The sequence below is a fragment of the Myotis nattereri genome (assembly GCF_964212035.1).
Source record: "Myotis nattereri genome assembly, chromosome: 3".
Lineage (NCBI taxonomy): Eukaryota > Metazoa > Chordata > Mammalia > Chiroptera > Vespertilionidae > Myotis > Myotis nattereri.
The window spans coordinates 49,194,735-49,338,913 of record NC_138077.1 but is presented as its reverse complement, the minus strand read 5'-3'; the positions used below and the strand labels follow the sequence as shown (position 1 = coordinate 49,338,913).

Here is a 144,179-nt window from a genome sequence, read left to right as displayed (position 1 = left end):
TTCTCACAAGAAAGATCAATTACCTCATTATTCCTAATACAAAACACATTTTTGCCTTAATCTTACTTTATTTCTCTGAAATATGTAGAAGTCTGGACCAAATTTTTATTGAAATGGCATCCTGGAAGTCTTCTAAGATACAATTCTTGTCTATTCTCCCATCTACATCATTGTCCTTTTGTCAACCTCTGACATGGATTCCATTTCTTTTAGCTACCCCTTAAGAGATGGTATTTTTCAGAATTCACAGTTGGTCTTTTATTCTTGCCGTATTTGATCTCTCTGGGTGGCATCATTCACACTTTCCATATCAATGAACACTGTGTTGATAAAGCACAGAGCTATTCATCCAACCTAGATGTCTTCCAAGGTACCTGACCCCACCAAATGCCCTTTGCACTTGTCTGTCTGCGTATTCAAGGACCACCTTAGGCTCTACAGGATCACTCAATACTTTTCATTATCTTCCCAAACCTCCTCCTTGTTCAGTCAGTGGAAGCATCACCTTGCCTAATTCAGAACACAAGAATTATGCCTGATACTTTCCTCTGCCTATGCCTCACAAACAATTGGTAACCAAGTCCTGTTGAGTGAAACTGCAGAAGGTGCCTGGTTTCTGTTAGATGCTATTCCCCTGCACAGCTCCTGATACTTCAGACCCTTGTTTTTACTGTTACGTGCTTAGCTCTTCTCCCTGCCAGCAATTTATTCACCTTCGATATTTTCCCATGATAATACAGAATGATCTTTCCAAATGCAGAGCTATTTCTCATTGGATTCCTACAGCTGCCTACATAAAATATCAGCTCTTTAGCATGGCCCTCCACAGTCTGGCACTGACAATCTCTGTGGCCTTGTCTCTTACCACATTTGCCTTGCAGCCTACATTTTAGTCATTCTGAAGTGTATATACCAAATACTGACATTTCAGTCACATTGAAAGCAATGCTCTGAATGAGTCCGTGAAAAGCATGCTCTTTCAAACACTTGTTCCTCTGCTCATCCTCCTCTTTTGACTGTTTGAGCATCACCCAGGAAGCTTTGTTTGTTCTCTCCTAAGAGACTGGGGAAATTCTTCTGCTGTGCATTCTCATAGCTTATTAACAAATCTCAGCTAGAAGATTGTCTTATTGATTCATGATACTCAATGTATTCACCTGTATGGTCTCTAGGCAGGTCAATTTAGTGCAGTGGTTCTCAACCTTCTGGCCCTTTAAATACAGTTCCTCATGTTGTGACCCCAACCATAAAATTATTTTCATTGCTACTTCATAACTGTAATTTTGCTACTGCTATGAATCATAATGTAAATATCTGATATGCAGGATGTATTTTCATTGTTACAAATTGTACATAATTAAAGCATAGTGATTAATCACAAAAACAATATGTAATTATATATGTGTTTTCCGATGGTCTTAGGCGACCCCTGTGAAAGGGTCATTCGATCCCCAAAGGGGTCGTGACGCACAGTTTGAAAACCGCTGATTTAGTGTCATTTAAGGGCATGGATCCAACCTTCCTCTTCATATCCCCATTGTCTTTCTCAATAGTTGACACATAGCATTCACTCCATCATTGTTAAGTAAATGTACTACTTACTAATACTCCTTTGTGGTTAGTCATCTGCTAAAAGCATAGGGTCTAATTTAAACTTAAAAAATGTTTACCTTTGTCTAAATGTATAAATAGATGAATAACCCAAAAATAAAACAGGAATTAATTGACTGGTCTTTCCTATTGTAGACATTAATATCTTTGCTATAATTATACATGCATGCCCCTACATAAACATTTGTGCACAAAAGTTTCTCACTTTGTATAGGCGGGATAAATGGTGATGGAAAGAGACTTGATTTGGGATGGTGAACATGTGATACAACGTACAGATGATGTATTATAAATTGTATACCAGAAACCTATATAATTTTATTAACCAATGTCACCCCAAAAAATTCATTACAAGGGGAAAAAGAAGTTTCTCATTCTGTAGAAATACAAAATATTTTAAGGAACATTGGTAAATGAAATTATTAAAAATCCTTCTGTAAATGGGAAGGACTGTTATTGTAATGAGGTGCATGTAACTGGAACATGCAGAGGAAAAAGTCTTATGTAAATAAAAGGTATTTCATTTACAATTTTTAGATTCTAATTCTAATTTTAAATAGTATTCTTTTAAAGAGAAATATTATATATGGGTCTCTTTAAGACATTATTTTTAAAATCAAATACATCTATGAGGATGCAAAGAATATTAGAAATAACATTGAGACTCAATGAAACATACCTTGTATAAAATTGAACAGCATATAAAAAGAAAAGTTACAAGATGATGAGTCTTTATATAATTTTATAATCAATGTCATCCCAATAAATTCAATGAAATTTTTAAAGAATTAAGTACAGCAGATCCTTGAATAATATATTTTCCTTCAATGTCATTTCATTATTACAATGATGAGATGCTGTAGGAACTTCACTCTTGTTATATCAATTTGCTTAAGGTAGAATTCATTTTGCTATATGTCATTTTGCTTCAAATCACAGAACCTATTGACAACATTAAGTGAGGACTTAGTGTATATCTTTATTGGAAATGAAAGGTTTAATTTAAAATAGTGTAGCCTCTAGGGCTTTTTATGTAATTATAAAGCCTTATTTAGACTCTTCAGACAAAAATGAAAATAATAGTGATTCTGTGTGGTACCCATTAGAATAAGACTATTTTATAAGAGTGTAATCAGTACCACAGGGTAGTTAACACTTTATCTGCTTCCAGGATTAAACTCCTGTCAAACAGAACCCCAGGGAATACAACTCATGTGTCATTAAACCATCAATTTCCCTTAATAAAGTAGAAATCTATAGTTAGATAATGTCAGCCATAGCTCAACAATTCTGAGGATACTAAACCACCAGGTAACAAGAAAAAGTACCCAGAAAATGAAAGGCTCCCTTTCATATCCAACCCCGCCACTATCAGGGCTTTTGACCCCCAGTAACTTGGTGAGACCATATCAGGCATATAGAAGCAGGCCACGTGATGATAAGAAGATGACACAGATGTATCTATAATAAGACTATTGTCACTCTAACCACATTATGGTCCTTTAACTGCTATCAATTCAACACAAATTAAATTTTATCTCACTTTTGATTTTTTTTAAATGATATAGTATACAATAAGCAATACATGAAGCATTCTAGATAAATTTCCCTGGCTCAGGTCACTAAGTATTTTTTATTTCCCTGAAATGTTTCATATTCCAAGAGAAATGTGATGCTCATTTTTAAATATGATTACATATTCTAAGGATTCTTATTCATTCATAATAATAAAAGTGACTTCTATAAGTTAAATAATGCAATATGCGCTTCACAAAATGCCCTTATATATATTTCATTGATCTTCCTAGTCATAAACGTTTTATTTTACTGAGCTGTATTAGGCTAAAGGGTGTTACATTAATTTAGAGTTCAATACATACAAGCTGGTAGATCTTAATATTGATCCCATGTCTTTGAACACCAAGTCCAATGTTCTCTCCACTACTTAATTCTGCAGTGTTGTTGAAGACATAATATTATAAAGAGAGTGCTGCATTTTTTCTTCAACAAAATTATTCATAGTAAGTAAATCAATTTCAGGTTTCAATTGTATTTGCTTTGTCAAGATATGCTTCCACAAGAAAATAATACCTAAGCTTTTGATTCTCCAAGTAAAAAGTAGAAACTACTATTAAAGGATAAAAAACTGAAATGATGGAAGGAAGGAAGGAAGGAAGGAAGGAAGGAAGGAAGGAAGGAAGGAAGGGAAGGAGGGAGGAAGGGAGGAAGAAAGGAAGAGGAGAGAGAGAGAGAGAGAGAGAGAGAGAGAGAGAGAGAGAGAGAGAGAGAGGAAAGGGAAAGGGAAAGGGAAGGAAAGGAAGCAAAAGATAGGTATTTTATTTTCAAGAAAAATGTTGCATTAAATATCTAAAACACTTCACCTTTACAACTCTATAGCTCTTCTTAGCAAATTCTATGTAAAATTATTGTATGTAGATATGTGTTCTGGGGAAAAGAGTGCAGGCTTCCCTCCACAGGTGTCCATTGCAGTGTCACCAGATGAGCACATCATCTTCAGTAAGTACTGTTTTTGTAGAAGGCAGAAAGTAACAGGCAAAGTGCTCGAGGAGTAATGAAGAAGCAACTGAATAAAGCAAAGGGAATCTTAGAGAGCATTTATGAAACAGGGGGAATTCGAATTGGGTCTTAAAAGAGGTTGAATTTCAACAGGAAGGGGAAAACAAAAGAAGAAATGGTATTTCCTGCTAAAATAAAAGCAGGAGCCAAGACACAGAAGAAAAGTTTATGGGAAAATACAGATGCTGCAACATAACTGGAACCTAGATTGTGTGTAAGGGTTTGGGGGTGGATGAAGGAATATTGATCAGAAGGCAGCTCTGTGCTTTCTCTTAGTTCTTATGCATAAACTAGAGGCCCAGTGCATGAATTCGTACACAGGTGGGGTCCCTCGGCCTGGCAGGTGATAGGGGCCAAATCGGGGCCATCTCGCCCAGTCCAGATTGGGACTGATCCAGTCCGGCTGGCTGTGGGGAGGGACCATGGGAGGTTGGCTGCTGGAGCGCACTGACCACCAGGAGGCAGCTCCTGCATTGAGCAACTTCCCCTTCATGGTCAGTGCATGTCATAGCTACCAGCCGGTTGTCTGATCATCCAGTCGTCTGATTGTAACAGTTGCTTAGGTATATATATATATATATATATATATATATATATATATATATATCCCAGAAAGCTTCAATACCTGCTTGCAACGCTATGTATATTTCTTGCTTCACTATCTATACAATAGGGTCATTTCTTCCACTGAAAAAAAATCAAATATTTTCCTCTAAGTATATAGACAGAACATACCTCAAAGCATATTTGCCTTTTGTTTAGTATGGATTGTAATTGTAACTCTTTTGAACAAGCTGAATTAATATCCCAGTCTAGTTCATTCTCATTCCCTTTGAGTGCCTTTTACACTCCTTCATCTACCTGAAACATTTCCAATTCATATAGTTCAAGAAAACTGGGTTAAAAAGTCATGTGTGTCCAGAATAAATGTATTTGATCTTTTTCATTACTGTCTCAGTCCAGCACTTAAGTCTTGAAGGAAATAATTGACTATCATGTGGAAATAACTTTAGAAAAGTAAGGTTCATTGATTAAATGAGCTGCAAAGTTCCTCTCTAAAAATTCAATTTTATGCTCTCAAATTCTTTACAGGGAAATATTTTTTTAGATATTTGCTTCTTTTTTTAAAAAAAATATATTTTATTGATTTTTTACAGAGAGGAAGGGAGAGAGATAGAGAGTCAGAAACATCGATGAGAGAGAAACATCGATCAGCCGCCTCCTGCACATCCCCCACTGGGGATGCGCCCGCAACCCAGGTACATGCCCTTGACCGGAATCGAACCTGGGACCTTTCAGTCCGCAGGCTGACGCTCTATCCACTGAGCCAAACCGGTTTCGGCTATTTGCTTCTTTTTAACTTGCTTTATGGTGCTTGAAACCATATCCTAGATTATCACTACTGTGCAGTTGCATCTAATATAGAAATTATGTTCTAAGATTAGCACAGGTGAAAAATCCATCTTTCTAAACTGCCTCTATGTGTGTATATGTATATATAAATATTCATATGCAAAATATACTATTGCAATTTAAAATAGTGCCTACCAAAGTTACTAACAAACAGAAACTCATGAATTACAGAATAAAAACTGTATGGAGTTGAAAATTAGGAAATTATAATGCCATTGGATGAAACTCTGTTATATATTTAATTACAGGCCACTACAGTGATGATAGCATAATAATAGGATCAAAAGCACACTGAGAAAGTATTCTTTTTGTATTAAAAATTATTGTGATTATGCTGATTAGTTCTCCATTTGCTCATACCTCCAAATTCACTCCACACTCTACTGTGAGATGCTGGGGCTCAAAAATATACAGTCTCCCATGCCAGCTGGCTGCCTGTGAAGTTCTGTCAAAAGGCAGCATCCTTGCTGATACTGGGAGGTGGGAAACCAGGAGAAGGAACTTCTTCCTGCCCCCGTCTCCTAACCCTTTACCTGCTGGGGTAGTGACATCTGGTCAAGCCTGGGGCTTCTTTGTTCATTTTCCAAACCAGGTTCATTGTTTCCCTTATCTTCACTGTTTCAGCTTCATCCCAGGCTCTTCCTGGAGCAATTATTCTAGGTTACCAGTGTTCCCTTTTTGCTCTTTAACGACTTTGTAAAGATATCCCAAGTCAAATCTACTCTATTTTAAGCAACTTAACATGGTTTCCATTTTCCCATTGGGATTCTGACTGATGCTATAAAGGATTGCCAGTTGAGTGCCAGTCTGTTTGTGCTTAACCATCTCCCAGATGACTGAGGAATGGGTATGATAAGAAGATTTAAAGAAATTAAAAAGCCAATTATGGCATTCTGCCATTTGGAGCCAGAAAACAGTACAGACATAAATATGTGCTGAATCCAGTGAGCAAATGATGTAGTTTCTGAAGTTGCCCAAATGAAAATAAAATTCCCTACACATCAATCACTCAGAAGAGAGGACATGAGAGGAGAGCCATTTTAAGAGAGCTTTCCACTAGAAAATGGGACAAAAAGGGGGGTGGTGGTGGTGAGGAATAATTTTATCTTCACTTTGAGACCTTCAACATTATTTTATGCTTCAAAAATTGCCTTGTTCATAAAAATTGGAGTAATTTAGGTATTTTCTGAAAAAAGGTACAGAATACACAATGAGTTTCTTAGTTCAGGGGTTTCTTTATTAGCAAACAATTTCTGGTTCATCTCAAAAGGAACGCTAGAAACCTTGGTCTTGTTCAGTGATCACACCCTCATTTGGTGAAGAATTATAGAAAACCTAACAGCATCATTTTAATGTAACCTTGGGGATAAAAGCAATGCTATTTTCTTTTTGTTTTTTTACCATCTTATTCTGCTTTATTATCCAGACAACAGGCCTGAATTTTTAAAAACAGAAAATAAAATTCTGATCATGTTACATGTCACAGTGTTGCTTGAAAACAGTCTATGATTCCACATAGCAATTCTGGTATATTTAAATTCCTCAATAGATTATATAAATATTTTAATGCTATGAAACCTATTCACCTTTCATTTCTTAAAATTCTTTACTATCACACTCCCATGTGTCAGTTCCTGCTATTTTAAATGTTAAATATTTTTATTCCAGAAAACAGCATGGCACTTAAAGGTCTTTTAGAATAAAGGAAGTAAATAGCACTGATAGGCCATCCATAAGTCACACTTGAGATATAATTTTATAGCTACACCCAACTTAATCCTTTGATATGTGAATCATAACAGAATTGCTCTGAGAATTACAATAAGCACAGTTATACTGAACTACTGTGCTACCAGCAGAAAATATACACAGGGTGAGCAAAAGCTGATTTACAGTTATGAGTACACAAACACAGAGTTCGTTCTTATATTAGTATTTATTAATTACTAGAGGCCCAGTGCACAAAAATTTGTGCATTCGGGTGTGTGTGTGGGGGGTCCCTCAGCCCAGGCTGTGCCCTCTTGCAGTCTGGGACCCCTTGGGGGATGACCACCTGCTGGCTTAGGCCTGCCCCCTGGGGGATTGGGCCTAAGCTGGCAGTCAGACATCCCTCTGGCAGCCCGGGAGCCCTCGGGGGATGTCCACTTGCCAGCGGGGAGCAGGCCTAAGCTGCAGTTGGACATCCTTAGTGCTGCTGAGGAGGCGGGAGAGGCTCCCACCACCACCGCTGTACTGGGAGCTGTCAGCCTGGCTTGTGGCTGAGCAGAGCTCCCCCTGTGGGAGCGCACTGACCACTAGGGGGCAGCAACTGCATTGCGCATCTGCCCCCTGGTGGTCAGTGTGTGTGTCATAGTGATCAGTCATTCCCAGTCATTCTGCTGTTAGGGTCAGTTTGTATATTACCCGTTTATTATATAGGAGTTCCTGGCCTGCCTGGGTGAGGGGCTTATGGCTGTTGCAGGCTGGCCACACCCCCTTCAGGGTGCGGGGAGGGTCCTGCTGGGTTGCCTGGCCAGTCTGGGTGAGTGGCTGATGGCAGTTTGCAGGCTGGCCAAGCCCACCAGCGGGGACCCTCACCCCATGAGGGTGTGGCCATCCTGGGTGAGGGGCTGATGGTTGTTTTCAGGCTGGCCATGGCCCCCAGCCACCCAAGCTCCCAGTGGAGGCTGGCTGGAAGCAGGTATCTGGGATTTATTTGTCTTCTATAATTAAAACTTTGTTGCCATGAGCGGAGGCCACAGCTGGCTCAGGGCAGGCGGGAAGCTTGGCTTCCTCCATTGCCCGGGCAACCAAGCCTCCTGCTTGCTCCAGCTCCGGGGCTTCAGCCGCCATCTTGGTTGGGTTAATTTGCATATAGTCGCTCTGATTGGCTGGTGGGCGTGGCTTGGGGTGTAGTGAAGTTACAGTCAAATAACATCTTTGTCTTTTATTAGTGTAGATTATATTATTTACATACAAACAATTGTAAACCTACTGTCCCATCCTGTATAATCAATTGAAAGTAACCAATAATCTTCAAGACCTCTGAAACAGAAAGACATGGATAGCCCTCAGGTGTTGTGAACAACTTGAGCTTTCCTACCCATCTATGAGTGTTGCAGCAGAACTGTTAGTTCATCATATCACTGTTTCCAGAGGCACTATCTTAGCACAAGTGCCCTTGCTCATCTTAGACTTCAAAACACAATGGTGCAATTTCATATTTTTAGAAGAATGGTCAAATCCTTTTCACATCTCTATATAACATGATCCACACAGAAGCATAGCTGACTTGACAGATGAAAATTGTGAATGCTCATGGAGGTGCTTTGGCCTGAACACACAGCTATGAACAGAAAGCTGGGTGAAGCCACAACCAGCACAGCTAGGGTTCAAGGTCTGGAGAAAGGGCTGATGCACAAACAGATATACTAGACAAGAAATATAAATTTAGAAGGCATGGGGGGAGCTAGGCAGAGATCTTACTCTCTAGTGGAGAGGTTCCCCGAATGCCCAGACCCATTAGCTTTTTATTTACTAGAATACACATTTGCCCTTTAGCAAAGCAAACAGACATATCAATGGTAAGGTTTGGTAAACAATAAAGGATTATCAGGTTAGGGATTGCCTTCAGCCATTCAGCTAGCAGCAAGGAATACAATGCTGATTTTCAGCCCTGCTGAATATTAGAGTCCATTAGCCTTCTAAGGGACTTCTCCCATTTATATGTTAACTACTGCTGGTCTTTGCCTCCAGCAGCTGGAACCAGGTACTCAGAATCACCAGAAAGCTGGGCAGCGTGGTCTTCAATATTCCCAAACAGAGAGGATATATTAGGGGTTTAAATTTTATATTTTCAAAAGAAAATAAAAATGTTGTTTTATTTCAGACAAGTTTCAGAGATGTCAGAGTGTTAGGGTCAGAAAGAGAATATTGGGGACTAGTTAGTAGTTATAAAAAATAATTGTAAGAAATATAAATCATGCTCTGTTAACCATGATTGTTTTGTTCTGACTTAAGAAAGCCACATTCTGGCCGAAACCAGTTTGGCTCAGTGGATAGAGCGTCGGCCTGAGGACTGAAAGGTCCCAGGTTCGATTCTGGTCAAGGGCATGTACCTGGGTTGCGGGCATATCCCCAGTAGGAGATGTGCAGGAGGCAGCTGATCGATGTTTCTCTCTCATCGATGTTTCTAACTCTCTATCTCTCTCCCTTCCTCTCTGTAAAAAATCAATAAAATATATTTAAAAAAAAAAGAAAAGAAAAGAAAGCCACATTCTGACCTGGCTAGGAGTTGTATGCAGGACCTGGGGGCTCACCTGGAAATACTGCCCATCCTCCCCATCCAGGAGCTTCCTATCATCATGGGTTCCTTGTTGAAGAAAGGAAACAATGGAGTCCTGGATGCTCCCTTACCTTTGCAAACCTCCAACCCACACTGCCCCCATTTCCTGTAATCAGTAACCATAATACCCATTCTTATTCCTTTTGCTCACTTCCCCATGTAATCTTTGTCCTTTCATCCCATATAAGCAGCTGATTTATGGAAGGGAAGGGGGGATTTTCATCTGCAGTGAAGAGCAGATTTTCATGGATGACCTGCTGCTCTCCCATACTGCCAGCATAATTGGAATAAACTCTCATATATGATTCAGCCCTGTCTCTGCTGAATTGGCTCAAGTAGTGACAGGCAGCCTGTACCCATTGGTGTCAATTTCAAGAGGATAAGTTATTTCATCCAGACACAGCAAGATTTTGTCCTATATTTATAGGGATATGAAAACAAATTATTGAGCTGCATACATTTCTTTGGAGGTAAAGTATTTATTTTGAAAGAGAAAATCCAAAGAATGAAAACTTCAGTCTAACGAGCTAGAACTATCTTTGGAATACTCTCATGTGTATTAAAATACAAAAGATGCTGATGGCTCTGTAAAGAGCAATGTAAACTTCTAAAACACAACTATAGTAGATGTGAGTTTCCAAAATATCAGCATAGTCTAGACAGGTAGTTCTCAAAATACTGTCCTTGGACCAACAGCATCGACATCACCAGGAGACTTATTAGAAAAGCCAATTCTTGGGCACCACTGAATCATAAACTCTAGGGATGGCCTCCATACAAATCTGCCTCTTACAAATGACTCCGGGTACTAATAATTCTGATGCATGCTAAAGTTTCAGAACCTCAGGGCTAATGAGAATTAAATTGAAGGTCAAATTTGAATTTGTAAACAGACTCAACTGTCTGCTAGGTAATCTAGAGTAAGTGATTTAATTTGTCATAGCTTAAATTTCTTCTCCAGAGAAATGAAAGTAACACCTCCTGGTCTATTTTTTTAGAATTTGAAATGTTCACAGCAGTCAGTGCCCTCATGCTGAAAACTCAACCCAGATATATGCTAATAAGAGAAGAGAATCAAACAATTGTTGCTCTAGCAAGTTAGGACTAAAATAAAATTCCAGGGACACCTGCTCCACTTTGAGCAATCCTTGGGCCATAACAGTTTAAAAACCACAGTTTGCCAAAAGACTCCACACAGAGAACATTCTGTAAGAATGCTGAGCATCGTTTATGCATTGGGACAGAACTCATGCCTCATCCATATTGCATTACTCCTTTAAAGAGTAAATGTACAAGATTTCAGCAATAAATAATTTACCTAAATACCCATGGATCTTCTAAGTATTAAATTGGTCCTTTTAAATAGGCCCAAACCTGTGAAAATTTACCAAGAAATAGGCAGTCATAATGACTAGCAAACACTTTTCATTAATGAGAGCCAGGGCCAGGAATGGAATGGCAGTCATTCCTGGGTTAATGTCATCCTTGGAAACTGGGGACTTTTTTCACCGTCTTCCCTTCTTGATTCTGAAGTGTCTCAGAAGCTCACCATGGGTCTTCCCAGTTGCTTCCAGAATAAGCCTAGTCTAGCTAGTGTCCAGCTTCAGAAAGCTAACTATCCAGAATCTCTTGCCCTGGCTATTTTGGCCAAGTGGATAGAGCGTCGGCCTGCAAACTGAAGGGTCCCAGGTTCAATTCCAGGCAAGGGCAAGTGCCTTGGTTGTGGGCACATCCCCAGTGGGGGGTGTGCAGGAGGCAGCTGATCGATGTTTCTCTCTCATTGATGTTTCTAACTCTCTATCCCTCTCCCTTCTTCTCTGTAAACAATCAATAAAATATATTTAAAAAACAAAACAAAACAAAACAAAAAGCAGAATCTCACACAATTCCAGCTGATCTCCCTCATCCTTCAGGGTTGGGTTTCAGTGTTTCTTCTTACCACAGTGGGAGGTACAAATACAGTTACTCTTCCTGGACTGGGAACCTCTGTGTTGGCTTAATGGCTACCAGGATGTCCAGTTGCTGGGAAATGGAGCCTCCTCCTCTTCTAAAAAGATTCCATTGGTTTCTCAATTGTAAACACTCTCCTTTATTTGGAGCCCTCAAACCACAGACTATCCTTCCAGGCCATAAAAGGACTTAGGGCTACAGAACCTAGTCATAGTGTTCCCTGGAATCTAGAAATTTGCTTGGAAGTCCCTCAAACTAGCTCAGAAAAGCTCCAAAAGTACTGAAATTCTAGATAATGTGTGAACCTGAAAGAAGCCCAGAGCTGTTTCTGTAGCTGACAGTAGGTGTGCGAACACTCAAGATTTACCCTAGACACTTCTGTGGAAGCCAGGTTGGCCAGGAACACTATGAATTCCTTCCCCAAACTCACAATGGCATATGTTTCCCTGGAAGCAGAATCCTAGCACCTAAATTACTTCTATGTCCAGTGAAGATGCTCAGGTTGCCCCTTGAGCTGACTGCCCTATAATCCCCAGGAAGCTCTTTCCTGGCCCTCTCATGAGGCAAACCCCCAGGGAAAACATGGTCCTAGAAGCCACTGGGAGAATTGGAATCCACGATAAAGATCCCAAAGGCTCTTCTAGATCTTCTGTGGCAGGCAGAAGCTGTTGTTTGGCCTCTCAATTAAAGCAAAAGCAGAAGTCATTAATCAGTGTTGTTATCAAAATGAAGCCTGTTAAAATCCACCAGAACTACCTAAGAAGGTCACAAGGTCAGCAGAAGGAGCCACAACGCTAGTGAGGATGATGCCATCAAGAACTGGAATTATGCTGATGAGGAAAGCAAGACATTTTTGGAGGGGAGACCAGCAGCCTGACTCTGTACCTAATTAGTCAGTATCCCTAATACACATTCTTATTAGCCTATAATCAAGTCACTGTCCCTTCCTTAATTATCTGGTCTTGCAAGACCTATTTACCTAAATACTCACATTTTACAGAGGCCATAAACTATGAACAATACACAACCCCCAGAGGGGGTTATCAGTGCTGGTGCCAGGCCAAGCCTTTAGGTGTGGTCTCATGGCCCCCATCCCAACACATGGGGCTTTTTGCAAAGCTCGCAAAAGGTCCAGAAGCCTGATCCATATATGGGGGACAAAAAAACCAAAGGGTATAAAGAGAAAGTTTCCTCCATATTGGCTTGCTCAGGATTTGGAAACCGGCTCCCCTGTTCACGGTACTAGTACATCTGAAAATAAATGGTTTTTTCCTGTATCTCCAGGTACTCCTGTGTATTTTTCGGTTGCCTGGTAAATTCTGTAACAATACCTATAATTACAGATCATGTTCTGGCCACATAAAAAGGACCTCAATTCTGAGACCCCTGGAAACTTATCCTAGGCATGTACAGTTAATATTCTGGAGGAACTTTACTAGATTCATGTCAAATTCATGTGAAGACACAATATGACTGAATATCTCACTCAGCTTCTTGTTAGAGATTTTTTAATATAAACAAACAAACAAATAGGCTAATCCAAGTATTTAGGGGCCCAGCTGCCAGGGAAATCTGACAGTTTCTAGAAAACCTCATTCTCCCTGCAGTGCAGCCACCATAGAAGAAATAACTCAGCAAGGCACAGAAACTCCCTAATGGTACCTATGGCCTTCGTTTAGTAAGATCCCACTGTTCTCTAAGAAGCTGAGACTCTGCTGAGCCATCCTGCAGTCAGTTTTACAGGTCACATTTAGTATTTGCTGATGCTGTTATTTCCTTTACAAAGTCTCTGAAACCAACATGTTTGTTTGTTTTTTAAATAAAGCTCAAAATTAACACATTTGCTATAACAATTTAAAAAAAATTGTTTATAAAGTAAAATTAAGTTTCTTCTTTCCACTTTCTCTGGAACAATCCAGCATATAATACACACACACACACACACACACACACACATCTATATGTATTTGACTGTTCATTAAATCCTTATGAAACTAACAATCAGAATTGTACTTATCGCAGATCTAAGATAAATGATAAGCAGCTTGAAGGCTGTGTACTGGACCAACCACCTACACATTATCATCAAGATGATCTTTTAATTAATAATTAAATGATATTTGATGAGATGCTGCCATTTCAAGACAATGGTACAATTAGCAAGGTGGACCATCCAGGGCTCATGGCTTCCAAAAGCTCAGCTTTGCGCTTTGTCCCTGTGACTACATATGTCCTGAGTGTGCAGTGATTTGGGGATATTGCAAGCTGTGCCTAATAAACAAAAGACCCCACTCTCTTGGTATCATTAATGAATTGTTGTTGCCTTTCACTTATCCTTTCATAAAGTAAAATAACCTTGGTGCTAACTAAAGCCTGTCCTTTCTTTCATGAGTTTTTTGATCCAAGATCAATGCCACCAATGAAGCAGAGGAGGCACTGCAATCCTGCCTACCCTTAGGTTTCCCAACTTCATTTCTTCTCCAAAGCATCTCTTTATAGTTTTTAAACTTTTTAATGGGTTGTTTGTGTTTGTTGGGAGATTTTTTTATATTAGGTACAATAACCCTTTATCAATAAGGGTTATACTGTTTTCTCCTAAATTATTGTTTCTTTTGTGATTTAGTTTTGAGTACCTTTGGCAGTGCAGTTTTCATTTGTATACTAGAGGCCCGGTGCACAAAATTAGTGCACATTAAAAGGGGATTAATTGGAGGAAATATTTTAATATTGCTATTTGCCCTTTCTCTATAATAAAGGTGTCAGAGATGAAAGGAAATTAATAAAATGTATGTGAAAATCTTCCTCCTGTCAGAGTCTGGGGTGCACCATGGGACCCAGAGTCAAGTCCCTGCCCACCCACATGCACCTCAAAATCACACAAGACCTAGACCCTGCTGCCCCCCCCACCCCCCCCCGATTGGGCTAGATCCAGACCCGGCTGGTCAAGCCCCGCCGGGCGGGGGGCACAGCCTCAGGTTCCCTGGCCTGGTGCCGGGCCGTGGGGTCCCCTGGCCTGGCGCCGAGGTGGGGGGGCACACCTTGAGGTCCCCTGTCAAGCCCTGCCAGGTGGGGGATGCAGCCTGAGATCCCCTGTCAAGCCCAGCCAGGAGAGGGGTGTAGCCTAAGGTCCCCCATCAAGCCCCACTGGGTGAGGGGTGCAGCCTCAGGTCCCCTGGCCTAGTGCCGGGGGTGTGTGGCCTGAGGTCCCTTGTCAAGCCCCATGGGGGTGAGGGGAGGGGCGCAGCCTCAGGTCCCTGCTGATTGCTTGTTAAGGCTCAGTACAGGAACTCGGTCTCCACTCTGGGCACAACCATCTTGTGTTACAGAAACCCCCTCACTCCGCTATGTGTGCTGCCATCTTTGTGGCAGAGTGATGGTCAATTTGCATACTCCCTCTTTATTATATAGGATGGTTAAATTAGTACTCTTGTTATGGTGATTTGGGTCTTCTGGATTTTCCTAAGATTGACACACACAAAATTATTTTCTTCTGACAGTTATTTTATCACTATAATATATTCGAATTATTTTGTTTAGACAACAACGTACTGCTGTATATCGTATGCCCAACTGACTTTCAAAGGAAAGTCAGTTGTCCCTTTACCATTTCCTTTTCTTCCCAAATGAAATTCAGACTATTCAGATACTAGGACAAGATATACTTACATTTATGCTTAATTCTGTTTTCACTCTCTAGGCTTATGTACTGATACATTTTTCCATTCCTATTATTTTTTTAAAATCATAGTAACATTGTAGGAAGTTTTACTCTCTGGTATGCAGGTCTTCTGCCATTATTATTTGTCAAAATCTTCTTAAGGTTCAATTGGATAATGATGAAAGTGTTTACACTGGATTTACAAAATTATAAGTTTGAGCAAGTCACTTTCCCTCTCTGGATTCATTTAGAAAATTAAATGAGCCTCACTGTGTGCCATGGCAGTTCACATACCTACACTCTAGTTTCCAGTTCTTTCTTAGTGTTCTTGGCGATTTCCTACTTTCCTGCAAACCTAGTTGTGCCTCTAACAGGACATACATTACATTGCATCAAGTATCTCAGGTAGTTGTGTGTGTGCACGTGGGTGTGGGTGTGGGTGTTATAGGGGCAGGTTTCTGTTTGTATTGTGTTCCATACAGGTAGCTATAATAGAAGTCCTCAGGTCTTTAAGTCTCAAGTAATTTGTCTCTGAAATAAGGGACTTGAGCCAGATTATTCCCCTTAAGTGTTTCCCAGAGCCACAGCATGGGCATCTCTTGGGAGAGTGTTAGAAATGCAGAACCTAGCACTCTCCCCCAAAGACTGCATTTAACCAAGGCCTAGCATGATTAACTTGCATATTAGAGTTTGAGAAGCACTGAACTGGGTGTCCTCTTATAGCCCTGCAACTCAAGCATTACAGAAGTCAATGATTAAATTCTAATCTTGGATTTCCTAATTTTTCCTACATGTCAGACTGAATTAAATCTGCGAACATGCTCCAAGATTTAAGACTTCTCTGAGTTAGTAAGAGATAGGGAAAAAGCAGTATATTAGGCTTTCTTCTAAACTTCCTGGTCCATGGTAAATATAGATGTTGTCTCTGCTCACTTGGGTGATTACATGTCTTCTACCAGATTTTCTTGCCTCCAGTCATTTCTCCCTTCCATTCTTTCTGCAAATGTCTGCTCCCCTGCTCAAAAAAATTTTAGCTTATACTTGTTCTACTGTCAAAGCCCTGATTCTGCCTATACAGCTACCCTTTTTACATTTAGAATTTCCTAAGACTTTGTTTGAAAACTGGTTTTCTAGTTAAAATAAATAAATAAAAGGAAACAAGAGTTCATTCTTCTCTAGTATTCTTATATTTTGGAATTAATTAGAAAATGAAATATCACCTCACACCTGTCAGAATGCCTATGATCTATAAATCAACAAACAGCAAGTGTAGGCCAGGATGTGGAAAAAAAGAAAACCCTGGTGCACTGTTGGTGAGAATACAGATTGGTAAAGCCAGTGTGGAAAATATTATGGATGGTCCTCCAAAATTTAAAAATGGAACTGCCTTATACCCAGGGGTTCTAATTCTGGAAGAATATATGCACCCCTATGTTCACTGTAGCATTATTTATAACTAGTAGCCCAGTGCACAAAAATGTGTGCACTCGGGGGTGAGGGGTGGGGCCAAACCCCTCAGCCCGACCTGCACCTTCTGTCATGTTCCTGGACCCCGGCCACTCCTGGCCTAGGCACAGGCCTTCAGGCTTCGGTGGCCTGGCTCCCGAGGCCCCATTTTATCAAGAAAGCAAAGTCGGCGTTAGTTACAGCCCTCACCGAACCCAGTACAGTGCATCTGTGCATACAACTGCCTCGTTCATGTGCCTGCTTCGCCCTACTGAATTACTAACATCTTGAGGACATAGATCTGTCTTATCCTGCTTCACCTTCAGTGCCTGGCCTGGTGCCAGGGACCTGAGAGGGTTTGATGAGTGAGTGAATAATGAGTGAGTGAATGAGTGAATGAATGAGCGAGTAAGTGAATGAGCAAGCAGCTAAGGGGCGGGAACTTCTGCGGTGTTGCCATGGCAACACCGCAGAAGTTCCAGCCCCACTCCAGGCTGACTGAAGTCCACCCCGGGAAAGTTCCCGCCCTGCTCCCAGCGGCCAGGCGCCCCTCTCCTGGCTGCATAGTGAATTACTAACATCTTGAGGACATAGCTCTGTCTTATCCTGCTTCAACTTCAGTGCCAGGGACCTGAGAGGGTTTGCTGAGTGAGTGAATGAGTGAATGAATGAGCGAGTGAATGAGTGAATGAATGAGCAAGTAAGGTAATGAGCAAGCAGCTACCTGTCGGGATAGTTCGCACTCTGCTCTGGGCTGCCTGACGCAAACCCTGGGGAGTTCCCACCCTGCTCCCAGCGGCATAGTATGCACAGGGCAAAGGCGGCCCAGGTGTGCATGTTGGCAGATTGGTGCATTAGCACCTGCCAACCCAGGATCCCCGCGGGAGGGCCATTGGTGGCTGATCGGTGCATTAGGACCTGCCAGCCACGCATCCCTGTGAAAGGGCTGTTTGTGGGCATGTCCTGTGGCCATCCCTGGGTCGGGACCCATACAGGCTGCCTGCTACCCGGGTCGCAGATAGCAGGCCAGGATGGCAGGGGGACAGGCAGGATGGTGCTGTCCCGCCCTGCCTGTAGTATGCAAATTAGCCGCCATCTTTGTTGGCGGTTAACTGCCATCTTGGTTGGCAGTTAATTTGCATATCACCCTGATTAGACAATGGGAAGCGTGTCGGAGGAATGGTTAATTACCATATTTGTCTATTATTAGATAGGACTAGAGGCCCGGTGCACAAAAATTTGTGCACTCATGGGTGGGTGGGGGGGAGTCCGTCAGCCTGGCCTGTGCCCTCTCGCAGTCTGGGACCCCTTGGGAGATAACGACCTGCTGGCTTAGGCCCGCTCCCGGATGTCAGAGGGCAGGCCCAATTCCTAGGTGCAGCCCCTGGTCAGGCTCAGAGCAGGGCCGATTGGGGAGTTGGGCACCGCCCCCTGTCATGCACAGAGCAGGCCAGATCGGGAGGTTGTGATGCCACCCTCAGTCACACTCAGGGTAGGGCTGATTGGGGGGTTGGGGCACCGCCCTCTGTCATGCACAGAGCAGGGCCAATCAGGGGGTTGGGGTGCTGCCGCTTGACACGCACAGAGCAGGGCCCATCAGGGGGGTTGAGGCTCCGTACCCTGTCACGCACAGAGCAGGGCCGATCAGGAGGTTGAGGAGCTCCCCCCTGTCACTCAAAGAGTAGGGCCAATAAGGGAGTTGGGGCACAGCCACCAGTCACACACAGAGCAGGGCGGATCAGGGGGTTGGGGCGCTGCACCCTGTCACATTCAGGGCAGGGCCGATGGGGAGGTTATGGCTCTACCCCGTCACAAACAGAGCAGGGCCCATGGGGGGCAGTTGGGGCGCCGCCCTCTATCACCCACAGAGCAGGGCCGAGCAGGGGGTTGTGGCGCCATCACTCTCACACTCAGGGCAGAGCCGACGGGGAGGTTATGGCTCTACCCCGTCACACACAGAGCAGGGCCTGAGGCGGGGGTGGTTGGGGCGCTGCACTGTCACACACAGAGCAGGGCCGATCAGGGGGTTGGGGCGCCGCACCCTGTCATACACAGAGCCAGAGGGCGATCAGGGCGTTGGGAAGCTCCCCCCTATCAGGCACAGAGCAGGGCTGATCATGGGGTTGGGGTGCCTTCCCCTGTCACGAACAGAGCAGGGTGGATAGGGAGGTGTGGCCCGGCCCCCTGTCACACACAGAGCCGCAGGGCGATCAGGGGGTTTGGGTGCTGCCCCCTGTCACGCTGATCCTGGGGCCGGGAGGCCTCCAGCTCCGCTGATCCCGGTGCTGGGAGGCATATTACCCTTTTACTATATAGGATAGAGGCCTGGTGCAAGGGTGGGAGCCGGCTGGTTTGCCCTGAAGGGTGTCCTGGATCAGGGTGGGGGTCTCCACTGGGGTGCCTGGCCAGCCTGGATGAGGGGATGATGGCTGTTTGCAGCTGGTCACACCCCCTTCAGGGTGGGGGTCCTCACTGGGGTGCCTGGCCAGTCTGGGTGAGGGGCTGAGGGATGTTTTCAGGCTGGCGGGTGACTGAAGCTCCCAACCGCTCCTTTTTTTCTTTCTTTTTTTTTATTCTGGGCCAACTTTAGCTCTGAGGCTTGGCTCCAGCTCTTAGGCCTTGGCTGCTGAAAGCAGGTATCTGGTTTGTTTGGGTTCTATAATCAAAACACTGTTTCAACTCCAGCTCTGAGATCCCGGCTGGCTGAAAGCAGGTTTCTGGGTTTTGTTTAGCTTCTATATTTGTAACAATGTTTCAAACTGCAAGCTCAGAGGCCGGCAGCGGCAGGCGGGGAACGTTGGAGTCCTCCGTCACTGGAGCAAGCAAGCCTCATGTTCGCTTCAAGCTGCCTGGCTGCCGACCGCCATCTTGGCTGGCAATTAATTTGCATATTGCCCTGATTAGCCAATGGGAAGGGTAGCAGAGGTACAGCTAATTACCATATTTCTCTTTTATTAGATAGGATAGTCAAGATTTAGAAGCAGCCAAAGTGCCCATCAGTAGATGAGTAGATAAAAGCTATGGTATATTTACATAACGGAACTCTACTCAGCTGTTGTATGTGTATAAAGAAGGAAATCTTAATTTTTGCAATAGCATGAATGGACCTGGAGTATATTATGCTAAGTGAAATTTGTCTGAGAAAGACAAGTACCATGTGATTTTATTTATATGTGGATTCTAATAAAGAAAAGAAAATAAAAAACAAAAGAGAAACAGACTCATGGCTACAGAGAACAGACTGACTACTATCAGAGGAGAGGGATGTGGGGGACTAGGTGTAAAAGGTGAAAGGATTAAGAAAATAAAAAAGACTCATATACTCAGACAAGCAGGCTTCATGGGGCAACCAGGCCGGCAGGGGGGTTAGTGAGGGACGAACAAACAACTGAACAAGCAGGCTGCATGGGGTGACCAGGCTGGCAGGGGAATTAGTGAGGGATGACCAAATGACTAAACAAGCAGGCTGTGTGGGGCAACCAAGCCGGCAGAGAGAGGGGGAAGTTAGGGGCAACCAGGCCAGCAGAGGGGGACAGTTGGGGGTGACCAGGCCAGCAGGGGGGGGGCAGTAAGAGGCAACCAGGTTGGCAGGAGGGCAGTTAAGGATGAGCAGGCTGGTGGGGGGTGTGCAGTTGGGGGTGACCAGGCTGGTGGTGGTGGGGGGGGGAAATTGGGGGCGATTAGGCCTGCGGGGCGTGGGGGCAGTGAGGGGTGGCAAGGCTGGCAGGGGAGGTAGTTAGGGGCTACCAGGCTGGCAGGGGGGGCAGTTAGGAGCTACCAGGCTGGCAGGGAAGGGGCAGTTGGGGGCAACCTGGATGGCAAGGGGGGACAGTTAGGGGCAACCAGGCAGGCAGAAGTGGGCCCAGGATTTTGAGAGGGATGTCCCGGATTGGAGAGGGTGCAGGCTGGGCAGAGGGGTCCCCCTCCCCCATGCATGAATTTCATGCACTGGGCCTCTAGTCTTTAATATTCATGGCTTCTCACCAAAAAATATATATATATATATACTGAAAAAGTTTTGGTGACTTATAAAAAGTACAGAGTCCTGCCCTAACTTGTTTGGCTCAGTGGATAGAGCATTGGCCTGCAGACTGAAGGGTCCCAGGTTCGATTCCGGTCAAGGGCATGTACGTTGGTTGCAGGCACATCCCAGTAGGAGATGTGCAGGAGGCAGCTGATCGATGTTTCTTTCTCATTGATGTTTCTAACTCTCTATTCCTCTCCCTTCCTCTCTGTAAAAAAATCAATAAAATACATTTTTTAAAAAAGTACAGAGTCTTTCTTTCCAATCTGATGATAAAAGAAGGGAAGGGGGAACATAAGGAAAAATTCACCTTTCCTGTTTTAATTCTCTAATTTTCATTGTTTTTAGATGAAAACTCCATATTAGCAAATTGTCTTTTCACTCACAATGACTACTCTAATGTAGCCAAACTAAAATTAAATTATTTGGGGATTGACTATTCATTAAATAAATATGTAACTACTCTCTGGTCCTTAAAGAGAAACAGGAGATTTTCTCTGTGAATGACCTTGGTTCTTTCTGGCACCTTTTAGCAACTTTGCCAATGGGTTCAAGCAAACACACACACACACACACACACACACACACACACACACACACTTATCCAAACTACTCAGTTTGTCAATTTTCAGAAGCTACCATTAAAATTCAAGTACTTAAATTAGGTGAGAACTATTGATTAAAGTTTGAAAAAGAACAAGATTTTTTTTTTCCCATTTCAACAACTAAAAAAACCCAAATACAAGGGAAATCACTAAACTGATTTCAGTAAGGGCAAAACAGGCACTAATGTTTTGCAAACTAAGAAGCAAAATAAATCTGTGACTTATCATATTAATTTCTAAACAAGAAATAAAATCTAACTGAATTTTCAAGTATAATAATTTTATCATTTCTCATTTTAACAAATAATAGTCATTTAAGTAAATTAAGAAAAAAATAGACAACCAAAAGAATGTATTGAAATTACCCATAATCCCACTGCTAAGGACTGATTGTCATCACTGTATAAGCCTTCATTTTACTCAAAAATAAGTTGTGAGGCTACGCCATGAATTACTATTTTATAACAAATGGCATGGCAACATAATGACAATCTGACAAAAATTTATTTTATTTTTTATTTTCAATTTTAGACTCACAAAATAGGTATGGTCATAGCACAAAGAAATCCTAAAATCTTTTCACCCCAATTTACTAAATGTTAAAGTTCTCCTGCATGTGTTTATGTATGTGTATGTGTCTCTCACCTTCTCTCTCTCTCTCTCTCTCTCTCTCTCTCTCTCTCTCTCTTTCTGTCTCTCTCTCTCTTTCTGTCTCTCTCTCTCTCTCTCTGTATTATACTTTTTTTTCTGAGCCATTTAAGAAAACGATGTCTCATTACCTCTAAACATTTGTGTGCAACTTTCTAAAATAAAGGATACTGTTTTTCCTGAATCCCGTACTATTAATATTGATGGGATAATTCTGATATAAAGACTTTATTTAAAATTTTCCAATTGCCCCATTAATGTCAGTTATAGAATAAGGCTCGTCTTTCTCTCACCCAAGACCCAATCAAGGATCACACATCGCATTAGTGAATTGGGTAATAGTCAAATCACAGTGGACATTAAGATGTAGGTCTATTAAAAACTGGTTACTTAATCTTATGAAAAGCATAGATATCATGGTTTTAAGCAGGGGGTAAGATTCTCATATCTGGCTTAGATCTATTTTTTAAAAGGCATTTCTGTTGTCATTACAAAAAATAGTTTTGAAGAACAAGGTGCTTCCTGGAATAGTGAGAGGCCAGAGGATAGGTAGACATTGCTTGGATAGTGAGGGAAAATAAAGGAAGGACCAAAATGCAGTGTGCGCAGGTAACCCTGGATCCTTCAGGAATAAAACTGTTGGTGATGCTAGACCTTCTCATCACTGATATGAAAATTTACATATAAGATGTCCTGGCCGGTGTTGTTCAGTGGTTGAAGTGTCTGCCAGCATGCTGGAGAGTCAGTGGTTCAATTCCTGATTAAGGACATACACCTAGGTTGCAGGTTCATCTCTGGTGGGAGGCAACCAATTGATGTGTCTCTCTCACATGGATGTTTCTCCCCCCCCCCCCTCCCCATTTCACTCTCTCTAAAAATCAATGGGGAAAAATATCCTTGGGTGAGGATTATCAGGATTGGGAGGGAGGGAGGGAGGAGGGAGGGAGGAGAGAGACAAGAAATAGTTCTTGCTTTCAATTTATGTTTGCAAAGGATACTTTAAGATTGAGTCTGCAAGAGATTGCTTGTATCTCAGTGCAAGGAAATAGCCCAGTTTCACACCTTTACATTTCATTTCCAAAAGTGTTTTCTACTGCCACAAGCCCCTATCATTAGACACCAAATTAAGAGAGGTAAAAAGGCTGAGTTTCAGCCCCAAAAGTCTTTCCTTAATCCAATAACTAATTTAATGTTAGAGATCATTCCTAGCCTTGTACTCGATTGCAAATAATCATCTCTTTAGTCTTCGATACTAATAAACTTTTGTCATGCAACAAGCTAAAGTAAAGAATAAGCAATAGCCTTATGGGCTGAAATGAAAACATATGCACAATATATTGTTTTACAATCCTTATAAAACCTAAAGAGCCACCCGATCAAAACACACCCATCAAAGAAACTCAGTCACCCAGAGAAGTTAATGCAATGCTCCTTTCAATTAGCACATGAGTCTTCTGGGGACCGAGTTAAAATGCAGATTCTGATTCTACTGGCTTGGGAGGGGTCTAAGATTCTACATTTTAACATTCTTCCTGGAGTATACCAGATGAATAAGAAGCATGCACACATCATTGATTGCTTGTCACCAGGTAACAGATTTTTACTTGAAAATGGAAGCGGGACAGCGGGTTGGAGAGAGCACAAGTGGGGTTGGGATAGGGCACCAAGATCTGTGCGCCATCCACAGCTGGGGGACATGGGGCAGACCTCCTGATTGCTGGGGGCCTCGTTTCCACAGTGTGGGCATCAGCAACAGAAGAGTGAAATGTTTTTCTAGGAGATATGGTATGTTTTTAATACAATTTTAAACAAAATTCAAACCTTCAAAATGAACGAGCTATAGGTGGTTTAACTGCAGTGAACATATTTATTTAAAAATGGCAAATGTTTTCCTGCTGAGAGTGCAATTTCAAATAGTTACCATGTGATTATAAAGAAAATGAAGAACTGAATTCCCTCTGTGAGAAAGTGACCCTTTCTCTTTATGAAGTCACAGGCTGAATGAAACAGTCAAGAAGGAATGTAGCCAAAGAACCATGATTTGGGAGATTAAAATATTTCTTCCCATACAGAAACGGATACACAGCTTTCTGCCTCAGGGATGGCTTTTAGCAAAATATACATTTATTTTTTGAATTTGGAATGGAGCAGTTTTTCATTTCATTTCTACAGCTAACTCTGAACTGATGGGAGGAAAAGAAACCCCAAGTGTTATCTCCTGTTTGAAGAAGAGTTCAGATCAGTAGTGTCAGAATTCCCCAACCGATAATGGGGTCCAGTTGGAACACCCCAATCCAAAATTATAGACCATGTATAGAATATTATTTCTTAATCATTTTCATATGGTAAACTGGAAAGGATTAAGAGTGAAAAAGAGAGGGTAACACACACACACACAGAAAGAGAGAGAGAGAGAGAGAAAGGAGAGAGAGAGAGAGAGAGAGAAAGGAGAGAGAGAGAGAGAGAGAGAGAGAGAGAGAGAGAGAGAGAGAGAAAGAGAGAGAGGGAAAGAGAAAGAGAGAGGAGAGAGAGAGAGAGAGAGAGAGAGAGAGAGAGAGAGAGAAAGGAGAGAGAGAGAGAGAGAGAGAGAGAGAAAGGAGAGAGAGAGAGAGAGAGAGAGAGAGAGAGAGAGAGAAGAGAGAGAGGGAAAGAGAAAGAGAGAGGAGAGAGAGAGAGAGAGAGAGAGAGAGAGAGAGAGAGAGAGAGAGAAATCATTTGACTTGGGAGAATCCTATCATGAGCACTCATTTTCTCACAGTCTTAGGGATTAACTGTGTTTCTGAAGCTGCTCTGTAGCCAGGGGGTCACCTTTTGCCAGCTGCCTGAGTCCTGTTGCTTTTGATCACTTTCCCTGACAGATGTGATGTGATTCTTTGTGCCAGCCGGCTCTTCTAAATCTGTGAACTAGGAGCACCTGGATCTTAGCTCTCTTCTCTCATCTCACTAGCAGGGCTGCTTCTAGGTGAAAGCACTTACTCCTGCCAAAGGCCACTCCCCTCAGAAGGGCAGCCCCTGTCATCTCCTGACATACCAGATGCTCATGGCAGATGCAGCTCTCCCCCTGGCCATGGTGTCAGATTCAAAGGCCTGACCAGCTCCCATCAGCAGAAGCTGCCTCTTAATTGCTATAGATCAAGAAGCACTGAATATGTCAATGAAAATTGAGTGGAAGAGGGCAGAGCTGGAGAGCAAAGATCTGACCTACCCCAAGATAACCTGTTTCATGCTGAACTGATGTCTTGTCACTTCCCCACCAACACCAGGAACACAGCAACCGATTCTGATGTCTGTCTGTCTTACTCTCCCTGAATTTTCTCTGTCCTATGATTTGTTTTCTTCCTTAGCAAAAGGGTTTGTCTCTAAACTACCACATATTTTTATTAGAGAAAAACCCCCAAACCACACACACAAGCTCATTTATTTTTATTCACCTACTAGTGGCCTGGTGCATGAAATTCATGCATGGAGGGGTTGTTCCCTCAGCCCAGCCTGCACCCTCTCCAATCAGGGACCCCTTGGGGTATCAGGCCTAAACTGGCAGTTGGACATCCCTCTCATAATCTGGGACTGCTGGCTCCTAACTGCTCACCTGCCAGCCTTCCTGAATGTCCCTAACCCCTCTACATGCCTGCCTGACCACCCCTAATCTTTCTGCCTGCCTGCCTAATCTCCCCTTACTGCCCTCCCCTGCTGGCCTGATCTCACCCCAACTGCACTCCCCTGCCAGCCTGGTTGCCCCCAACTGCCCTCCCCTGCCGGCCTGATCTCACCCCCAATGTTCCTCCCCTGCCAGCCTGATCGCCCCTAACTGCCCTCTTCTGCTGGCCAATTTGGTTCTGATTGGTTGGTTTCTATGCCAGTCAGTGTTAAAAGCTCCGTTTCCTAGGCAACCATTGGATCCTCACAGTTCACCCAGATTTGGTTCTGATTAGTCAGTATCTATGCCAGTCAGCATCTCTGGGCCTATCAAAGGTGTGATCAAAAATGCGGGGCTGCTCAGCAGCCCCTGTGGAGGTCTGGAGAAAAATGGAGGCATGGCTGCTGGCCCAGCTGGAGAGAAAGAGAGAGGCAAGTGCTGATCGACAGTTGCCACACAGGCTATGGATCAGACCCTGCTTCTCTCTTTAGGCCTCTCTCTGGGCCTTATTCGCAGCCCCCTCTGTAGTCAGTGCTGGGTCATCGTGCCTGTAGCCACAGCAGTTAGAGCTGGGTCACCACAGCAACCCAGTGCTGACTGCAGGACTGACTTCCAGTTGGTCAAGCATCTGGTGGTGACGGACCCAGGGTTTTTATATATTGGGATTAAGTCCTTTGCTCTTTCCTATTACATTCTATGGACGTGGCTAAAAACTTGATTTTTGGAGCTGGAAGGGGGATTCATTAAATAGAGTCTAACAGATGAGTCAACTGAGGCCCAGGGAGCTAAACCGATCTGCACAGGGTGTCCCAGAAGCTCCACTCCCACCTTACGCTCTAGTTGGTGCATGCTTCTATTTCACAGTTGTGTTCCTATATCCATCATATTTCAACAACCTCACCTAAGACCTAGAAAGGCAATCACATGAGCTGGTTAAAAGGCAAGCCCACTGTGCCACATTGGCCCTGGGCTTACTAGCTTCCTCATCTGCAAAGTGGGAATTCATAGCTGTCCCTGCCACATGGAGCTGCTGTGAGCTTTAAGACTGTCAGTATTAGTACAGCTCTCTTGTCTTATCACACAGTGAGTTCTAGTTTATAGACTATTTCCTAAGTGGAGATAGTATTCACAAGAAGTTCATGGGTTCAAGGACACACTATCCCAAAATATGGGGCATGCTGGAATATTGGCAACATACTTTGAGCTAGTGTTGAAACAGCAAGGTCACTGTGACCTCCCCTTCTTTACCCTTCTCTGAAACAGGTCAAAAGTTCCCATGTGAAAGGTGCCCTCCCTGTACCAGGAGGAAGGAAGACATTCTTATCACCAGAGATGAGAATTTGGGGCAAAGAAATCTATATAAACAAACCTGATTGAACTAACCCTTATCTTACCACTTTTTCACCATTTAGTAGCCCTAGGCCAAATTCCTCTGTCTTGTCCATTTTCCACCAATGTATAGTTTCTTTGCCTAAAATGTATATAAAAGCTTCCTGCTTTGGTCATTTCTTCTGGTCTTTATTTTTTTATGAAGTCTCCCATGTACATGTAAAAATTTAACAACATTTGCATGCCTTTTTTTCCCCTGTTAAATCTGTCTTTGTCACATTCATTTTCAGACCCAGCCAGGGACCATAAGAGGACAGAGAAAAACATGTCCCTTCCTTACAAAATGAAGCATGTATTGTCCACTCAACTTATTTACTGTATCTAAGTAAGTTAGAGCCTAATAGTCTCTAACTTGATAGATCAGCAGATTAAGAAATGTTACTTTTCCAAGTAAGCAAATTAAAAAATCCACTTACTAGCACATCTATCTTGTAAACTGAAAAACAAACAAAACACTTACATTCAAAGTAGTGGAAAGAATATAATTTGGAAAGTAAAAACAGCTAGTCTAAAAAGGAGTAATACTTATGGCTTCTGATGAGAAATATGTTGTCATGGAACAAGGACAATACAGACTCTGGAGTGTGGAAGCCCTTTGCCTTCAACTCCTCATCTCAGGGAAAAGCCAGAGGCCTTGTGCAGCCCACTCCCCACCTCCTTCCCACCTGGTCCAGGGAGAGATAAGGCTCAGGGCCTTGGACTGGGAAGGTGTTTCTCGGGTCCTAAATGAAGCAGCTGCCAATCACCCAAGCCTTAGCCAGTGTTCTTCACATCTACACATAAATCCAATTTGCCAGAACCAGAATCCAGAAAAAAAAGTCATGAAAGGTAGAACATGAAAGGCAAATCTACAAAAAGAAGTGTAACCTAGAAAAAGAGCAAGTCCTGTCCCCACCCCACCCCCCCTTTATTTTTTGTAAAACACATCTGTACTTTTAGGGAAGTCCATGAGAGCAGTGCATGGAAAACAGACGGAAAGCTTCATAAAAGATCAATGTTGGCTTTAACTGCATGAAATGTCCCAAACATAGGATGGTGAAAGCCCTACTCAGTTTTGTGGAATTCAGGTCACGTCTGGAGGTAAGCTGCCAACAGGGACAGAGACAGACAAAAACAGGCAAAACGGCAATCTGAGTGCAAAGACCCTGACTGTGTCATTCAAGGACACTGACAACCCAGGGATGTCAATGCCAGAGAAGGGGAATGTCCGGGGAGACACAGTCACTGTCTTCAAATGTCTGAAGAGCTGTCGGTGGAAGAGAAAATAGGACTGCTGGAGGACATAAGAAGGTCAGGTGATTGGAAATAAAGAAAAAAAGATTTATGCTGCATAAAGAAAAAACTCACAGCTGTCAAAAGACAAGAAAAGAATAAAAAAAATTGAGCAGTTTTCATGAGTAGTAATGATTTCCCTTGTACTAGAAAATATTCAAAGAGAAGGTAGGTAAAGTTTCTTTAGTAAAGAATGCCCACACTAAGATGGCATTCGGTCACCTAGTCTAACAGAAAGAAAGAAGTTGATACTCTACATCAGAGGTCCTCAAACTTTTAAAACAGGGGGCCGGTTTACTGTCCCTCAGACATTCCACACATGCGCACTGCAGGCCTGGGACGAGTCGGCTGCTAAGCAGGACAGGCAGCGGCGGCAAAAACACCCAGCGGGCCGGATAAAGGTTTTTGGTGGGCGCATGTGGCCCGCGGGCCGTAGTTTGAGGACCCTTGCTACATTCTAGCTGGGAGTTAGGGATCTTGATAATCCTGCCATATGATCCTGAATATCTTTTGGCTTCTTTCTCTGTTTGCTTTGCCCACTATTAAAAGTGATGAAACTTGGAGCATCCTTCCAGTTGAAATATGTTCTGGCTATATTAATAAGCATGTCGGGTTTGATTGTTTTCCATAGATTATGGCAAATATCATTTGTTGAATAATAAATATTGAAAATTTTTCTGTAAGATTTTAAAGTAGATTATATTATTATCCCCATTTAATAGATAGGGAAACTAAATTTCAGAGGTGATATGTAATTTGCCCAAGCCACACAGCTAGCAAGAGAGAAAAAATTCCTTTTAACCCAAATCTCTCTGATGCTCTTAAACCCCATGGTGCATGGCCTAAAAGCAGTTCACATTTATTATCTTGAATATATTCTCATTTTGCTCTCACAGCCTTTGTTTTATTGCCAAGTCCTATGCCTAGAAATGGACATAACTTACTGGTTACCCGAGGATTACCTTGGAGATCAGCATCATGAAATTACTGTTCTTCCCAGAACTGTTTTCTTGCTATTAATGCAAGCCTTTGTGGCAATGCCTTCTTTTACATTCTGGGACTCAATGCCTATGCAAATGACAATTTAGACAACCTTGGGATCAATGACCTTGACCCCAAGCTACAGCCATCTCTCTTTACACTCCAATTATTCATTCCTTGGGCTTATGTTCTTTTCCATATATAAAATATCCTCTTTCTGATCAAAATGTTTCATCCTTTACCCTCACTCCCTCATTTCCTGACCCCTACACTCTGATCACTGTGATCTCTGGGAGAACTATTCCCTTTTCTCCAAGAAAGTCACTTCCTTGGCCTTCAGCCTCATCCCAAGATTTAATGGTGCCCCAACTCAACCTCTGTCTTTTTGGCCTTTGACTCTACTACCCATGTCCATCTAAACCTCAACAATGGATCACTTACAACCATTTATATCTTCCGATTCTACATATGGGTTGTGATGCAGCTGCCAAAACCCAAGCAGCCATGAAGATTGATGCTGCCATAAATGTATAGAATCCAATCACAGCTGCTCTCTCAATCTACAGTGCTCAGCAGTTCCTCGTCATCCCCTCCATCATTTCTCCAAGCCATTATTCCAAACTGTCACCATTCTTCACAAGTTTCTAAATCCCACTTTTCTGTTGTAGAATGTGACTTTGCTTCTTATTTCACAATCCTCAAACTTCCAACTTTACCCTCTCATCCTCAGCACAGGGAATTCCCTTCCACCACACATAAGAAAATATAAAGAAAGGAAAGGAAGAAAGACCAAAGAAAGAAACTCCATCCAGTTCCTACCACCAAATCAATGTCACCTGCACTCCCTTTACTCCTGCTGTTGTATTATACTTATTCTGTACTATAATGTGATCTACAAGGTCAAACCCTTATATAGAGGTCTATATTATACATAGATAATGTATATGACTACATGTAGCTGCTCCTCACTTTATCATAAGTTTTATTCTATCAGTGGTTTCATTTCTCTAACAGGAGTGCAAGTTCTTCACTCTAGTTGATTAATCCCATCAGCTTTTAAACTTGCTCAAATATTCCTGAACTCTAACTCCCCCTTAACATGACTATAATTACAAGGAATTAAATCTTATGCCCAGAAAAGAGCCTGGTACTAAATGTAGTAAAAAATTGTGTTTGTCTTTCAGTGGGAGAATTGGTGATACATTAGATTCTATTTATCAATATTTTAATATTTTTATAATTAACATACAATACTTTTATAAAGTATTGTTTTGCATTGATTTTTACACTCAGTCTAGTTGAAAGAGTACCAAGATGCTGAGAACTTCAAGGTTTATGCTGTTTTGCCAGCTTAGCGCTCCCTCTGCTGGCAAAATGTGGGTAAAGTAAAAAATACAGTTTGACAGTTTGGTGAAGGTTAAAAAACACCATTACATATTTATCAATTTGCAGTTTATAAAATTTTAAAATAATAATTACTAATTATTTCACTGATTACTTGTTGATAATATTTTGAATGCACTGGGCTAATAAAATATCTTATGAAAATTAATTTTACCTATTCATTTATCACTTTTATAATATGGTTACTAAAATATTTGAAATTAATATCTGACTTGCATTGTATTTCCACTTTACAACATGCCATAGACGCTAAATTCTAAAGTTAGAGTACTATGCATAAATGTCAAAGTAGATGCTAAAAATGGTTGGGTAACTCCTGAAATCCTCAATTATATTAAGGACATAACAAAACTGGCAAAGTAAAGATGCATTTTTAAATTGCATTGGAGACAGCTGTTGATGTGTTAAGTACCAAGAACAGCCCCCTCCCTCCCTCAGACAGGGGAGAGGGTAGGAAGTGCCCATGCCCTGCCCAGCCTATGAGGGACATCAGTAGTGCCCTAGGAGAGCTTGCCAAGAGGTGGCTGCCAGCCTGTGGAAACAGAATGAAGGGGCTGTGATAAGGAAAATAACTGCACTCCCAGACTTTGGGTAAAGAATGCCTCTTTCCACAGGTTTGATGTGGACCAAATGTGTAATAGTCACAGTGACTTCCTTTTTCATGAGCTCTCAGAGGGCCACCTAGGGGGGGTTGAGAAGATGACAGAAGAGGGAAATGGGAGGTGGACTCCTCAACACTGGGAAGTACAAAAGGCTCGGGGGATTCAATGTGAGTGACCCACAGTGATGGGGTTGTAGGAGAGAGGGGAGCAGACATGCCACGTGACTTCAGTGACCCTGTGGGTTGGCTAGCTCTCCCCGACTCCCTGCCTTAGCAAAACTGCAAAGAAAAGTCAGAGACTTTTTCACAAATCTCTGAACCTAAGATGTGTGGCATTCATTTAAAATGTTCATTTCTACAAATATAATCCATAAACAACTAGTGGGTTAAAAACAACATCCATTTCCAGGTGGCTTTCTCTGATCCTCCTGAATGTTCATTAATACATTAACCAGATCTTTACTAAAATTTCTGTTGAAATAACATTCTAGGCCCAAGATGTAGCTGCTCCTGCTCAGGGTGCCACATGGGCAAACAGAAACTAAGATAGCTTTTGTATGCCTGTAAATACTCCCCTTGGCCAGAAGTGCAGTCTATATCCGGTCAGCCAATCCCCAAACCCCAACATTGGGTTTACTTAGTTCCTTGTTCCTTCTCACTCCAAACAAGGTTGACTATGTGGCCCCAACCAATCATCTATTTTCTATTTTTCTCTTCCTTGTTCTTTATTCTTTATTCTATAAAAGCTTCCTGCCTTCTGCCCCATTTTGAAGTTCCTCAAAAAGAGACTGTCCATTTCATGAAGTGTTCTTGTTCATATCACTTAATTGTTTTGTTTTGTTTTGTTAATCATTTTTGAACCCTGCATAGTAAGTGGGGATCCAGGGAATGTCAGGGCTGGAGAGGGTTTTAGGAGTCTCCTTCTTTCCATCTATCCATTTATTCAACATAGGAACTTCCACACTGAACTCCAGTGTGCCAGGCACTATGCCGGGCAACAAGAATAAGATGTAATCCAGCCAACTGTGCTGTGGTGAGAAATCACTGTCCCCTGATTTTGTTCAGATCTGTGCATAGACTTAGAACAGAGCCTGCATGCTGGAGAAAGTGAGTGTAGAGTGTTTGGAGAACAGTAGGTGGGGGCGGCAGGGGGCGGATAACTTGCTACTTCCTAAAGCAGCTCCACCTGAATAGTTTTGACTGTGAGGAAGTTCATGTGCCACTTTGTCAAAATCGTCCTGGTGAGGTGAAGTTTTCACATTTACAAAATGTTTCTCTTTTTCTCTAGTAATATTTTTAGTTAAGATTGTCTTTTCCTGATATTTATCGCAGCTTTCTCTTGATTAGTGTTTCCACGGAACTTCTTTTTGCCTTATTTTGTTTTCAGCATTTCTGTATCATATATTTCACGTATTCTTTTATAAGCAGCATATCATTGAGTTTTATCATACTGACAATCATGTATCTTCTAATTGGAGCATTTAGCCCACAAACGTAATATAACTACTGAAATATGTGTTTGAATTTGCCATCTAACTGCTGGCCTTGTATTAACTCCACCTTTTCTACCTTGCAGATTCATTGTATTTTATTTTTCCATTTTCTTAGTATCTGGGTAGTTTTATTTATATTCTTTTTCAACCGTTTTGGTTGTTATAATGAAGATGACAGCAAGAATACTTGACATATCAAATTCTAATAAAAGTTAGTACTTTTACTTCTTCCAAGGTATTGCAGGGACTTTTCCTTGCTATTCAGTGTGTTCTGAGACCAGCAGCATAAAAATAACCAAGGAGCTTGTTCAAAATGCAAAATTTCCAGAGCCACCCCAAATCTTTTGATCAAAATCTACAATTTAAAAAGATTCCCAGATGATTCATATATTAAAAGTTTGAGAAATTCTGCTTTACAGCACTTTAAGTTTATTTATTCTTTCATAAACTTATGAGATGTAGCAACAGCAGTACTCAGAGGGAAATTTATAGCTATAAATGCCCATATTAAAAATAGAGATTTCATATCAATAACCTAAATTTACATCTTGTGAAGTTAAAAAATAAAACACAGATACTACATTGCAAACGATAAAAAGGAAGTAAAGATTAGTGTGAAGATAAATTATAGAGAGACTAGAAAGAAAATAGAATCAACAAAACAAAATTGGTACTTTGAGAAGATCAACAAACTGACAACATTTAGCTAGACTGACAAAAAAATAAAGAATAAGCAAATAACTAAAATTAGAAATAAGTGTGGGCAGTACTACCAATCTTACAGAAATAAAAAAAAATAGTAACATTAGAGAATGCTATGAACTACATCAAAAAAATAGATGAAAATGACAAATTCCTAGAAATACACAAATTACTAAAACCAATTCAAGAAGAAATAGATCATCTCAACAGATCTACAACAAGTAAAGGGATTGAACCAGTAAGCAATGGACTCTCAATTAAGATTAATCTTTCCCAACTCTTCCAAAAAGCAGAAGAAGAGGTATTAATTTCTAACATTCTATAAAGCCAGCATTACTCTGACACTAAAACTAGATAAAGATATCACAAGGAAATGAAATTATAAACCAATATCCTTATGAGTATAGATGTCAAAATCCTCAACAAAATACTAGCAAACAAAATCTAACAGCATGTTACAGGGATGACTAAATGGGACTTGTCCTAGGAATGCAAGGGTGGTTCAACTTAAGAAAATCAATCAATGTGTATACCATATTAATATAATAAAGGAAACTCACACATGATTGATTATCTCAATTGACAAAGATTTGTACTTAACAAAGTCTAACACCCTTTTATAATAAAAAACACTCAGAAATCTACAAATACAAGAAAACTCCCATGACAGGCTACAAGGCACATATGAAAAACCCACAACTAAAATTTACCCAATGGTGAAGGTCAGAAAGCTTTTCCCCTAAAATAGGAACAAGCCAAGGATGCTCACTTTTACTGCTGTTATTCAACACTGTGCTGGAAATTTTAGCTAGAGAGCATAAAAAATAAATAAAGGTATCCAAATTGGCAAGATACAGGCAGCCTATCAATGATTCTCTCTTATCATTGATATTTCTATCTCTCTCTTCCTCTCCCTGTCCCTACCTCTCTGAAATCAATAAAAATATATAACTGCCACTTTTTATTATAGACTCACTTCAAATGTAATGGAATATGCAGTTTGAAATTAATTAGAAAAAGATATATCATGCAAACTTTAATAAAAAAAAATAGGCATAAGTGCCCATATCAGCACCAGATAACGTATATTTCAAAGCAAAGAAAATTACCAGACAGAAACAGAGAAGGGCATTATTATATGATAAAATGGTCACTCCAAAAGAAGACACAGTAATCTTAAATATATATGTGAAACAACAGAGATACAAAACAAGAGAGCAATTTACAATTATAGTTGAAGACTTTTAATACCTATCTCTTGGGGATTTATAGGACTAGATAGGAAATCAGTCAGTATATAGAAAAACTCAACAATGCAATAAATCAACAAGACCTAATCAACATTTCTAGAACATTCCACCACCAACAAAAAATACACATTCTTGTCCGTGCTCATGGAACATATACTAAGGGAAATACGCAGGGAAATAAAAACCTCAACAAATTTAACAGAAGTAAAATCATTCAGAGTGTGTCCTCTAACCACAATAGAATCAAACTAGAAATTAATAATAGATATCAGGAAAATCTCCAAAAAATTGGAAACTTAACAGAACACTTCTAAATTATCCATGGGTCAGAGTGAATCTCAAGGGAGATTTTAAAAAAATACATCATACTGAACAAAAATGAAAATACCATGTATTAAAATTTGTGGGATAGCTAAAGCTGTGCAATTTAATTTAATAAAGCATAGAAAATCATATCACTAAATGCTTATAATAGAAAAAAGTATCTAATCTAATAAAAGAGAAACATGCAAATTAACCATAACTTCACTACAATCCCAAGCCACGCCCACCAGCCAATCAGAGTGACTATATGCAAATTAACCCAACCAAGATGGCAGCCGGAAGCCATGGAGCTGGAGCAAGCAGGAGGCTTGGTTGCCCCGGCGATGGAGGAAGCCAAGCTTCCCGCCTGCCCTGGCCGGCTGTGGCTTCTGCTCAAGGCAACAAAGTTTCAATTATAGAAGATAAATAAATCCCAGATACCTGCTTCCAGCCAGACTCCACTGGGAGCTTGGGTGGCTGGGGGCTGTGGCCAGCCTGCAAATGGCCATCAGCCCCTGACCCAGACTGGCCAGGCAACCCAGCAGGACCCCCCTCCCTGAAGGGGTTGTGGCCAGCCTACAAACAGCCCTCAGCCCCTCACCCAGGCTGGCCAGGCACCCCAGCAGGGACCCCCACCCTGAAGGGGCTGTGGCCAGCCTGCAAACAGCCATTAGCCACTCACTCAGGCTGGCCAGGCACCCCAGCAGGACCGCCCCCTTTCTGAAGGGGGTGTGACCAGTCTGAAAATGGCCCTCAGCCCCTCACCCAGGCTCGCCAGGCACCCCAGTGGGACCCCCACCCTGATCCGGGATACCCTTCAGGGCAAACCAGCCAGCCCCCACCCATGCACCAGGCTATATCAAAAGGGTAATACGCAAATTGACCCTAACAGCAGAATGAACAGGAATGACTGGTCACTATGACACACACTGACCACCAGAGGGCAGATGCTCAATGCAGGAGCTGCCCCCTTGTGGTCAGTGCGCTCCCACAGGAGGAGCTCTGCTCAGCCACAAGCCAGGCTGCTGACTGCCAGCACAGCAGTGATGGCAGGAGCCTCTCCCTCCTCCTTAGCAGCGCTAAGGATGTCCGACTGCAGCTTAGGCCTGGTCCCTGCTGGCAAGTGGACATCCCCCGAGGGCTCCTGGGCTATCAGAGGGATGTCTGACTGCCAGCTTAGGCCTGATCCCCCGGGGAGTGGGCCTAAGCCAGCAGGTGGACATCCCCCGAGTGGTCCCAGATTACAAAAGGGCACAGGCTGGGCTGAGCGACCCCCCCAAGTGCACAAATTTTTGTGCACTGGGCCTCTAGTTAAATTAATAATCTTACCTCAAGAATCTAGAAGGCCAAAATAAACCCAAAGCAAGCAGAAGGAAATAATAAAGAACAGAAATTAAAGTGAAAACAGAGAAATAGAAAAATTTCTTCTTAAGACTTGACACCTTTTGGATACCTTTTGCATGACCTATAAAGGGAAAAATTGATATATACCACTTCATACTCACCTCTCTAGGCCAGAAAAATCCATTGTCATTTATATACACATCTTTAAAGCCAACGTTAGATATACCTGCAGACTTACACACTTACACACACACTGTGATGTCCCCAGTTGTGTGTGTGAGAACCCCCCTAAGATCTGGTGGGGGGCTTGAGGGCAGGAGCCTGGCAGGTCAGCAGGAAGAGCTTCCTCAAAGCGAGGCAGGCACTGAGAACACCGCTCAGGAGGGCACAGATCAGGTAAGTCATGACATCAAACAAGCAAGTGTGGCAGGCTTAATTAAGGCATGTCATGATTAACATGACCCAACATGCATAGTTAGGCAGAGGAATTGGTAAGAAATGTGTTTTGAGAGTATGAAAGCAAGATATACTAGTTGGAGATACAAGAATTCACAAGAACATTCAAAGACCTTTTGATGAAGGAGGCTCACATTTGAAGCTTGGGAACAGACAAATATTGATTAATAGAACATGTATAAGTTATGGGCAATATGCTGGGTGTGGAGCTAGGAATAGCAGAATAGTGCAATCAGGAACAAAAGAGCAACAAAGGGTACCAAACTTTCAGTTATGAGTAAGTTTTTTTGAAACTAAAGTACAGCACAGTGACTAGTTATAATAATGCATTCATTATAAACTTTAAATTTGCTAAGAGAGTAGATCTCGTGTTCTCACATACACACACCAACAGGAAACTAAGCAGTTTGTGGTAACCATTTCACAATGTATACATACATCAAAGCATCACATTGTACAAATACATTTTTTTGTCAAAAATATACAAAAAAATGTTTTTATAGAATACAAGGTCAGAAATGATATCTTACAAATAAATGCCTAGGAAGTCTTTGGGACTTTCCAGGCCCCAGGAGTGTATGAGGCTATTCTCTTTGAAAAGCATCTTAAAAAACCTAGCAACCCTTGGGAACAGGAATCCTAGAACATTAGAGCTGGAGTTAGGGATCACCAGCTCTCCCTGCAGTGTGTGTTTAAGTAAAAGAACCCAGGTAAGAGGCTAAGTGGTGTCCTAAGGTCCTGAAGCAAGTTTATAGCAAAGCCCAGACATCTTTAATTCAAGTAAACTCCTTTAGGACACGGAATTAGGTGGCCTTTAGTTTATATCCTAGAAATAATTAAAACAAGTGGTCTTTCTGCCCTTGAAATGGAGTGGAATTGTCTTCAAACCCCTATACTATGACTTGCAGTGGTAGTCCAAAGTGTGCTTACCGCCTTCTCCACATTTCCAAAGTTTAGGTGGGTGTCTAATGCTCTCCTGGCTGCCTTTTTTAAGGAGAGGCTTTCTAGGGTGCTACCTTTCCACACTTACAACTCCGTAGTATCCACAATATCCATCCAGTCATATTAGGCGCCTCCTGCCACAGATTCAGGGGAGCTACCTTAATTACATATTTAATTTTTTAAATTGGTTTCTAGATGTGTCAACTTTTATCATTGGTAACTTTCATCTAGTAATTCTTTAGAAACTAAAGGCTAAAAATAACACATAAACTTTACATAAAATAACCCATGGGTGCCCCTTGGGCATCTGGCTGTGATGTATGGTATAACTATATCATAGAGATCAGTTAGATTCCCTGTAACATTGGCCAGAGAAGAGAAGCCTGGAGGATCTGGAACTAATGAGTGACCACTTTAAAAATCAGTTTAGCCCTAATCAGTTTGACTCAGTGGCTATAGCGTCGGCCTGCGGACTGAAGGTTCCCAGGTTTGATTCCAGTCAAGGTTATGTACCTGGGTTGCGGGCACATCCCTAGCAGGGAGTGTGCAGGAGGCAGCTGATCGATGTTTCTCTCTCATCGATGTTTCTAACTCTCTATCCCTCTCCCTTCCTCTCTGTAAAAAATCAATAAAATATATATTTTAAAAAATCAGTTTAATAGTCACTGAAAATAGTATCTTATTTTTAAGTAACCTGCTAAATTTCTGCAGTATCAGCTTCCACAGCATGGTTATTCTCTGAAGCCAAATAAGTAAACAATCCTTATAAAGATAATATTAAATGGTAGTTGTTATTAATATCTCTTTTTAAAATCCATGAATATCATGTGTGGTGCAGGCTAAGTTGTTGCACTTATGGTGTCCTTGTTTGTTTGGATTATTGTATGAACATCCACATATTTTGCCTGCCCCCCTCCACCCCAAATACATCAGCTAAGCCACTACCACACAAACAAAGCCACTTTTCTCACCAATTTTAGACTTGGGTGTATTTGTTGAGAATTACAATGTACTTCACATCAGTACCATGTTATAGGTGGTTACAGAAAGTGGATGGATCTGGAGTAAGATAACATTTTACTATAGTTAAACAAAGATATATTAGGAAGGAAACAAATTAATACTCGCAGAACTTTCCAAGTCCTTGAAGGCAATAAGAAAATATGAGTCAGAGACCATTGACTTAACAAATGGATGACTTTATTCAGAGAAAAGGACAATAATGGTATTTGCTTCAGACCATCCAGGAAAACAAGCACGCAGACTTACACAATACTTTGGCTTAAAAATTATTCATAATATTGATGTTAATCTGATGTATAAAGAATCAGATGGGACATAGGTGTCAAAAACAAACCATAAAAACACAAGCTTGCATAGATGAGTTAATGTAGACATGTAAGTGGCATTTAAGGGAGGCTTGAGCACTGGAGAGTCCAAAATGACATTCCCACCTCAACCTCCCTACACACATGGAAGTCACCAGCACCATGTTTCTCGTTTTCCTCGATGAGGTCATGAGCAGGAACGACTTGTGCTGTGTGAAGGTGAATTAAAATAGACTGTTTCCATCAGCCTAGTCCAGACGGGTGAATACAGACCCACCAGTTGCCAACATCAATCACCTTTAAGGCATTCACAGAAGAGTCCCTCACAGTTTCACTGAATCTCTAGATAGGCATGTGGCTGTTTGAGGTGGCCTCAGGCGACTGTCCTTCCTCAAGGTTCTGTTCAGTTCCATGGAACAACTATTTTAAAGCTGACGTTCTCTCTGGGGCTTGGATACAAACTGACCAGCACTTGGGATAACGTCTCACAAGTTTAAACATATTTACATTGCAAATGTCAAAAGGTTTCTTACCAATGAATCTGAAAATGCCTGGGTACCTTGCAGGACCTCTCTCAAAAGAGCACTCTTCCAAATTGTAAGACAAATGACAGCACCACCTCACATTTCCTGAGCAACTTGATTTATATGAGCTCTCCTGTACTTTATAATTCAGCACCTTTCAAAATATAATATTGTGCTGGGATGGAAAGGAAAACACCATTTCAGAGAATTCTCATTTTGGATCATCACTTTTATATACTATCTTCCCGCTATACCTCATCCTTATTTACAATACTTCATGAAAAAAATATTGGGTTGCCCTGAAGAGGCAGGTGAAAAACACAGCTATTTCTGAGGAATGGCAGTGGACTTTCGGTTTATAGCAAGAGTTGAAGTTACAACCTGCAGGGACTTCAAAGACTAATTCAACCAGAAATTCTAAAAATATCGTGACATCAAAAACCCTCTTACTAAATTTAACAGCTAGAAGCTATTTTAGCAATGATGGTCTGAAATTCAGTGCAACAAAAACATATCCCAAGCATATGACGAGTAACAGGATATTCTCAACTTCTTTGCTGTTTTTAATCCTTCCTCTTTTGTGAAGGAAATGTCACTCAAACTGTCTTTCAATTCTTCTATTCTTTACACGTGAATCTCGGCAATAAGTAATGGGGCACAGCGTTATACAATTAATTCTGTCCTTATCTGAAATGCTAAAACCAGCATAGTGCTGGCTCCCTATGCAGTGAAGAGGTACTCAAAAGGAAAAGAACATTTCTAGTTTGCTGCAAATACACAAATGCATATTAAATCTACTAGGAACATGTTTCTAGGCAGTTTTCACAAATTTATAAGGGAAAGAGTGGTTTTTAGGACTAGGTATTTCCACAAACCAACATGATTATTTAGATGATTATGTGTAATTTTGGCATCAGAAATAACCTTTAAAAAAATTCTGGTGTCTTCCCTATGATAGCAGAAGTCTTCCTGGTAAATTTTCTGTTAAAAGAAATAAACCAGAAGATTCTTCACACCAATAAATCTCCAATTTCAAGTAAAGGTCTCTATTTTGTTCAGTTTTCTCTTTTTGTTGTTAACAGTATGCATTTCAATACATAAGAGTGTTGATGAAATTCTTGTAAAACAATAATGAATTGACTTCAATGCATAATAGAACCTTTAGAAATACCTTCTACATCATCATCATGGGAAAAGACAGTCAACTCCCAATTATTCAGGAAGTGATAACCTGAAGGATCTGGCCTGGAACTTCTACCAGCCTTTTTGATCATGCCACTGCTCATCCACAGACAGAGAGGCAACTGGAAATGAGATGATGTATCTACCTGTCAGTGTATAGGTTACCCACAGCTCGGTGGAAGGAGGGTCAAAGCTCCTGATGGCAAAAATGTGTGGGGATCACCTGTGAATTTTATATCTCAGTGGAGAGTTGACAGTCATTTACATGTTAAGAAGTACAATACTCTGACCTCGATTGGAATCAAATTAATTTAAGGCAATACTGCTCCTCAGACATTGCTGACATAAAGTGCAGGTCTCATCAGAAAAGTGACTGCAGAAGTGAGATTGTCCCAGTTTACCTCTTCCTTCTTGACTTCTCCACAATTAAATTTCAACATTTCCAACAACAGTTAAATGGCAAGCGCAACACCAGCCTTGACCCTTCCCTGTAATGATCAGGGGGCAAAGGTTCTTCCACCAGGAATTTGGATCACTGTGTGCCTCATGCAGCTTTATCAGGACAGTCTCCAGTTTGCTTCTCCCTGCCCATATTACCTATTGTGGGCTAAGGGGAAAACGGGATTCTATCAATAGGAAGATAAGCAGTTATGGCTTTAAGACTCACAGGCACCACCAGATGTGAACAGAAATGGGACCATTTATCTAGTCACTTCTCTAAGAGCAGTAAGTAATGAACAAAGTACTTTAAAAACCTGTTTTTTTCCTTTTAGCTAAAAGAACAGGTTTTTATTTTTTTGACTGTTTCTAAAAAGCCAATGCTATCAGAATATGGCACACTATGTACAGGGGAGTCTAAATGACCAGTGTTCACTTCCCACGTGACCATTCCCTACACAACTGCTGTTTTCCCAAAAGGGAAAGAAGTCTTTGAATGCAAGTTCTATTCTGTTCTCAGTCCCCCCAAAAGCTGATTACTTGTTCCTTTACTTGGCTGAAGATCTTACAGCCAATCACCAAAGTTACCTTTTAAGGAAATTATCACTGAATAAATAAATAATCTTGATATTCCCCAAAGTGATTTTTATACAAAGGCAACATTCATTAAAAATCAAGGCTCTATGGTAAACTGAATGCACCATATTATAACAGGTGTTTCCAAAGAACAAGTTGGCACAAGACAAATTTAAAGAATATTTGACAGTATTAAATAAAAATAATTATCAGTTAAAAGTTCATTATTTTTACACCAGAAAGTCCTGATATTGAGGGAAAGGTATGGTCAAAGTCAGCAATCAATATTCATCATCCAAGTTCGGCTTCAGGCCACAGTAGAGAAGAAAAGGGAAAATGGGTCCAGCTCATGATGTTCTTTGTGAGTTCTATGGAATGCAAGGCCAAATATCACCCATTGTAGAATATGTTGATCTAGATCCAAGTGGTCACTGCCATTCTGAAAAGTTTTCCTCCTGGGAGCAGTAACTATCCATATCTTTCTCTTCTAATTCACATGTTTCTATGATCAAAAGACATATAGCCTTTCTTGCCACTCATTAGACTGTTCATTGCTGGTTAAAGACATTTGAGGAACAGAAATTTGATGGTATGCAAAATGCCTTTCTAAAAAATCTGTGTTCTCTTAAAGTGAGTGTAGCAACTGTCTAGTCTCCCAATAAAATAATATGGCTGACGGTGGTTTGACACTAGAATCAAAAAAAATTTTTTTTCAACTCAGAACATTTAAGCTGACCATATCTCACTTTGCTATTATGCAATGACTTACAACAAAAGTTAGGCTGGGGGGAGGGGCTGTTATCTGTCCAGTATAAGGCTCCTTAACACATTGTGCTCATTCAGCAATACTGGTGCTAATAGAGCCTGGCCTCCAGAGAACAGAGGTATAGAAACAGAAAGATTTCCCAAGGCCAGAAGCATTTGTTTACATCACAACATTAAAGCATAATACATTGTGGGCCTAAAAATTAAATTGCATGTGTTAAAGCAGTAGGAACAGGAAAAAAAAAATAAATGCTTCCACATTTATATAGAAATGACATAGTGTAAAGCAGAGAATACAGTGAAGAATGTTTGGCAGTTCCTTAAAATACCATTGTTAGTTGCTTTTAGAGTCTCAAAGTTAATTACATTATTTGAATGAGAATAAGAGGATTTAGCTGGTTGAGTTTGATTTCTGTCTCCTTATTCACAGGGAAAGAATTACTCTGATATGCTTTAAAGAGTGTTTGCTTTACCAAAAAATTAAGTTAAATTAAAATATTCTAAAATACCAATCATTTAAAAACCTTAAAAAATCAAATTTTCAATACAGATGTTGAATTGAGTGTCACAAAGGAAATACCACCTTTGGTCACTCACTAAGACAGTTGAAACACTAACATTCTGGTTAAGTGTTAAGTGGCCTGACAGTTTTGAAGGAAATATATCCAGTTAGCATTTCATAATAATAAATACAATTGAATAAAGCACATGAGAAGCAAGAGGAATGCAGAATTTAAAAAGTAAAACTGATCATTGCATGAGATATAAAAATAAACATTTATAAAATAAAAATATGGCAAATGATATTGCTCATTTGCTTAATTATCAAATAAAAAAACACTGTTATTGTTTATTTCTTTAAAGCTACCATAAAAACTTTTTAAAATATGAAGCAAAATCACAGGGCAGACAAAAAAACAATGTAAGTCAACAAGGCCTAAGCTTTGGATATTGAAACCACTCTCTCTGCAACTGGACTTAAGGCCAGGACCCCATTTTGTTTGCCATTGGCTAAATGAAGGCTTTTATTCATGCATTTCATCATGGCCATTCAAAGTCCTGTTATTTTGCCTTTCCCCATTTCTCTGAAGTAACTACCTCCCTTAGGGTTTTCTTTATCATTCTCCTCAAAGTTAACTCTTAGACACCTCTTGCCCAAATTCCTACAATCCAAACACTTTCTGAAACTAAAGACCCTTCTCAAAATGAAAGACCCACATCCACTCTCAAAACTACTCTTAATAGCTTCCTGAATATTGCCTGACTTTAAAGTCTATCCGGAAAGATAAGGCAAACTGAAGGCATTTCCCAATGAGAAAAGAATGGGTTACGAACTTTTTTCTAGTCACCTACACATTTCTTTCCTAAACAAAAACCGTACTAGAATGCCAAAAATGTCAGATTCATACTGTGAAAAATTATAGGTAGTCAAGTTGAAGGGATATTACACACACACATATAAATACATATGTGTGTGTGTGTGTGTATGTGTGTGTGTGAAAGAGAGATTGACATTTGTGTTAACTAACTAGTATAGGAAAATAAGCATTTCCATAAGGTTTGAAGTTAGACAAAGACTATTTCTTGAAGAGGAGTTTAAAGATCTTGTATAAAGGATCCAATGACCATATATCATTAACGATGTGTAGAACTAAATACATGCATAAAGAAGTACTTTATTAATTTCGACTTGATGTTGAATTATCTATTTATTGAGAAGTACATAAAATATTTCTGAGGTTGTCAAAAAATATTGTTATGTGTTTTAAGCAAGAGGCAAACTTCGATCTATGGCCAGAGAGGATGATGAAATCATCACTTATAAACACCTCTTTCCAATTCCACTTGCCTTGGCTATATAAAGGGAATGTAAAATAAGAGAAGGGATAAAAAGTTTTCATTTTTAGTTGACTTTACACAGACCTGAGTTAGGATATTATAGAATTAATTTTTTCCAATTAATACTAATCAATGTGCAATGCCCAGAGGCTTCAGAAGTCTCGACCTATTGATGAAGCAATAGCAAGAAAGTGTTAGAGAATGCCATCTACATCAATTTTCCCTGGAGGGTGTGTATAAGTATCTGCAAAATCTCTATAGTCCTGATAGTAAGAATAACACATTTTAATTGTTCCAGGTATGATCTTTTTAAAATACTTTAGGGTTGTGATTATTTTTTTCTTTTCCTAGAAAGTACAAAAAGCAAAAGGCTCTTTCAATATATCATATACTAATGAACCCCAAAACAACTGTTTCTTACACTCTTCTATTCTCCATTTCATCCAAACATTGTTTTATTTACCTTGATCATTACCTTCACTAAATTCTAATTGCTAAATAAAGTATAGTCCCTAGATACCAATATTTCATACCTAAGAAAAAATGGCATTTTATAGATCTCTTAGACATTGTATCCATGGAAGTATAAGCAGTGTAGAGGTGGTCAATATTCAGAAGCTAGATTTTCTTGTACTGCCCAAGTGATCAGAAATAACCAAAACATTTTAAATGCATTAAAATTATTTATGGTCAAAAAAACCCTTGAGGATAAATCCCAGGAGTACAAACATAGGAAGAAAAAATAAATGTGGAATGCATTCTGCATCATCCAGTAATATTTGCTACAGTGAGTCCGTTTTCAAGGCAGATTCATAGGTTTTTACTGCTTATAATGGAAACCTGGGGAAGAGAGAAAAAAAGAAGAAACAACATTAAGAAAAAAAAAATCTTTGAAAATAAGCAAGGAGGTGAGGGTGGGCAGGGAGAGGTCAAGGGGGGAAAAAGAAAAAAAAATGTGAATTATATTTTATCTGCAACAGTATCTTATAAAAAAACCACAGTAGTTTAAATAAGTAATTTTTATAGATAATTTAATAATGTTATAATGTCATTCTTAGGATTTGATTCATTGCTCAGTGATTTACCATTGTGCAATCAATAAACATAGGTTTATGGAAAAAATAAAAATAAACTAAGCAATTTACAGATTCAATGCAATCCCTATGGCATTTTTCACAGAACTAAATCAAAGAATCCTAAACTTTATACGGAACCACAAAATACCCTAAATAGCCACAGCAAACTCTTAGAGAAAAAGAACAAAGTTAGAGGTAGCATACTACCAGATATCAAACTATATTACAGGGCTTTAGAAATCAAAACATTATGGTACTGCATAAAAACAGACATATGGATCAATGTAACAGAATAGAGACCCCAGAAATAAATCCATGGCTATATGGGTGAATTCCTCTATAACAATAGAGGCAAGGATATACACTGGGATAAAGACAGTCTAGTCTCTTCAATAAACAGTGTTGGGAGAATTGGACAGATAAATGAAAAAGAATGAAACAACATCACTTTCTTACACCATATACAAGAATAACTTCAAAATGGATTGATGACTTAAATGTAAAGACTAGAGACCATAAAACTCCTAAAAGAAACATAGGCAGTAAACTCTTTGATATCATTCTTAGCTATATATATATATATATATATTTGGATATGTGTCCTTAAGCAAAGGAAAAAAAATAAAATAAAAATAAAAAATGGGACTACATCAAAGTAAATAGGTTTTGCACAATGAAGGAAACCATCAACAAAATGAAAAAGACAACCTAACTGAATGAAGAGAAAATCTTTGCCAGTGATACATCTCGTACAGGGTTAACATCCAAAATATACAAGAAAGTCAAACAACTTAACACCATGAGAACAAATAATACAATTTAAAAATGGGCAGAGGACCTGAACAGACACTTCTCCAAAGAGGTCATTCAGATGGCCAATAGACATCTGAAAAGATGCTCAACATCATTAATCATAAGAGAAATGCAATTTAAAACCACAATGAGATATCACCTCATATACCTGTTAGAATAGCTATCATCAATAAATCATCAAACAAGTGTTGGCGAAGAGGGGAAGAAAAGAGAACCCTCATGCATTGTTGGTGGGAATGAAGATTGGTGCAGCCACTATGGAAAATGACATGGAGATTCCTCAAAAAGTTAATTACCACAGATGGAGCAATTCCGCTTTGGGGTATTTACGCAAAGAAACCAAACCATCAATTTGAAAAAATATACATAACCCTATATTCACTGCAGCATTATTTACAATAGTCAAGATATGAAAGCAACCAAAGTGTACATTTACAGACAAGTAGATTAAAAAGCTGTAGTACATATATACAATTCAAAAAGAAATCTCGCCATTTGGGACAACATGGGTGACCCTAGAGGGTATTATGCTAAATGAAAAAAATCTGACAGAGTGAAACAAATACTATATGATTTCACTTATATGTGGAATCTAAAAAACAAAGTAAAGCAGAAACAAACTCAGAGATCCAGAGAACAAATTGATGATTGCAAGATGGGAGGAGGTTGAGAGATTGGGTGAAAAAGGTAAAGGGATTAAGATGTACAAGTTGGCAATTATAAAAAATAGTCACAAGGATTAAAGTACAGTACAGGAAATATAGTCAATAATATTTTAATAACTATTCATATTGTCAGATGGGAACTATACTTATTAAGGTGATCACTTGGTAAGTTAAATAAATGTCTAATCACTATGCAGTACACCTGGTACTAATATAGCATTGTATGTCAACTATAATTAAAAATACTTTAAAAAATAAAAAATTATAAACCTTGAAACTCAGTTTTTCTCCCTGCTTAAGCATAATTATCTTTATTTATATGTATTTCAGGTGAATCATATTTTCTTTGTTCTTGATTACAAAATATTTACATAAGGAATCAATGTGGTAGCCCGGCCCATGTGGCTCCATGGTTGAGAGTCAACCTATGAACCCGGAGGTCATGGTTCTATTCATAGTCAGGTTGCAGTCTTGATCCCCAGTGTGGGGCAAATGCAGGAGGCAGCTGATCAATGTTCTTCTCTCATCATTGATCATTGACATTTTCTGTCTCTCTCCCTCTCCTTTCTTCTCTGAAATCAATAAAAATATTCTTTTTAAAAAAGAATTAATGTATTATTTTAATATTATGTACTAAATATATGTCGAGAACAGAAAGATACCCCTTAAAAGTAATGCAGGTTTATAGTTTAAGGAAAAAAGAAATCATTAGCTACTTCCCATTAAACTAAGGATGGTAAAAAGGCCACCAAAGAATGGGAATTGTAATTTATAGGTTGTTTTGACAAAGTCCAACTAATCCCACCTTTTAAATAATGTCTTTTGTCTTATTTTCAACATTAGATGATTATCAGAATGAAGGGGTTGGGGGCAAAGGAGCTTTAAAAAATACCAATGACCAGCAACCTCCCTCCCCTTGCAATTCTTACATAATTGGTTTGGAGTGGCACCTATACATTGGTATTTTGTAATGACTACAAAAAAAAAAGTTAAAGATATTTGGGAAAGTTAGATCTGGAAAAGGATAATAAAAACATTACCTAATAAATCTTTGAAGAAACCATAAGAAATAATAAACATCAATATCTAGCAAGTCAACTGCAATCTGCTTTCAGATATTTTACTTATACGACTCTAACAACACAGATACTATTAAAATCACCTCCATTTTTAGATGAGGAAATTAATGTAAGAAAGTACTTCATTATCTCATTTTAGACTATCTTAAAAATATACTTTAGTGAATGCATATGCTTTAAAGAACTACATTCAACCATTTCAATCATTCCTTTCATTTTAAAGATCTGGTCCAACTTAAATCTCATATTCTTTCCTCATTTTCTTTGTCCCATTTTTCTTTTGCATAAGTGTTTTATGTGCTGTGTGTATACATGTGTGTACTTTTAACTCCCATAACTAGAGTTTGGGGCAGATGGGAATAAAAGCTAAAACACAAAAATCCCAGGAAATCTAAATTGTGGCCACAGTTACCCTTTAAGAATCTAATGAAAGCAATGAAATCTCTCTGCAGGAGAATGGAAATACATAAGGAAATCTTGCATTCAATTTAAGGTGTTTTGTGTCTGTATTTTTAAAAAATTATCTTTACTAAATGAAGAATATTATAATGCTCTGCGGAGAGGAAGGAGAACTAATTTTTCCACTCTAGTGATCTATAATCCAGCATTTGATTTTTCCACCATACCACAAGGATTACTTAAAAAGATCCTACACTTGACCATATATATTTTTCTTACCTTTATGAGAGGACTCTGATTTTGAGAAATGACGTGTGGAATAAGTGTAATCCAAATCCTCAGCATCTGTCATGGTAGGTGGTGGCGGCCTGGAGGGAGGTCTAAATTTAGAGATATTCTAAGTGCTGGTGACTACAATTCTACTGCTCATTGGATCACATGGTAAAAACATTTTCGGTACAAATGCAAAGTCAGAATGTTTGAGAATTCTCACTTTAGGTCCTGGCCAGTTGCCTGACCTTGGATAAATTATTTTATCTTATTTTTCCTTTATTTTTATGCACATAGTTCAATAAAAATGCATATTTTTGAATACCCAATATGTGTGAAGCATTGTGCTAAGAACTAGAGAAACAAAGATTAATGTGATGTGACCACTGTCCCTAATGAAAAATTTACTTTGTTTTGGTAGGTTTTACGAAGAAAAAGAGGAAGACAGAAAAGAATAGAAATGAAGAAAGTAATAAAGAAAGATAAGGAAGGACCAAGGAGAGGGGAAGAGAAGGGACATTGTTTTAACACACAAAATTTACTGCAAAATTATTTAATCCACTAGGTGGCAAAGTAGAGCTTAGAGAAGGAAAAGGCAGTCATATATTGTCAACTTTTCAAGTCAAAAGAAAACATTGGAAAAAACATTGGAAAATTTGTACTGCTCTAAACTTTTTATTATTTTAATCATGTAACACAGATTTCTGCAAACATTTGGCTTTAATGAAGATGAAGAATAGAAACTCTTATTTTCCATTGTTTCCCAAAGGTATACTCAAATGTTGCATTAAATCATGAAACCACATAAGGTTAAGATCTGTCAACATATAACCATGTTGTAGGATATTTTGTGAACTATATATACAATCTGGAAGGCATAAGTAGTCTGAAGTTTGGAAAGTTACAGTTAGTTAGGTACAATGGTCTCTGTCATATAAAAATAAATGCAAGTGTTTTCAAATTTCTCACCCTGTCCCCAAGCGGTAGGCCTCGCCTGTATATTCAGTATCTACAAGAGGTCAGCAAGGGATGTAAACTTATATATATAGTAAGGACTCCACTATAAATTTTATATGAATATATCTCAATTAATTAACTTTCAAGCTAAGCCTGCATAGTAGCTATCATACACATATTTTAGAGTCAGATTAGATAAGATGAGGTAAGTGATCTGTCCAAGTTCACACAATTGTTAAGTGGCAGAGACAGGGCTCAAACTCACATGGACGTCAAAATCAGTGCTCTTAACCACACCATACTATGCTCTGCCACAGAGGTTTGTATTAGTGGCTGTGTCTTCATTCAAAACTAGGAGAAAAATAAAATACCAAGTAGTACTACCACTATAAAATGCTGTAGTTAAAAGAATTTGGTGCCAAAACCGGTTTGGCTCAGTGGATAGAGCGTCGGCCTGCGGACTGAAAGGTCCCAGGTTCGATTCCGGTCAAGGGCATGTACCTGGGTTGCGGGCACGTCCCCAGTAGGAGATGTGCAGGAGGCAGCTGATCGATGTTTTTCTCTCTCATCGATGTTTCTAACTCTCTCTCTCCCTTCCTCTCTGTAAAAAAATCAATAAAATATATTAAAAAAAAAAAGAATTTGGAACTTGGGTTGAAACTTTTTCCAGTTACAAAGTGGTATAATAATTCATTCAGATTGCCAACTGGTTCCCTATTTCTTTAGAAAGAGTAGAAAATCTTAGACGAAGAAATTGACTTTTGAGCATAAATGCTGCAAGCTCTGAGACTCTGCATCCCCTCTGCTACTATCACTGCTGCACTGAAGTAAACAGCTTGACCTAGGCAGATCCACGTTTTTCAATCATTGAAACCATTTCTTTCTATACAAATGGCTAAACGTTTCTACTATGACTATTTTTTTTTAATCCACACCCGAGGACATATTTTTATTGATTTTAGAGAGAGAAAAAGGGAAAGGGAGGGAGGAGGGGGGAGGGAGATCAATATGAAAGAGAAACATCAATCGGTTGCCTCCTGTATGCGCCTCAACTGGGCATCAAACCTGAAACTTCTTGGTATACAGGACAACACTTGAACCAACTGAGGAACCCGGCCAGGAATACCATTAATTTTGAAAGAGGAATACATAGATTCTAACCAGAAAGCATACACTCTGATATTAGTTGCACAGACAGCACCAAGATAACAGGCTTTAATTTTTAACTGGGAACATACAGGTTACATAAAATCCTTCATTTTTGTTTTGTCATATATATATAATCTTTGTGTAAATGATATTTAAAGATAAATGTTCCTCTCTGGTCAAATAAGATTTCAGTTTGATTAGTCTTACGTAACTTTTCACTTATTTATAAGAGCCATTTTTCTATCAGATGCTCAAACCTCAGAGGGAAGGTAGGGGAGGGTGGGGGTAAGGGGAAGAGATCAACCAAAGGCCTTATATGCATGCATATAAGCCTAACCAATGGACACAGACAACAGGGGATGAAGGTGAGGGCAGGACTGGGGGGATGAGGGGACAATGGGGGGATAAAGACACATTTGTAATACCTTAATCAATAAAAATTAAAAAAAATTAAAAAGCCATTTTTAATACATGTTCATTTGATTATTTATTCTTACAATATGCCAAATATTTTTAAGAGTGTCTATTACATTCCAAAAAGTTGTTTTCAACTTTAATAAACCTTCTTAATGGCCATTCCTGATTGTTGTACATTATCTGCTATAAAGATATTACTGTTTTAAAGAGCCCATGGACTTTCAAGATGGCAAAATAATCCTAAAGATTTTAATTCACTTGACTAAAAAAAGCATAACCCACATCTAAGGACCTACTGAGAACAGATTAGTTAGCTGTTATTTTACTTGGATATTTTAGGGATGTAAATAAAACTAAACCATGTAGTACTAAAATATGCTTTAAAAATTGTTTGGCATGTGCTTAACTAAAAGCTACAAGAATAACTTATTTTGTGTGATTAGATAAACTACACCACTGTTGCACTAAGAGCTTTACAAACCTGATAAAATTTTCTAAAGGGTATTTATCTTCTGAAGGCCTTGAGTTTAAAAACAGAGGATGGGTTTTAAAGATCACTAAATACATTCACTTTAAGGAAACTAGCTGAGCAGTTTGCGGGCAATAAATGGCAACAACAGTGTATGTTTTCAGTGTAATAAATCTTATGTTTTAAAAATAAATATATTATTAGAAATCGGACCAAAATTCAAGGTTCTAATAATTAAGAGTTCTCAAAATGTCACACTTAGTGTTATTGTCTTTTTATATTTCACAAGAGGCCCGGTGCAAGAAAATTCATGCACTGGAGGGGGTGTCCCTCAGCATGGCCTGCCCCCTCTCACAGTCCAGGAACCCTCAGGGGCAGAGGCAACCCAGCGATCAGGGGAAGACAATGCCCCATCACACCTCTGCTGCTGCCACTGCCGGTAGTGCAAGCCTCAGCCAGCCCTGGTTACCTGAGCCTTGAGCGGCCCTGGGTTTCTGGCCAGCCAACATCTGAGGCTTGCCTACACCTCGGGCCGGTCCTGGGAGGCTGGGGGGCTGAGGGGACTGGTGAACTCTGGAGGCAGGCGTGTGGCAAGGTGGGGCTGAGGAGACTGGGTTCCGCCATCTTGTGGCTGTGGGCGCTGCCATCTTTGAGAGCATGGCAGTCAATTAGCATATTCCCTCCTTATTGGCTGTGGGCACCCCCATCTTTGCAATGGTGTGAGTGTCAATTAGGATATTCCCTCTTTATGAGACAGGATGTTCTCTACTCCTATTCCAATCATATTTTCTTTTGAAAAGCAACAGAAAGCAATGAAGAAAAAAGAAAAGGTTGCTTCCCCAGAGACCTAGAGGCTGACAACTTGAGGTGGAAAGACAGCAGCTGCTCCATTATTCTGACCTAAGACTGCTTGAGAGGAGTCAGAAAGTACACATCCCACAGCCACAGTCATTTGACCTGGTGGGATTTAGAACAGTCTGCAATGACTCAAGGAGTATTTGCCTAGGATGCTGAGACTCACACAAAAATGAATTTAAGCATGTGTAAATGTCAGGACCCCACCAATGTGATCATGAACCTCAGTAAAAAATTAAAACCTGAGATTGTAGGAAACAATTTAACCTTGTCTCTTCTTAGCTGAGGGCATCAGTTCAGTGATGACAGAGGCAAGAACTGGTCCTAACAAAAAGCACATCCTTCCTTTCTATGCCCCAGCTTTGGTGAAATTCCCTGTCTTTCTGATTTGACTTGTTCAAACTCAATTTAAAAGACTGGAAACAAAAGTTTGAGAATACCTTGACAGACTTGATATCACCTCAATGGCAGAAGCCTGGATCTCCTCCCCAAAGAACAAACACGCCCCTCAGGCAACAGCATCTCACTCTCAGAAAAGTCCAGTCCTCACTCTCTGCTGTGGGTATCAACTTACCGTGCAGGCCTGTCATTCTTAGAGCGATGAGGTTCATCACTGTCTTTTGTCTTTGAGTGTGATTTAGCTGTTTTGGGCTATAAAAAAGAAAGAAAAAGAAGAACACATCCAGTAAACAAAGAAAGAAAAAGGTTAGGTTTAGATAATATCTAAATTATGCCACACTACTCTCCTTTAATGATTTCAGGTTACTTACATTCAACTGAAGAACATAAAATATTTTTAAATACAATCACTCAGAGATTTTAAAAGAAGTTATAAAGGAGGTATGTTGGAGGCTGTCAGTGTAGTCAGGTGAGTGGGCTAACTAACCTCAGGTGAACATGCTCCCCTACGGCTGTGCGTGGCCACCCATTATTAACAGAACAGCTGCACAGCAGCTGAAAAGAACTGGCAGGTTTGTGCTCCTACCCTTATTTCTGAACACCTGACTTAGGGATGAGATTTCCATACCAGAAAACGAAGGCCCATTTCATGGCATTTTTCCCAGGAGTAAATCTGTATCAGCGCCAGTTAAAAAATCTAGACAGCACAGAAGTTCTGATACTTGATAGAAATGTGGCCTGCCTCTTACTTTCCTGATTAATAATCCTTAATAATACCTACTCCTTCACAGTCAGGTTAACAAAGAAATGGAATAACTCTTGGGAAATTATTTGTGGCTTAATTAATGGAGAAGCATGTGGGAAGCTTTCTACTAAAAATGAAATAGGTTAGGAAAAATCCTGAATTACAAAGAGGGTAAAAAAAGGGTAATGAATATATTAATTAACATGGAATAATCCTTTCGCTTGCTTTTAGACTGACAACTGGGTAATTCAGCAACAGGAAATAAAGTAGTATTATTACCATGTTTTCTATATCTTCTTTTCCTCAAGGTCAAGAATCAGACAGGACTGGAGATCCAGGGTAGGAATTTGTTAGAGAGAACAGGTGGATACCCTCACTAGTACCCTCATTGCATCCTTCTGTCTAGTACAAACTCCCTCCCTAGGAAGACTTTACCAAATGAACTCTCTCCCTCCTCCTCTGTTCTTCCATTATGCTCTCATCAGCCAGCATGACCTTGTATTTGTTAGCTGTCTACAGTCTGTCTCCCTGTCCACATTCTTCATTATCATGAGGAAATATATGACTCTGTCTTTCCCTCTAAGTCCAAAAGGATGCTTTGCACACAGTAACTAATTTGTAAAATCCATTAAATTGAATTTGCAACCACCATATACAACAATTAGATTACTTTATAATAGGATGAACTGAGGTCACTGACTATTTTGCCTCCTAGTTTTGAATTAACAATGGGAAGGTAACAACTCAAGCGCATGCTAGGCAGTTCTTGCACTGCGACATAAGCAATGATTGCTGGTGATGTCTGTCATCAGAGGAAGGGAAACAATCTATACTAATAAAAGAGAAACATGCAAATTGGTGTCACTCCACTATGCCCACCAGCCAATTGAATGTGTATGCAAATTAACCCAACAAAGATGGCGGTTAATTTGCATACATAGCCGCCCAGCAGCCTGGGTCCCGGGAACATCATCGGCACCCAGGTCACTCCGAGGTAGGCCCCATGTGGGCCCTGAGAAGACTAGGAAGGGCCTGAGCCAGGGGGCTCCTGGGCAGGGCCAAGCCTGCAATCAGAGCCAGGGGAACCCTGCCCAGGCCTAAAATCTCAGCCAGAGGCTTTAGGCCTGGGCAGGGGCAGAGCCAGCCATCGGAGCTGCAGGCAGCCAGCCATCAGAGCTGGCCATTGGAGCCGACCATCCGAGGAAGCTAGGGTCCCCTGCCCAGGCCTAAAGCCCTGTCCAGAGGCTTTAGGCCTGGGCAGGGGTGGAGCTGGCGATCGGAGGGAGCTGGGGGCAGGGGTGGAGCCGGCGATCAGAGGGAGCTGGAGGCCCCTGCCCAGGCCTAAAGCCTCTGCCAGAGCAGGGCCGAGCGGTGATCGGTGTGAACTACAAAGGAAACACCTTTTCTGACCGCTCGTTGTCTAAGCTCCCTGTATGCCACTGGTAATATTCTTAATAACTTGGATAATAAGAATCCAAAAAGGTGATCTAGGGTTTTTCCACCACACTCCTGGAGAAAAAAATGAAGGTCCGCTGCTGGAGGGCTAAGAAATGTCATATCCTGCCCTAGCCAGTTTGGCTCAGTGGATAATGCCTCGGCCTGCCCACTGCAGGGTCTGGGCTCAATTCTGACCAAGGGCATGTACCTAGGTTGCAGGCTCCTCCCTGGCCGGGGCCCAGGTCAGGGCTCATGCAGGAGGCAACCAATCAAAGTGTTCCTCTTACTTTGATGTTTCTGTCTTTCCCTTTCTCTTCCACATTCTCTAAAAATCAATGGAAACATATCCTCAAGTGAGGATAAAAAAGAAGAAAGAAAAGAAAGAAAAGAAAGAAAAGGAAGAAAAGGAAGGAAGGAAGGAAGGAAGGAAGGAAGGAAGGAAGGAAGGAAGGAAGGAGAAGGGAGGGGAGGGGAGGGGAGGGGAGGGGAGGGGAGAAGAGAAGAGAAGAGAAGAGAAGAGAAGAGAAGAGAAGAGAAGAGAAGAGAAGAGAAGAGAAGAGAAGAGAAGAGACGAGACGAGACGAGACGAGACGAGACGAGACGAGAAGAGAAGAGAAGAGAAAAGAAAAGAAATGTCATATCCTATGAAAGACACATCTTGAAAATGCCTAAAGAAAGTTGTCATTTTTTCACGGTGAAGGGACTGGAGTCCGTGTTGATGAAAACACCTTGGTGGCTGTGGTGACTGGCAGTGGCTGCAGCAGTGGAGTGATGGGGCTGGTGCCTTACCCTGATAAGCCCAGTCACCTCCCACAAAGGGAGGCCAGACTGCGGCTTAGACCTGCTCCCCAAGGGGAGCAGGGTGCGAGCCTAATCCGTCAGTAAGACATCCCCTGAGGGCTCCCAGTATGTGAGGGGGGACAGGTTGGGCTGAGGGACCCCTCCCCCCCAGTGCACGAATTTCGTGCACCGGGCCCCTGTGGGTACATAACCAGGGATGAAGAACAATATTAGTACACTAGAGGCCTGGTGCATGGATTCGTGCACCAATGGGGTCCCTCAGGCTGGCCTGTGCCCTCTCGCAATCTGGGATCCCTCAGAGGAAATCCGACATCACCCGAGGGATGTAGCAGTATGTGAAGCAGCAGGCAGTCAGGTAGGAGCCCAAGCTGGTGCTGCTGTGCTGCTCCCGTTCATCCTGGCCCAGCTGCGTCTGCTGCCACCGCTTGGTAGAGCTGCCACAGGGGTGGAAGACGCTCCCACTGCTGCAGCTGTGCTCAACAGCTGTGAGCCCAGCTCTGGCTGAGCAGCGCTCCTGTTGTGGGAGTGCACTGACCACCAGAGGGCAGCTCCTGTGTTGATTGTCTACCCCCTGGTGGTCAGTGCACGTCATAGTGACTGGTCGTAATGGTCACTTAGGCTTTTATATATATAGATAGGGAAAGAACAGAGAGGAAGAAAAGGCCATCTGAAAGCACATGAAAACACTATGCTCTCCTGTAAGGTAAGTATAGTAAAACTAAGATTGCTCATGACCAGAGGGCACTCACACTTTGGTTGGTCTTAAAATGAATGAAATGAGTTTTTCAATCTTAGCCGTAGCTTTTAAATAGTTACTTTCAAGAATTTAGTATGATTTTTTATAGTAAAATAACTTTCACAAGTCAGATTCACATGTGATACAGATAATTTGTTTACCTAAATATATTTGCAGAGCAGAGTCCCCTTCACAGTTCTAATTTAACTTGTCATTTAAAAAAACAAACAGACCCTACCTTCCAATCAGGGTCATGTTTTCGTTTGTCCAATGACGATTTCTCCTTGGCTTTCTTGTAAGCTTTCTTTTCTTCAGCCATTAAAAGTCTAGCAATTTCCTAAACAAATGGAGTCCATATTGTCATTGATTACAGAGTTGCAGGTAGAAAATTACTTTCCAAAGAATACTGGCTGAACAAAGTCATTAACTACCATGAACTCACCTCATCCTGGGCCACTTGAGCTGCTCTCAGATCCACCTGGGTAGCCTATAGTACAGGAAATACAAACAAAAAATTTAATTGGATTCTATGCTGTCCATTTTTTAAAATCCTACATAAAAATAAACTGGTATTTAAAACTAGTTGCGATTAACATCTTTCAAGTTGATAAGGGCTGGTATATATTTGCCAGTTAAAGCGGGGTCTATTTTTAACCAAATTCTGTAGCAGATTCTTAGAGAATTATCAGAACTCAATAATGGAGAGATATGTATATAGAATTCTATTGCTAACACTTGCTCAGTAAATAAAACTACATACTCTAATCCTGTTTTTTGATTTTTCCACCAATAAAAAAAGGGTATTAGCTCCTTAACTGATAAAGGACTATAATGCATATTATATAATCTCAAGAATGACTCAATTCACAAAAACCTTATTCACCTGAACTTCTGCATTAAAATTTGCTCACCAAAATTTCTTCTTCCTGCAGTTTTCTGGCAATTTCAGCATCATACCACTCCTGATTTCTGGGGGTCACTCTCGACGGAGTAGAAACTGATTCTTTCATTGCCCTTGGTTTCATTCCTAGAAAAAACTCAATACAGTAAGGCAACCAAGTTTGTTTTCTAAATAGTTGCAAAATTTATGGTAAAAACAAACAAAAAAATACCACCTTTACCTTAAAGTTACCTTTCTTTGCTATCTAACACTGACAATACTGCTGCCACTCCAAAATTCAGTGGAGGGTGCACTGGAAATCATTTTTCCCCCAAAACATGGAAGTGGTGATGCAGACAATCCACACACTTAAAGATACCCATCCAACCCTTCCTGGTAACACCTCCCCTCTCACAGTTTCTTCAAGAACAGGAAATCAGGCTATTAGGCTAGAGACTGTGAGGCTTTTGCAAAACAGAAAGTTAAAAAAAAAAAGGGGGCCCTAGCCAGTTTGGCTAAGCAGATAAAGCGTCGGACTGCGGACTGAAGGGTTCCAGGTTTGATTCTGGTCAAGGGCACATGCCTGGGTTGCGGGTTCAATTCCCAATGGGGGGCATGCAGGAGGCAGCCGATCGATGATTCTCTCTCATCATTGATGTTTCTATCTCCCCCTCCCACTCCCTTCCTCTCTGAAATCAATAAAAATATATTTTTAAAAAAATCTTAAATTTAAACAAAGGGTAAATCAATGAAATAAATAGAGTTCAGAGGAAAGAAAGGTACAGAGCTGAGGTTTTAAAGAGGCTAAGCTGTCAAGACTGGAGGAAATGAGAGACTTCCTTCTATTTGCTTCAGCCTTGCACACCTTCCCTCCAAGAGACTAGAACAGCATCCCAGGGGAGTTATGTGACTGAGTATCTTTTAGCACCCAGTGGTCCTGCTGTGGCTTCTGCTCTGATTGCCAACAAGCCCACTTGCTTCTCCTATCTTCCCTATAGCTCTGATCAGTTTACTGTTGTTGTGAAATTTTATGGAGGGTATAACATAAAGAAAACAGACCACAATGACTCTAGAGTTTTACTCCTCTGAGAAAGGAACAGGCAGGGATGAAGGGGGATTTTGGCTTTTTATTTTGAAATTTTAAATGCCACATACATTCGTTTTATAATTTTTAATAGACTGATAAATGCTAATGGTCATTTCAAAATTGTGGATATTTCCTTCTTTGTACCCTCTCTAAATTACAACTATTCAACAATGTGAATACATTATACTCAGAAATAATAAAAATGTTGAATGCAGTGAATGAGATTAACTATCTGAAATAGCGACTTCAGTAAATGGATTGCTGATGGGAGAAAGAAAAGTCACTCCTGTCTATTTCTTTATATCAGTGGTTCTCAACCATGGCTGTATACTAGAATCACTTGTGGTGCTTTAAAGAAAAACACAAAAAAACTTGACCCAAATCCCAGGGATTCCAATTTAAGTAGCCTGGAGAGACCTTGCCTTTAGTATTTTGTTTTTTAAAAATCTTTAACAGTTGATTATTTGCAATTAGCATTAGAACTACCAGTTTAGTGTGTTATCTCCCTCAAAATAACCACACATTAAAATGGCTTTTAGCAAAATGCCTCACCACATTTGATTTGCTTGCTTTAAACAAAAAAAGAAAAAAGGAAAGACAAGAAAATACAACTAAATTCTGGGCAGATGAAGAGAGTTTAAGTTTTCTGGTGAAGGCTTTCTTAGTAGAGCTTTGAACCTAACTTTGCGGTAAATCCTAAAGCCACAGACTCATCTGCCCTTCCCACACAAAATAAGACTATTAAACATGGTTTTCTTAGCTTCAGGCCAATTAGTACATGACTACCCAGAAGAGAATCCACTTCAACTTCCCATCGTTTCTAGAGCTACTAACTCTTATGCAGGCGGGCCTGGTTTTAATCCAGATTTCTGAGTGGTTTGGGACAATCACAAAACAGTAGCACCCTCCCAAGAGTGGGCCATATTTAAGTGGAATATAAACCTCCCTGAGTTATGATTAGTGTGGTCATAGTTAGAAAGGAATATTTTAGATAAAATAAATAAAGTTATATAAGGAAGTTCGTATTGGGCAGTCAGTGGACAAGGTAGATTGCTGTATCATATTCCTATCTATAGGAAAAAGACACATTGAGCAGCCCAAGGCCTAGTTGAGGACAATAGGAAAGATTACCCTTAGCCCTTGCCCCTTCAATTTTGCCATCCAGTGAAAGAAACAATATAGTGGGATATGTTCAACTTTCTCCACTATTATGCCTCCTACTCTACATCACAGAATTAACTGAGAAAATGTTTTAATATCTATCAAAGACACTTTGAAGGTATTCAAATGCAATAGTCTTAATTGGCTTGACACTTTGAGAAGACTGTAACCTCTTGGCAGTTAAAGACAGAATGATACATAGATCAATGGAACAGAATAGAAAGCCCAGAAAAAAAAGAAAAGAAGAAAAAACTTTTAACATATGATCATTTGCAACAAATGAACCAAAAATATATAATGGGAAAAGAACAGTCTCTTCAATAAATGGTGTTGAGGAAAACTAGACAGCCACATGCAAAAAAACGAAACTGGACCACTATCTTCCACCATATGCAAATATTAACTCAAAATGGATTAAATAATTAAACATAAGATCCAAAACCATAAAACTCCTAGACATAACATAGCCAGTCAGATGCTTAACATCAGTCCTAGAGATGATTTTTTGGTTTTGACACCAAAAGCAAAGGCAACAAAAGAAAAAATAACAAGTGGGACCAATCAAACTAAAAAGCTTCCACACAGCAAAAGAAACCATTAACAAAACCAATGGCAACCTACCAAATGGAAGAAAATACTTGAAAATCACATAGCTAATAAGGGGGAATTTCCAAAATATATAAAGAGCTCATACAACACCATATATATATATATATATATATATATATATATATATATATATATATGATTAAAATGGACAGAGGATCTGAATAGACATTTTTTCAAAGAAGACATACAGATGGTCAATAAGTATATGAAAAGATGTTCAAAATCACTAATTAACAGGAAAATACAAATAAAAAAACTTGTTAGAATGGCTATTATAAAAATAAATGTTAGTGAGAATGTGAAGAAAAGGTACCACTATGAACAGTTGGTGGGATGTAAACTGAATTAGTGCAACCATTATCAAAACCAATTTGGATGTTCCTTGAAAAATTAAAAATAGAACTACTATATTATCCCTCAATTCCCATTCTGGATATTTATCTGAAGAAAGTGAAAACACTAACTGGAAAAGGTATATGCACCCATGTTTACTAAAGCATTGTGTACAACAGCTAAGACATGGAAATAACCTAAGAGCCCACGGATGGATAAATGAATAAAGGAGCTGAGGAATACATTCATGTGTTGTTTAATAAGGAAGATAGTTCTGAGAAATGCATTGGTAGGCGGCTTTATCATTGTGGGAACATCATAGAGAACGCTTACACAAACCTAGATGGTACAACCTGCACACCAGGCTATACTATATAGCCTGTTTCTCCTACGCTACAAGCCTGCATAGCATGTTACTGTACAAAACAACATGAGATCAAAAATCTTAGAGAAAATGATGCAATCAAAAGATAGAGTAAACATGAGATGTAGGAAGCTGTTGCTGGCATAATGGGATATACTGTTTTACAGCAAAGTCTTTTTTTTTTTTTTAGTAAGTAAAAAGAGTGCATTCTAAAACAGCTAGAAGTATAGTAGATACATTAAGCCAGTAACAGTTGTTTATTATCAAGTATTATGTACTATACATAACTGTATGTGCTATCCTATATAATAAAAGGATAACATGCAAATCAACTAAACGGTGGAACGACTGGTTGCTATGACACGCACTGACCACCAGGGGACAGATGCTCAGCACAGGAGCTGCCCCCTGGCGGTCAGTGCAATCCCACAGGGGAGCACCGCTCAGACAGAAGCTGGGCTCATGGCTGGTGAGCACAGCAGCAGTGGCAGGAGCCTCTCCTGCCTCCGCAGCAGCGCTAAAGATGTCTGACAGCTTAGGCCTGCTTCCCACAGGAAGCAGGCCTAAGCTGTTAGTTGGACATCCCCCAGGGGCTCCTGGGACCCACTCACAAGAGCACAAATTTCGTGCACCAGGTCTCTAGTACTTTTATAAGATTGGCAGCTCAGGTTTGTTTACACCAGCATCACCACAAACAGGTGCCTTGTGCTCTGACACTGAGATGGCTATGATGTCACTAGCCAATAGGGAATTTTCAGCTCCACTGTATTCTAATAGGACCATCATCATATATACAGCCTGTGACCAAAATGTCATTTTTGGCAACAAACAATGGCATATTACTTAGCCATAAAAAATGAAATCTTGTTATGTTCAACAACACAGATAGGCCTTGAGGGTATCATGCTAACTGATACAAGTCAGATAGAGACAAACACCATATGATTTCACTTATATGTAAAACCTGAGAAAAGAAAAAATGTGCTCATGGAAATGTAATATACAGCATGTTGACTACAGTTAATAATACTATCCTTTATAATAAAAGGCTAATATGCAAATAGACCGAACAGCGGTACAACTGAACAATCGTCGCTATGAGCATATCAGGGGACGCACATGGAACATGGCAGACATCGGCAGCAGGTGGCAGGATGGTGGAGCAGGTGAGCGGGGTCACCAGACCAGGGCAGGATGCTGGTTGCCATCATTGGGGTGAGCCTCTGTGGTTACTGAAAATTCTTTGCTCCTGTGCGCCGGGTCCTGCCCGGCACTCGCATCTGCTGCTGGTGCCAGCCCTGCTCACACCCGCTGCTGGCCCCAATCGCTCTGCACTGTCACCAGATGCAAGTGGGGCCAGTGCTGTCAGCACATGGGAGCGGTGGCGGCAGGAGCGGGGCTGCTGGCAGACAGGGGACAAGGGGCTGTGGTAGGCGGGGCTGGGCGGGGGCATGGAGGATGGGCGGAGACCCACCCCTGTGCCCACTGCAGCCTCGCGACCCACAGTTCCTTTCAAAGTGCATGAATTCCTGCACTGGGCCCCTTGTATTGCATATTAGAAAGTTGCTAAGTGAGCAGATCTTAAAAGTTCTTATCATACTCACAAAAAATTATACCTGTATATGGTGACAGATGTTAACTAGACTTGCTGTAGTAACCATTTCACAATATATACAAATACCAAATCATTATGTTGTACACCTGAAACTAATATAATGTTATATGTCAACTATACCTCAATAAAAATAGTTAGAATTTGAAGTGCTATCTCCCTAAGTCCCAAATATATAGTGGGAAAACAGTTTGTTTTCTTGCTATACACTGGAACTTGCATGTCTCATTAGTAGAAATTTCCATAGCCCAGAATAATTTCCGGAACTTCAGCCAGTGCAATCTAAGGCTATCGTTACAGAAAACAGGAATGCTTTACAAGCTTTAAAAGCACAGTTAATTAAAGAAAATTAACAGAAAGGCTGTCCTCATTTTAATAGCCTAAACATATTTTGAAAACTCACTTTCAACAGTTCCACATTAATTTCTTAATCTAATTTTGCTTGATTTTGTTTTTTTGTTTTTTTTCTGTTTATGATTCTCCAGTATAAGAACATAAAACCCTTCCTCAGTAAAAAAATAAATAAATAAATAAATAAATAAAATAAAACTTACCTTTAAATAAAATCTGCTAGGAACAAGGTAAAATGATGGTGACAGATTCTTTAATATAATGCAAGAATATTTTGTAATAAGCCAGTCTGACACTTGGGGGATGTCATAGCAGAAAGGTGCAGAATTTTATGAACCTGAGAGGCTGAAGGTTAACCTGAAGAAAATTAACAGGCTGACATGATATTAACAGCTAAATAGAAAAGTTACCCTCAAAGGTGGTATGGGTGTCCTGGCTTTGAGAAGGTTAACCAATTTTATATTTAATTTAGCAATTTTATTTTGCATTCCCTTTTCAACTGACTGTAAAATCTGGTGCTGCAAATGCTTACTTAGAACAAGCTATTTGTTGTCCTGCTAGTTTCCTGATTATTAATTATGAGGGAAGTTATTAATGCTAATAACTAAGAATAGACACCTGTGCCTAGTAACTATATTTTAATGAAATCCTCTGACCTATTCCAGAGGATTTGGAAAACCTAGCCTAGAGGGGTAAAATCTGTAAAATAAGTTGAATACAAAATGACAGACACAGCACCTATGCTAGTAGCCATGTTAGTACCTGCCCAGCCACATTGTTTTTTAAACCCCTGTGCTGGCAAAATAAAAAATAAAATAAAAATAAACATTTACCTATATCTCCAGTAGTCGGGTCTGTGATTCAGTGTGCAGCTTTATATCAGTTTCACCCTTCCTAAGCCTGTTTAACATTCCTCAAGTATAACTAAAAGCCATAAAGGTTAACCAGCCCTTGGAGCACACTTATAAGGTCAGATTCACAGAATCAAAAATATAGAGGTTGGTGTAATCACTGCTCCTCCCCCAAACCTTTAGGACTCCAACATGTCTTTCTAAATCTGGAGATAGTATAACTCACTCAAAAAGCCTACTCCAGATAGAATATATCACTTACTCCTCTATGCTCCCCATAGCTCACTGTTCAAAGTATATCTAATTTGCAATTGCTGTTTACACAGCCATAGTTTTGCCTTCAGTTATTAACCCTCTGAGGCTCAGATCTAAGCATAAGCCCCCGAACACAAAGCCTGAGGCAAGAATATCTGTGACAGGTGTCAGTATGGCTTGCTGGACTGAATTTTCATTTTCTTTTTGACCAAGTCCTTTAACAACTTAAAGGATTAACCTGATAGGAAGCAGCAACTAAATCAACCTGAATCTGCAACCTCAAAACCAGTTTCCAGATCAGAAGTAGAGGTTGGCTGAGCAGGCACTACAGAAGAAAACAAGAACAGATGCCTCCTTGGTACTCCTTTCCCAATAACCTTTGCATTTCAAAAAAAAACTTCAGTAGGAGTAAAATAGATCCAGGGAGGTCAGTATGGTCTACTACCAGATAGAGCAGTGCTAGGACTTACAGTGTTACAGCCACAAGGTTTCCAGACAAAAATAGAGAGAACCTTCACTGAATCAATGATGGACTTCAGAGTTAAATCTCAGAGGTGCCAGAAATGGAAAGCTTAAATCTAACATTCTCTTCATTCCTATAAAAGTACAGGTGTGCCTTAGAGATATTGCAGATTTGGTTCCAGACCACCTCGATAGAGCGAGTGTGGCAATATAGCGAGTCATAACCTTTTTGCTGGAGGAGGGTCTCACTTTCAATTTGTAGAGAATGCAACATCTGCGAAGTGCAATAAAGTGAAGGGCCCGCACCAGGAACTTACCTGATATGGGCACCTCAGAACAACAACTATAGTTAGGGTTGAAGAACATTAGGCATAGAAAGGAACCTAAGGCAAGGATTTTCAAACTTTAAGTACACAATTGTCTCCAGGTCTAAAACAAGCCCAAATTGCCAGGTCACACTCCAGAGATGATTATATATGGGAGAACCAAAATCTGCATTTTTATGAAATAGTTCAGCTGCTTCTGATGAAAACTGGTTAAGGCTCCCAATATACAAAGCAGTGTCGTAAGAGACTGCCTATCCACTCTCTCATGTTAGAGATGGGAAAGATAAGGGAAAGAAAATCTAGAACCTCCAGCCCCACTGGTCTTCTAGTTAAGCAAATGCTATGAAGGCAGTGTCACCAGATCTTCTGGGTTCACTGAAGCAAAACCAGAAATTCGGGAGCTTTGCTTTGATATCTGAATCTCGGATGTAGGATCTTGGCAAGGGAAGAACTGTATCTGGGAAGGGCACCGCCAATGCGTCTAGGGCTGGAGGGACCAGGTAACTCTCTCGGAAGACAGAAAGGGAAAGTCACCAATAGTTTTCTTCTTCCTGCTTACTTGAGATTAAGGAAACATGTTATGTGAAATTTGGCTCCAGGTTTATTTCATAAGAACAGGTTGCTGGAGATGCTTACTAAAGACATTAGCTTATATGTATACACAATCCCAGGCCTTGCAACAATGTCCTCTATTACCTGTGTCATGGAGGTGGAGCTGCTCCTCACTCTCTGAGAAGGGAGGAGTCCTGGGCCTGTGCTTCCGCTCTCTGCGCTCCCCTTGCCCACGCTCCCTCCCATATGCAGCCTCCTTGCAGTGAATCCCTGCTTTTGGAGAAGACTTCGGGGAAAGCCTGTCTTGGTGTCTGGAACGTTTTTCCCAATTCCGAGTCCGATGGCTACTGCTAGCCTCCCGGTCATCAGATTCCGTGCTCAGGAACACTTCACCGCTGATCTTGGGAAGAGGAGGTCTCCGGGGCCTCTCATGGCCAGACCCTTTCCTTTCACACAGCTCAGTGATAATTTGGGGACCATCCCTCACTTTGCGTGAGCTAGAGGACAGAGACTTCTCAGATAAACGATGCTCTTCCAGTTCTTCCCAGTTCTCCGGTGGATGTCTGGGTTTCTCCTTTCTCGGCTTCACAGTCTTTTCATCATTTTGGAGTTTACAAGACTTTGAGAATCCAGAACCCAATTCCCTTGCCCTCCTTGACCGTGGCTGGTCTGAGTGGCGGTAGAGGAATGTGGAAACAGAAATGCAGGTTAACTTAATCAGATTATGAACTCACTACACAGGTGAGACAGGATCCAAACCTAACCTGTTTTAAAATGAAGAGGACCACTTTTTCAATTTAACAAACTGAAAGTAGGAGATGGGCATCTACTGGAAGGATTCTGGGTACATAGCCAAAGAAGTAAAATAAATAAAGTAATGAATTCATTCAATCAAGTGAAATAAATCTGAAAGATCTTGATCATGATTAGGAAGAGTTAACAAAGTACTTTAATATTTGCCAAAAACAGAAATTACAGCCATTAAATGTTAAATTATACTTATAAAACCAATTTGGAACTATATAAGGGGGAAAATGGGGGTTGAGGAAATCTCATAAAACAGAAAAAACTAAGCTTTGTGATTCCAGTCAGAGGCTTTCAAATATTCTTCTTGGAAATAACAATAAATCAAGATCAGAATGTTGATAGTTTCCATGTAGTTCAGAGAAATGATCCACGGATTTTAGTATTCCTCTATCCTTTCCCCTTAGGTGGCCAAAGCAAACATTCCCAGCCATACTGGGTTCAATGTGAAAGAGGGTGAAGTAGAGGAGAATTTTAAGTGATTCAATGACCCTGTTATCTTTGGATAATTCTGCTCCCAATCTTACTTTAATCATGGCAGAGAAAAAAAATAAAAAGAGATGCCATCATGGAATACACAAAAAATAGTCATTTACTAAATTCATTTTTAAAACTTATGATTCTATATTATTTATATAAATATACAGTATGTGCTAAATATACAAGTCCCTAAGTTTAATACCATGTTTAAAAGCAGCAAAATAGATAGGTGCTTTTGTTGGGTCTCACTTAGGCACAAGTATAGTATAGAAACAAAGGAAGTATATTAATATGCACTTTGCAAGAGTGTATTTATTTTAACATTTCTAAGCCAATAATACATTCAATACATTTTCAAAATAATAAAAGGAGACCCTAATTCCATGGAAAATTGTGAAGATAGCTGGAATTAGTCATTTGCTGAATTGCATTTGAAACAGCTACCCTAAGTTGACAGGATATAAAAGAAAAAGAACTATACATTTTTTAGTTTCTAGGTTTTACTGTGGTTTTGGGGTTTGTTTGTTATTGTTGTTGTTTTTTGCTTTGGGTTTTTGTTTGTTTTTTAGGTTTGTTATTGTTAATCTAATAAAGGAATAGAGGAAGGGAAGATATATGGTAAATGCATCACTGATGCCAGAAGCTTCTCAAACATTTTGAACTACTTCTTGAACTTAAGAAAATTTGCTTCAAAGATGACATCTAAATTAAGATGTCTTCTGAAAAGTCAGTAAAAGTACTCATCTTCAGAATTTATAGTTAAATTTATTTTTTACATAACAGCAAAAGTGAAACAGAACAATTACTCTGTAATTTAAAAAAAATAACACCTACTCTTTTAACCAAACACTTATTTTAAGTGTATCTTGACAACTGAGAAAGAATCAATTGACTACTGCTGTGAATTAATATAATACAGACAGCTATTTGAATGATGACCACATCCAGGGAACAATGACTTGCAGTGTTAGTACCAGTGTTTCCAAAGACAGCTGCATGAGTGAAGCCCGCCTTTAAGGCCAAAAGAAACAAGAAGCATTTTGTTTTCAACATGGATTTTTGAGGCTATGATTATTTTGTTGTTGGTGTTTTTAAATTCTTTCTCAAATGTTATATGGTATTAGTAGTTTTACTAATTAGTAGGGCAATGTGTTACAAGAAGGAAAGCAGGTCACTACATTTTCAGAGTTGATGGGATAAAAATATTTATTGTTTAGTTAATTTGCTGTGACATCTTTAAATATGGGAAAGAAAAAAAAAGACAGGGGTTGAGGAATCTGGATCCTTTAAAAACCCATCCAGTTAAGTACTGAGACTTGTACATTTCTTGAGACCAAGTTATTTGGCAAATATAATTAACATCCTTATATACATATACATGCATATGTACATATGTGTGTGTGTGTGTGTGTGTGTGTGTGTGTGTATATATATATATATATATATATATATATATATATATATATATTGGTTTTTTTTGGTGCCTCCATGTTTGTCTTTCAAAATAAGATGATGTTTGTTTAGATATAAGAAGTACTTTGTTATACATACATAACATTAATGTGTATATATATAAACAATAGTACTTGAGGGTTTATAGGTCTTCACCAAAATTACATTATTTGATCTTCTCAACATCCATGAGGAGAATATATTATTATAATCCCCATTTTACAAATGATAAAAAGGCTTAGAGTGATTATAATAGATAACTTCCTTAGATCGTATGACTCCGAAGACCATAACTTAAAAAAAAAAAATCACTAATATGCCTGCAATACAGGTAAGTAAGTGGCTTTGAAAGAAAAACATGGATTCACAAATGAGTAAGATATACTATTTCAGTTGATATAAATCTGACAGATATTGGTATAATCATAAATTTGTATAAAATTTATAAATGATCATTTTTAAAAGATTAATTTATTAAATTTTAAGTAAAAACACCTGAAAGCTTCTGTAATAATATACTGTGATTATTATGTAATTAAGGCAAAAATCATATTACACAAAGACAGAGAAGTACAATGAAAGAATATCTCTTATGTGTTGGGAAAGGACCACTGCAAAGAACATAAGGACCACTTTGTAAATACAAACTGAATTGTAATGTGATTCCTCTGATTTCAACTTGGGTCTAACTCAGAGGCATATAAGTAAGGATCACATGCTCAGCAATACATAACCTCTCAACAACAACACAACTGAAGACTAATTCCAACATTTACAAGCATATGCTAAGGAGGTCACTACTTCATATTCCCAATCCCCCAAAAGTGGCATATATGCCACTCTCTATAAGTTTACAAAAGCAGTTAAGGTATGTATAGGATAGTGGGTGTTGTTGTTTTTTTAACTTTTACATATCCCTGAAAATCCACTGAATTCTTAACATCTGATATGAATCAGGATGAGGGCACTGTGATCAAAACAACCAGGTTTGAGTTCCAATTTAAGTTAGTATAAGGTTTTAAGAGAGAGACTAAAATTAATATTTTAGTATACTCAGTGCCATCCTAATGGTTTTTATAGACTTGAAAGTTTAAAGTAGATATTTTTATTTGCAGTGAACATGCCTCCAGAGTAAAATTAAAAATAAAAACAAAATAAAAACACATTCCTATGATTTTAATTAAGTCTAAAGAGTAACTCTTTACCTTCTGGTCTCTAGGATAGCACAACAGGGCCATAATGTCTCTTTTTAAATGATGTACTACATGTCTGCATTAGAAAAATCAGTGTAAGAAAAATGGGTATCCAAAAAGAGCTGGGCACTTTACATATGGAAGAAGAACACAGCAAGCAATAAATGGAGAATCAACCTGCTTACTAATTACGCCACAGGGCTGAGCTCTACTGATTATGATCAATTTGGAGGAACAATGTGACTGAGCAAGATGCACCTAAACTGTGATAATTCCATCATCTGCATATACATTCCTTTCATTCTACTCATAAAAACAAACACCCACTTACCTTTCTTAATGAAATTATAGAGAAGCCACTGACAATTAGTTTGCAAGGGTCTTTAAAACCATCAAACTTAAATCTTTACTCTCTAGAAGCAGCCTTTAGATTTTATTTATTTGTTATCCTAAGTATGGCCTCTGAGCTGAACTACAATAAACACTCATACTAGAAACTATAGGAAATATCTTCCTTCGACAGATCTTTAAAAAGGACTGAGCAATAACCTGCAAATACTCGTTTCCCAACACACTGAAGGTGAAGACCCACCACCACCGAAATTGCCCACCACCACTGCAAGCACAGGCACTAGAAAGAGAAACTTTGAAGGGACTTCCTTCCCCTAGAAAGTTTTCTATGTGGTAATTGAATAGCAAAGAAAGCATCAAGAGCAAAATAATGAACAGAGAATCATAAATTTTAATTTGTCACCATTGGCTTATGTTTAAAAGACAAGATGAATGGGGAAAAAAGCTTTGAATCTAAGGACAGAGTAGGTCATGATGTAGGCAATGTTACCTCCGTCTTCATAATAGTAACTCTCTCCATAAGCATTGGCTCCAGAGGATTCTGGGAAGTGTTTCTTTCGCTTTTTCTCTTCCTGTAACTCCTTTTCTTGCAAAAGGCGAGCTATGTCCTGCAAATAAAGAGAGAATGAAAATAAATATTAGCAAAACACAAACAAACTCCATACAATGACCCCACAGGTCAATGATCCCACACTGCACTGCTAAGCTTTTGTAGGCGGGCTCTGTCTGTGGTTCTGCAGACTTTCTGGTGTTAAACGCATGCAATTTAAATAGCACAAATGAATGTTCAACAGGAGAGGCACAAGATCCAGATGACAGAGAAAGGTATTTTTTAAAATTTAAACTTAATCTAAAGATATTCAAACGTAGTATACCAAAAGTTGGCTATACAACAAAAATTTGTATTTGTGAGCCCTTTTCCCAAGACAATGATTCAGCAAGTCTGGGTGGGGAAGGATGCAGTAATCTATAAAACTTTATAAATTGTATTTATAATTTAATGTTAAGAGTTTTTGGCTGATCCTGTTTGAGCTCTGCATCAGGGTACCACTGTCTTAACTGAAAAAGAGAAAACAGTCTTCCGCCTGTCTCCCCTCTACTTCATCTCCAGGCAAGATTTAAGCAATTACTGAATGGTGAACAACATTCTAACCCTGTCCCCCAAATATTACCATCTCCCTAAAAAAAGAAAGGTGCATACAAATAACTACAAGTACCTTATAAAACCTCAAAAGAAGGATAAAAATGTCTATGGGACTACAAAAAAGAGAATATTATTTCTCCTTAAAGGAATTAGTGCAAGTCTTTGCATCTGTGTTTAGTTTTGAACAAAGAACTGGATTCCAATAGGTAAAGTAAAAAGAGAGAGCATCATCAGCAAAATTATGTCTTAATGGATATTAATCTACAGAATGATCAATAGTCCAATTAGAATGTGGAGTGTTGCAGAGAAAGGTAAGGCTAGAAAAAATAGTCTAAGGCTGAATCACAGGCATTCCTTGAAGACAATTTTTAAGAAGTCTGGAGTAGATAACGTAACAAATGAAGGGATACTAAATGTTTTGAGCTGAAAAGTGACAGTGTTCTGAATCTGAAGATTATTTCTATGAAAGCCCCATAAAATAACACATAAACTTTGTTTGTGTACACTTTTTTGAAGAAAAGGTCCATAGCTGTCACCAGACTCTTAAAGGCTCATACAAATATAGCAACAACACTCCATGGTGCAAACAGTAATAACAATGGTAGTTTGAGGTGCTTATTTCTTTGCATTTATAACAAGAAATACAGAAGTGCCTAAATGTTAGTGTAAATTCTGAAGAATCAATTACTATTCTTCCTTTTGCAATTTTCTGAATAAGTCAAAATGAAGAATATAGTAAGACTGGAAGACCAAAAAAAATGCCATTTAAATAATTTTTTTCACACATCAGTGTAGAAATAAGTTGGATGCTGAGGCTAGATAAATTAGCAATGATTATCCAGATACTCAATATTTAATGTTCACCAAAATAGGCTTACAAATCTGACTTTATATTAAATAATGCCTAAATTCAAAGTTATAAATACACTGTTGCCTTTATTTGAGTGCTACCTACATTGGAAGATTCTCATAAAACTGTGAGAAATATAAATAAGTACATATTTATATTTTGATAAATAATCTATATAAAAGCCCATGTTATAGTGTCAGGCACTTGAGTATGCACTCACAAAATGTTGCTACTCAGAATGAGAGGTAAAAAACACAATCCTACTTAACACACACCATTTTCATGTCAAGAAATGGTCCCTAAGTCTGAAGTTAAGATGATTTCCTTTTTCCTTCCAGTTCAAGCCAGAGATGTTCTAGAGACACTGTGAAAGAAATACTAACCACTAATATGAGTTTCTTTGGGCTTCAAGTCTTTATCTATACAATGAAGAGTTTTAACTACTCAATCTAAAAGTCAAATATCTTGACTCCCTTAGGTACCATTTTAATAAATCTCTGAGTATTACCAGGTACCAGCTGCTGTGCCAGGTTTATTATATTTGATGCCTTACAAAGCAATATGTCAATTGGGACAATAGAGAGGTGGGACAGACAACTTGTTCTCCCACAGTTATCATCTGTTATAGGATTTCCAAAATTCCTATACTTTTTGCTTCAGAAGTAGGGAAAAATGCTAACAATTCCCTAAGTCACCATGTTTATTAAGCACCCAACACTACATTTTCCTAAGTGGTTTACATTAGAGAAAACGAAAAATTTCCCTTGCTATAACTGAGTAAAAAATATAAGGAATAATTATTAGCTCCAAATGTCAGCAGAAATTATTAAAACACACTCCATAGACACCTTATAATTGCTGTCCTACTGCTGAGCTTAGTCTTAATAAATGCCTACTAATAAGTTGCTTTCTCAGTGTGAAAACCCAGCAGAGAAACAAGGATGATGCCCCTTTACCACAACACGTTAGCTAGTCAAAAGAAGTGATGTTAATCAAGTAGAAAAAAAATCATGTCTCATGCACCTTAGCACCCAAACCTTTTCCTTTTTGAAGCTCTTGGCTCTCTGAGTAAGATTCTACCTGGTAAGAAAAAGATTACCTAAGCTTGAGGAGTGAAAGAACAAAAGTCAATGGAAAAATAACTGCTTTAATATAACAGTGGTTTAGCTTAAGTCAATTCTCCCCCCTGCTTTCCAACATTATTACTGTGCAATGAGTTCAACTGGGTGATTTCAATATAAAAAATTTCCCCTGAAACAAGCTTACAATGGTAACTATGAGTCACAATGCTTGGATGCGACATTAATAACCTCCTTGGTCTTCAGCTTCTTCCTGTTAAAGGTTAATCTAGAACAGGATTTCCCAAGCTCTGTTCCTAAATACAGAGGACTCAAAGGTTCTCCTAAAAAACTCAAAACATTCCATGGAAAGCAGGTATTATAGCTAACTTTTTAAAATGAGCATTAGGATATTTTAAAACTTTGATAAAAGAGGCCTGTTATCTTCCTATAATTCATGAATTTCTAAATTTACTTTGTGGCAGAAGCTTGTTTTTTTTAACATAAAAATATAAACCTTATGGAATTAGTGTTCCATAAAACATAAACTTGGGAAAACAAAGCTAAAATAACTCATAAGCCCTTCTGAAGTAATTTTCCATGATTTTTTTTTAAAAGTATCTTTTTTGCTGAAAGGATTACAGATGTCCCTTTTTGTTTCCCCACTGATCCCCTCCAACCCACACCCACCCTTCCCCAGGCCGTCACCACGCCATTGTCTGTGTCCATGGGTTATGCATATGTGCATATAACTTCTTTGGTTAATCTCTCACCATCCACCCTCCCACCCCCACCTTCCCTCTGAGACTCAACAGTTTGCTCCATGCTTCTATGTCTCTGGATCTATTTTGTTCATCAGTGTATTTTTTTTTTAATTAATCATATTCATCAGGTAGACTTACTTTGGACTAACACATACAGAATAACTGTGATATAGAAGACTTTCTGGCCATTTATTGGAATGACAATTTACCATTATATCTCATCTCTCCCCTTTTTGTTATCCAAGTCACCCAACTGGAAAATCTGAAGCTGTGAGCATAAGAAAGTCATTTTAATGAAAACAAAGATTTGCTGAACACCTCCAATGGGCCAAACATACTGTTAGAAGCCTGTAGAGAAACAAGACATAGTCACTCTCCTGAAAGTCCTTATCTATTAGAAGCAAATAATTACATAATGTAAGATGTGCAAAGATAAGTGCCCTACGCGAGGCATTAATCCAAGCAAGGTGAGTTGGAGCCCACAGGAGCCTAGCACATTTTTCTCAAGCAGTTGACAAATTACTGAACCATGGTGTTGGATTCCTTAAGTATTTTTATGGTTTATATGATTTCATAACAGGGTTATTTCTCCCTGGGGAAATCTTGGGTATAACAACAACCTAAAAGAGATCTAAAGTTGTGATAGTCAGATGACTGTCAGAAAGAAGAAAGAAAAAAAAGAAAGCCATTCCATTAGATTGCTGAATTTTTTACCAACTAGCAATAACTTTACCATCTAACTCAGTAGGGAACTCATAGCAGGTATAATCCCAAAACGGTTACTGTATAATACTAGGAAAACAAGATCATTCCAATACTATGGATGCAAAAACATCAGTATAAATAGGATAAAAACAGAGAAGACTTTTTCTTAGCTAGAGTTGCCCATTCACTATCCCTTTATTGCCCATATATATATATTTTTAGTGCCAAAACATAGGAAAAATTTTAGTAACTAAAATGTTTTACTATTTGAGCTATTCTCTAAATATCACCAACTTATATAAAAATTCTTCTAGACCATAGAATTCTAAGCAGTTAAAAAATGCTATGAAAAAAGTAGCATGGTCACACTCGATTAATTTTTAATGTAAATTGGTTACTAAATATGGATGAGCAGTGCATATTATAAATAATTTTAAATTGCTGGATTAGTACCACAGACTTTTTATAACATGGTTGGCTATATTGTTTACTTATGAAAAAAAAAGTAGTTTTTTTTCCTAATAGCCACATATATTTGGACTTTTTGGCTGTGAGAATGGCAACAGGTGTTAGACCGGTTGGGTCAGACCAAACCTGGGTTCAGCAACCGTGGTATTTGAGCTCTGGCTAGGAAAGAATTCAGAGCCAAGACTCAATAGGAGAAAGTTTAAAGAGCCAAGACTCAATAAGAGAAAGTTTATCTGGAAAGTCACAGAGGTAGAAGTGCGTGGTACAAGCAATGTAGGAAACCAGTTACAGAGGCAAAAGAAGGGCACTTAGGGCTTAGGAATGAGAAGGATAAAGGTAACATGCCTGGGGTAGGAGAAAGAGGAGAAAGACTAGGGTTTGCTCCTAGGTCCTCTGTCCTAAGAGCCTCTAAGGGCAGAGGGTTTAAGAGAAGTCTCAGGGGAGGATCCTGACAGAATATTCATCAGCTTTCTAGGTGTGTCCTTTCAGGGTCATGGTCTCCACTCATTGGTTGGCACCAAGATAGGGGGTCATTATCTAATGCAAGTGGTCCTGAGGTCAGCCTGTGGGGACGCTTTTCTGTTTTTGCTGTTTTTCTGGACCTCGATCTGAAACACAACTGTGGTCTACATGTATTTGATGTGGGTCAGAACCTTACTGTCCTGGGGGCTTAATGATTAAGGGCTATTTTCCCACCCTCGTAACCCTCATAACTAGCAACATGCCAGCGAAGGAAAGGTCAGGGGGATCCAGACCGAATGACCAGCGATATGAAAGGTCAGTGGGTCTAAACCAGATGACCAGCGATAGGCTACGGGAGGAAAGGTTACCCTGGGGGCGAGGTCTTTGTTTTCCCAGTTTTGCTCATTGCGAGGCACCTGGAGCTTTCCATCCTGGTGATCTTCTACACCTGGCCCATCATCCTTGCTCTGTTCATGTCTGTCTAACGACAAACCTAAGTTCAAAGACACACATATGTATTTCTATGGATAGTCTCGCTCTCTTTCTCTCTATCTCACACGTACACTTACAGATAGATACACACACACTTTCTCTCTTAGAGTTTTATTTAAGAATAACTAAGTTAAATGAACTAAATACACACTCCTTAGCCTTATTAAAGGGCACTGACAAATGCTAATGTTGTGATCAAGAGAGGGATCCCAGTGAAATTAGTCCCCTTGTACTAATCACAAACTAATGCACTACGGTTTTCCCAAAGGCTACAAGCCCGTTCAACGGGACACCCAGAAATACATGCAGATACTATATTTAAGACATTGTTAACAGTTTTTTAAAAAAGGAAGAGAGAAGGAAAGGAGGGAAGGAGAAAGGAGTAACAAGAGAAAAGAGGGGGAAAGGGAGAGGGAAGGAAAGCGGGGAGAGGCCACAGTGCTGATAAGAAAGGTTTTGCTGCTTTTCTGAGCCTCGATCTGAAGCACAACTGTGGTCTACATGTATTTGATGTGGGTCAGAACTTCATTGTCCTGGGGGCTTAATGATGAAGGGCTATTTTCCCACCCGCTTCACCCTCATAACTAGCAACATTTTCCTTTCCTTTTTTTTTAAACTTTTCAACAGCTGTCTCCTTGAAAGGAAATGCTACTTTCCTTCGTCTGTGCTCTGTTAAAATCATAATAAAATTATACCAGAACAAAGCTAGACATGCTGATTCACCCACAAAGTTGTATAACTCTTAATTCTCCTGCACAATGTTGTTCAGAAAAAGAAAATCTGTATCAAGAGTAAAGGGGCTTTGAATTCTACATCTGGTTGTTTTAGGAGATTTATAAAGTACCCAAGAGAGTTGACCCCAAAAATTTCTAAAAGAGATTTGGGTGAAAATTCAGAGAGGAATTTTCCACATCCCTGCTGTTGAATAAAAACTCATTAGCTAAGCAGACCGGACTCTACAGGGAAGTAAAGGGGGGGTGGGGGGGAGTGGGGGCGGGGGTGGGGTGTGGAGAGGAATTAAGACAGTTCATGACTAACAGGCAAGGCTTTTGAAATATTTGGCAGGAAAAGGAGCACTACTGTCTCAGTCTCCTTTGTGAGCCAGCTTGGATGAAAATAAACCAATTAGCATATCATACATCCTTCAAGGACAAACTTTACTAATGCAAATTTTGTTCATTTAATATTAACAACATACCTGTAAGCTGAGAGTCACATCTTTCTACCATAAAAGAAACCTAATCTAAGGCACCAGTTGAAAACTCAAAAAGTCTGAATGGAGTTTTTAAAGGCTAGCCTAGCTAAATCTCCACAACTGGGTTTCTCATTTAACCTCTCCGCTGTCCAGGGGCAGGGGAAACATTTCAGTAGGTCAAACTGTGGGGAAGGCAAGGTAGTGAGAGGCCTTTAAGGGCAAGAAAACTCCTGAAGATCCCTCAAACCTCAGCATACTGGAATATACTAAGCCTATATATTTGTCCCACTCTCTAACTTATCACATATCTCCACTAACTTATCCCTATCCCTACAAGAGAAATCTGAGTTGTTTTAAAGAGCAGAATGGTGAGAAAAACACCTTGCAAGAAAGCAAAAAGAGCAATTATTAAATTAATATGTATCGAAGGTCTTTTGTTCATGATCTCATTTAAACCTCATAACAGCTCTTTAAATTATGCATAACTATCATGACTTCTCCAATACAGAACCTGAGTTTCTACACGTTTAAGAAAGATACTGAAACTCAAGACTAAAAGTTAAACAGCTAAGATTCAAACCCAGGGCAGTTAACTTCAAAGTCTACATGTTTTATGTCATGTCACAATATAACTAAGTCAGAAGCTGTCAGTCAAATCTGTATTGTATGTACAACCATTTCTCTGGTACCTTATTACAGCTTGGGACCAGTCACTTTCTTCTTCAAGTCAACTTCTACATCTGAAAAATGAACTTTTTCACTACACTGCTTACTTTATATATATTACCATCGGTTTATTGAGATTGCTACTTAGATTCTACATGCGTAAAAGAAAGTGTTTTGGTTTCTCCTTATAATCATTTGTCCCTGAATGAGGCAGGGGGGGGGAGGAAAATCACAGGACACCAGTAGCATTTATCAGAAGCAAGCTACTACTCTGTTATTTTAAAAAAGCTTTCCTGTCTACAAAATATAAACACTTCTTTCAGTTCCCAGTTTCATTCCAAAGCGAAGTCTTAACTATAGAGAAGCAACACATTTTGCAGGAAGAGCGAGCTCCTGTGCTGATAACAGGAAGGATAGGAGGCAATCCCTAATTCCTACTTCCAGTTCGGATGACCACAGAATCGTGGTTTATTTCTTAAAGATACAGCTAAATACACTCATACAGTGAGTGTCCCATACTCATCTGTCAATGAACAAACAGTTCTATGGGAACCAGGATGGCTCAGTGAGAGTAGCAATGTGTACAGACTAGTATGCTGGTGACCCTGCCCATATCTACTTAATAGGGCAATCATATGTGCCAGTTAGCTGAGGGCAATTCCAGATTATGTAAATTATTAGTAGTGCCCCTTTAACCCTACAAAGTATTTATAATTATATAATAAATCATGACCATTATATTATTAAAAATGATAAATCATTTACTTATTATAAATCAAGATAGTGGCCAAGAATAGCATAATAGGTATGAAGAGAAATTAACAAATGCAGAAAACATAACACAAATACAGGTAAGAGTTGCATATTCAAATCTTAAAAACAAATACTATTGCTAATTTTAGGCATTTTTGGCTTTAAAAACAATACAATTTAAAAATATATACACAATCAAACAGATCAGTGCTTTGAGTCAACATATCATAGGGAAGTGAAACAATTAACAAAAAAGAGAGAGCAATGATTGCTCCTGACCCCTGCTCAGGCCACACTTAAGTTCTGCTCACATTAAAGTTGTGGGAATACTCTATAGACAGACACCCTGTATTGGGTTGAACAGAGTCCCCTAAAAGTTCATTTCTAACAAGGACCTCGTAATGTGACCTTATTTAGAAATAAGGTCTTTGAGGGTGTAGTTAAGAGGAGTCACATTTGATTGGGGTAGGTCCTCCACCTAAAGACGACGTCCCTGTAAGAACAAAGAGGACACAAAGATACCAGGAGGAAGGCCACGTGACGATGGAGGGAGAGACCGAAGTGATGCAGCGACGAGCCAAGGAATGCCAAAGGCTGTCAGGAGCCACCAGAAGCTAGGACATGGCAAAGAAAGATCTTTCCCGATAGCTAGCATAGCCCTGCCAACATCCTGACGTCAATTTCTAGCCTCTAAAACTGTAAGAGAATAAATTTGTCTTGTTTTGAGTCACCAAGTCTGTGGCAATTTGTTATAGCAGCCCCAGGAAACTAACTTACCATGTTTTCAGATTTCACTACATGCAACTGATCGGTGGGCAATAAACAATGGTCTATGGAGGGCAACGCGTGGACTATGAACCCAAAAGAGGAGAGTTCTACTGCCCATGCAGCAGCCATACACTGAGCCTAGGAACACAGAAAGGAACTGCTCCAGAGCTGAGCAGTCCTTCCTCCCTTGGGTGGAGGGGCATTAACCAACCTCATCCTTCTTCTCCTGAATGCGTCGTCTCTCTGCCTCAATAGCCAGCTTTTCCTGGATTTCCTGAGCAATTTCACAGTCCTGTTGTTCACTAAAAAACAAAAGTCAAAACAACATGAGTAGAGAAAATAAGAAACAAGGTACTGACTACTCACTATGAGCCAGTCCACATTTTTATCTCAATCCTCACAACAGTGTTGCAGAGCTTGATGTGGTCACCACTCATAGATGAAGAACTTGAAGCCAAAGTAATGAAATTACCTCCCTGAGGTCACAGAGAAACTAAGTGAAAATTTGATCCGGACACTACAATGGAAAGCCCCATGCTTTTTCCACACTACCAGATCACCTCACTCCACTGGGACCACCTACAGAGAGACAGGCATGTTTTCTGCAAAGGCATGTTTTCTGTAAGATCAATCTCCACAGATGCGTAGAGAGTACACAGAAAAACACTGGGAGTGAGATCACTCAATGTCAACAATACTGTGATCACCTGGGGGGGGGGGGGGATAGTATGACTTTGGTGTTTATAAATTTTTAATTGTATATATTTTTTTGTTTTGATAATGTTTTTAAAAAGGGAAAACATGTATATTCCCCAGCTTTGGTTCCCAGTAGAAACCTCTCTGGCTGATTCTAGCTTATTTAATACTCTGGCCACTGAGACAACTGCTGTTACCATAGTTTCGTTTGTTTTGGCATGCGGGCATTTAACAAAGATTTAAACATACTATTTTCTATATGCAGATTCTATGCTCAACACTGAGGATACAAAAATGAGTTAGTCTTGCTCCTATGCTCAGAAGCTTTTAATACACTTTTGGTTGGAGAAACAGATTCTTTAAAACAGCACCCATAAAACAGTTCTAACAGAAAATTGAGTTTGGATCTCTCAGAAACGGCTACAAGTCTTCTGGCTTCAGGTTTCAAGAAAAATCAATGGGCAGCTTAAAACTCCAGAACAGGATATATCTGGGGAGCCAACTTTTACAGAGTATGAGCTCAGAAAGATGAACATACAGGCTTAGAGTTTACTATCTAAAAAAAATGCTGAAATAGTTACAATAGTGACTTATGTAAGTACTTTGTTTGCTAAACAAATATATCTTCTTAGTTCTCCCTCAGCCAGTTGACCTTAAAATACTCAAGGAATCTTCAGTGTTGGCTGTATAATATGGTTTTTAATTGAGTTTATAGGAGTGATATTGATTAATAAGATTATATAGGTTTCAGGTATATAATTCTATAATACGCCACCTATATATTGTATTGTGTGTCCACCACCGCAAGTCAAGTCTCCTTCCAGTACCATTTAACCCCCCAAACCCTCCTTTACCTTCCACCCCCGCTGTATAATCTGTTTAATGGCAGTCTTTTGTAATTGAAAAGTGCTGTGGGGATAGAGGAGAGTGGCAATATCCTAACTTTTCTATACAAAACTGAGGGATAAAATAATTAAAATTATTCTCATTTGCACAAGGAAACGGTCACTCTCAACATATTTTGAAATAGGTAGATGTAGGTGAAAATAGATGTGTGCACACATAGGAGTGATTAGGCACACAGGACAGAAAGTGGGAATACAAGATAGAGAGCACAGATCAGAGATGCAAGTCTGTCTCAGAATCCGGGGGAAAAGCACTGCACAAAATGTCTTCAGACCAGATTTCTGGTCCTCCCAGTGACAAATGCCCGCTCATGTCACCTAATCATCTGTAAAGGATTTTGGATTTAATGACTTCATATTTCTGGCCTTATATTCGAGGATGTGTAATCTTCCAAACCAAAAAACTGAAAATAAGCAAAAAATCTTAGAATAATGTTTACTTATACTTAGATCCTCCTTTCATTCACTCAGTTCTAGTAATTAAGGATCATACACAAAATCATAGTTTTCAAAGACTGTGCTACCTGGATCTTCCAAATTAACATAAAATCTGATTAGGAGTAAGCAACTATGACCTACACATAAGGTGATAACAGATGGGAAGAAAGCAGGACACAGTAGAGAAGGGAAATCCAAATGAAGTGCTAAAGGTCACAAGGGTCATAGAAGATGAATATCCTAGTATAGAAAAGAAAGAAATGAAGTTTAAGTTGAGCTTCATGATTTTAAATCAGTTCTACTTTACTTAGCTAATTATATAGACTCCTGAGGAAGCAAAATCCAGTGAGAAAAGAGTAGTCAACACATAAACTGATGAACAAAAAAAGATCCAGAGACAGAGAAGCATCGATCAGATGCTCAAACCTCAGAAGGAAGGTAGGGGAAGGTGCGGGGAAAGGGGAGAGATCAACCAAAGGACTTGTATGCATGCATATAAGCATAACCAATGGACACAGACACCAGGGGGGTGTGGGCATGAGCGGGGTTGCGGGGACAATGGGGGGATAAGGACACATATGTAATACCTTAATCAATAAAGAAAGAAAAAAGAGTAGTCAACAATCTTCTCAAGCCTGACTTTGGACAGGAACCCTGGGATCCAGAATGAGTGGAAGGTTCTAATTCCTTCAAATCTAAGTATGTAATCCTCCTCTTGCTGTTCAGCAGTCAAGACTGCCAGGATGTGAAAAATCAAAAAACTTCATTTCTAACTTACTTATTTCAGCCAGGAATGCCTCCAAACTCCTGAAGTCTCAAGGAGGAATATAATACCCGGTTCTCCTCTCATTTAGGACCTATAACCCATCACTCATCAGATTTGATTTGTATTTTACAGTGGTTTGTCTCAATAATCTCTCAACAACCTCATTATACTCCCTATCACTACCCTCATTCAGGATATTAAACTTCCGCATCAACATAGGAACTGGCTTTCATAACAGAGAATTGTGAATAATGTAAAAGGCAATGATTTATTCTTAAATAGTTTACCTCTGGCTCTCAACTTTACTGGGTTTGTGACACCAAACCTGCATACATCTCAAATCTCTCTCTTCTAACTCCATTATCATTTAGGCTCTAGGATATCACTCCTCTCTGCATCTGTATTGCCCACTATCCTCCATTCAAGTCTCACCATTTCTTATTTCTTATTTATTTATTTATTTTCTTTTTTTATCTTTAATTTCTTTATTGGTTAAGGTTTTACATATGTGTCCTTATCCCCCCATTGCCCCACCACCTGCCCCAGTGTCCGTGTCCACTGGTTATGCTTATATGCATGCATACAAGTCCTCTGGTTGATCTCTCTCCTTTCCCCCACCCTCTGTGCCTTCCCTCTGAGGTTTGATGGTCCGATCGATGCTTTTGACCACTGCTGAATAGCTCCCTTCAATCTTGCCACCTCTACTCCTTTACTTTCCCAGTCCCCAGAGTAAGCCCCTAAATGAAAATTCTAAAACTCCAACAGTTAGTTCTCTATTCCTTATAATATAAAATCTATGAAACCTAAATTCCTTAACATAGCTTATGTGACCTTTTGGTCCAGCTTTTGAGTATTCTCCGGCCTCATCTCCTACCTAATCGCACCCCGCACTGCAGCAATACTGATCATCTTGCAGCTACCATGCGATCCCAGGTCCTTTTACCTCTTACCTTTATGCTTGCTTCCCCCTCTGGCTAGAATGGTTTTCCTCAATTATCACTATAAACTCCTAATTAACCATCAAGGTTCAGATTAAATATATCACCTATGTTGGGACAGTTTTCTCAATCTCTTCTCTCTTCATAAGCATGAAATTACTGTTCAATTATATGTGCTTCATGCATGTACCTGTACATATAAAGTGTTCAGAATATGTCCTTAAGGCCATTAAAGGCAGTGATTATGTTTCTTCACATCTGTGGTCTCCAGTGCCTTTCATGGTGTCAGGGATAGCAAGAGTCAATAAGAATGTTTATTTACAAAAGATGGAAGCTGAACAAAAAAATGATGAAGTTCTGTCTACTGATAATAAAATATAAAATCAAAGCCTTCCCTAAAGGCAGCAAAAATAATAGGCTCTCTTGTTTATATGAACATGACAACTAAAAAAACTAAGGGGTCCCTTTGATCCTCCCTTTACCCCTTCTCCTCAAAACAATATCTAATGGTTAAATCCACTCTTAGAGATCTAGGTATTAGAGCTACTCTCAAAGAAGAAATGTACCCTGGGAGTTTTAGGGCATTGAAAATAAAAAGTAATTGTACCATAAGAGAACTTAGATATGATCTTTTCATATCTAACTGTAAAAGAGGAGACTGAACTGAGTGCACAATTCAGAGCTTTCCAGAAGGTTCTTCCTGGATCTGAAAAGTAAGGGGTTTGAGGAAAATAGGAGCAGCAAACCCTGATAGGACATAGTAAAGGAACCCGATACAAGTCATGAAGTTCTATCATATCACTGGATTCCCCCAGACAACCAACCTGTGAGGCAGAGATCATCTTTTCCCATCTTGTACGGAAGGAAAATAGGTGGACCACATTTCTCAAAGTCATACAGTGAAAATGCTAAGAGTTCATTCACACAAGAATGCACACATCCCTAAACCAAGTCAATGTTCCAAAAACAAAGTTTTCAAATCAAAGAAAAGGATACACACACACACACACACACACACACAATGTTTTAAATATAACACTGACAGGAATGAGAGGAACAGAAGGACAGTCTCCTCCTCCCCTGCCCTGGTTGCTGACTCCACAGAGGAAACCAGTAAACCAGTCCTGGCATGACTCCCTCCACTCCCCAGAATCCTCACAGGTCTTTGTAGCGCTTCTGAAGCTGAGCCTGAGCTTTCAGATCTTCCTCTTGGAGTTGCTTAGCCACCCGGAGATCATGCTGGACCAAACGGTTCCGCTGAATGTTTGATGCCAAATGATGCTCAACTGGACAGAAAGATGGAGGAAAGGAATTACAATGCTTTGGCTTATTAACAATAACTTCCTATTAAACTTAAAAAGAGCTTTTCCATTAAAGAGCTTCATACCCATCACTTTATTGTGTGGCCTCAACAACGCCGGTTAATAGGCAGCACAGGAATTATTATCCCATCTTTCCATTGAGTAAAAAGAGGGTCAGAAAGGTTAAGTCACTTGCCTTTGGTCACATGGCCAAACAGTGGCAGTGGCAGGACTTCTACACAAATATTCGAAAGCCAGGGCCAGTGCTCTCTCTGCTCCACAAGCTATCACTCTACTTATAAACTACATTTTTCAATACTTACTTTTATATTGCCACACCAATTAATGATTCACAAATTACATATTCATAAATATGTACTTTTGCACAACACATACAGCTTCGATTTATTTTTCATAGTTATATACTTAAATATTCAGAAAAATCCACAGTCTAGATACCTTCATTGCCTGGAAAAAGTCCTTTGCCCCTATTTCTAGGGGAAGAAATAGCTCCCTAAGCCAGACTTCTACACACCCCAAATCCAGGTGTGGACAAAAAAGGGGCCACATACTAAACCTGATAAGCTCAGGGAGGGCCTGCGTGGTGGATGTAACTACAAAGGATGGTCTGCAACTGAACTCATGTTCTTAACTAAAAGTGAGTGATGACTGCTAGTCATGTCCTAGGCCAGTATCTTCCCTGACAAAGGTCAATCTTTATTTTAAGCCTGCTATTGACTTTTTGCATCTAAGATAACATACCTTTGAAATGTCAGAGTAACTCCCCTTTACCAGAGCAGAAGACCACAAAACCCCTTGTTATCTTGTTCCCCTGCATACCATCTCTATGTGCTGCAAAGTTAATTAGTAATTATCCTGTACCCATCAATGTAAAAGAAATATGTGTGTCTCCATTTTATTCTTTATCTGATCACAGAGGTTTTCCTTGATTTGCTTTCTCCTGCCTCCCTAAACTATCATCAATAGATTTCATGTAACCCTCCTGATGCTTCCTCCTTTGACTATAATGTATAAAATAAACTGCAAAACAGCCATTTTCTAGAGCATTTTTTTTCAATCTGTTGAGATTTTGCTTCTGGGCAATTGGCAGTTTGGCTCAAATAAACTCATATAAAACGTCTCTACAGGTTTGGATGTTTCTCACGTTGACACATGTATAACCAGTCCCTCTTACAACACACTAAGGTTTTGAGGCCCCCTTTTACTCCAATGTACCCACAGTCATCTAACACCTGGCAGTGGTTATACTTCAAAATACGCGAACGTCATGCTTCACCCAGGCGTCCTGGGCCTAGACAAATCGCTCGGAGGGATGGATGGTGCAGCCTGCAGCCTGGTGACTGTGTTCTCTCCCTGACTCACTCTAAGACACCTGCCTCGAGCTACCACTATAAAAAAGAAAACTGAAGGAGCGGGGATGAGGTCTATTACTCACTCTCCTGTTCCTGCAGGCTGTGGGCCAGGGTGTGGTCCTCCAGGACAGCGAAATCTCGACACACTGCAGAGGATGAGAGGGAAAGGCAGATAGGAAAGCTCATTAGTAATATTGCAACATAAAAAGAAAAGCATGTTCTTTACTTCAAAAGTCAATTCTCATATTTAAGATGATCAACTTTATAATTTGCACTGCACAAAACAGTGACTAGTTAGCACAGTCTTCTTTCACACACAAAAAACCACATAAGTACCTGCTCGGTGACAAGCACAGGGTATCACAAAATAATGATTAGCTCTGGTCCTTGGCCTAAAGATATTAACCACAGAATCAGAACCCCAATATCAGGAAATTCCAATAGACAAGAATGTTTTGCATATTGCAGCTGACAGAAAACTGAGTTGTCACGTGGTCAGAGGAGCTAATAATCCTTGGCCAATGCTTCAGCCACCTGGGGTCCAGAGGATCCTCTCCCATAGACTTATGTCTATCCTGGTGCCATTAGGAAAAACATACCTTCATCAGTCCCTCTGGTAGCAGCAGATCTCTACTTTAAGGATAATCACATTATTTAATAGGTCCACACCCTTAGACATGAGTTAGAACTAGTTCTCTAGATCTCTCTAAAGGTAACTGTCTAAAAAGAATCTGCAAACCAAAAGAAAATGGGAACCTCAGAGTATACCAGAATCCTGCCCCTAACTTTGCCTCTACCTGGAGATCCAGGCAAAGCATTTGCTGACCTATTTTCTTAGAAGCAAATGAGAAGAGAGTCTCCAAGGTCCATTCTACCCCAAAGTGCAATTTGAACTCCTGCTTCTTAAAACAAACATACAGGCAGAACTCATGAAAAGTGATGTTCTGTTTGGTTTAAGGGTGTGTAGTTTAGGTGATATGTCTTTATTCCAAATGTGTAACTGACATTAAAAAAGAAAATTCCCCAAAGCCTCAGACTACTGTAATGTGTAGGACTTATGAAAATGTCCCCTAGGGCTTACCAGAGGTTATAGATGTCTTTCTACAGCTTTGAATTTGCCTGTAAGGGCATTTAACTGAAATGAAGAAACACTCCTTTGTCATGCTTAGCACGATGTATGTGTACTACATACATTCATACAGCCCTGGCCCTTACTGCAACAAAAAAGTAGGCAGAGCTTAGAGAAGTCAAAGTTAGTCTCAAATGGTTTTATGGTGGAGGAATCATTTTTCCCCCAAAACCATGTTAAATTGAGTATTACCTTAGCTTACCCCTTGCTTAAATGCAACTGCAAAACCAGTAATTCCAATAGGAAGTCCTGATTAGATATATTCTCACCAAACTCGAATTTGAGGCCCAGATGTATTACCCAATACTTCATAGGATGAAAGTGCTTACAAGATAAACTGGTTAACTCTCCCATTTAGTAGGTGGGAAAGATTAGGGCTAGAAGGAAGAAAGAGCTTATTAATGCTATATAGCAGGGGTGGGCAAACTTTTTGACTGGAGGGCCACAATGGGTTCTTAAACTGGACCGGAGGGCCGGAACAAAAGCATGGATGGAGTGTTTGTGTGAACTAATATAAATTCAAAGTAAACATCATTACATAAAAGGATACGGTCTTTTTTTTCAATAGTTTTATTCATTTCAAACAGGCCGGATCCGGCCCGCAGGCCGTAGTTTGCCCATGGCTGCTATATAGTGTGTTGGTAATAGAACTGGGAGTCCTTTTCTGAGCCAACCAGCATTCTTTCCTTCCCTAACACGTGACACCCTCCTGGACTCCAGGGAAACCATGGTGGGAATAGACTGAAAGAAGTTATTCTACACTAACATGAATTCTCTAAAACATTTAGCTCACTAACATTAATTAAATGGCTAGAATATGTATGGATTTAGTTCATAGAAAATGAATATTCAGAATGAATTAGCTAAAGTTACATCTTGTGCAAAAGAATGCTATTTTAATATATGGTCTTATTATTTGAAGCACTTTTATTATACAACAAAGGCTTATGTTTATATATTATAGTCAGTATTAATTTTAGGTTAACTAAGATTATATTAATTTTAGAATAACCTTATTATTTATCAAACCATGGGCAGGAACCTATTATTAGGTCAGAAAATCAGTTTACTAAGTCTGGGACAAGCATTTACAAATGGGTAGGCTAGAAAATAGAGGATATCACACATCTACAGGAAACTACGGTTTGAAGAAACACTTTCAGTTGTATACACACGTGTATATGAAATGTATTATGCCATAATGTAAAATACACATCACTGAGGATTACACTCAAATAGTTTAAAAGTCACTTCAATTTATGTTGTTGGGGTAGAAAGTTACACCAGAAAAATGTACTTTATGTTTTTAATGTGTTGACTAAAATTAAAAATTATAAAATTACTGCTGTTTTCCATGGGATAACTGCATGTGAAGAACTGCAATAAGTTTATATTTATTTTACTCAGCACAGCATTAAAAACAATGTTGTGCAGTACGCCTGGGGGGCAGGGGAAGGGGACAGGCGGGAGTGGGTCCAAGGAGGAAGAAAAGGGGGACATATGTAATACTTTGAACAATAAAGATAATTTTTTTTAAAAAAAAAATGATAATGTCATAAAAAACATAATGTTTACGGATACACACACCTGAAGTAAAAATATGGACTTTTTAATATATGGCACTCACATAAACTGAATTCAGAATAGTGGTTACCTCTAGAGAAAAGCAAAGGAGCAGGAGTGCCTTCGCCAGATAAGGTAGGCATTCTACTGCTTTATAAATGAGGAGAGAAGGTTGAAGCAAATAAGGTAAAATAGTAACATCTATTAAGTTTAGGCAATAAGTTCCTGGGTTTCTACATTAATTGTGCTTTTTGTAACGTTTTATGTTTAGACCAGAGGCCTGGTGCATGAAATTCGTGCATGGGAGGGGTGTCCCTCAGCCCGGCCTGCACCCTCTTGCAACCCAGGACCCCTTGGGTAGGATCCCTAGGCCTGGTTAGTAATCAGGGCCTATAGGGGCTTTCCTTCTCCCAGCTGTTGGCAGCTGGCCCTGCCCCGCCACTGACACTGCTTGCCGTCTGTGTGGTGCTGCCCCCACTCCCCCACCACTGGCCGCCTCCCTCTGCGGGTGACAGGCGTGGGGTGCGATAGCTTGGCTGGCCTGGGCCTCCCTCTGCAGGACGATCATGGGGCCATGGTGGGCCCCCTGACCAATCGCATTGCACCCGCCATGGCTGGCCTGCAGCCAGTGCGTGTCATAGCATAGTCGTCTGGATGGTCGTTCTGCTGTTTGGCTGATATTCATATTACGCTTTTACTATTATAGATAATCACATTACATATTATATTAATCACATTAAATATATTTTTTAAATTCACATCTTTTATTTCATCAGCAGCATATATTTAAGATGCTTGACAGATCATCAACAGGTTCAAGGAATTTATATATTACAAGTTAACCTTAACAATAACTCTTCTTAATTTCCTAACATTTAAATATTAAGATTAAAGTATATTCAATTACTGTGATTTGTCCCTAAATTCTCTTACAACAGCAGCTGAATTGGTATCCACAAAATATGGGTTGGCCTGGGCTAGAAGGCAAGGTAGAAAATATTCAAAAGCTACATGGAAGCATACACACTCACACAGAGAGTGGTATTGTTAGTACAGGGACTTAGCACTGCAGAGTAAATAAGAACTTCCAAATATATAATCTCATTTATATTGATATTTTATTTGTTCAATCTACAATTTCTTCTGCATGGCTCTAGTTTTCTTCCAGATATACCTCTGCATTCCCTGCATCACTACTCTAATGTGAGCTGGAAAAGTCACACATCCACCCACCTCTGTAAAACAGTAACCAGGCTGGGAGTTACTGAACACATTTCACAGCCAGGCCAAGTTCAGACCCTGATGTTTGCTTCTTTTCTAATCTACTCTACTTTGAAGTAAACAGTATAAATAGCATAAACTCATCTCTCAACCTAAGATAAACCACTAGGCCCTGGGCTTTCACCCTCCCACTTCCCAAGCTTTCCTTCCTGTTTACAATTCCACTTACTCCAATCTCAGGCTGATCTTGCGATTAAGGGAACCACATCCAGCCCTCAATGGTGTGTGGCCTCCTCCTTCCTACCCAAAGATTTTCCCCAAAGTTAGAGCATGGTGGAGCTAAGTCTATTTTGCACCATTAAAACCATGTAACTCTGCCTCCTTGTTTAGAAAATCATCAACAGAAAGATGCTCACTTTATCATTCAACTCAGCACACAGCTGCCGTGCCGCCCATCAGTTGCAAACTCTTCAGGGCAGGGCCCTGTGGGCCTAATTTCTGTACCACAATTAGGACTGAAGCAGCAGTTCTCAATCTGTGGGTCGCGACCCCTTTTGGGGTCGAATGACCCTTTCACAGGGGTCGCCTAAATACATCCTGCACATCAGATATTTACATTATGATTCATAACAGTAGCAAAATTACAGTTATGAAGTAGCAATGAAAATAATTTTATGGTTGGGGGTCACCACAACATGAGGAACTGTATTAAAGGGTCGTGGCATTAGGAAGGTTGAGAACCACTGGAATAGAGGATATAGAAACACTTTCAGAGATGCACACTGATTGGAAAGAAGAAAAAACAAAACAAAGAAAAACAGGTGGTTAAGGTCAAAGAACAGTAAGAGTCCCATAGACAAAGAAAATAAACAATATTGTGAACAGAATTAAGTTCTGCCCTTGCAATGGCATCACAGAGACGAGCAAAAGTTTTCAAACATCATTTAAATAAAAATTAGAAACCTCCTTTATTCCCATTAAAAGACATACAGCTTTAGTGAGCTTTTTAAATCCAAATACATACATATAAATAGTAATTTAGTTTACATTAAGCCAAGCAAGTTTCAGGAATGAAAACTGGGATTTTATATATAGATAGGTATAGATATATTATCTTTCTACACAGACACACAAATGTTGAAAGAAAAGCTGAACCCAATTACAATTTAAATTTATTGCTGGTTTAAATAGTTGAGGAGGTTCAACATGCTGTCCATCCACCACAAAGATGACCAATCCTGTGGCTTATTGTAATGGCCAAGCATAAAATCCTAAAGGTACTCTCCATGATCCTGCACCAACCTTGTAAACCTATAGTATACTTTGACTATAATTGAAATACCTTTCAACTTAAATTTTATTTAGAAAATAGTAGAAAAGATAAACATCAAAATCCTAACATTATGTACTCTATGACTACATTGTAGCTTAATTTTCATTTTTAAACATTACTCTATTTCCCAATTTATCTACCATGAAGGGGAATCTTATTATCTATAATCCTTTTCATAATATTTTATAACAAAAGATATATATTTTAAATCTTATTTAAGCAACTCAACATTGAAGCAACAAATATAGGGTGGACAAAAGTAGGTTTACAAGCCTGGCCAGAGTGGCTCAGTTGGTTGAGCGTTGTCCTGAGCATTGAAAGGTTGCCAGTTTGATCCTTGGGTGGAGCACTTATGGAAGGCAATCGATTGATGATTGATTCTCTCTCACATCTCTCTCTCTCTCTCTCTCTCTCTCTCTCTCTCTCTCTCTCTCTCTCCCCCCCCCCCCCTCCCTCTCAGGATGTTCTCAGGTGAAGAAAGGAGGTTTACAGTTGCTTGTATAAAAAAAGGATGTGCAGGTTATGATTATTACAATAGCTTCATTAACTCTGTTTTGTGTCCTCACAACTGTAAACCTATGTTTTGCCCACCCTGTATTTAGTAGGGGAAAAAAATGAGTTATATAGTATCACTGTTTTATTGATTCAATTTAACTATACCATTTCCTTAAGGTTATAAAATGAAAGGTTTTGATTTGTTTTTTAAATATGTTTTTATTGATTTCAGAGAGAGAGAAAGGGAGAGAGGGATAGAAACATCAATGAGAGATCGATCGATCAGCTGCCTCCTGCACTCCACTGATTGGGGATGGAGCCCACAACCCCTGCCCCTTGCATGTGCTCTGAGGACCTGGAATCAATCCAGTGACCTCCTGGTGCCTGGGTTGAAGCTGAATCAACTAAGACACACAAGCCAGGCTGTTTTGCTTTTTTAATGAAAAAAAGTATGCTAACAAAAAGAAAGTCTACATAAGGCCCCAAATTTGTATCTTGTCTTCCTGAGAAACAAAGCAAGCAGGGAAATATGAAAAGTTGCTCATTATCATAAAAGAGAAATAACACTAGTTCTTCACTGGAGAGAAGTGTTTTACTAGTAACAAACATGAAAGTAAGCTCAGTTATCGTGCTGGAATTTAAAAAGAAATAACTAAATTATATAAAGGACACCATCAATAGTTCAAGCATTAGTTTTAAATGTGTGCCTATACATATATACACAAATACACACACACACACACACACATACACACACACACCTACCTTCAACAAAAGCACAAGACTGAGCACAGTAAAGACATTTTCAAACACAAAACAACTGATTTAATCCCAACATTTCAATCTGATGCAATTTATCAAAATAGGTTCCTAAGTGTGTTTTTTCTAATCCCCGAAATTCAAAGTTAAATGAAAATCCCAGCAACCCAAACCACTTGTTTGGCAAGTAGATATATTATAGCTAACCACAGACACACTAGGTTTGTAGGCAAGTGGGTTTTGAAAATGCTGAGATAATATAAGTCTTCAAATCAGAAGTACTACTTTAATATCACAGACCATCTACATCATTATCAGAGACCACAGAGTAACTGGGCAACTTATTGGAAAAGTGAAAATGGCTGAGTCAGAAATTTCCATCTGACAGGGTAAAAGACTGGGATTCAGTGGAACAGTGAAAAGGGGGGTGAGGGAAGGTAGCAGGGTGGAGAAAGCAATTTTTACTCATGCTGGTCGAACTGCTGGATAGAGATTAGACTTCCCATAAGAAATATCTGACTTAAGTTATCATAAATGACAAAAAAAATATATCCACAAACACAATCAACCTCACAAGGTTCCTGTGTTGCAAGCATAAACTGTATGGAGTGCTGCTTGTGAAGCCAAGCATTTCTGTACCGGCATTAACAAAACAAAAAAGCTACTCAGGAAAAGTAACAACTCAGATCTTGTCTATTCTGAGAAAATGCAGACGCAGATATTAACACAAATCACTCAAATCAAGCTTCCTTTCTTCTCAAGAAATATCTCATAATCTCCAGGTCATTTAGTCTGAGTTCCCAGCAAATTGATGCTTGGGTTCTGCATTTGCATTTTCACCAAAGGATCACTAGGCTCTCCTCAAAACACCAAGTGACCCTGCCTCCACATGGCCCAATGTTGGATAAAGTAGATGTTAGAAAAGATTTCCTTAAACTGGACCAATCTGTATGTTCTATCGGCCCATCATTATTCCACCTACCTAATCATCTACAAGAAATTCACACTGATGCCGCTAGTCACATGTAGCTATTTCTTTAAATTAATTAAAATTAATTTTTTAAAAATTCAGTTACTTAGTCTCACAGCCATGTTTCTAGTGCTAAAAAAGCCCGATGGGACTGGTGCCTACCATTTTGGACAGTGTGGAATAGAGAACACTCAGTAGCATTTAAAACCATCTTAACTGTGTGTGCATGTGTATGTCAGTGTACAGGTGTGCTTATGTTTAACCAACAGATATAACTCACTTTGCCAGTATGGACAACCAAAGGTCTTCAATATATATAGGGAATCCCCAAAATATGTATATACACTTTGAATGATTATAAAGTGTTTATTAATATATAGTTCATTTTCAAAATTTAAAAGAATTTACAGAAATGAATACCTTTTTTTTTTTTTTTTTTTTTTTTTTTTTTTGGTCAATGCCTATTTTCAAACTGATGACCCTTCTGGTCTAGGAACTGATGATAATGCAAAGCAATGAAATCACAAACATCTAGAATCATTTCGTTCAGTGTTTGTGAGCCCTCAGTTTGTCAATGGTTCCCAGTTTTATACTTTAAGCTTTATATTTTACATATCCCCATAAAAAAAGTTTAATTCATAATTTTTTTTGTTCAGAGCTTAGTCTGGCTTCACCCATTATTTCAAATCAGTTAAACCTAAAAAAGAGTGAAAATTAAGTGAGTTATTACCTGTTAAAGTGTGTATACATTTTAGGGGGAGGGTACACTGTGTCCCTAAAAAATATGTACACATGTTGAGTAATTATAAAGGCAGTGTTTGTACTTCAACTGCATTTTCAAACTTCCATGGCATTTTCGGATGAATTTCCTTTGTTCAAAGCTTAGTCTTGCTGAAAAGAAAGAAACGTCAATTGAGCTATCAGCTGTTAAAGTGTGTATGTATGTTTTTGGGACACCCTGTATTATTATTGGTCTTTTGTTAGCCACTGATTTATCTTCAAAGTGTGCTTATATATTACTCTCCTATGCTCTTCTTCTTCATCAGCCCTAAAGGAATGGTAGTTCAGCTAACTTCAACAGAGTGGAAAGATCGAGTTATTCTACATTTACCAAGCAAACACTGTGTATACACAGCCACAGAAACCCAGCGGTCAAACCTGCACTAGGAAAGGAAAGTGAACTGGTAATCGATGCAGTTAAAGAAATTCAATTCTGGGAAATATAACTGCTACTGAATAAACCCAACAGATATCTAATACTTTACACCCAATCTTACAGAATTGGACTCCGAGTAGCAAATGTGTGCATTTGTGAATTTCAACTGGCCTTGAAAATTAAACTGATCACAGATGAAGAAGCAGTCTCTGAAATTTACTGCCTGTGGTGCCTTCTTTATTTTTTTTTTTAATATATTTTATTGATTTTTTACAGAGAGGAAGGGAAAGAGATAGAGAGTTAGGAACATCGATGAGAGAGAAACATCGATCAGCTGCCTCCTGCACATCTCCCACTGGGGATGTGCCCGCAACGCAGGTACATGCCCTTGACCAGAATCGAACCTGGGACCTTTCAGTCCGCAGGCCGACGCTCTATCCACCGCGCCAAACCGGTTTCGGCTGTGGTGCCTTCTTTAAAGAACAACTACATTTTACATGGATGCTCCACTTCAGAACAATTTAGGGATATATGAATTTACACAGAAGTTAAATAAGTAATTACTCTTAAAGCCACAAAAAAGATTAAAAGGAAGAGTGCTTTAAAATGATCCAGCTATTTTTAATGGGTTTATAAATTTTCATAATTAAACATTAAAAAATGGCTACCAGAATTATACTTAAAAAAGATGAAACTCATACAGTTTTTCTGTAGTACACTGCACAGAGCACTGGTAATATAAGATATTCAGTTACTACTTACTGCACAAGGATGCAATATGGTGTAACCAAGAGTACTCTTACTTTGAGTTCAATTCTGGCACTAACACTCACTAGGATGAATAATCTTAACAAATTAATATCACTCATTTTTGCTCACCTATAATAGTCATTGTAAGTACTTGTGCACTGAAGAAAAATTGTACATAAACTTTAAAACTACTCACAAATTAGCCTGGCAGGCATGGCTCAGTGGTTGAGCATTAACCTATGAGCCAGGAGGTCATGGTTCGATTCCCAGTCAGGGCATATGCACAGGTTGTGGGCTTGATCCCCAGGGTGAGGCATGCAGGAAGCAGCCGATCAATGATTCTCTCATTATTTATGTTTCTATCTCTCTCTCCTTCTTCCTTCCTCTCTGAAATTACATATATATATATATATATATATATATATATATATACACACACACACACACACACACACATATATATATACATATATATTTGTACATTTATATTATAATATAAATATAAATATAAAACTTTTAATATAATATAAAAGTACTCACAAATTATTCGGATAGAGGCAGACATTCTATGTAGAAAACAATAGACCATTGATAACCACATGGGGTCCTCAAAAGGATAAATACCATTATATAAGCAATAGCAGACAGTTTTTTCAAAGCAATTTTCCACTAAGAAAGTCCAGATAGTAAGAATTTATGTCTTTTATTTTGATTCCATGTAACCCTAAAGAAACTCCAACCTTCTGTTGTTCCACTATTTGAATGGCACTTTTCCTGGCACTTAAACAAGCCCTCAAATGGTTTGGCAGCCCTCAAATGGTTTGGTTTCTCTGTTTGCCTTAACCTAGAAAGAAAAGCCACCCATCTCCTTAAACCTCTTCAGGATAAACCCAGTCATGCCCATTAAAACCCAAAAGATCACATCCAACCCAACTTAAGTACAAGTTTACACCAAGGGAAGAAAAACCATTTTGGTTTATTGACTTCATATTACCAGAGCTTCCTTAAGTACTAGCTACTGCAAATTCTATTTATCCTTGAGTCAGATAATCCAGATATTTCCACTTTCAACTCATCTTCCATGAAGAGATACATTAGCTAGCACTTTCTTTCCTATTAAGATTAGGTAAATTAATTACAATTTCAAAAAATTTTTTGAGATAATACTCAAAATCCCCCCCCCCAAAAAAAAAAACAAAACACACACACACACACACACAAAACTTTATTATAAATAGTGGTCATGGGATATGTAAGTGTGGTAAAATATTCTCTCAGAATTTTGCTACCATCAAGAAAATTGCAACACTCACATTCCCACTCTGGTAACCTTTTGTCAGACCTCTACACACATTTCCAGTAATCTTGGATTATGTAAATCTAAAGTATGAACAGGAAACAAGTGGGTAAATCTTGAGATTTCTGGAATTCTACTCCAATATGCTCAATAAGTGGTGATGTTTAGTGACTAGAAATATATCTTTTCTAAAATGTATCTTGAGATCATGGGCACACTCCTAGAACAACTCAGTTTACAATAATCTAAGGGAATGCCTCCCTGAAGATCAGGAGACTGACCTTCCTAACTAGAGACCTGATGCATGAAATTCATGCATGGGTAGGGTCCCTAGGCCCCATCTGCAGGGCGACCAGCGGGGCAATTGGGGAGGGCCCCCGCTGGCACCCACCCTAGCTGGCCTGGGGCCTGCAGGCTGGAGGAAGCTCCTGCATTGAACTTCTGCACCCTGGTGGTCAGTGTGCGTCATAGCAACCGGTCATTCCACCAATCATTCTGTTGTTTGGTCAATTTGCATATTAGGCTTTTATTATATAGGACTAGAGGCCTGGTGCATGAAATTCGTACCCGGGGGGTGGGGGGGTGGCGGGGTGTCCCTCAGCCCAGCCTGTACTCTCTCCAATCCAGACCCCTCAGGGGATGTCCAACTTCCAGGCCTAAACTGGCAGTCAGACATACCTCTCACAATCTAAGACCACTGGCTCCTAACTGCTCACCTGCCTGCCTGCCTGATCACCCCCCTGCCAGCCTGATCACCTCTAACCACCTCTGCCTGCCGGCCTGGTCACCCCCAACTGCCCCCCCCTGCCAACCTGGTCACCCCCAACTGCACTCTGCTGGCCTGGTTGCCCCAAAATGCCCCTCCCCCGGCTGGCCTGGTCGCCCCTAACTGCCTCCCCGCCAGCATGGTTGCCCCTTACTGCCCCCCTGCCAGCCTGGTCGCCCCCAACACCCCCCCTCTGCCAGCCTGGTTACCCCCAATAGCCCCCCTCTACCAGCCTGGTCGCCCCTAACTGCCTCCCCTCCAGCTTGGTCACCCCTTACTACTCCCCTCTGCCAGCCTGGTCATCCTTAACTGCACCCCCCTGCCAACCTGGTTGCCTCCAAAGGCCCCCCTGCACCGGCCTGGTCACCTCCAAAGGCCCCTCCTGCTGGCCTGGTCGCCCCTCTGCCCCCCCCTGCCAACCTGGTAGCCCCAAACTGCCCCCACTGCTGGCCTGGTCACCCGCAGCTGCCCCCCCCACCGGCTTGGTTGCCCCTCACAGCCTACCCCTGCCGGCCTGGTTGTCCCACGCAGCCTGCTGTTCAGTCATTTGGTCGTCCCTCACTAACCCCCTGCGGCCTGGTCGCCCCACACAGCCTGCTGTTCAGTCGTTTGGTCGTCTCTCACTAACCCCCTGAGGCCTGGTCGCCCAACACAGCCTGCTGTTCAGTCGTTTGGTCGTCTCTCACTAACCCCCTGCGGCCTGGTCGCCCCACTCAGCCTGTTCAGTTGTCCGTTCGGTTGCGATGGCCCCTGGCTCTTTATATATATAGATTATGATGCAAATAGGCTTACCTTAAAATCAGACTCCCTCTCCTACAAATAGAGTCTATGCAGAAGAAAGAAACAACCCAACAGTACATTGGAAGATGTCTCAAAGTACACCCAGAAAACTCCTATGCAAACAACAGGGAGTTGGGCATTGATCTTAAGAACCAATTCTCTCAATAACCACTGTGACTCTCTATGTAGTTCATTAAATGGGGATATTTTATTTTTTTTGAGAAAAAAATCTGTATTGCTTTAGTGGTATTTAAGTTAAACGGTTCTCTATTCCCAAAAAGCTGGAAACTCAGCGGGTGCTATGGGAAGAAAGAAGCAAAAACTGGCACTTAGTGGTAAACTCCGTAAGGAGGAAACTGAGATGTCTCCAATACTACAAAATTTAACAGAGTGCATAAAGCAGCAACTTGATTGTTTTGGATCTTGCCTGGTGTTTAAAGAGTGTTTCGGAGAAGAAAAACAACTTTACAGATCAAGATTCAAATACTGTTTACTTATACGCTAAAAACCTTGGGCTGGTTATGTAATGTCTTTGGGCTTCCGGTTCCTCATCTATAAAATGAGGTAGATATTGTGAAGATTAAATTAGGTAAGTGAAGGTCCAAAGAAAACATCTGTCATTCAATAAGAAGTTCAGGAAATGGAGCCTATTATATCGGCATCATCAGAGATAGTGAATTCTTACAATTAGTTATTTTATACTAAGTGTTTCTACTAGTCAGGTCCCACTAAGTCACTGATTATCACAGATCCGGTCACTTTTGTAGCATAAAATCGGTACTGGAATATGCAGTCACTACTTCCTCTTATGAATGTCTGGAAATGTTTCCTGGAAAGGAACTGCAACATAATCAACTGGTCACGACATTTCTATAACTCTTCTAACCTTTTATGTCCAACTGAGGGTGAACAAGCTTCATACAGACGTGGGCCTGAGTGAAAGGGAAATCAGTTTGTCTAAACTGTTTAATAAGCTCCACCACTCCGAACTTCTTTCAGTTGAAGGTCCAGGATTAGAAAGCAAAGTACAATTCTATGTGAAAGTCATGTAATTATAGTTTATGAAGATAGAAGAAACATCAAAGTATCACCATCAAGAAAGACAGGAGGGTAGAATATTGAGTTGAAGTATAGCCAATCAAAATCTAAACAACATAGTAATATGAAGATTTAAAATATTGCATGCCCAAAACTAAACAATTTTCCTATTATTTGAGTCACTCTAGTAAAAGCTTTTCATCAAATCCACCTGTAAGAAAGGTGGATATTTCTTTTCTAAATTATAGAAATGTTATAGCTTTAACGTTGCATGTAAGGAACAAACCAGTTGAAGTACAAAGAACCCTGTTTTAATCCCAGATACCTGTCAGAATTTTAGTTCTGGCTGTCAGCAGCAGCTCACCAAGTGACCTTTAACAAGTCACTTTCCAAATCAGAAACTCAACCTATAAAGAAATAGTCCAAATTTGCTTTAAGAACACAACCAACTCAAACATAAAGTTGTAGAAATATAGCTGAGTATATCTCTTTGATAGAAGCATGTCATCTAAAATGTGATAGTCACAGCCTATATGAAAAACTATCCATATAGGATGACTGTTGTGTTAACTTTCTCTGGCACCAAATATTGCTTTCTTCATTGTTGCTGTTGGTTTTACTATTTATAACACACAAAAAATGGTTAACATCTGCTTTTATCCATCTGTCAGTAGCTTTAACCCTCATAAATCTTAAAATAGCTTTTCATTTAATCTGATGTTTTATAAAAAGGTAGACTTTTCCTGTTTTCAGCTAGCAGTTCTCACAGAGCGTTCGGTATCAGAGTAAAAGGAGGCCATGTTATCAGTCACTTACTGTCTAGTCTAGTGAATATAAATGTAGCCGGTGCCATTTACTAAAAGGTTCACCTGGGGTCAGATGATGAGAGTACAACCTGGGAAGGTAAACACCTTCTATATTCAGAAAGTTTCCTGAAGATTGCCAAATTATTTATGTTTAACTGGAACGTGTTCTAAATGCCTCGGGTGTATGTACTACTATTGAAACTGGCTTAGATACATCCTACATTATACTTGGTTTTCATGTGTGTCTCCTGCAGAGGAAGTGAAAGAAAATCAGGAGCAGCCTGCATCTAAACAGGAAGACAAGCTGACCAAATACCGTTCTGCTCTAGAGGATTTATTTGCCTCACTTTTTTTTAAAGAGTCAAAATTATTTTGATGATTTTTAAAAACTGCTATAATATATACTAAGAAGTACATATTTTTCATAGTGCTGTATGTTTTTAAAGCAGTGTTAACTTCTAATGCACTATGTGAAGCTACCAGTAAAAGAGGCTAGTTTGCCCTAATTTAGGAAGCTATTCTAAAATAAGTACAAATTAAAATATATCCATCTGCAAAGCAAAAACCTTTGAGCTCATGCTTTCCAATCCTCTTTTGATCATAAACCATCCCAAGTTTGCAATCTGTGTATTCATCATTTTAGTTTCCAACTCAAAACTTTCTGATTCTTCACAATTAGTACTCCTCATAATCAAGAACTTAAAAATACATGTTATGTTTGATCTGCTTAGTTAAAACTTTGTAAGAACCTTGCCCCTTAATCCAAAATAAACAAATAAACCTAAAGGAGAAAAATCCTATATAATAAAAGGCTAATATGCAAATTGCCAAACAGCCAAACAACTGGTCACTATGACATGCACTGACCACTAGGGGGCAGATGCTCAACACAGGAGATTCCCCTTGGTGGTCAGTGCTCCCACAGGGGAGTGCAGCTCAACCAGAAGCCAGGCTCATGGCTGGAGTGCAGCGATAATGGCGGGAGCCTCTCCTTCCTCTGCAGTAGCACTAAAGATATCCGACTGCCAGCTCTGGCCCACTTCCCATAGGGTGGGCCTAAGCCAGCAGTCAGACATCCCCCGAGGTCTACTGGACTGCAAGAGGGTGCAGGCCGGGCTGAGGACCACCCCCCAGTGCACAAATTTCATGCACCAGGCCTCTAGTAGTAAACATAAAAAATTCTGAATGGATCCCAACACCATCAGAGAAAATAACCACATCCTCCAGGAACAGTGACAAAATGACACCATATCACTTTGTTTGGAAATGTGCACAGATCAATAGGGTTTTACATAATTAAAGTAGATCCATAAATAGGTAAGATCATTGTCTCCAAAGGAGACTACTATACATTTAAGTCCTAAGTCAAGCTTAATACCAATAAACCTCTTACAGGAATTAGAGAAATAGGAAAAACTCATACGAGAAAAAGTAAGTGACTTCCTAGTCCTCTGTTCCTACCCTAGTGAATTTATGGAAATGATCATAGCTCTTATTCTGGTATCCCATGTTCAGTTAGCTCAGGTCAGTTGGCCTACTGAGCACAAGCTGTCAAATAGTCTGAAAAGTTTTCTGGAGTACCTGCTATGTGTAAGGATCCCCAAGAAATACTGAGATCAGTCTGCTAACATCTCTTGAGAGAGAGATAGTAGACCAATACAGAGACTAACGTATTACTTAATGAAGTACTTCAAAGTGGATTGAAGGCACACATAGGAAAGAAGCAGGGTAGACTTAACAGAGAATCAGCATTTGAACTAGATGAGGGGAAGGGGGTATGGGTACAGGTAGCCTATATTTGGCTAGTGTAGACAGAAATTCCAGGCAGAGAATGAGGATTTACAGGAACAATGGTCTGGAAGAAGGAAAAGTAGGAACATTACAGGGCAACTTGAACAGTGATAACAAAAGAGACTGAATGTATAGCACAGTGTTTTACAAAATGTTTTGATATCCATTTCTTGAGTTAACTCTCATGACAAGCTCTTGTATTAGGCACAGTAAATATTATCTCCAATAAACAGATAAAGAAACTGAAGCTCAGAAATATTAAGTGTTTTCTCTGAGTCCTTAAACCTAGTAAGTGGTAAAAAGGAGTTGTGTAAAACCAGGTTTCACAAGTCTAGGTTCAAGTTTTTCCCCTTACAAACAGGTTAGACTGCTGAAGTTCAATTTTATACTCCAAGCTTGGTTTCAACTTAGATATACTCTTTAATGTATCAGTAAACTAGAGCAAATATTATAAAATTCTAGAAGGAACTCAATTACTGAAAAGATGCATAGCAGACCAAAAAAGAGATGCACAGCAGAATATACAGGGGAAAAGGTAGCCTCTTTTTCTATTTAAAATAGCAAAGAAAATGACAGTTATATTCCACACTGCCAAGTAAGTAGGAATCAGAAGTACACGAATTTCTTACCTCCTTTCAATTGCACAAATCCTTTCAACATCTGCTCCCCACATTTGGGGAGAATACATGAGGAGAAACCATAAATAGGGATCAAAAAGAAAACAAAATAAAAATAGAATTCTGATACCCAGACATAAATAGCTAAATAAAACCCTAGTGTCTGTTACACATTCTGCAAGACAGATATCATGTTTCATTTAGTTATCAATTATTAAATAGAAAGTAAATTAAGAACCTCAAGACAGTCTATGGGAGACAGGTGTCCTTTAGGTTCTAAGTGCCAACGAAAATTTTACATTACATATCCAGAAAGGTTTTATAACAAAGACCCTACTCAGTCATCATATCCCACTGCCCTTAGCATTTCGGCAACGTCCCCTTTAGCTCTCTGGTCATCAGCATACACCTATTCTGGTGGAATTATTAGAATGACACCCTTTTCACTCACACAGTGTTCGAGTTTGAGCCACAAATTATTTAATAAATCTGCCACTAAACCTCACTGGTTAGCCTACTTTGGGAGCTTGAGAGCCTTTGAAACTAAGTTTTTGGAATTCAGAGATGTTAAAAGCATGATAAAATGGATTCTATCAATAGCTCCCTAATCCTCTTCTAAATCCCCAGTCTGTCTCCTCCAACATAAACAGGGCCAAAATTATCTCTCTCAAAGATAACTTTGTGGAGCTTTAATGGGGTAACCATACAAAGAAAAGACAAGAAATGCTTTGTGGGTACACTAAAGCCTAATCTGAAATAAAGAGGTCTGACCATGGAGACCTGGGAAAACAATAGAAGCAGACATGTCAAGTTAGACTCCAGCAATCACTGACAGGATAAGAAACAGTTTGTAGACAAAGCCTGAAAGCGATTTGTAATTGCAGACATTGAGCGTGAACAGTCCTTTCCAAAAAAGCTGTTGGCCCACATGTTAGGCCAAACTCACAATGTACAGATGGGAGGATGGGGATATTCATCAAGTTCCTTCTTTCTCTTTCTCTACTGCAGGTTTCCCATCTAGATAATGATTTTCTGACAGTATTTGCCAACCCTAACAGTCTATATTTTATAGAACCTCATAATATGAAAAAGAAAGCTAGTATTTTAAAATATTTGGTGAGAAGGTGCTACTCAAAAGTTAATGAATAAAACACTTAAAAATCATGGACTCCTCTATAGAGTCAATAAAGAAAACAAAATTTGTTGATGATGAGGGAGTGAAGAGGAAAAGATCTCCTTATAAGTCATTCACGGTTTTTACCACATGTAGTTAAAAGTCCTAGAGTCAAGTTAATGGAAAGTGACTCAGCCTTTATGACTCATTAGAGAAATAAAAACCAAAAATGCCCAGTGGAGACTCCCCTGGTATTTGGTCACTGAGGAACTGTATTAGGACTGAATTGAGCATTACACACAAGCCTCCAAAGTTTGGTGGTAAATAAGCCTAGTTCCTTCTGATACAAGATTCCAAGAAGATGAAGTGACACCTCATTCATGCAAATGTCAATAACACATTCTGAAGAGAGTTGGTAATAACTAATAATAATAACTAAAAATCATAAGCAAACTTTTTTAAAAAACTGAATCTGTTTACTCGTACACATCACTCATCAAACTCCACAGTGTGGCACACTTTTACTTTACATAAGATTTCTACTCAGTTAATCAATTTTGAAGGCTCTAGAAATATATATATAGAGAGAGTATAAATTTCTTCTTCTTAAATAAATGTCTATACTTTTATAAGTCACTACAAAAATAAAATATACTATCATAAAAGTTCTATCAACAGTAGTCCCCACCAACACTACTCTATTAAATAAAACATGTAACTGATGCTCACACAGTGATAACTGAAATATCAAAAAAAGATTAAATGAGGAAGTTTTTTTTTTAAATTTCATTGAAAATGGTTTAAAAGAAAACATATTTTGCACAGACAGTGTGCCTCAATGGTTAAATATCAACCTATGAACCAGGAGGACAAGGTTCAATTCTTGGTCAGGGCACATGCCCTGCTTGTGGGCTCCATCCCTAGTGGGGGGAGTGCAGGAGGCAGCCAATGGATGTTTCTATCTTTCTTCCTCTCCCTTCCTCCCTCCAAAATCAATAAAAACGTATTTTAAAAAGAAACCATATTTTTCTATAAAGTACCAGGTAGTAAAAATTTAATGTTTGCTAGTCACAGGGTCTCTGCCACAATTACTCATCCAGTTTTTGTAGCATGAAAGCAGCCATAAGCAGTATGTACACAAATCACCAAGGACATATTCCAATAAAACTTTACTTGTAGGCACTGAAATTTCATATCATTTTCACATGTCACAAAACATTATTCTTCCTCTTTTCAATCATTAAAAAAAGTAAAGACTATTCTCAGCTCACCTGCCTACTTTACAAAAACAAGCAGTGGGTGAGCTGAATTGGAACAAGGGCCATAATTTGCAGATCCCTATTTTAGAGGAACAGTTTTCAATTACTAAAGGGGAAAACGTCACCCTTTTTTTGTAAACATTGCCACTGTAAAATGTTAATTTAAAGAAAAAGATCCCAACAATACAAAATGTGGACAAGGATGCAGAGCAGCTTGAGCTCACATACATTGCTGGTGAGAATGCAAAACGGTACAGCCACTTTGAAAAACAGTCTGGCAGATTTTTTTTTTTAATTTATCTTTATTGTTGAAAGTATTACAGATGTCCCCTTTGTTTTTTGTTTTTTCCCCCCAAGACCTTTACCACACTATTGTCTATGGTCATAAATTACCTGGATAATCTCCCTTCCTACCCCCTACCTTCCACTCCCCCACCCCTGTCCCATCCCAGCCTTCCCTCTGAAATTTGAGCTAAACACAAAACTGTATGCAAATGTTTGCATCAACTTTAAAACCACCAAAATGTGCAACCAACCACTGAATGGATAAGCAAAGTGGCAAACTGTGGTGCAGTCATACACTCAGCAATAAAAAGCAACAAAATTACTATTACAACATAGTATCAGGTATATCACACTAAGTGAAAGGAGGCAAACTCAAAAAGCTACTTTTGTATGATCCCATTTACCAGTGTATGATATTTTTGCACAGACAAAACTATAGAGCAGAAAACAAATTAGTGGCTGGCAGAGGTCAGGGGGGAGGGGGAGTTTGGGGGCTATGTAACTGTTCTATATATTGATTGTTGTGGTGGTTACAAGACTATTCATTTGTCAACCCCGAAACGATATACTAAGAAGGATGTATTTTTATTGTATGTAAATTATACCTCAATGAATTTGACTAAAAAAAAAAGAAAACAACATTGATTTATAAATAATACTGGTTATACAGTGGTTCTAGTTTATAAGAAAGTTTTCAGTTTTTATGAGTGTACAGTTACCAACTAACTGTAATATGCATACCTACATACCATAATGTGTGTATGTGTGTGTTTTTTAATGGAAACTAACATTTACTTAGTACCTACAATGTGCCAGACACTGGAATACTTATAAATCTCCCAATTCCCATTTAAAAAATATAGAAAATTAAGGTTCACAGTAGTTAATAACTTGCCTAAAGTCACACAGCTAATAAGTGTGTGACTGAACAGTAATGTTCATCAAGTTCTCTTGCCTCAAAATGCTCCCTTAAAATGAGTTTACTTTGAAATTAGCCCGCATCCTTGCCAGTTATCTGTTGTTGTGTAACAACCCCCCCCCAAAAAAAATTAGTAGTTTAAAATAGTTTATGATGAACCCTCATGGTTCTGTGGGTCAACTAGGCGTAGCTGGGTGGTCCTCACACGGGGTCTCACATGTGGACACTGGAACATGGCAGCTGAGGCCGCAGTCACCTAGAGGCTCACATTACATATATTCCTAGCAGGTGGCACTGGCTGTAGGCAGAGCTCAGCGGGGCTGTCACCCAGAGCACGTTCATGTGGGCTCTCCCCGGGGTTCTGGCTTCCCCTCGCCTGGCAGCTGGATTCCACAGGGGCGTGAGCCAAGAACAAGTGTTCTAGGAGACCCAGGCTGAAACCACAGGCTCCTGGTGACTGAGCCTCGGAAGTCATGCTGCATCACTTCCACAATATTCATTCTGCTGTCCTACTGGTCAAAAACAAGTTTCAGAGCCAGCCCAAGTTCAAGGAGAGGGGCTACACAAAGGTGTGCACACTGGGACACATGGCTCATTCAGACGTCATCTCTGACCACCAGCTCCACCCCATAATGCATTACGCATTATTTTAAATTTCTTCCTTGTTCTACTCTAAATTTTCTATAATATATGTATTATTTTGTAATAACAGAAATAAACTATTTAAAACTTAAGTTTGTGGATTTTTCCAATTTATTTAAACTAAAAAACAAACAGATCACCCATTTTTCACATCTCTGGCAACCACCAATCTGTTCTCTGTATCAGTGAGTATGATTATGTATGTGTGTATGTGTATGTGTGTATTAGATTCAACGTATAATAAAGATCATACTTTGTCTTTCTCTGTCTGACTTAGTTCACTTACCATAATGCCCTCAAGGTTCATCCATGTTATTGCAAATTTTGATGTGTGTTTTTTAAATAAAATTAAGGCAATAATAGTTCTTTTGTGTGCGTGTGCTTGTCATGTCCTTCCAAAAGTAATATCAAGAAACCCATTTATAATGGTTTCTAAATTCAAACATCTGGGAATAAATGGACTAAACAATTCCCAAGGTCCTTCTGAATATAAAAACCAATTATCCTTTATAGGTCTTACCCAAGATCTAGTATATCCTGATTTTACAGTTTGAAGCACAGGGCATCTCTAAATGGGTTATCAGTTAAAAACATTAATCCCAAAGCCCTTCCATTGGCTACTTCTGAAATTGCAAATATGTGTGTTATAAGGTTTGTTTACCCCCTATAGGGCAGGGTACTTCATTTTAAAATATGCTCCTGTACTTAGAGAAGTAGAATGTCAGGCAGAGTTTACTTAAGTTTTGTGGTATCTCTGCTTTCTTCATGAACAATAGCGTATCATACTGCTTTTTGTTACTGAGGCAAAATTCATTTATCTCAATAAAAACTCAATGATTTTACTGAGATAAGAACTGAGGAAAAACCACAGCCTATGACTCTTTGATTTGACTCCCCTAATATATTTCATCTTGAAGTGTCCATACCCTTAAACACTAGTCCCTTCAAGCTGAGTGTGCCAGAGAAGAAATGCATTTTGTAGAAAAAACACTGAGGCTGGAGTGTAAATCCCTGTAGTCGCCCCCCTCCCACCACCCAGAAATTCATTTGCTGAATCAAAATAAAACATAAAGTTTTTAATTAAAAATATAAAACCTATCTTAACTCATTAGCCTTCGCATCAAACATTATCCCTAAAATAACTTCAGAAATTCATTATTTTCATTCTGCTGTTTTAAACATAAGAAACACGTCTGGAATGGTTCGTCTTTATCTACAGGATAATTTAAAAGAAAGAGAAGAAGCAGGTGGATAGGGAGAGACAGGGAGAAGGTGAGAAAGGAGGTTGAAATTGAGAAAGGACAGAGACAGTGGAAAAGGAAAGAGGTGGGAAGAATGAACTGTTGTGAATATTCAGTTTTGAACTTTTCTAAGTCTAGCCCCCAATGTCCCAATTCCTAGCTCATTAGCCTTGGTGGTTTGGGTACAACTCACTTCTCCAACCTGGCCTCAGATTTTATCTGGAAAATGAGGAGGCTGGCCTAGATAAGTGGATTTTAATGATTTCTACTCTGAGACCCTTTCTAAAAATATCAATTAACTTTACAGTTTCCCACAACTGAGAAATTGTCCTTTAAATACCTGTTAGTTAAAACAAACAGCCTGGCCAGTGTGGTCCAGTGGTTGAGCGTCGACCTATGAACCAGGAGGTCACAGTTCGATTCTCAGTCAGGGCACATGCCCAGGTTGCAGGCTCCATCCCCAGTGTGGGGCATGCAGGAGGAGGCCAATCAATGATTCTCTCTCATCATTGATGTTCCTATCTCTCTCTCCCTCTCCCCTCCTCTCTGAAATCAATTTAAAATTACATATATATATATATATATTTAAAAACAAACAAAAACAAAAAAAACAAAATGTTTAAAGGTTTCAGAAATGCTTATTTAAAGAATTTTTATTTTGCAAATAACAGCTATATCCATTTTTTAAAAAAATCACTGATTTAGCCCTAGCCGCTTTGGCTCAGTGGATAGAGCCTACAGACCAAAGGGTCCTGGGTTCAATTCCGGTCAAGGGCATGTACCTGGGCTGCAGGCTCCTCCCTGACCCAGGCCATGGTCAGGACTCATCCAGGAGGCAACCAATCGATGTATTTCTCTCACATCAGATATTTCTTTCTGTCTTTCCCTCTCTCTTCCACTCTTTCTAAAAAACAATGGAAAAATATCCTCGGGTGAGGATAAAAATATTTTTAAAAAATCACTGACTCATGTAATGTAATAAAGTAATGCATACCTACATATAGTGAGTAAGCTGAACAATTTTTTTCCCCTTATGTGAGAGGCATTTTGGATCCACGTGCTCATTTACAGGGTTCTTTATGTCTCCTTGAACTCTCTATGACTGCCTCTCCCCCACAGTGAAGATCATGTCCACGCACCATGGGGCCTTTTTTACTGTGAAAGTACCCTCTCTCAATAGACGGGCACATGACACATAAACTGTTTTTTTAAATATGTGTCTAAGATTCTTTCTAGTTGCCAAATTCTGTAATGTTGCTTTACCCTTAAGGAAATAAAGAAAACCTAAAACTCAAATAAAAATCAAAACCACAAACAGCATCTTAAAAATGTTCTTACTAAAATTTTATCCTTAATAATGACTACTTTTAAGGCCAGAGGGAAGAGCATGGAATTACTTTTTCTTTTTTTACTTTCTGTTATACCTATCTATAGCGGATGAACTCTATTTATAATATGCACCTATGAGAAAATAAACATAAAAAAATTAAAAGTTTTTATAAATGTAATACTGCTTTATATGTGATAACCATGATTAAAAGGCATTATCTCTGCCCTTCAAGAGCTTATACTATGAGTAGGAATATGAAATAATTTTGCCAATGATAAAATGCCTGAACTAACAGAGAGCATCTATTAAGGTATTCATTCACTCACACATTCAAATATTTGATGAATATTTGCTAGCTAAATAAGATACCTGGGGCCAGATGGTAATAAAAAAGCTAAGACACAAACTTCCAACCTAAGGAGATCCAACCATGTTCCTATTAAGAAAATAACAACCAGCCCTGGCCAGTGTGCTCAGTGGTTAGAGTGTCAGCCAAAGCAATGAAGAGTCCTGGGTTCGATTCCAAGTCAAGGGCATATACCTGAGTTGCAGGTTCCACCTGGGCCCCAATCAGGCAGGCACCTGCAGGGGGCAACCAACTGATGTGTCTCTCTCACATAGATGTTTCTTTCCCTCTCTTCCTCCCTCCCTCCCTCCCTCCCTCCCTTCCACCCTCTCTAAAAATCAATTTGGGATGGGAGGGAATAAAATCTGCTGTAGAATTCTGAAGAAAAGAAAAAGGGAGTTTGCCCTGCAGTCAGATAATGTACATCTCACAGACTACCATCACATTCAATGCCTAGTGTGCTGTGACAAGCTTTAGATCCTCTGGGACTACTTGGTTAACATATTGCACCAGATATGATTTTGTAACTTTCCCCTTAAAGTTCTAGATTTATACCATTAACTCAATTTGCCCCATTATGCAACTGGGGTGTCCTGGACCTAAAATGAATCAGTGCTTTCTAGGCGTATTTCTGAAAAGATATTAACCTTTATCTTTCACTAAAGAAAAAAAGGATTTCCTCTCAGAACAGCTGGCTACCTTTACTTCAAGAAATAAGTCACTGCCAGGTGCATGGATTTCAGATGCTATGTGATTATGTACACATACACAGTTAACTTAGGAGATGGTGAAATCTTCCATCTGAAGAACAGTAAGAGTACAAAATACATAATAAAATTCCTACTGCTGTAAGGAAAGAAAAATGAAGACACTGGGAGAGGATGGAAGGGTTAGTTATAAGTGCTACATGGCTAAAAGTAGGAAAGAAAGTAAAGGATTAATAAAGTTTAAGGGGGTCTAGAAATGGCTTTGATGAACATGCTAACACTCTCAAACCAAAAGATAGGGGAAAGACAGATTACAAAAATAAGTGAACAATTCAAATTAAGTGGTGATATGGGAATAGAAGTGGAGAGAGCAAAAAGGAAAGTGGGTGTCCAGATTGTTGTTTCAGAAAAACTATTCAGCAAGGAAGCTAAAATTGACCACATATCTAGATTTGTTAACTGATGAAAAGTACTCATTTTTAGAAAAATATGTTCCCAGCTCTGATCTAAACTAAGAAACTTTCAGAATATTGTTGGAAACTGACTATACATTTGTCTAACATTCACACGTTGCATGATGCATTTGAGTTATACGTATATCTACTGATACAAAAAATAGCTGGGTTTCAAATCTTGTTGCACAGAACCTCAAATATTTCAGAAGAAATAAAGCATTATTAATAAACACTGGCAACAATATTTCTACAATAGAAAGTATGCAGCTGTTCCAAATATGCTTTTAAACCAGGAATAATGATGTGTGCTGACATTTAGTTAGACCTAATTCTTTTCACTTGCATATGAACTCAACTGTGTCCCTTTGTCTCCTATTTTAAGAGACTTCCTAAGATAAAAAAAAATTGCCCTAATTTTTTTTTTTTTAAGGTCTGTCCAAATGATGAATATCTTTGATTGCCTTAAAACGAAGTAAACAAGCTCTGGACTTTAACCTAGAAAAGAAAATTTTCAAATATTCCCTTCCCCTGATGTCAGCTGCTACCCATGACCTCTGTTGAGATGTTCACAACAAAGGTCACAGGGCTCCCCTTCCCCTCCTGAAAAAATAATGCAGTGGGAAAAGGGCAGACAGCCACTGCATTATTATTCTCAATTTCTATTGCAATCAACCCCATGATCCCAAATTGCAATTGTATATAAACCTACTAAAGGTTTAGATGGAAAAAGTGGAGGAGATAGGTTTTTAAAAATGGGGTTTAAAAATCTGTGCCAGCAAACTAAACTTCCTTTTCAAACTAAGTTGGAGTTTCAACATTAAGAACAGTCTCAATGTTGGTGTATGTTTTACCCAATCATAAAGCACAAGCTTCATTCTCTTTAATTCGGGTTCAAAGATATTGTTAGGGAGTAGCTGGGCCATAATTAAGAGTTATATTAGAGAAAGATACATTTTATGAGACTTGAATACTTTCCAGATCAAAAACGACATCACCATTAGGACATTGTTAGTATATAATACATAATTTCCTTTGATGATCTCTGAACCAGAAAAGTCAGATGCTTATAAAAACAATGATCTTCTCAACAATTTCTGGCCACCTTCAAAATCAACCAAGATTTAATTTTAGCTTAATAAAAAAGCCACACTAAATTTCCTAACCACTTCACCATATTACGCAAACTGGGTTGACAAACACCATATTGTGTCTCTTGAAAGTCAATTCACATGTGTTAAATTCCAGAGTTTAGCAATAGAAAAACTTGCAATTTTAGATGGAAGTGTTTGTTGAATTCCTTGTGAATGAATATAGTAGAATAAATAATTCATGTCTTGGTTAGGAACCAGAAGATCTAAGAGTAGTATAAATGCATACATATCAAGTGAGTTTCAAGTTCCTTCCAGGTCACTGACATGTAGTGTGTGTGTGTGTGTGTGGGGGGGGGGGGGGTGGCAGACAAAATCACAGCACTGTATAATTAATACTTCACATGTTAAGGTTGTGTTGGAACTCCAATTGTCATTCTACTCATCACCTGCCCTCAAGGAAGCACTGCACAATAAACAAGGGTCATTTTCCTTACAGCAATGACATAGGACACATACACACAAACAACTCAGACCCAAAAGGCTAAAGACAAGGGAAAATCTCAAAGACTTTCAAAGTGTAGATTTGCCTTTCCTAATCACTCAGGCTTGTCAATGCAGTGAAAACTACATTTACATGTGAATGCCATAATCTTCACCAAAGCCAGGCTGGGAACTAAAGGTTGAAAAATACTGTTAAGATTTCAGGCCTAAACTCTAATATCCTTCAGGAACAAGAAGACAGGCCCAGGCCCAACCCCATTAAAAATCCCACTTAAACCAGCCACTCGGTCTCCTCCTGGTGTTTGGATCTCTGGGAAACAAAACAGTCAAGCTTTCTCGGGATTTTGGAGTCTGACCAGAGCACCCACAAGACCATGGGAGTCAAGTCAAGTTGGCAAAGAAACACGCAGTTTCAAGAAAGCAAAGGTTCTTCTTTTCAACTCCACGTTCCCAGGACACCTCAGGCCACAATGCTCCCTTGAAGTAAATGACAGCCACAACAAAGACAACCTTTGCACACCCAGATAGCACTCTGGAACGTCTATGCTTCCATGGGCCAAAGAACAGCCAAAAACCACGAAAGGTTAAGGTGACCCAGCACCCAACATCTCCATTTAAAAAAAAAAAAATCCTAGGAGTTGGGGCAGGTGATGAAAACAAGGGAAGTCACAGGGCTACTTGCTGGTAGCCAGGCCAGACCAGTCCTAATCAAGCTTTATTTTCCTGCACATGAGTATAGTGAGCCATTAAAAAAAAAATCAAGGTCACCAGTAGGTCCCCCGTTTCCCCTCGCTCATCGCTTTTTGCCAGAAAATGCTTATAGCAGCTTCCCATATGCCATACCACGGTGGGCAGTGCCAAGCCTAAACTTTTAAACCTTGGGGAAGGTGGTAAAGTCAGCCAGCCAGACGCTGGGCTAGGGAAAGTCAAGAGAAGGAGGGAAAAAGAGTCAAGTTTCAAAACAAAGGCTCCACTGAGAACTGAGTGTCAACCCCTTCCCAAGTCCCAGCCTTCCAGCCCGCTAGGCTGGGCCTGGATTTTTTAAAGAACTCAAGACAAGTCGGAGAGACCCAGCTCCTGGCTACCCACGAGAAAATTGGCACAACCACTTGATGAGGGTGGTGCTATGCACCCCGCCACCCCCATCTCCTCACACAGGAAAACAGCGAGGCTCAGAACCCCAGTGATCTGCCCCAGGTCCCACGGTGGAGCCTAAATTCAAGCCCCTTCCCGGCCGGGGCAGGCCGGCCCCAGGTGGGCGCCAGGCGAGGGCCGCGGGGGCCCCCAGGACGACGCCCCTGCCCGCGGGGAACCCGGGCGGCGGGAGGAGAGGGGCCCCCCGCGCTCGCTTCACGCCCCGGCCCCTACCTTCCTTGACTCCCGGCAGCTTGGACTGGTCGATGCTGACTTCAGCCATGTCTGGCCGGGGTCTTGGCGGCCCCTGGCCACCCGCTTCCCCGCCGCCGCCGCCGGCCCCGAGCGCGGCCCCGCGCGCACCAGCAGCGCCCGACGCGGCGCAAAGTCCGGCCGGCAGCGCGCGCGGCCGGGGAGGAGGGCGAGGGCCGGGCGGGCGCTGGCGACAAAGGCGGAGAGACGGGCCCCGGCGCCCTCGGCTGCCCCGCCGCAACCACCTGCTCCCACGCCCCCGGCCCGGATTTGCACTAAATCCCCGGCTCCCGGAAATGGACCCGGGCCGTCCAGTACGGCGGGAGAGAGGAGACAGAAAGGCGGGCGGGCGGGCCCCGGGGTGGGGAGGCGAGGGGAGGGGAGCTGCAGGTCTGAAACCGCAACGGCGAGTGGCTGGCGAGCGGAGCGCGGCTCCCGCGGCCGCCTCCCTGCTGTCTCCTTTGTGCCGTGTGACGCGTCTGAGGCCGGGGGGGCCCCCCTGCGCCCCCGTCTCCGGGCCCCGCCTCGCTCCCAACCGAGGGTCGTGTCTTTGGAGGGGGCGTTCCGTGTCCTGGAGGCCTCAGCAGAGGGCCACTCGGGTCACCAGAATAGAATCGTCACTGTCAGCGGTGTGGTCAGCATTCTGGGGCCATTTCCCCAGATGCTTCCTGTGTGCCTCTCTCCCCACCCTTGGCCTCCTAGGATTAGAGGGAAGATAATACACGTGCATTTTTTTTAAAAAAAAAATTCCTAATACAACTAGAGAGCAGCTGATAAAAATCTGGGCCAATTCACACCAGCTGGGGGAACTGAGTCATTCATTCATCAAAAACGCAGGAATGTCTACCTAATGTGAAGTTAGGCATGGGGGCTGATAAAACCACGTGTCAGAAACCTCTCCCGTGGCATGTCACACATTGGACTCCCATTGTGACTTTTGTCTCCCGGAAATAGGCAACATCGCCTGTCTGCCATCTCCTGGCAACAGAATGCGCCCTCTCAATGGGAACCCGCCTCGGTGGTGGCTCCTCTCCCAAGCTTGCTTAATCATAGAACCTCTAGCCTCCACCACTCTTCCTTCCTCTCCCACCCACACACTTGCAGCTAAGGATGGGTGTGTGCGACCAAGACAGGCTAAGCAGAATACCTCCCTATGTTTATTACATGAACTGGGACAGATAAGCATTCTCTTTCCTGTGGGGAAGGTTTGCACTCACTAATAGAAAGTGAAGGTAAACTGAAGACAGTAACGAAGACAAGAGATAGATGAAGAGGACATGTTCTGATAATACCACAGTAGCAAGCCAGGAGGTCCCTGGAGCAGCTGGGAGTCCTGCCATTCCTGCCACAGGTCAAATCCACCCCATTGGATTTGAATGACTGCTTGTTATGTGTTTAACTGGTCATATTTTAAGTGATTATATAGATACAGCATAATATTTTCAACTTTGCCACTTAGGTCTAAGTCTACAGTATGTATTATTGGACCCTTTTCAGAAAAAGTTTAACAATCCGTGCACTACACAGAAAGAACACCCAGTAAAATGTGTTAATAGGAAAGAGGTAAGATTTTTAAAAGGTACTTTTATGGGGATATTTAAGCCCCCTGCCTTCTAGTGACTATTTTTTTAAACTTCTTGTGGTCATAGAGAGTATTGTATTTTCTGTTTCCCTTCTCAAATCCATTGTCCACTTCTCGGTCATGCTTGGCCCTGGGAGGCTCATATTTATGAAAACATGACCAGGGCCTCCTTGCCTTATGGCTTCCTGTTGAGTTCCACGAAGGCAACGCACTGGCAGAAGATCAAAACAAGGAGGAAAGCGATGTCAACCTAGGTATTCCATTCCCCTCCCCCTGATGCTAGGCTAAAAATTTGGCCCTGCTGTGTTTTTTTGTTGTTGTTGTTGTTGTTTTTAAATACAGTGCCTGTCTAAAGGTCTCTCTTCCATGGTTCCAGCTCTCATGGGTCTCTAATATCATTTCCTTCCAGTGCCCTTTCAGGCCTAAAATAGTAATGGCTTTTTACTCTCCCAGCTTCCCTTAACGGTACCCACACCTCTCTCAATAGTCCCTTCATTGTGTTCTTTTCAGTTAAATCATATTGAGTGTGGCTTCTATTTCCTGTTGAGACTCAGACTGATATCATAAGATAGGCCAAAGAGTTGCTGCTTTGTTTTCCTAAATTTGCCCTCATTTCTTATGCTCTCCATAAGATCTTAAGACATATTCACCGATTCATATGATATCTACTTCCCACTCTCCTAAACCCATTCCAATCATACTTTCTGTCCTCACCCCAGTCCAAAGAAGTTGTTTTTATTGGCATTAACAATGACCTCCACGTTGCCAAATTCAGAGGTCAATTCTCAGCCCTTCTCTTACTGGCTAATTATTTCCATGTAGTAGATATGATCCTACAGGCCTTCTTGAAATGTTTCTCTTTTTTTGTATTATTGCTTATCATATTTATCTCTTGAGATGATTCTCTACACTGGCTACATTGTTAAAAAGTACCTAAGCCAATGAAAGTTCAATTTGGGGATTTTTTGAACAGTGGTATCTGCCAATTTTTGGGGATATTTATAGACCAGCAATTCCAACCAAAATCTCCCTATCAGTTTATAGAGAAAGTAAGCCTGAAACCAAGTATGTGTATATATATATATATATATATATATATATATATATATATATTAGCAAGTAGGTATCAAAAACGTTATGAAACCTGCTCTGAAAACTTAATGAAGTCTCAATATCTTATTTTTTATGGGCTCTGACTGTATGGTGCATAAGAGAATCATGCAAACACAGACATTATTTTGGAATCATGCTTTGGGCACCATTACAAAAAACAACATATGACTGACATCTAATCAAAACGGATTAGATGTTTTGTGTACCAGAAAATAAAAAAATAAAAAATCAAATTACAGAAAATAGTAAAATTACAACTTTAAAGTAATAACAGTTTCATGGACACTGGCAGAAAACAAGATTCCTGGGTTAAAGACTAAAGTACTTTATTACTCACAAAAACAGCAGTAGATAGAGCATCAACATTTGTACCAGTTCCCCAAGTCCCAAATCACACAGGATAATGCATATAGGGCCAGGTGATTCTTTCATAGTCTATGAAGTGTGTTATGAGAGAGGAACCTGGTGCTTAGGGATCCCTCTTCTAGACCTTTGCCTGATGGGAGATATTATCTTAAACTGTACTGTAAACAAATCTACCATTTGCTCTGAAGGGACATGTTTTCTCTGTCTTCCAAAGTTGTTTTCTAAATAAACATCCTTTGAAAGATAATCAGTCTAGAACAGGGGTGGGCAAACTTTTTGACTGGAGGGCCACAGTGGGTTCTTAAACTGGACCGGAGGGCCGGAACAAAAGCATGGATGGAGTGTTTGTGTGAACTAATATAAATTCAAAGTAAACATCATTACATAAAAGGATACGGTCTTTTTTTTCAATAGTTTTATTCATTTCAAACGGGCTGGATCCGGCCCGCGGGCCGTAGTTTGCCCACGGCTGGTCTAGAACAAAAGAAGTCAGTGCTCCTACTCACAAGGTATGCTAAAATGTGGGATACCTATTGAGAATTGACTCCCAGTACTGAATTGGACAAAAAGCAGTAGATTCTGAAAATATGACAAGGCAAAGGGGTTTGGAGAGGGTAGTTAATTGGACAGAGTAAGTGGCTAGAAAGATACAAGTTATTTTAACAAGGTTTATTTTTATATATTTCTCTCAGTAATGAAAATGTTATTTTTTCTGGTATAGGGAGGACATCTTTCATTTGGGAGTTTGCTCTCCTGCTTTTAGGAGGGAAAGGGGGAGGTCAGAGAGTCCTTATTGCACCTACTGTTTTTCAAGTGTCTTTAGATCAAAAATCCTATGTCAAAGTAGCATATTTTGAGGCAGCATCTTCTGCCATGCTTCAGTACCCTTCAATAAAGCATTGGCATGTAATTTTGCCTCAGGTTTCTTTTTTACTAAAGGACTCAGGGTATAACACAGTGTACTAGATAGGATATGAAGTACATGTGGAACATGGTCAGCAAGAAGACTGTAGAGATAGGTTGAGGCTAGATCATGAACAGATTTCCATGTCAAGTTAAGGATTCAGTGTAAGCTTAGGTTCCAAGAATCAATGTTTCTGTATTCACATAGTGTGGTAGGAACAGAATTCTGCATCGATAATGTGACTCAGGTCCTGTCCAGGCATTCATTAGCTAATTAAACTGGGGAGCCAAGGGTTCTGATTCTCTCTTGTCACATAGTTTCTATGAATCTCTTTCATTTAATTAGGTGGGCTGCACTCTTGTTCCTGTCAGGCCTATCTTTCATGTGCTGGGGGAAAAAGGTCTGCCAGAGGTGAACCAAAGTGTTTTCAGGGAATTGATTAATGAGAAATCCACAGCAAATCCAAGCATGCAAATTTTCCCTTCTTAGCAGAGGAGATTCCCAAGCAGCTTAAGAATCCCCACGCAGGTCTTCTGTACTATTATCAATATCACTATGATGCTTTAGGCAAGTTATGAAACTAACATGGAATCTGGTTGCTATTATATGTTTCTGACAATTTTTTAGAGGGGAAGGTTAAAACAAGAATAGATATCAACTAATAAAATACTAGGCAAATACATTATTTGCAAATTGTAAAATGTTCTATGTTCAATCATCATTATGCTCAATTTATAGATGAAATCAGTGCGCAAACTTAATATATCACTGAACTTGTGCTTTGTAGCTTTTGAAGCAATGCGGTCTTTCTTTATCTTATAGGGAAACTGAGGGAAAGTATAAGTGACATAAACACACCTATATTTCGTGAGTTTCTTCTGTACAATGGAGCTTTGAGATTATAAACAAGATGTGAAAATTATATTCACATGGTATTAGAGATGTCTTAATTTGCTTTCTGCAGAGGCACACCTTGAGACAAGGATTCAACTACAAGTAGTTTATTTGAGAGGAAGACCAGAAGACATTGATGGGGAGAATAGAAGTGAGCCTGGGAAAGGAAACTAGCCAATAGAGTCTGTTATCAAGCAAGTTACCACTGTGGGCAACTGGAGCATAAACTAAACTACAGTAGTGGGGAACTTGGAGTGACAATGAAGAACACCCTTCAGAGTTGTCCCAGTCAAGGTCAAGGAAGTGAGCATAGTTTTCAAATCACTGTCTTTTATTGCATTATGGATGTTTTAGGGAGCTCTACTAGATTTCCTTTTAAATTCATTATCCAATTTTCTCCTCCACAATACATTCTTCTCTAGTAAAGGATCTGTTACCAAGTTGCATCCAAGTGAGTGTGCTCCATCCAATTCTATGTCTGGCTACTCAGAAAACTATAACCCTAAATGACTTGGGTGTGGGTCAAAATCATGTATGTAATATTCCATGGGCAACTGCTTATTGTGCCATTAGCCTGAAATACCATGAAGAACACTGGCTGAGGAGGCAGTAAAGTCCGGACTCACCAATCATCATGACATTCATGAGCAAAGCATCACTAATTGAATTTAGTCATTATAAATTCTGCTAATGGGCTCTTTTCATAATGGAACCCAGCTTCTTGAATGTTATCCCTTATATCACTTAGCTCACTGATGGTCACATGTTTGGGGATAAATAGGTACTTGTGAATTAACTGTGAGATTTTTTTGTGGCTTAACTGTGAGATTTTAAAAAAGGAAATGGAAATGTTTTTCTAGACATAACTCTACAAATTCTTGTCTTAAATTTTCCCTTCCCAGAAGGAATCATTTGTTTAAGGTATGTAAGGGGTGCCTGATGGAGATGTCTCACACCAAAGCTATGTATGGAGTTGAATGAATCCCAGCAGCCAACAAAATTGATTATTTCTACACCTGTTAACAAAGCTCCCAGTAGTGCTAAAAATCTGAGTTCATCCTGTTGTAATAGTTAATGGACTCATGAAGAGCTGAGCTAAAAATTCATACCCAGGCAGAGTTACACATTACACAAGTCAGGATAAAAGCTTCATAAATATTGACTCTGCCTAATGGCTTCTGTCAGAAGGAGGGGAAAATCTCATTAAGATAATGGTATCTACCTAAAGCACGGCTCTTTGGACTGAGGATCTAGAGATGTATTTATAACACCAAGAATTTAGTTAATAAAACTAAATTGTTCAATATCTAACTTCATTTATTTCTTAATGTATTGACAACATTGAAGGTTTCTCACAGTGAAATCTTGAAAAATATTATGGCAAAGAATGAAGAAAAATTTGTGGAAGGCACAGTAGCATTGTGAATCAACTAGAACTAAGCAAAAAGAATTATATGAAGCAAAGAATGATTGAGCAACTTCATTGTTTTCCTTCAAATCTTTAGGCCATCATATAGAATGAAACAAATTTTCCTGTTGGTTTGACTAAGGCTTATGTAGATTCTTATATATGTTTGGCCATGCAAAAAGGCTTGCTGGAATCCATGTGAAGAAGAGAAAACAAACAAACAAAACAGAAGAAAAAAAAGAGGAAACACTTCAATCAAGAAGAAGGTGACATATTGTGGATAAGCAATAAGTCACTCCTATAAATGAAAGAAAAGGAAGTAAAAAACTAGAACACATTTAAAAAAAGTTTACAGAGGTAAAAAAAAAAATGATAACCATTTCAAGTTAAACAAAGCAGTGACTTTTTCAAAATTCAAAAAAATTATTTTTTCCTGAGGCTACTGTGGCTCTGTTCTTGTACTAGATACTATGTTAGGTGTGAAAATGTATGGCAAGAATTTTGAATTATCTTTTTTAAAAAAAATGATTATACATGCTACAATGAGAGAACAATGAGTTATAAGAAAGTGTTCAGCAGAATATTGCCACAGACTGTTCAAGGGAAAAGGATATCAGATATAATTAACCTCAACATCCTACACATTAGAGACAAAAATCCAGAGCTTGGCAATCTGCTATATGGAAGAGACAGAAGGTGTTAATTTTTTTTTTCTAAAGTAGGTGACCAAAGAACATTTAACTTGGCTGAATAACAATGTAAACATTTCTTTAAGTGCATTATTATGATGAATAATGTTTTCAAAATTATTTTTTGTATGAATAGAAAGTGTTTAAATTAGGATAATCAACGGTGGAATAATTATTCCCTTTAATTACACACAAACAATGTGGCAGATGTTAAGCTAAATTTTTACATATTATTTCTCACCACAGACTGGAACGTATATATTACAATGAAAAATAAGAAATTACTATCCTTGTCCACAAGAACTCAAATTTAGTGGGAGACCCATACACTGACTTAATTAGTAACAAATATAATGCAACAAATGAAATAACACAACTTATTTATGCTAGAAATGTATGGAAGAAGAAGCAACTACTTTCTGCACTTAGGAGAAGATAAAGGAATTCTTATGTGAAGATATAATCTTGGACTTCTGACTTTTTAAATGAGGTTTCTAGGCAGACTAAATGAAGGATAGGAATCTTCTAGGTGAGAAGAACTATGTGAACAAAGAAATAGTCTCTTGAAAGTATTCTCCTATCTTCACTGCATAAGTGAGGCACGGTCTAACCCAGCTGCCAGGATAAGAGAAAGGGAAAAGCTGAACTTAGGGTCAGAGAAGAACAAAAAGACTCCAGAGATTAGTTCCTAACAAGAGTAAAGTTGGGAAGATGGCCACACCTAGATGTATTAGTCTGTTAGCTAGATACTCCCAAGGGAAAACTTTTAGATTAATTTGCAGTCCAAATCCAAAAGGCACACACAAGAAGAAAAGGCGCAGAAGGTATAGGGATTACCACAGAAAAATCCTTTTGGCTCTTGAGTTCCTCGGAAAGAAGCTTTGATTCAAACCCTAAGTGAATAGGCAGGATGCCACCCAGTTTTCTTTTCTGACATCTCTTGGCATCTGTACTGTTCTTCCTCACAGATACTGACATTCTTTCTCAAGCACAACAGGCATCATTACAGTTTATTGCCTGATCTATACACACATTAAGGTGTTCACACAATATTAGTTAATTTTCCTATTAAATCCAAGTCATATTTGGTTTCCTCTTCACCTCACTTGCTCAATGCCAGTAAATTCCTCCACTTAGGAGGAAAAAAATATGCCAACTTTTGCTTTTTTTGTCCTTTTTTACTCTGGGCACCAAGACTTTGAATTGGAAATCTCAGTCGTACCTGTTTTAGAGATACTTTCCTTCCACTTTTCTTGAGAAGCCCTCTTCTATATCTAGAATAGTCAGGAACCTTCTTTCCTTTAACACGTAGAATTTGAATTGGTCACAATAATGGGAGGAACCCAAGCACAACCAGAAAAACAACTCTATCCTATTTATTTTTTTCATTTGTTTAATCATTAGATATTTTGCAAGGGGCTGTTATGGTCCTGGGCCTCTTTTGGTTGATAGGGACATAGTTATGAACAAAGCAACCATAAACCATTGCATATTGAATCTAATAGTGCAATGCAGACAGACAATGCATAAAAGCACACATAAGCAATTGACTTGAGATTTGGGACATGAGCTCTTCAGGAAATGTACAGGACAGTGATAGATGGACCCACCCAGTGTGAAAAAATCAGAAGAGATTTTGCTGAGGAAATGAAAATTTTAAGTGAGGCTTAAGATGGAGAGAGAGGGAGAGAAAGAGAGAGAGAGGGAGGGAGAGGGAGAGAGAGAGAGAGAGAAAGAGAGAGAGAGAGAGAGAGAGAGAGAGAGGTGGAGTGTGCCTCCCTACAGGTGCAAAGTCCTTGAGGGCAGAAAGTAGCTTGACATTCTTAAAGAACTGTGGCTACAGGCAGATAACACAGGACCTTATAAACCATTTGAGGGGTTTTAAGTAAGAGTATGTGCAGTTACAAAACATTACTTTTAAAGCTTCATGGAAAATAGCTCTAAAGAGAGCAACAGTGGGTAAAAAGAAGCTTGGGAATCAGGGCATTTCAGCAGTGCAGATGATAGCTTCTTGGTCTAGAGAGGTGGCAAGAAAGATAGAAGTGAAAAGATTTGAAAAATATTTGAGGATAATTGAAAGAACTTTGTAATTGGTTGGAAACAATGGGGAGTAAGGGCGAAAAAGGGGTTTCTTGAATGAATAACTGGGTAAATGGCCATGTTACTCAGGTAGTAAACATTAGAAGTGAAGTGAAACATTAGAGTGAAGTGAGTGGTTCCATTTTGGATGTGGTTGAGAAGCTTCTAAGAAATACAGGTAAATACTCAGAAGAAGGGTGAGGACCTAAGGAGTCATTTGGGAATCACTGGCATGTAGATAGTGATCACAGTCATGTATTTCCTAGAAAAGATTAAACATGATATGAAAAGAGAAACTAGAATCAAACCCTAAGAAAGTTCATCTTTTAAAGGTCAGAAGAGGAGGAAATTATAAAAGAAAGTAAAAAAAAAAAAAAAACAAAAAAAAACTAGCAAAATTGGAAGAAACCAGGGAGTTTTTCAATGAGAAGAGCATGGTCAACCAAAGTGATTCTGCAAAGATAGCCACAAAAATGGGGGCTTGAAAACTGCAGAACAAGATCCCATATAAATTTAGATGCAAAAGTCCTCAATAAAATACTAGAAAAATGAATTTAATAACTTTTGCAAAGGATCATACACTGTGACCAAATGAAATTTACTCCAGAAATACAAAGTTTGTTTAACATATAAAAAAAAATCAATGTAGTACACCCTATTAACAGAATAAAAAACAAAATAGTATTATCTCAATAGATGAGGAAAAGCATTTTATAAAATTTAACACTCTTTTATAATAAAAACACTCAACAAAGTAGGAATTGAAGGGGATTTTCTAAACTTGGTAAAGGGCATTTACAAAAAATCCAGAACTAATATCACACCAAAAGGTGAAAGGCTGAAAGTTTTTTTTCCTAAGATCAGGAACAAGACAAGTCACTCTGCCCTCACCATTTCTACTCAACATTGTACTGCAGGCTACACACAGAACAATTGGGCTGAAAAGGCACCCAGACTGGAAAGGAAAGAGTAACATTATATTTATAGATGACATGATCTTCCATATAGAAAATCCTAAGGAACCTGAATACAAACAGAAAACCTTGTTGGAGTTAATAAATGAATTTAATGACATTGCAAGATATAAGATCAACATAAAAAATGTTTTTCATATCCTATTAATGAACAATGCAAAATAAATTAAGAAAGCAATTCCATTTATTATAGCATAAAAGGTAAAAATGCTTAGGAGTAAACTGAACAAAATTAGAGTAACACTTGTTCACCAAAACCTACAAAACAGTTTTGAAACAAATTAAATAATTAGGCAGGCATCCTTTTTCATGAATACGAAGAGTTAATATTTTCAAAATGGTAGTTTTTCCTAAACCCAGCTAAGTGAATGCAAGTCCCATCTAAATCCCAGCTGCCTCTTTTACTGGAAATTAGCAAGTTGATCCTTTATATATGGAAATGCAACAGACCTGAAAAAGCCAAAACAATATTTAAAAAGGACAAAGTTAAAATCTTATACTTCCCAATTCTAAATATTACTATAAAATTACATTAATCTAGTGTGGTGTAGTCAGAAAGATAGACAAACTGATCAATACAATAGAATTGAGAATCCATAAATAAAACCATATCAATTGAGCTATACAAACAAATGGTGCTGGGACACTAAATATCCCCATGTGAAAAAATAAAGTTGGACAACCACCTCATACCACATACAAAATTTCATGCAAAATGGATCAAAGGTCTACATTTTGGAGCTAAAACAATGAAACTCTAAAAGAATACATAGGCATAAATCTTCATGATTTTGGATTAAGAAATGGTTTCTTAGATATGGAAATAAAAATACATAAAACAAAAGATAAAATAGATAATTGGACGTGATCCAAATAAAAACTTCTGTGCTTTAAAGAAGTGCAAATACAATCCAGTGCAAATACAATTCAAATGTATGTATGAAAATTATATATCTGATAAGGAACTAGTATTCAGAATATAAAGAACACTGACAACAATAAAAAGACAAGTATCCTATTTATTAAAATGTCAAGATCTTCCTATATAATACCAGAGCTAATATGCTAATTAGACTGAACAGCAGAATGACTGTCTAGACAACCTTCTGGACAACCTTCTGGATAAAGCCAGGGCGGAACTGTGAGGGAAGATCCCTTTGTACGAATTTCATGCATCAAACCTCTAGTCCTATCTAATAAAAGAGAAACATGGTAATTAGCTGTACCTCTGCTACCCTTCCCATTGGCTAATCAGGGCGACAGGCAAATTAACTGCCAGACAAGATGGCGGCCGGCAGCCAGGAAGCTTGAAGTGAACATGAGGCTTGCTTGCTTCAGTGACGGAGGACTCCAAAGTTCCCCGCCTGCCACTGCTGGCCTCTGAGCTCGCAGTTTGAAACATTGTTATAAATATAGAAGCTAAACAAAACCCCAGAAACCTGTTTTCAGCCAGCCGGGATCTCAGAACTGGAGTTGAAACAGTGTTTCGATTATAGAACCCAAGCAACCAGATACATGCTTTCAGCAGCCGAGGCCTAAGAGCTGGAGCCAAGCCTCAGAGCTAAAGCTGGCCCAGAATAAAAAAGAAAAAAAAGAAAAAAAGGAGCGGTTTGGAGCTTCAGTCACCCGCCAGCCTGAAAACAGCCCTCAGCCCCTCACCCAGACTGGCCAGGCACCCCAGTGGGGACCCCCACCCTGATCCAGGACACCCTTCAGGGCAAACCAGCCGGCCCCACCCGTGCACCAGGCCTCTATCCTATATAGTAAAAGGGTAATATGCCTCCCAGCACCGGGATCAGCGGAGCCGCGAGGCCTCCCGGAACCGGGATCAGCGTGACGGGGGCAGCACCCAAACCCCCTGATCACCCTGCGGCTCTGTGTGTGACAGGGGACGGGGCCACAACCTCCCTATCCACCTTGCTCTGTTCATGACAGGGGAAGGCACCCCAACCCCCTGATCAGCCCTGCTCTGTGCCTGATAGGGGGGAGCTCCCCAACCCCCTGATCGGCCCTGCTCTGTGTGTGACAGGGTGTGTCGCCCCAATCCCCCCCGCCCCCACGGGCCCTGTGTGTGACGGGGTAGAGCCATAACCCCCCATCGGCCGTGCTCTGAGTGTGACAGTGGCGGCACCCCAACCCCCTGATCTGCCCTGCTCTGTGTGTGACAGGGGGCTGTGCCCCAACTCCCCTATCGGCCCTACTCTGTGAGTGACAGGGGGCAGCTCCCCAACCCCCTGATGGGCCCTGCTGTGTGCGCGACAGGGGCAAGCTCCCCAACCCCCTGATCGACCCTGCTCTGAGCCCGACCAGGGGCTGCACCTAGGGATTGGGCCTTCCCTCTGCCACCTGGGAGCAGGCCTAAGCCAGCAGGTCGTTATCTCCCAAGGGGTCCCAGACTGCGAGGGGGCACAGGCCGGGCTAGAAACCCCGTTCCCCCCGAGTGCACAAATTTTTGTGCACCAGACCTTTAGTATATAATAAAAGCCTAATATGCAAATTTTCCCCTCAACTAGGAGTTCGACCGAGAGTTCGACCAGGAGTTCCACCAGGGGGTGGGGCTGGCCAGCCAGCCAACCCCCATGGCCCCTCCTCCCAGCCAGTCCTGCCCTGGCTGGTGTTGGTGGCAAGTAGCCGGGGGAAGGGAGGCCCCAGCCAGCAGGGGACATCCACTAGGGACCCTACCTGTGCACAAATTATGTGCATTGGGCCTGTAGTATTTACATAAACATTTCTACTTTATTTTGACAAATATAATTCAGAATTCTTTTAAATGAAAAAAAAGAAATCTTGTTCTGGCTTGGCTTTTAGCTTCTTCCTTCTGCCTGCTACTTTCATACACTCATTTAACTATGTTTTAGGAATTCTACTGAGAATTAACAGGGTCAGAGAAAGGTCAAACTATAATATACTCTTTTTTTTTTTTTTTTTTTTTTTTTTAGTAGAAATATCCCAGCAATAGCACATGGTGATCCTTTGCTGAGGGCATAGGTTTTTATTGGAGCAGAGGTGTGGGCAGGACATGAGGAAAGTTCCTCCATTCCAGGGGGATGAGATCAGTCCTGGCTGACCCAGTTGTGTGCTGTGTGGGGTGGGGGTGGGGTATTTCTGGCCAGGCCACAGTCCAAATGGGAAGACACCAGCCAATCACAAAGTCACAAGAGTGCCACACAAGCCTGGATGTAGGCCCAGGAATCACATAGGAACCTGGGGCAGGTCCTTGCACATTCATCAGAGGCTGTTTATGAATTAATTATAAAAGAGTCATATTCACAAAAATCTGTACACACAGTTGAAAAACTCACAAAATTGTCATCTATGTATCATGAGTTGCTAGACCAAAATATTAAAAATGGGGTAAAATTATACATTTCACTTCTCAATTCTTTTCAAAAGTTTAATATTTTTAAAGCACATATGCTACTTTCCTTAGCAAGACCCATGAAGAAACTGAGCATCCCAGCTTTCTTGAGTCCCAAGAGGCCTTGAGCCATGAATAGGCCCAGCCAGGGGACAACTGCCCAGGGTTGGGGCAAGGGAATCAGGCCACAGTGCAGAACAGAATGCTGAAACACAACAAAGGAGGAAGATGTCTTTGGCTAAAACTTTGGCATTGAATAAAAGAGGCAAATAGGATGGAAACATTCAACCCTGCCAGCCAGGTTGGGGCATAGTAGGACAGAGGCAACATTGAAGGCTGGCTCCAAGAAGGGTGGGAACCAGGCCTGAACACATACCTGGATGAAAGCAAGCTGTGTTTCAACCAGTTGGATATGTCTACTGGGCCTGGCAGAGATCGCATGCAAGAAAGGAACAGGAAGGGCAGTTGGCCCACCCTGGCAACAGCTGGCTCAAGTAACTAAAATGGATGTAATACAAAAGTTTCAACCAAGTACTATAGACATGCTACCTGCTTGCCTTAAAGGTCATGTGGCAATGTTGGGCCAAAGACAGGGCATTGTCTTTGTCCTGAGTGCCTGTATCCCCAGCCAGAGTCCCAAGTTTTCCAATGTGTGTGGGATAGGAGAGACAGAACCCTGCCTCCTTAAGTATTGGTTGAAAGCTCTTGGGCCCAGATATCAAGGCTCAAAGTTTGTGCTTCTTTGTACAGTCTGTGTTCCCTGTTGGCACCACCAGGCTAAAGATGGACAGAAGAATAGCTGAGTCTCTCACCCCATGGCAGAGCACCCAGCCTGAGCTCCATCTCAGAATATCACAACAGCCCTTTAACACTGGCAAGGTGTCCAAGAAAACCCACAGGTATCACATGAAGGCCCCCTGAGCAGGATGTGATGCACAGTCCCATGGGAGAACTGGGTGGTGATGTCCCTAGGGAAGCTCTGCTCTTTTCAGATGGGCACCAGGTCTGTGGGGGAGGGGGGGCATACAGGGTCACCGAAGCAATGTGGTTGTTTTGCATAACCTCAAAGACCATCAGCTGAAGACCAAAGCAAAATGTGGAGCCAAATGGGTTGGTGTTGTTTGGGGAGGAGGACCTGTGAAGGACAACAGGCTTCTCCACAGGGTGACCCAGGAGCTCCTGGGTGTTGTCTCACTTGCTATAGGTTGTGCATGTTTCTGTGTGACCATCTGCATTTTCTTTCTTTATGGCTATTGGGATCTTGAGCTCACAACGGTGATAAATGTTAAAATTATAATGCCCAGGATAATTGGTGTGAAGGACAAACTTCTTCACTTTGTGCATATTTGAGTCAAAGAGGATGTCCACTCTGAGAGTGAAGTCATTTAAATTGTAGTCATTGCACTTGGATGGAACTTGTTTAAGAGAGGAAGGAGAATGAACGTTCATCTTGTCTTTTGACTTAGAGAAGACCTTGTGTGGAGAACCAAGCATGCTAAGAATGTCTTGGCAAGAATCACCAAAATACACTGAATGTTCAAATACCCACATCTTGGCATCTGCTAACAGGCCAGGTCCACAACCTGCAACAAGTAGGCAAAGTCGTAAACCTTAGGGTCCAGTTCCATCTCAAAGAACATCTACACTCTCAGCATACACAGTGTCCAGGAAACAGCTCGGGGTCATCACGGGAGCCTTGGTATCCTGTAGGCTGTTTCCACTGTAGATGTTCATTTATTTCACAGTTGCTCTGTGGGGTATCTGGAGAGAAGCCAGACCATGGGCAACATTGGGCTCATACTTGGGTGCCTCTGTCTGCGAGTCTAACTGAAAAGAGGAAGACAGTCCTCTGAAGTTGAGTGGAAGAGCTGCTCAGTGGAGTGGTACACTCCAGGATGGGTTGCACCGAAAGACTGGTCGATCTGCTCCATGGTGGGAGCTATGGCCTGAGAGTTAAAATGTATTCCACAATATTTTAACTTTATTTTAGTCAAATAATATACTTCAATCACCTTAAGTCTCTGATTGAAAGCATCAAACAGTAGTTTGATCCCATCTTCTCTCAGGTTAAGGATGAGGTCATGGCTTAGAGGAGACTGTTCACTGTAGAGAACCTGGACATTTTGATGATGGGACAGTGCTTCTGAAGAATGGCTACTGCCTGAGCCAGAGAAATTCTCAACATGAATTTCCATGGCTATTCCCCAGAGAGCCCTTGGGCACCACCACCAGATCCAGCATTGGATTGGCTTTCTGGCTGGGGCAGAGGGACCAGAGCTCATCCCACCAGCAGCCTCCGTAGTAGGGGCAGTGGCAGCAGTGGTAGCATCTCTCTATTTTTCTACTTACTGGAAGAAAACAGCCTAAGTGCTTAATAGATCCAGGAAGTAAGTATTCAAATGTATTTGAGTCAGCATGGACTCACTGTATATGGACCCTGGTTATCTGTGCTTTTCTTGTCACTCATTATGAGAGTTAAGATGTAACTGAATCTTAGTGTTATCTGCAAATCTATAATAATAAAAGCATCATAGGCAAATCGACTGAACAACTGAACAGCAGAATGACCATCCCGACGACCTTCCGGATGACCATGCTATGACATACTCACACAGGGGGACTTGTCATGCCCCATGATCACCCCAAAGAGGTAGGCCCAGGCCACCCAGCTGGCAGCGCTGCGGCGAGTGGGCAGGGCCTCCCTCTGCAGGGCGATCAATCTGGGGACCCTGTGATCGATGGCCCCACAGAGGGAGGCCCAGATCACCGGCCAGTGACGCTGTGGTGGGTGTGTGGGGACTGCCAGCAATCGCCCCACAGAGGGAGGCCCAGGACAGCCAAGCCATCGCATCCTATGCCTGTCACCCGCAGAGGGAGGCAACTGGTGGCAGGGGAGGGGCGGGCAGTGCCACACAGATGGCAAGCAGTGGCAGTGGCGGGGGTGGGGCCAGCTGCTGGCAGCCTGGGGAAGGAAAGCCCTAATAGGCCCTGACTGCCGGCCAGGTCTAAGGACTCTACCTAGGGGTCCCAGATTGCGAGAGTGCCCAGATTGGGCTGAGGGACACCCCACTCCCATGCACAGATTTTGTGCTCTGGGCCTCTAGTTGTGCTACAAGTTGATATTGTCTTCATTTACCAAATTGAAATCTTTATATGCTATAATTGAAATACAGATTAAGTGATCAAAAAGGATTGCTCTTTAATATGTGAAGTTAAAATATTTGTTGTAAATTTTCTTTAAAATTGGGGCATCTGTTATTGAGTTAATATTTTCCAACTCTACTTTTTCCCAATTATGAGCAAAAACAACTCGAGTAAAAAGTGTGCCTCTGCAATTGATTAGATCTAGGTTTCACTTTTGGATCCACCAATTTGTATTTTATTTTTTTGTGGTAAAATGTGAAAAAATACACACACACAAATTATAATTGTGAGGGACCATTGTGAGAATTAAGTAAAATACTATATATAGAACAAGGCCTGGCATGAGCTAACTGTTCAATAAAAGGTAATAATAACCTTGCTATATAATATTACCATGTATACTAAGGGCTCTAGAAACAAATACTCTGACTTCGTTATCTGTCTTATACAATCAATATTGAAAATGTGTTTTTAGTTGAACAATTTATTTGGTATTACACTCATGAGAAAAACTTGGTAAAATAATTTGATCATTAAGAAGAGACAAATAAAAGATTTAATAAAAGGTCTTTGCAGTTTTTTTTCCAGAATGGAAATGGTCATGGATAAGGAACTTATTTTTCAACATTTTTCCAACATCAACTAAAATATAACAGAAAAAAAATTCAAGACATTGCGTCAGATTTCCTGAAATAAAAGATTGTAGAACAAAAGTCTTACATGTCATTTTGTTTGGAAATGAGTCATCAGTACTCAACCTTATCAGATAAGGCATCTGAATTATTTTTCCTCCCTTAAAATGACAAATCCCATGAAAATTAGGGTTCCTTGTGCTATTTAGTAGCAAAATAAAAAATTGAACAATCATATTTATATTTAATTTTTTTAAAAAATTAAGGAACCATGAGCTTTAATGTTTTTAAATGTCTTAACTATTGGCTCATATTTAACATTACCATGCCATTGGGTAATTTATTCTCATTTCTTCATTTTGGATTATTAGATTTATTATCAATATATTTTATATCTTATGTTTACATTTTCTTTAATTTTTAACTTGTAATTATACTATTTTTCATCATATGTATATATTTTTGTCTATCAAATGATACTGATTTGTCATTTTTCATACTGATAGAATTTTTAAAATAGATTTGAAAAAGCTAATCAGCCGGTGTTGCTCAGTAGTTGAGCCATAGACCTGTGAACCAGGGGGTCACGGTTCAATTCCTGGTCATGGCACATGCCCTAGTTGCAGGTTTGATCCCTAGTAGGGGTCAACCAATGGATGATTCTCATTATTGATGTTTTTATCTCTCTCTCCCTCTCCCTTCCTCTCTGAAATCAATAAAAATATATATTTTTTAAAAGCTAATCTAAATAACATTAAATAAATAATAAGAGAGCATCAAGGTATATTTAAATGACAGAAGGTTTTGAAACACTGTAGTGTGATAAACTTTGAGGATCAAGTTTCAATGACATTGTTTATTCTTGAATTTTTAGGGTCAATGAAAAATAGGAACATAAAGAACTACAGTTATTCTTTCCACTAGTATATCTTTAAAACCAGATAACAAATTTAAGAACATTATCTCATTTTTGCCTTTAAATTATCAGAAATTTCAGTTACTATTTATTTTAAAAAATCAAATATGTTTTCACTTATTTTTATTTCAAATCAGTCTGATACTTGCAAATAGGGACAGAAGTGATTATGACAATAATTGCTCTCAAAGTATTTGAAATTTAATAGTGGAGGTAGAAATACAAACACATACTGTAATGAAAGAAAGAGAGGAGAGAGATAAAAAAAACACACAAAAAAACTAGACGACTAAAAGGAGCTGGTAGCATTTGATTATAGGCTTGAGAGTGAGAAGGTAAAATGCTGGTGTAATAAAGGAGTCCGGGTATACAGAGATATGTCAACAAAGTTCTGCTAGTGAAGAAGGTGAAGGATATATTTAGAAATTAACACCCCCCCCCAAAAAAAATACAGTTTAAAAAAATGGGCGGAAGACCCGAATAGATATTCTTCCCAAGCAGATATAGAGATGGCCAATCTATATATAGAAAAGCCAAGTGACCAGAATGATGGAATGACTGGAATGACCAGAATGACTGGTTGCTATGACACACACTGCAGTGGCCAACCGGCCTGATCAGAGCCCCTATCCCCCCCAACCTTCCATGGCCCCTCCCCTTGGCTGGCCTGGCCCCTAATCAGCCCCCCTCCCCCCAACCCCAATTGAGGGCAGGCCAGCCAGCCAACTGCCTGTGGCCCCTCTCCTTGGCTGGCCCGGCCTGATCGGCCCCCATCAGGGTGGGCTGGCCAGACCCCACCTGTGCACAAATTCGTTCACTGGGTCTCTAGTAGACATATAAAAAGGTGCTCAATGCCACTAATCATAAGAGAAATGCAAATTAAAGTCACAATGAGCTATCACCTCACACCTGTCAGAATGGTCATCATCAGTAAATCAACAAACAAGTGTTGGTGGGAATATGGAGAAAAGGGAATTCATGTGCACTGTTAGTGGGAATGTAAATTGGTGTAGCCACAGTGGAAAACAGTATGGAGTTTACTCCAAAAAATTAAAAATAGATCTGCCATATGACCCTGCAATTCCAATTCTGATTATTTATCCAATGAAACCCAAAATATCAATTCAAAAAGATATATGTACACTTATGTTCATTGAAGCATTATTTACAATAGACAATTTTTGGAAGAAATATAAGTGTCCATCTATAGATAAATGGATTAAGATGAAGCAGTGCATATTTACAATGGACTATTACTTAGCCGTAAAACTAATGAAATCTTGCCATTTGCCACAACATGGGTGGACTAGAGAGTATTATGCCCAGTGAAATAAGTCAGAGAGAAGCAAATGCCATAGGATTTCACGTATATGTGGAATTAAAAAAAAATGAACAAACAAAATGGAAACAAACTCATAGATGACAGAGAATGGTTGGCAGATGGAAGGGTGGTTGGGGGGAATGGGTGAAAAGGGTGAAGGGACCAACAAGTACAAACTGGTAGTTACAAAATAGTCACAAGGATGTAAAGTACAACATAAGGAATATTGTCTCTAATATTGTAATAATTAATGGTTCCATATGGATTTATTGGGGGTGATCACTTCGTAAGTTATATAAATGTCTAATCACTGTGTTGTACACAGGATACTAATATAAGATTGCATGTCAACCTTTAATTGAAAAACAAATTCATTTGAAAAGGAAGTCTAATGTGACTGGCCCACAAGGACATGGAGTGAAAAATTGGCCTGTGAAGGAAAAACAAGCTTGAATAGCATGCTACGTGGTTTAGATTTTATCTGGGTAATTTATTAAAGCAATGAGTTAGTGAAAAGTTTAGTCACTGCACCCTTTAACATCATTATGTGCTGCATTTGGAACCAAGACAGTGTTAGAATTAATGTATCTAAAATCTCATAGGAGCAGTAAATGCCAAGGCTAGAGGTCATTGTTACATTCAGAGCCATGAAGTTGGAATTGGAGATATACTGAAAGACTTTGACTTAAAAAGAAAACCACCATAATTAAAGTAAGTATTAAAGAGAATAATTGACTAGACATTTGCCAACTTTGAATTAATTAGATTTAGTCTTAATTTTTAAAAGTGCTGATTGCAGCAAAATGAAGGCATCCTTCTCCAATATAGTGAGACATTAATGTGCCCATAATCATTCATTTCAAATCTGAGTTCTTCCCAACTCTAATCTATTTGTTTGTTTAAAATGAAGTGATGGTTGCAAATAACATCGCTGTCAGGAAGACCTCCATCTGGCTCTAAATTACTCATATGAAAGGCATTTTACCTGCCTTGCATGCCCTCATTCTTGGTTGGAGGTTAAATTACTCTTGAAATCAGGAAGTTAAACAACAAATTATGAAAATCTAACCAAATGATCTACATTCCTAGCTATTGCTTTATGCTTGTGTATGTGTGCTGAGTGCATGGGCAGGCATAGAAATGCCTGCTTTTAGTGAAATGAGCAGGTATGATATATATAGATTAGGTTCTTCCTGTCATTAACTGAGTTTCAAACCCGTCCCTTCTCCCAGTAGTGAATCATGTTGACAGAATGTGTTACATTTCATAAGTTTCTGTTCTCTGTTCAGATCATTTGTAGTTGAAGCACACTTGCCACCATTTTAAAGAGCTCTACAGCAGCCCTGGTCCCACTGCTGCTGCTCCCATGCGCTGACAGCACCGGCACCGCTTGCACCTGCTGATGGCATGGAGTGACTGGGGCCAGTGCCAGCAGTGGTGTGAGCAGGGCCGGCACTGTCAGCGGGAGCAAGCAGTGGCTGCTGGCCCTGATACCCCCTCAGGAGCAGGGGGAGGTGGAGAAGCCCTTAGGGGTGATCGTGGCCACCAGCTGCTGTTCACACCCACTGATGGTGCCCAGTGATTGGGATCAGTGCCAGGCACCAGTAGCAGGTGTGAGTGGCAGCTCCAGTGCCTGCTGAGGATGTTAGTGAGGCTGGTGCGAGCACTGGGTGGGACTGGAGTGCGTGAGAGCAAAGAATTTTCAGTAACCACCAGAGGCTCACCCTGATGAGAGGAGACTGGTCCCCTGCCTTGGTCTGGCACCCCCACTCACCTGCTCCACCATCCTGACACAGCCAATGCCCGCCATGTTCCACACACACCCCCTGGTGGTCAGCACATATCATAGCGACCTATACTGTTCGGTCTATTTGCATATTAGCCTTTTATTATACAGGACTAGAGGCCCGGTGCACAAAAATTGTTGCACTCGGGGGGGGGGGGGGAGGGGGGCCCTCAGCCCGGCCTGTGCCCTCTCGCAGTGTGGGACCCCTCGGGAGATAACGACCTGCTGGCTTAGGCCCGCTCCTGGGTGGCAGAGGGCAGGCCCAATCCCTAGGCACAGCCCCTGATTGGGCTCAGAGCAGGGCCAATGGGGAGGTTGTGATGCCACCCTCAGTCACGCTCAGGGTAGGGACGATTGGGGGTTTGGGGCACCGCCCCGTCACACTCAAGGCAGGGTCGATGGGGAGGTTGTGGCACCACCCCCTGTCACGCACAGAGCAGGGCCCATCAGGAGGTTGAGGAGCTCCCCCCTGTCACACACAGAGCAGGGCTGATCAGGGGGTTGGGGAGCCACACCCTGTCACACACAGAGCCGCAGGGCGATCAGGGGGTTGGGGAGCTCCCCCTATCAGGCACAGAGCAGGGCTGATCAGGGGGTTGGGGTACCTTCCTCTGTCACGAACAGAGCAGGGCGGATAGGGAGGTTGTGGCCCCGCCCGCTGTCACACAAAGAGCCGCAGGGCGATCAGGGGGTTTGGGCGCTGCCCCCTGTCACACTGATCCCGGTGCCGGTAGGCCTCTCGGCTCCGCTGATCCTGGTGCTGGGAGGCATATTACCCTTTTACTATATAGGATAGAGGCCTAGTGCATGGGTGGGGCCAGCTGGTTTGCCCTGAAGGGTGTCCTGGATCAGGGTGGGGGTCCCCACTGGGGTGCCTGGCCAGTCTGGGTGAGGGGATGATGGCTGTTTGCAGCTGGTCACACACACTTCAGGGTGGGGGTCCCCACTGGGGTGCCTGGCCAGTCTGGGTGAGGTGCTGAGGGCTGTTTTCAGGCTGGCGGATGACTGAAGCTCCCAACCGCTCCTTTTTTTCTTTTTTTTAAATTCTGGGCCAGCTTTAGCTCTGAGGCTTGGCTCCAGTTCTTAGTCCTCCGCTGCTGAAAGCAGGTTTCTGGCCTTTGTTTACCTTCTGTATTTGAAACAATGTTGCGATCCTGCTGGTTGAAGCCAGGCGGACTAAAGCAGGTTTATGGTGTTTTGTTTAGCTTCTATATTTGTTACATAGTTGCTTAGAGTTGCAGCTCAGAGGCCTGCAGTGGCAGGCAGGGAACGTTGGAGTCCTCCATCACTGAAGCAAGCAAGCCTCATGTTAGTTTCAAGCTGCCTGGCTGCCGGCCGCCATCTTGGCTGGCAGTTAATTTGCATATTGCCCTGATTAGCCAATGGGAAGGGTAGCGGTCGTACACCAATTACCATGTTTCTCTTTTATTAGATAGGATAGGGAAGAAAAGCTACATGCAGGAGGAAGGGTATAGCAGGATGAGGGCTGCGGGGTTGTGGTCAGTGTGTCTGCTCAAAGAATCTTGAAGTCCAATGACAAGGTAGTTAATCTTTTTATGCAGGCAAACAGCTTATCCCACTCCCAGAACCAGAGAATGGACTGCATTCCTGGGGCAAACTCCCAGAGGCAGTCAGTGTTGCAACACAGCAACCAGATCAGTTTGATTAAGACAGAACAGTCGTGATTAATAATATCTATTAGCATTACTAATGACCTACTATTTCCACCACCCCTATCAGCAACATCTTAGCACAGAAGATTTTTAATAGGAACAAGATCCTTTCAACCACTCTTTGCTTTAGACTTCTAACTTTGTTACCCATATGGTCATTTAGAATTGGCATATTGATGGCTATATCTTATCCAAGGTACACATATATGAATTTAAAAATCCTTTTGATGTGCCCAGCTGGCATGGCTCAAGGGTCATGATTTGATTCCTTGGTCAGGGCACATGCCCAGATTGTGGGCTTGATCCCCAGTGTGGGGTATGCAGGAGGCAGCTGATAGATGATTCTCTCTCACATTGGTGTTTTTATCTCTCTCACCCTCTCTGAAATCAATAAAAAGATATTTTTAAAAAATCCTACAGGTGAGTAAATTAATCCTAATCTTCATATTTGCATCACTTTGATTTTTCTGCCATTATTGCAATAATGTTTTAAGGCATTAATATAATTCAATCATCAAACATCCCTTTAGTAATTGCTGTTTTCACTTAAAAGTAATCTGTGATGCTGTTTTTCTCAAGTAAATTAACTTTAACCAACATTGTATTAAATTACTTTCAACTACACTTTATTTTTTCTAATCAAATGGCAACTCTTTCTCATGCCTATTCCAGATGGGGGTTGTATAAATAGTAATATAGTCAATCATGCAATCTCTGCATATCCCAAAAGTACATCCTGGGAAAAGAAAAATGAAATTTTAATTCAATGAAATTATTAGTAAACTATTTGTGAAATAAGTGGGGCTCAGAGAAGAACACATCAAGATAGAAAGTTACGTCTGAAGAATTTTGAGGATAATAATACATGGGGAAATCTACCCAGTACATTCAGAAGGATGGTACTAACATCCACATTATGCATTGACTGTGTTTACCAGATTTCTAAGATATTTAGGGGACTTATGTAAAATGAAATAATTTAGTCTGTAACATCTATAGATATGTTCCTAGAGAGTTAGGGAAAATACATTCCTGCTCTTGTAATATTATAATTTGTATTTATCTTTCTTTAAAATTTTCAGTGCATTCTGTAGTGAAAATTACTCTTAATGTGAGAATCAGGGGAGCTAGATTTAATGCTGGCTTATTAGACAAACAACTTAACCTCATTAAATTTTATGTATTTCTTTATATTTTAAAAATAGTAAGTTAAAATAGTACTCTCTGATATTCACTCCAGCTTGAACTTCTAGGGCTATCTATCATCCAACTGACTTCCTTGTCAGGAAGAGGGAGCTAACCTTTACTTTGGTCTTATTTGGAAGAACCAAAATAGAATGTCATATTGTTTATAGGACACTGGGTTGGGAAAAGGGATCTAGTTTCTTGCTTTTGGATCTAATTCAACTTTACTAGACCATGTTGTCTCAAGTGTGGTTTTAAAAGTCAATGAAAATTAGAGCAGTTCTTTTGGCAGTAGAAGTAAAGCTGTATAAACCCTTGTTATTTATTTATAGACATTCCCTATTAAGAAACAAATTGTTTGAAAAACCTAAATACAAGTCTTGGAATCAATCATTTTGGATTTTATCTATGGCACTCACATTTTGTCTTTGACTAAAGTCATAGCATTTGGTAGGCCTCTATTGTTTGTTGTTGGGGTTTTTTTTGTTTGTTTTTTTTTTTCAGTAAAATAATGAGACTTTTCAATGTTCTTAACACAGTGTAAATGTGTGAAGAAAAATGTGGCATTCACAGAGAATTCTGCAAACTTGAGATATTGATTAATGGTAACATTAAATTCTGATTTTATGTGTATGGGAAATACAGAAAAATCCAACTCTAAAGCATTTTGGTAGATTACAATTAAATTACACCTCTGACCAACCCCAGAATGCCACACATTGAGATGCATACATCACTAGCAACATTTTAGAATGGTTTCTGTCTGGCATCCCCTTGATTTCAGTTTCATTCTATGTACATAGAGAAGATTGAGTTATTAGTTAGGTTATTTTCTGATCTAAATTCTTCAAGATGAGGGTGAACCTCTCTCCATGTACACTTATTTCAAAGCAACTAAATGTTTGATTTTAATCGTTTAAAACATTTTTTAAATACTAATTTGTCTATTGATGGACTACAAAGTTGGGGTCATTATTCTTCTCTATGTTAGACAATATGCAAGAAAAATGTACAGTTTGCCAACTTTTATTTGTCCAGGCCATAGAAATACATGCCACAGCGAATAACCTTGGAAATGGGCAAATGCCTACCACAAAATGTGGAAGAGCAAATACCTTGACCAAGACAATTGTGGGACTTTTATTTTGTGGTATATTATTGTTTGGGGGCTTTCTGGGTTTCTTTCTGGCAAAATTTCTTGTCTATATCTAGTAAAAAGCTTCATATTAGAATGGCAGGCAAGGAGACAGCTACATCTCAAGTAGTAATGAATCAATATTTGTGTGTGTGTGTGTGTGTATTTGCAAAAGCAATCACTCTTTGCATCCTTTGTTCTAAAGGTGCATCTAACTCAGGTATTTTTTTTTATTCAAATATATCCTTTATCAATATTAACTTTTATTTAAAAGATAGAAATGTATTTAAAGTACATGTGGTCTTTTTTTTTTTTTCAAAGCTATATCTTTTAGAAAACTATTTCAGAGGGGAGAGGGGATAGTGACGGAACAAGATTAATCAAAGAACATATATGCATATATTCATAATCCATGGATACATACAATAGTGTTTGGAAGGCCTGGGGTGGGGTGGGCACAGGGTGGAGGCGGGGAAAGAGGGGAAAAGTGGGGAGCATCTGCAATACTATCTGTAATAAAAAACCTAAAAGTGAAAAGAAGAATAAAAATATTTATTTTCTATTATTTTTCTTAGCCAATATCTTACTTTAAAAACATATACTGATGTTATAAAACATATTTTATTGGATCATAATAAAGCAGCATATCTATGTGGGATCCTGTAAAATCCCCAATAGACTGTGAATGTTTTCATTTAAATGAAATATACTATTTATCTAAAATAGTTCAAACATTATTTTAAATTAATAATTGTTATGCTTGGTGAAAGAATGCAATCAATAAATGCTGACATTCTGAACTTAAAAAAAGAATAAATTTTTTTTTCTTTAAATTTCTTGAAAATACTTTTCTTCAGAGATTCCTGTAAAAGATGGTTGTCTTAAAAAAGTAGTGGCAAGAATTTGTGAGGATAGTTATTTAGGTGTAATCACTGGAAACAAAACTATAAAGAAAGGCAAATATATTAACTTGGTTTTCGAAAAATGTTCTACTTAAATATGCAGAGATGTAAACTGGAATTAAGTAAATAAAAGCTTCAAATCTACACTTTCCTAATTATCCTTTCCCTATTCTTATGAATTAAATTCAGGGCAATATATCTTTCTCTTATAGAAATTCTTTTTCTAAAACAAATACTCTTTATAATCTGGCTATAAATGTACCTTATCTTTTCAATGAAAATATTTTATATTATTATTTAACATTTTAATATACAACTGTAATAAAATTACATTATTGCATAGTCATGTCTTTCTCTTAAAATAAACTGAAGATCTTTGTATAATTGATTTTAAGCAAAAGTTCCACTGATATTCTATTAACATTATAATTACACAACAGAAAAAATGATCTCAGGATTTCACAGATAATTTCTATCTACTAAGTAAAGGAAATTGAAGAACTGAGCAATAATTGTGTTTGGTAAATGTAGAAAAATGCTATCCCCTTTCCCAAGTCATACATTTTCTTCTTTAACAACATTTTTATTACTTTATTAGCCACTTAAGTTCATTAACTGACATTTGTAGACAAAAATAAATGATTTAAAGAAAGAATCTATTAAAGTTATGAGCTATTTCTCTAGTTAAAACCACAATATTCTCATTCCTAAACATCAATCTCGCTCATCTAGCATCTGCCCACCCTCTATCAGTTGGTATAAGGAAAGAGAAAAAGAGAGGGCAGAACGATTATGTAAAACTAGAGGCCTGGTGCATAAAATTAGTGCATGGGGGGGGGTCCCCTCAGTCCAATCTGCACCCTCTCCAATCTGGGACCCCTTGGGGGATGTCTGACTGCCTGTTTAGGCCTCTCACAATCCTGGACCTCTGTCCCCTAATTGCTCACCTGCCTGCCTGCCTCCCTGGTTGTCCCTAACTGCCCCTCTCCCCCCTCTGGCCTGGTTGCCCCTCACTGCCTCTATGTGACAGCCTGATTGCCCCTAACTGTACCCCTTTCCAGCCTGGACACCCCTAACTACTCCCTGCTGCCAGCCAGGTCATCTCCTCCCTGCTGGCCTAGTCACTCCTAACTGCCCCCACCACTGGCCGGGTCACCCCTTACTGCCACCGCTGCCAGCCTGGTCACCCCCAATGCACCCCTTCACTGGTCTGGTCCCCCCCAACTGCCAGCCTGGTCGCCCCACGCAGCCTGCTGATCAGTTGTTTGGTTGTCCCTCACTAACCCCCCTGCTGGCCTGGTTGTAGGCAGCCATCTTGTGAGGGTGTGATGGTTAATTTGCATATTACCTCTTTATTATATAGGATTATGTAATACAAAGGTTTGGTTCTTTTCAGGCCACCTCACAAAAGTTCATTTTTTTTGTATTAAACTATTATTTCAATTGAATTATTTGTTAACTAGAGGCTTGGTGCATGAAATTCATGCACTCGGGGGTTCCCTCAGCCTGGCCTGTGCCCTCTCGCAGTCCAGGAGTCCTCAGGGGATGCCTGACTGGCAGCTAAGGCCTGCTCCCCATGGGCCTATGCCGACAGCCGGACATCCTTAGTGCTGCCACAGAGGCAGGAGAGGCTACCGCCACCGCCGCTGCACCTGCCAGCCATAAGCCCGGCTCAAGCTTCTGGCTGAGTGGTGCTCCCCCTATGGGAGCGTACTGACCACCAGGAGGCAGCACCTGCATTGAGCGTCTGCCCCAGTGGCCAGTGCACCTCATAGCCACCAGTCGTTCTGCAGTTCGGTTGATTTGCATATTAGCCTTTTATTACATAGGATAGATATCTTATTGAACATTCATATTTTATAACTTGAATGAAATCTATTGCCCTGATCTCTACTCCATAATGAAAATGGTTAGGAAAATTTGAGTGATATTTCTGTTTTTAGAGTGCTGAAAGACTTTGGTATCTGATCAATGAATGGATTGTGAGGTAAATAGCCCAAGATGGAAAGATCTCCATTTGACAAAAGTACATATCCCACCTCTTCCACAAGGTTTCTTTGCATGGTTTAGGAACCATCCCCAGAACACAAAACGTCTCATTTAGATGTGTATATAAAGTAAAATCTCCAAGTCTTATGCTATTTATATATTTCTTTTAAAAATAATTTTTAATTTATATTTTTATGTTAAATACAATAGTAGAGAATTTCAAAACCAGATAAAAAAGAAACAAAGTAAAATTTGCCTGCAATTTTACTATCACAGGTAAACTTTAAGATGCAACTTCAGGCATCATCTCTCTCTCTCTCAATCTCTCAGTCTCTCTTTGAGTGTTTATATACACTCAATGATCTTTAAAACAGCCCATTTATTTACATTATACATCTCTCTCTACACTCCTTTTATTTATGAGCATGCAGATTGATAGTTACCGTAAAACCTATTTCATTAGAAACAATTTCAGTGACACAGATTGAAAATGGAAGTTTCATTACATGAAGTTAATCATTACAGGAAATGAATTATTTCTAGATAAATAGGACACAAATCATGAAGAACTATTGCTGACTCCACTGAATAAAATTTTTGATTTTCAAAGACTGTCCAACATTGGTGAGTTAAGAATAAAGTACAGCTTTTATAAATTAAGAAATAATAGATCTATTCTAGCTTCTGAGCTGCTCTTTTCTAAATGTTAATTTATATTGAATAAAATAGTAAGTACTTCTTTTATGCTTCATGGAAAGCTTATGTGTTTTTCTTGTTTTATATTCATGCTAAAAATATACTATTAAAAATATTAATATCCTATTTTGTTCAGTTAGAAGGCCCTAATGGGATCAGAAATCATTAAGTTATAAAATACTTATCTCTACTCATACTTTCTTCTCATATATAGAACCTTCACTGTACAGTTAATATTTATTTATTTTTACTAAATTCTTCACGAATATTATTAAATGCTTCAAATCTGTTTGTAAATTTCCACCTAAGATATCACAAATTAACTGCAGTTCTGTGACAGCTAAATTATCACCCTTTAAAATCAGCTTTTTTTTTTTCAATTTTGGAAATTGTTGGATTAGAGCCCATTGAAAAATGAGGGCTACATCAATTGAGATATTTTTTCTTTGAGGAAGAGGGGAATTTAATGTATAATTATGCATCAGACTCTTCAAGAAATGACAGATATTGTGGCTTATGACAATATATCACCTTTTCAGGAAACATCTGAATTATTTTTTTTTAAATGTCTATTCATGGGACAATGTACTGACAAAATAATACCTAAATAAATACTTTTAAAAAATACAGGGTTTTAAAACTTAAAGATATGCCCATTGCAGAAAATTAATGAAATTCTGAAAAAGAAAATTCACACTCAAAATGTACAATGTAGAGGGAGTTCCTATTAATATTTTTGGGCATTTCCTTTTTTTTTTTTTAAAATATTTTATTGATTTTTTACAGAGAGGAAGGGAGAGGGATAGAGAGTTAGAAACATCGATGAGAGAGAAACATTGACCAGTTGCCTCCTGCACACCCCCACTGGGGATGTGCCTACAACCAAGGTACATGCCCTTGACTGGAATTGAATCCGGGACCCTTTAGTCCGCAGGCTAACGCTCTATCCACTGAGCCAAACCGGTCAGGGAGGGCATTTCCTTCTTGATTAAATTATATCAATAAGCTTTGTGGTCTGCTTTTTCTATTTTTAATTTAATTCATTGGGGTGACATTGGTTAATAAAATCACATAGGTTTCAGGGGTACAGTTCTGTAATACATTATCAGTATATTGTATTGTCTCCTTCCATCACCATTTATTCCCTTTTCCCTCTGATAGTCACTATAATGTTGTCTAGTAGGGTTTTTTGTTGTTGTTGTTTGGTTTTGCTTAATCCCTTCACAAGAATTTCCTTGTTGTCTTCTTTAGAAAAATTTATGTTTAGTGTTAGAAATTAGATATTTTCTCATGACCTAAGTGATTACATTTCAATATTTTAGACATTGAAAAATTATTGGGTACTTTATATTATGAATCTTATAAAAATTAACTTTCCCTTCCACATAAAATCCTGATTATGTGTTCTGCAGTGAATTAAATATTATTTGCAATTTACATTTTCACCTGACAAATGTGTCTTGCAGATATAGAATTGGCTAACAAATTGAAAGAATTTGAGCAGGTGAGAATGTGAAATACTTATGTATTCAGTTTTAATAATAACTATAAGGCAATGTCTTTTAACAGTTTTTAAAATGATCAATACTATAATATAAAACTTATAGTTGAAGTCATCATGTGATAAAATGTCTAGAAATCTGGGTTCTAGTTCTACCTCTCCAATTTCCTAACTGTGAGACTGTGGCCAAATTAAAATTCTCTAGACCTAAGTATTATCCTCATTTGTGAAATAGGAGGTTAAAATTAAATTGGTGGTTTTCAAAAGTTATTTTTATTTTAGAAATTAGAAATACATTTTCCCAAACAAAATTTTATATGGTCCCAGAAAATGAAACGTATAAAATGTATTTTGCTTGTAGCAGCTGGTTC

At 39.7% G+C, this 144,179-nt stretch overlaps 1 protein-coding gene and 1 pseudogene across 3 annotated transcripts; both read right to left on the bottom strand.

Moving 5' to 3' along the window:
* Positions 1-44,500: 44,500 nt before the first annotated feature.
* Positions 44,501-114,032, bottom strand: CCDC50 (coiled-coil domain containing 50). 2 transcript variants are annotated; one of them, XM_081087031.1, is made up of 12 exons: positions 113,544-114,032; positions 85,898-85,960; positions 84,300-84,426; positions 79,609-79,699; positions 70,563-70,680; positions 65,937-66,461; positions 57,861-57,976; positions 57,392-57,436; positions 57,188-57,286; positions 53,406-53,482; positions 48,994-49,082; positions 44,502-45,522 (listed from the first exon to the last, which is right to left on the bottom strand). In XM_081087031.1, exons 1-12 carry the CDS (start codon positions 113,590-113,592, stop codon positions 45,503-45,505), a joined length of 1,419 nt encoding a protein of 472 aa, XP_080943157.1. In that variant the 5' UTR covers positions 113,593-114,032; the 3' UTR covers positions 44,502-45,502. The 2 variants fall into 2 exon arrangements, with proteins under 2 accessions (XP_080943158.1, XP_080943157.1); XM_081087032.1 differs by lacking the exon at positions 65,937-66,461 and having other exon boundaries at positions 44,501-45,522.
* A 13,864-nt stretch (positions 114,033-127,896) lies between these two features.
* Positions 127,897-129,169, bottom strand: LOC308515100 (phagosome assembly factor 1-like; annotated as a pseudogene). The gene has a single exon. The product of its transcript is annotated as a phagosome assembly factor 1-like (transcript).
* Positions 129,170-144,179: the final 15,010 nt, after the last annotated feature.

What these genes read in the sequence shown, in the direction of transcription:
- CCDC50 (XM_081087031.1), bottom strand. Translation starts at nt 113,592, where the DNA reads ATGGCTGAAGTCAGCATCGACCAGTCCAAGCTGCCGGGAGTCAAGGAA. An exon ending in CTCAAGTGGCCCAGGATGAG is followed by an intron (nt 57,287 to 57,391) that starts GTGAGTTCATGG and finishes CCATTTGTTTAG; the next exon opens with GAAATTGCTAGACTTTTAAT. An exon ending in ATCAGAGTCCTCTCATAAAG is followed by an intron (nt 45,523 to 48,993) that starts GTAAGAAAAATA and finishes TCTCTTCCCCAG; the next exon opens with GTTTCCATTATAAGCAGTAA.